This window comes from Agelaius tricolor, unplaced genomic scaffold (assembly GCF_023055355.1).
Source record: "Agelaius tricolor isolate 1412-34295 unplaced genomic scaffold, bAgeTri1.0.p SCAF_4, whole genome shotgun sequence".
NCBI lineage: Eukaryota > Metazoa > Chordata > Aves > Passeriformes > Icteridae > Agelaius > Agelaius tricolor.
The window spans coordinates 17,576,628-17,720,806 of NW_027269264.1; the positions used below are offsets into that span (position 1 = coordinate 17,576,628).

At 39.5% G+C, this 144,179-nt stretch overlaps 2 protein-coding genes across 9 annotated transcripts; one reads left to right on the plus strand and one right to left on the minus strand.

Annotated features, from left to right (window-relative positions):
• Positions 1-3,057: 3,057 nt before the first annotated feature.
• On the plus strand, positions 3,058-62,696 carry SHC3 (SHC adaptor protein 3). 6 transcript variants are annotated; one of them, XM_071424773.1, is made up of 15 exons: positions 3,058-4,014; positions 4,475-4,671; positions 4,961-5,045; positions 5,924-6,088; positions 21,401-21,471; positions 33,529-33,592; positions 36,269-36,388; positions 39,512-39,565; positions 43,756-43,807; positions 47,822-47,948; positions 49,008-49,161; positions 50,140-50,236; positions 51,094-51,288; positions 53,413-53,708; positions 56,729-62,696. In XM_071424773.1, exons 3-15 carry the CDS (start codon positions 4,998-5,000, stop codon positions 56,855-56,857), a joined length of 1,572 nt encoding a protein of 523 aa, XP_071280874.1. In that variant the 5' UTR covers positions 3,058-4,014; positions 4,475-4,671; positions 4,961-4,997; the 3' UTR covers positions 56,858-62,696. The 6 variants fall into 6 exon arrangements, with proteins under 6 accessions (XP_071280874.1, XP_071280875.1, XP_071280877.1 ...); XM_071424774.1 differs by having other exon boundaries at positions 3,058-4,671; positions 5,927-6,088; XM_071424776.1 differs by lacking the exon at positions 4,961-5,045 and having other exon boundaries at positions 3,062-4,671; positions 5,927-6,088.
• Positions 62,697-66,885: 4,189 nt separating this feature from the next.
• Positions 66,886-75,898, minus strand: S1PR3 (sphingosine-1-phosphate receptor 3). Of its 3 annotated transcripts, none has more exons than XM_071424770.1 (2): positions 75,794-75,898; positions 66,886-70,640 (listed from the first exon to the last, which is right to left on the minus strand). In XM_071424770.1, exon 2 carries the CDS (start codon positions 70,457-70,459, stop codon positions 69,314-69,316), a length of 1,146 nt encoding a protein of 381 aa, XP_071280871.1. In that variant the 5' UTR covers positions 70,460-70,640; positions 75,794-75,898; the 3' UTR covers positions 66,886-69,313. The 3 variants fall into 3 exon arrangements, with proteins under 3 accessions (XP_071280871.1, XP_071280869.1, XP_071280870.1); XM_071424768.1 differs by lacking the exon at positions 75,794-75,898 and adding an exon at positions 75,584-75,714; XM_071424769.1 differs by lacking the exon at positions 75,794-75,898 and adding an exon at positions 75,372-75,523.
• Between the last annotated feature and the right edge of the window lie 68,281 nt (positions 75,899-144,179).

The following is a 144,179-nucleotide window of genomic DNA, read 5'->3' on the forward strand; positions in this document are numbered from 1 at the left end:
TCTCAGCTCTGTCTTTTCTGTGAACTTTTGTAGTGTGTTGACTTTTAAGAGTCGGCTCAGGCACTACAAATGGAGCAGAAGGAATTGCAAGTTTAATTTTCTTCCAAATATTTAATGTCATGTTTCAATGGGTGAACATGTCTTACAATAAAATTGTTTCAGTATTTCCAACTAACAGCCTCCTGAACATTGTTTAGGGTCTGCTTCTGGTTAAAAATATAAGCATCTCCTCAAAAATTTGTAGGCACATTTGAGACCTTGATTTTATACTTCACTGATGTAATTTTAGTTGGATGTTGCTCATTAATAATTAATAATCACTGATCTTGAATAGTAATATTTTCAACAGTATGATTTTCCAGAGAAATAATTTGCAAAACCAGATAATGCTCCCATTTCCTGGTGCAGCCCACCCTTAGCAATAATGTTGCCACGGAAACAGCAAAACTCTGATCCAGTGAAAGAACAGGGAGTGAGGGTGAAAGGGAGATGGGGGCAATTTATAGTTTTTTTGGTTTCTGGGTTTTTTAAAATAAATTAACTAGATTTTGTTAGAATAGTTTTGGTTTCAGATTGGGTTTTTTTGGGAAAGGGGGTGTTCCTTGATTTTGGGTTGGTTGGTTGGTTGGTTTTTCTGTAATGGTTTTTCTGTAATGGCACCCTTTACCTACATGCCTTCAGGTTTTTTTGCATAGGACAGTAAGCTGAGGTTGAACTCATTATGGACAAAAACCTAAGCAATGTAAGCCCAGTCTATGCTTTGATTCCTGAAAAAGATTTTGAAGTAGAAGTATATAGTCCTGCCACTGAACAGAAGTACAGTGCCTTTCAATACTTCTTGCCCCCCTTGAAATCACAGTAGGATGTAACTGAGCTCTGTGTGCAGGTAGATCAGAGAAACAGAGAAATACAGAATATGATATGTTAAGTATGTACAAACAGTACATATAGAATTACTTAACAATTTAGTTTTTAAAATTAAAATTCTTAATTCTTAAGAAGGTTAGACATAATGCCTTTTAGCTTATCCTGATGTTATCTTGCTTTTCTTTTAACTACATCATCTAAGCTTGCCTCACATAAAGAAAGCTGAATTAGGCTGATTAATAAATACATGGGTAAGAGATTTCTGATATAAGTCTATCTTGTGTTGTGCAAAGAATGCTGATATTTTCTTAATTATCAAAAGAAGAAATGTCCCCAAAGGATATTAGAAATCATTGTATTATAGGAATGCTGTATTTTTATTTGAGGAATTGACCATTTGTTGATATTGAAGATTCACCAAGAACATTTACTAAAGCAGATTATTAAGACTTGTGTCCATCATATTACAATGTAAGGAATAGCATCCTGTTTGCTGATGGCTTAATGTTACATCACACCAACAGTAATTGTTTAGGACTTGTCATAAGGAGGAATGTTAACTATGATGCTCTATGGCTATATTTTGTGAAGTATTAAAACTCTTAGCAACATCTATATTTATGCTTGACTGACAGTCAGTGTTTCTTATAACTTAGCTAACCTAAATTCCATTTGGAGGGTGTTTTTGGTCCAAAGTTAAGTTGTTTAGCTGGCAAGCAGTTTTACCGCTACCAGGCGACAACTCTGAAAACGCAAATATTTCAGCAGAATTTCATCAGTTTCTAGCACTTATTTGTTGTAGAGTACATACTTGACCACAGTGTGTTACTGGAATGAGGTATTTTTGCTGACTCTGATCATATGTTTAATTTTCTCTGAATATGATCACTGAAAGTCAAATCTTTGCATTCTGTAAAGTTTTTTACTATAGGTTGGGGAACACAGTGGTGGTATTTCCTGTGTTTCCTCTTTGTGGTGGTTGCATTATCCTACCTGGTCTGGCTTGTGTATTGGCAATATCTCCTAAATTTGCGGCAATTTAAAGCCATTTAATCCTCAGCAAAATGTACTTTCTCTAATCATGCCCCCAGCGTAATTTCTTTTCTTACCCTTTGTGGTTAATAAAAATTAGTATCTTCTGAAATACAGGCTGCAGAGGTAGCTTGGATATAGAAGTAAAAAGGTGGCAGCTAAGAATAAGCCCCTAAGAGCCACTTGGCGGAAGAAAAGGACATGAAACAAGAACTGAATTAAAGCTGAAAAAAACAACAGGAAAAAAGATCAAAAAAGAAAGAAGGGTCTAAGAGCCAAAATTACCAGTAGTTTGTAAGAAATGCTGTATTTTTTCAGAGGCAGTGTACACCCCCTCACTGTGTATGTATTTCTAGGGTTACATATTATTTTTCATTTACTGACATTGAATTTCCACCTGCCATTTTATTACTGTGTCGACAAAGGAGTAATTGTTCCATGGCCATTTATTAATCGTGTTGTAGTGTCTGGCTCACAAGCCTGCAAAAAACAAAAAGAAAATAAAAAGGCTCATTTTCAACCTGGTTGAAATTCAACGTGCTGACTTAGCACAGGTTGCTAAATAGAAGTAAGAAAAAAATAGTGCTCTGAATGTCTTGCTGTCTCGCAAGATAATAGCAGCAACAAGCTTGTTTAAGGCAGGCATGGTAAAGTCAGTGTGCAAACTCCAGACACAGTGCTGGAAATGCAGAAGACATTATAAATGCTCTGGCAATAGCTAGAATGAGCTAGATCCTAATTTATATTGCAGTTTATGCCTATTACACAGTCTCCTAATTTCACTCATTATTTCCTGGAGTTGGATTTGAACCTGCTGCCTGCAGGGCAAAATAATGTACTGTTTCAAGTCCCTGGAACTATAAAAGGCAAGGTTTTGAAATGTTCAGTTCTCCTGCCCTATGACTGGATTTGTAAGGGAGACAGTTTCCTGATCAGACACTGAAATAGGCACTGGATTTCAAGCACTGGGTAACTCAGTGGCTTCTACTCCTCTGCAGTGTCTAATGTCAGATTTACAGTAGAGCTCTGCATCCAATGGATGCCTTGCAAGCATTTCTCTGTCCAGTGAAAGTTTCAAAATTAGACCTTTTGCTGGTGTTCTGGGAAGCTTTCATCCTCTAGCTTTCCCTTTGCCTACCATTCTCGTGAGTGATGATCATACTGTCTTTAAATATCTACTGTGCTAACAGGGTAAATAAGGGAGAAATAAGTATATGCAATTTTTTTCCAAGGAGAGCTTTGGGTTTGTTTTTGTGGTTATTTTTATGGGAGGATTTGTTGATTGGGTGGGTTTTTTGCTTGGGTTTTGTTTGTTTGTTTGTTGTGGGGTTTTTTGTTTGTTTGTTTTGTTTTGTTTTTGTCAGAGATCTCTGAAGACAAACCTGTAAAATCTGTGAATCTGCGGGTGCACAGAGAGCAATCAAATATCAAACGAAATGTGCACATTCATGTTCCTATGCTGGATGTAAATGAATTGGCTGAATGAACACAGTCGGGGAGAAACAGAGATCTGACTCCGGTGTTTTCCTCACCTGCTACTCCTGTGGACACCCTAGGCATTTCTCTGGCAACACCCTGTCTTCTGCAGGGGCTTCACGACCCACTCCCGTCTGCTGACACGCCGGCTTCATTTTCTGGTGTTGCAGCAAAAAAGGTGCCGCCTGTGCTGGAAATGGGATCTTCCACTATTTAGCAAGGCTTTGCTGAATGAGTCATCAAAGCCGGCTGGTATTGGCTGGGCTGGTGAGCACCCAAGGGATTGCCTGGCAGAGGCTGCGAGGCCTCGCTTCATTCACAGAAATGTGGGGATGCTAGCCAGCCCTTTCATTCACTCGCGCAGCATCTCATTCACATTTTGCAGTCCTGCTGGCCGCTCCTAATGAAGAGAGCCGTTCGGGAGCAGTAGGGTTTTCTGGGCAGTAGAGACATGTAAAAATAGGCTATGGTGTGTATATTTGCTGTTGCTGTGCTAGGAGGATGACGAGAGGAATGAATGCTGTGAGGATGCTGTAGCAGGTTTGCAGCGTGGTGATGAAAGGCTCTTCTGCAGATCAGTAGAAAACTGCTTTACATTGACTAGGACATTGCCATTATTCATCACTGCTGGGATAAGAGGTGCTGACTTAATTCAGTATGTCATGAATATACTAATTAAATACCTGTATTTAAGCCGGCTGTTCCACTGTGTTTGCAGTTTGTATACTGCAGCCTTTAGTCGTGGGAGAAGGAAGGAATTCCATAGACTTTTTTCCTTTAAGTTGTGCTGCAGTTAGTAATTTATTTTAAAAATTTGCACTATGCAACTTCTCTGGTCTGAATTTGTTTATAATGCAGTGTGTTGTCCTACATCCAAAAAGTGTTTTGCAAAGCAGATTGATTTATAGGAAAAAAACATATGACTTGTGATGGGTATTGTATATCACAATGCTGTACACATTTGGACTTCTAAAGAAATTGCAGGAGGAATGAAATGCCTGTTTTCTGCATGTTTTGCTACTTCTCCAGATCAAGTGTTTGTGACTGACATTCATTCTTAATAAAGGCTTTTTTTTTTTTTTTTTTTTCCTCACTGCAGGGTGTCAGTTTGCTGCTACCTGGACTTTTTAATATTCTTTCAGGGTTTTTTTCAGTTTTTCAGAATTGAACCAAACATTCCAGTGAATTGAAGACCCTCTTCATGTCTTTCTTCGGACTGAAAATCAGTTGTGAAAGAAAAAAACGTCTATTAAGCCTGTTTTTGGACATCAGAAAAATACTTTTCTTCACACATAGGTACTTACATAATTCCTGCATTAAAATAGAATGCTCTTGTGAAGGAACAGGGAAGAAGGATTTATTTCTCTGTCAAAATTTGAATATAACAGTTTCTGTGAGGGACAGCATTGACAAAAAGGCACTGTTAGGCTGCTTTTGTGGAAAAAATGTATATAATCTTTAGTTCTGTTCATCTGTTCTGAAAACCTTTAAGGTGTCTGTGTTCTGCTGCAGGGGCAGGAGAGGGGGATTATATTTATGCAAATATTATCCAGACATTTGCTATCTAATTGTGATTTCTTTATAGATTCACAAATATGTGAGGTGGAAGAACATTTTAACAGATGAATAAAGTGTGGTGTTTCATAAAGGCTATTAATTCAGTTTTAAAGGTAATTGCCTTTGGTACTAAAAGGGTGGTGGGAGGGGATAGGAATTAAAGGTTGGGAGGAAGTATCTGTTTGAGAAGATAGGAAAAGGGAATTTGAGAATTGATTGGTGCTAGTGTGCTGTAAGTGGGTGGATGTGGTTTTTTTTTCTTCTCTCTCCTTTTTTTTTGGCTACAGGAAGTGATTTGCAGTGTTCACAGCCTTTTGTTGAAAAGGGTCCTTCTCATTTGTGTGAGTCATGCTTTTGCTGTGAGCGAGTTGGCAGCTCTAAGCAGGACTGAGATCTCAGTCACAGAAAACTGTTACTTCACCCAACCTTAACAAGGAACCAAAAGAAATTTCTTAAATATATAGTTTTTCATTTTTCCTTATACTCTTTTTCTTTTTTACCCTAAACTCTTGTTAACCCTCCGTGCTGTTATGAATTGCTTGCTATGTTAGTACAGGCATCTCCTGCATTGGCATCAGATTTGCCAGAACGTATGCAGGAAAGCAGATAGAAGGGCATGCTTCAACGTACCAAGTATAACCGCTTCAGGAATGATTCTGTGACATCTGTTGATGATCTTATTCACAATTTGCCCATGAACAGCAAGGTCTCAGGAGTTGCTACAACTTCAGCTTCACCTTCGTACCTGGTCTCACCAGAGGTTCTCCGCAAGGACCAAGAAGATGGACCCAGCACCCTGTGTACTCTCATCCATAAAGTGTCCCACTTGAAACTCTCTAGCACGGGCAGCCTTTTGGGTATCAAAAACCTCTCCTCTGCAGTAAAGGAGCTTGCTGTCTCCAAATTGCAGGGAAGCTCGAGTGCTTCTAGTTCAGCAGCAGGGGCTTCAGACAACACATGTAACCTTGTCTCTGCCACTTCGTGTTCTCAGCAGGACGTGAGCAAGATGAGTATGGGGAAAAAAGCACGGTCAGAGGAAATGCACCTGGGAAGTGAAGATTGGAATCAAACTAGCAGTTTTGTCAATAAATCCTCTCGAGGATGGCTGCACTCGAGTGAGAAGATCCTGGGACCTGGTGTGACGTACATTGTGAAGGTTGGTCTGTTTTCTTCCATTCTCTGTTTTTATCAATGAAAAATTCTCTGCTGTTTTTGCTGACAGGATAGTTAGGCTGAAAGGATCTCTATTTGTATTTTTTTTTTTTGGTGCATAATACATTAAATGTAAATGCAGGAAGGAAGGGTTGAGAAGCTGTGTTAATTTGTTACATTAAAGCAAACCTGCAAATATTGTTCTACAGCTGTATAAAAATCTTGTTCTTAAGATAAAAGCTGATTTGATCTGGGTTTTTTAGCCTTCTTCTGAATTTAGGTTTTCAGTGTTATCTAGCATACTCTATATATCTTGGATACGTAGGCTTTCAATATGTCTGGTGCAATATACAGGAGGAAAGACAGACTCCTTGATGTGAGGAGAGCTGTTAATCATGCATGAATTTTTCAGTTTTAAACACCTCTAAGGGCAAGTGTTTTTTTAAAGTGAAATGATATTTGAAATCTTAGTGCAGTAAGGCAGGGAGCAGAGTTCTTATTCTGTTTCACAATTTGTTGTGGGTAGAGCAGGAAAATGCAGCTTGTTTTACATAATGAGCATTCAGCCACTTTAAGTGTTATTGCTCTTTTCAGTCCATTGATACAGCATGTTAAGAGCAGAGGATCTTAAGTTTACAGGTTAAACTTAATGTTTCTATATGCTTTGAAAATATTTTGAAACCACCTGTTAAAGTAGAGCCTTCAAGATAAGTGTATGTGCAATGCTTTTTGTAGTTAGGCAAGAGTCTGGTAACACCTTTCAGCATGGTGTGCAGAAAGTGTAAAAATGACATTATTGTCCAGAATTCATTCTTCAGTTGCCATATTTCATTTGCCAAGAGGCTTTTGTATCTTAAGTGTTAAACTGTTTTGCAGCAGGCTATTAATATTACAGGTCTATTTTTAGTGTCATCTTATTTTAGGTGTAAGAGTCACAGGTGACTTTATTTCAGGATGCTTTAAAACTGAGTAACACCCTTGTTACTTAACTCTCACTGCTTTTTCTCAAGTCTTATTATCAAAAGCAGAGTGCATTTTTAGCTGTTGGGAGACTAGGAAGCAGTTTTCATTTCTTTGTGTTAGTGGTGATAATAGATTTAGCAGGTGGTGGTAGATTGAGTAAGTTGGCCAATTCAGAGCACTATTGAAATTGTACTGTCTTTTTTATCACTCTGAAATTTACTGGGATCACAAAGGAGTCAGTGCTACCTTTCAAGCCACAAACTGCTGTTCTGTTACTCTTCAAGAAATGTCTCAGTAAAAAAATCCCCACTGATGCTAGACATAGTGGTCTTGAGACTCCTGATGTCCTTCTGCACAGAAATACTCTGGTTAACAAAAGGTCATTTACCATTTTCACATTAGCTCAGGCAACTCAAACGTTTTACTTTTTATTTTGCATAGGATAGTACAAGCCCAATAATGACTGTGTGAATACTCTGCTGCTGTTAGTTTTACCTGAAGTGATCATTCTGAAAAAGAACACACACAGCACTGAATTTCTTAATCCTTTCAGCAGTTTACATACTATATGCTATAGGAAGCTGATATCTTTGAATTGAAAAGAGAATTAAAGTTATACAGAAGTGGACTAACATTTACAGTTAGTAATTTACCCATACCTAACTGAGATAGTAGAATGAATATTAATTAGTGCAATAGATGTTGGGTACATGAAAGTGTATTTATACACACTGTGTATATCAGAATTTTCAAAATCAATCAAACAACTTACTTTTAGGTGTTTGTTAGTAGTTTATTAGTCATTAAAATATATGAAATCTAGTTTATTCTTTCTGTTAAAAAAATAGGATGATTAACTTTATGGTTTCTGTCATAAGAATCACAGAACAGTGCTCTAAATGTAAAAACAAAGATTGAAAATAGATATCAAAATAAGTGGTTAATGAATGAATGAATGAAAATAAACTGGTCCTGATTAGTTCCTAATTTGCCTGCTTATTAACTATCTCAGTTTTCCTTGGCAACTGCAGCATTCATATGGATAAGAATAGAAGTGCAGTTCCCAAATCCTTAAACATTGTTTGCTACCAAGGCTTTTATCCAATCAGACCATCAAATCAATACACAGATAATGTATACTGAGGGGAAACATTCCTTGGATACCTCATGGCTATACTGACTGTCTGGGGGACTCGTACCATGTTTAATTAGTACCATATGCCTTTCAGAAAATTCCATATGCCATTTGTTAAATGAGACAAAAATTAGATTTGCTGTTAACCAGCAAAGCCTTTTTTTTTTTTTTTTGGGCAAATGTGCAGTGGGTTACAATTTTCTCATTAATCCACATTTAAAAGAGAAAATTTGTCATGGGACAGGATTAGTTGTAACTACTGGGCAGTTTGATAGCTCACATTGGAATCTTCTGAAATAAGAGACACAAAATTCTTATATGCAATATATGAAAAATATGAAATTTCACTGCTGTTCCCACATTTTTACATATTACTCATTTTAAAAATAGGCAGTATAACTCTAATGCTTAAAAAGGGTGCAGGTTTGTGGTAAACTGTAGCTATATTCTGATCTCCATGGTCTGCTGCAATGGAATTGTTTTCAACCATAAAAGTGCTGGTGCTTTCTCAATCTTTTACTCCCTGTGAATTTCCTGTTGCATTTTTATATATTATAACATAAAATGTTTCACAAAAACAACCTCAAAAAGCATTTTAGCAACAAATTAGACAATGACCATAACCATACTGGGGATATAAAGTAGTCAGGTACTGATATCATACTTAATACTACTGCTGGACTTTTTAACAAATAATGAATTAATGAAAAAAAAAAAAAGGCAGTAGTTTGCTGTGCTGGAAGTCTTTAAAGAACTCAGTGCTTTCCCTATAGTGGGACTGATTACTCAAGGAAGAGATTATATGTCTTCATGTTGTCAGAAAAACAAAGGCATAGAATAAAAACAGTGTAAAAAAACCTGAGTAATGCAACAACAATTAAATGTTTCAATGTAATCTGTTGTTTCAAATGATAAATATCTACTTATGAGTATCACTGGCTAATATTATAGACATTTTGGAGTTTGTTTTATTTAAATGTGAGCACAAAAGTTAAGAGGCAAATGCATTTTTGTCTTCAGGTAACTTGTGGCTGGATTTTGTAACAAGTGTCAATGAGTTTAAAATACTGTTGTTCAGCAGTTCAAAACCAAATAAACCAAAAATACTGTATAATTTTATATATCTATATGAAGTGTATCTGAAAAAGCCAGTAAGATTTAAAGCCAACACAGTAATATAGAACAGACCTGAGTAAATCTAGTGTTAAAAACCAGATAGAAACACAGTATCTAAGAGAGAGGAAGGAAGAACTATTTCATCCAAAAGAATCACTTCAAGTCAGGCAAATAATATTTCAATAAAAAGGACATTAAATTATTATTATATTTCAATATAAAGGACATTATTCTTATTATAGCAAAGTATTCAAAGAATATAATCCTAACTGATATTATTTCTTTAATATTCTAACACTTTCATTCTTTGTGAGGAAATAACAACAGTTTATATCTGATGTGGAAAACAGACATCATTGTGATGCTGTTCAAACACATCACCAAGTAAAGGCTACGGTTCTGCAAACATTCCTGCATGACACTGTTTACGGGAGCATTCTCATTGAAATAATTGAGGCTACCTTTGTACACTGGAAGTTAAGTGTGTGCTCAGGGGTGAACTGAATTGCTGAGTCTCTTTAGTGGCTAACCCAGACTGCAAAGCACAGCCTTAAATGGAGCTAACAGAGTGGAAACTGCATCATATGTCGCCTTCCCCTAGAAGACTTCAGGGCTCTTTGGAAAAATGTTTCTCTTTTTATTTTTTTTTTCCTTTCTGTTGTAGCCAGAATTGATTTGCTCTCACTAAAAAAATCCCAAAAAACATTTCAGCAAAGCTTTTTCATTTCTCTTTTTAGTTAAAATTATCTTCTTTATAGAAAAAAATTTGCAAGCTTGTTTGGGTTTCTTTTAACTTAATTTCAACTTTTGTCAATCAAATTGAGGTGATGCTGTTCATTAATCACTGATCATTTTGCAGGGCCTGACTAAAAACCCCAAACCACAGTCCTAGAGCATCCTGTTTGTAATAAGGTTTACATGTTTAAGAAGTGTGTTGTGTGTTTCAACCATATGGTAATAATAGGATAGAATACTGACTTTTTACTTCAGAATCTGCTAGCCTCAACCGGGTACAAAAACAGTGCTAACAAAGACTAATGAAACTGGCTTATCACTGTGGGTTTTAAAGCTGCATGCATGCAGATTAGGGGAGAGAGAAGTAAGTGACAAAGACAGCATTGGTTTAAGTAATTAATCCCTCCTATTGTACCATATTCCTGAGAGATCAGTTAGTATCCTTTCCATTTTCCTTCGCTGTTATTTGAACTATGAAAGAAGGATGTTGATGCCTGTTGCTCTGCTGAAAACCTTTCTTTTGATCTTCATGGGCCTGAACTACTGTGGGTCTGTTGTACAGCCCAATAATAGGAAAAGAGCATTTCTCACAGAAATTAGATCAGATTCTACGAGCAGAAATCATACCATAGAGTCTTTAATTATAATATTATTCTAATTACATGAATCAAGTACTATTACTGTACATTTGCACCCTTTTTTTCTTTCTGCAGAAAGCAAAGCATGTATTGATTTCAGAGTTAAAGGATTCAGCTGTCAACATGAATGTCTGTTCTCCAGTACATTTGGACTGTTTGCATGGAGTATTTTTGTTCAAAACAAAAATTATACTCTTGCTAGTTATTTATCCTGCTGGTTATGTATGTCCTACAGTTTTAAAATCCCTAGATGAATTTAGCTGGTCAGTGTAGGAGGTAAAATTGCATTCAGGCAGAATTCCTTCTCTGTTTTTCCTTGGAAATTGGACTGTTTGTTTCTTTGTTTTCCAACAATGTTTATAGTAAGAATATGATGTGCCCAATGTAAATATCTGCCATTACAAACACAAAGAGAAAACACAGATGAATCAAGATCTTCAGTGAAAACTCATACCCTTCTGTGCTGCTGGAGACAAGGCATTCCTTTGTCCCTGTGACAGGGTGTTTTTCTCCCCTAGCCAAAGTGAAATCTTATCTCCACTAACCCAACAGCTATACTTGTGCTGCAGCCTGGCTTCATTTTACAGCTGAAAGTTCAAGTGAATGCACCAAGTATCAATATTAAATTTTCTTGTTTACGGTGAGAAAAAGCTTGGATCTGCTTTGGTGTAGCATCAGAGACAACCAGCCTTCCTAGCTACTTATGCTCTTTCAAGGTGATTTACTCTCCCATGCAATGAAACAAATTTCTTAGAGGAAGAGGGGTTCAGTATTGCTTCTCTGCAATTCTGAATAGTCATGTAATACTAATTTCATTTGAGCCTATATGTTTATGACAAAATGTAATGCAGCTCTACCTTTGTCAGCTGCAGGCAGGTCTGAGGCAGAGCCTGTCCATTTGAGTTGTGATGGGAATAATGATGGGACTCGGTGCAAGCACATTTCCAGTCATCCCTTGTTTTTCTGGAGGGATTAGGCACAACTCAGGATAATCTGGAATGTTTATTTATTAAGTTAGATATTCCCCTTGGTTTTCAAATAAGTTTTCATAGGGCCAGCTGAAATTTCAGTCTAAAAAGGCTGAACCAGACAATCCAAGTCACAGCAAAAAGTTCAAAGACTGAAAAAAACTATGTCTGAAATTAGACAGAAATGACAGTCAAAGCCATAAAAAAGAAAAAATAAATAGACAGGGTATAGGGTGACACAAAGAAAGAAATGTGAGGAAGAGAGAAAAAGATGTCTAGATTTTTTTTTTCCCCTACAGCACCATCACATTGGATTTACTGCTACAGGTATTTTTTTTAATTTTTTTTTTTACCTCAGAATAAATCCTGAAATTAGATACATAAGTTGAACAAATACCTTAAATAACAAGCACATGACCAAAAGAGAGAGATTTTATCTTAAGATGTTGTCTAAGCCTGCTCAGCACCATTTCCATCCTTTGGATATATTGTTGTGCTCAGATACCTTTATTTACATTTTTGGCTCTTACTAATGTAGGAATTGTACAAGGAAGAGAATGTCTCATGCGACAGCAACATCTTTCCTGACTCACATTTGACACTTCTTACTTGTGATAAAGTGATTAAGAAGCATAATAAGAAACAGGATTGTCTCTTTTTTATAGACAAGTTGCTTTCATGAACCCCAGGACATTTTAGAAACACCTGTAACTTCCCAAAGAGTTGGAATGTTTCAGAAACACTGCCTTTGTCACTGAATGTAGGGGCCATGTTTTGTGACCACGTTGAATGCAGGTGCTGCTCTTCTGCTAACATTTTTGGTAAGTTAATTGTGTGGAAAAGCTAAGCAGCAAGCACTAATTAACTGGAAACATTGTATGAACTCTCTCTTACAATGTATTTACTTCTGCCAAGGAAAAAAACATGGAAAACAAGGAAAGGCAGGGCTGCTTGGTATGGGCACCTACTTGGAGCTGCAGGTGCCAATTCTGAGCTGATCCTGGCCTTGGGAGTTTCAGGAGTGGTGGTAAAAAGGGGTCTCGAGTGAGCCTGCTTGGGGCCATTGGGGACCTGGTGGTACCCCTGGCCTCCCAGAGCTGCTCTGCCTCTTCATAGCCTTTATGCTGCAAGGAAACCTTCCAGAGATTTTTCACTATTTAAATCCAGCCTTGAAGATTTCTCCCCTTATCCCTGTTTTCTGCACAGTGGGGGTTATCTTTTGAGCACTTTTTCTGAGAAGACAAAAAACTATAGCTTCAGCATAGGAGAGTTAAATATTGATAAAGACTCCAAAAAAAGATCTGGTTTAATTGCTGAACTCTTTTGATGAAGACCAGAGGTACATATGTCACTCATACAAAAAAGTACTCCCTCTCCCTCCATGCCTGGTTTGGATTTTCAATTTTAACAGTGACAAGTCCTTCCTACATCAGACCTCCAAATGCACAGTTTAGAAAGCAGAACAGTATATGCATTTCAGATACTTAACATGGGTTTGTGTTTGGCATACTGGAAAAGCACCTGCTAGATCTTTTGTCTTTTGAATCTGTGCTTTAATGATACTCCTCATCAAGAAGTTCAACTTGCTAATGACTCTCTTACTCTCTAATGACTGAGGAAGAACAAGTTCTTTAATAGCTAAATATATTTACAGTGTCCATATTTACAGTTTCAAATGTCTAATTATGATTTCCAGCTACTGAAGCATATTGTTTTGGCTGCAGAAGCTTTTGTGTGTTTGTGTTAAAGGAATTCTGATGCAGAACATAAGCTGCTGGAACTAATCTGCATGGTGCTTTAAAGGGAAGTATATCTTAGTGGATATTCAAGGTAGTAGCAAAACAGTCTGGAAAGTCTTCACTGAATTAAAGTATGCAGCTGTGAAAATGAAGCAATTCATCTGTGCTACTGCAGTGCATACTCTAAGTGGTTCACACTGCAATAATTGCATTCACTGTTATTATGTATTTTTAAAATTAAATGTAAAAAGTATAGAACTAAACCTTGTGGGTTTTTTCCTCAAATGTAGCTTTTTCTAAGGGAAATTTTTGTCCCATACAAAAAGTTGAGTCTTAATATAGAATGTGTTTACATTTGAATTAATAGAATAAATCACTGTCCAGTGTGAGCTTCTGATTCAAACATTCCTGAGGTTTTGATGCAAAAACATTTATCTGTGAGATAAGAACATAAGAAATATTGTTCATGCATAACTACCGATATGGGATTTTTCTGAAATCTTGTGAAGGCTCTGTTCATTTAGCATCTCTACTGCATAAATATTTCTGGGCATGGTGTTAGCAATCTTATTTCATCCACCTGCAAGTAAGAAATAAGAAAAAAGTATTTTATTTGAAGGTGTTTTGTTTTCAACCCCATTTGAGATGGAGATGAGAAAATTGTCAGAAGCGAAATTTGTTTCTCAGTTATATCTTTCCCCTCTAAAGCAAGAAATGAGACCTCAGAGTTGACTTAAGAAATTGCTTTTTGAGATAAGATAAAATATCTTCTTCTTTTCCTAGCTGAATCTTTTGCCTTTTTTAAGAGATTCTGAGTCCTTACTGTTGAGTTGATTGTGAGATGCTGCCAGGATGCTTTCACAGGGTAAGACAATTCATAGAAAGGGTTGGCTATCATTTGCCACTTAACAATTGTTAGTCTGAATATATAGACACATATAATCTATTTTTGCTACAGAAACAAGTTAATATACAAGAGGAAATAGGAAGGTGTTGGCCAGAGTTGGAGGGATTCTTGGGAGAACTGTTTTCTCATCCATTGTTGTAGAAGCAGACCACCTGTTTTCAAGAGGAATGCAATTGACAGTCATATCCATCATCATTTCTACTAGTATGAAAGCTCTCTTGGTTTACTTGCCTCATGGAGGATTTTGTTATGATAAATTTGAGGTTGAGACTTATCTTTAGTTGAACCCCAAAGAAGATTTTTTTTCCGTTTACACTCAATCAATCCTTACCTAGAGTTTTCCATCTGGATTGGAACATGCATTCTTTAAGGAGGAAAAAACCTTTGGGGGAAATACTGATTCACTGCAAAGCTCTGTACATGATTACTTACCGATATAAAAATTACCAACTGCAAAAGTATGAAAGCACGGAAGAGAGCCTTTCTGTTTTTCATGGCAGCATATGTTTATGACACATTTTTGGTGCCGGATTCTGATAGTGTCTAAATATAGGGCCTTTTCCTCATTCAGAACAAGGCTGCCAGAGCTTCTTTCATGCAGGATCGCTGCTTCCACAACCAGGTTTGCTGTTCTACACATAGCAGGAAAGCACAGGGCAGAGGTACAGACTGGGGGCTTTGGCATATCCTGCTAGAGCACAGTCACCAGGTGCCCCCAGAGACCTGCCTATATGTCTGGAGGTATGTCTTGCCCCAGGGGGAGGGAAGGACAGGAGGCTGTGGCATGGCTGGGAGAGCATGTTAGCTAAGCACCCATGTTAGCTAAGATTTTAATATGGTGTTGTGTGGTAGTTAAGCAGACGATTTAAAGGCAAATATATTTATATTCCAAACTATTCAGAGTTTTCAGAGAAACTGAAATCTCTAGCAGCTTACTTAAAACTCTGTGACTAGTGCTTATGAAAATTTACTTCTCTCTGAATATCTAGCCTTGGTTCTGCCCACAGCTTTTTCTAATATTATAACTTACTCTACATTAGAAATGTCACAGAACAAATTTTCCATTCCATTCTTCTACTGAAAGTGCCTAGGTAAACTAGCATAAATGTGAATGGTTTTGTGCATGCAGGACCTCCTTTTAACCACACTGCTCTGTGTTCAGGTGATGGTAATCCAGCATTTTCAAAGGCTGCCTCTTCTGCTCATCAAATGCTTTGTATTTTCAACAACACCTGAAGCAAGAGGGTGTCCTGCAGACTTCTGTGATGCCAGAGTTTGGGGGAAATGTTTGCCATGATAATGGCAGGACAATGGTTCTCCACCTACCAGGGAAGGGTTTCCCTGACATTTGACAACACCCTCTTAGCAATGGGCAGCTCTTAAGGTAAAAAAGAAAATGAACAAAGAAACAAACCCTCACAAAATAAAGAAGTGAAACCCCACAAAACAAGAAACAAACAAAAAAGCCCACAAAAACAGAGAAAAAAGGTTTTTGCACATTGGAGTGCAGGTCTTGCTAATCATTCAGTCCAGAAAGATTTTCCAGATTCCCAGATCTATGTCCCAGTTGGGAAGCTGAGCCACATCTGTGGGCTAATGATGAGTATGATATTATAAGGGTGCCTTTACATGTACATTTTTTCAGTATGGATGCAGTGCCTCTATATTTAAAACATTTCAAGTGCTAACTCAAGTAAGTCATATAAATAATACACATACAACTACACTATGGTTTCTCTATGAAGTAAAGAAGCAAATGTATGTTTTGATAAGCTATCTTCCCTTTCTGTGCCCATGTCTTGCTGATTAGGAAAGTTAAGTAATTTTGTGATGCATGTCTCAGTCAAACTAGCAAGATATTCAGGGTAATAAATGTTCTTCTAAAGCACAATTAAAAAACTAGAAAGCATTGTGGCACTTACTATTTTTCCCTAACTTAGTTTATTTAATTTTATTAAAGGGAGCACTTTTTGATTGCAGCTTAGACTTGTATTTCTTTTCTAGTTTCGAAGAAATTTTTAAAAAAAATTTTTGTAGATTTTTTTTTCTCTTCTTCAGTGATTTAGAAAGTGGGTATTTTAAATTCAGTTAAGCTGGGAATTTAATCTAATATGATATCAAAGGGATTGAAGGATAGAGTTTCATATTAATTTGCTGAAGAGAAAAATTCATTTTGTAAAATACTTATCAATCTTGCAGTCTCTGGCTATAGCTTGGGCTGCTTTTTCCTTGGGCTGCTTTTGTGTTGGTTTTTTTCTTTTCTTTTTTTTCCCTCTTCTCCTTTTCACACATCAGTATTGTTACTAAAAATCCTGTCTGTATCCACAGTTTCATGTGGACAAACTTACTATCTTGAAATTAAGTCCTGGGCTGTTATTATTTTTGTACTATGGCCTGTTTGTTAGTGGGCATCTGGATTTGAATCTTAATATGATTTAGGGTAGATAGCAAACCTGAAAGTAATTTTTCAGTTTTGTGGTACATTGAGGAACTCCCAGTGCACATTTCACAAGCTCCTTTAGCCGTGAGTAGTGATACCTGAAATTTGAGGCAGCTATCATTTTGATGCATAAATAAATGTGTATTGGACTAGTAGCAATGGAACCTGAAATAAAAGCTATTATTTTTAAATAAGGGAGTCCTCAACCATAGTTAACTAGCACTAGTCGATTCATACTAACTACTTGTTTACTTCCATGCATAATGTAATTCTGGACTAGCTCTTTGGTGAATGAGAATAAAATGTAAAACAATAAAACCCTCAAAACCAAGCAAACGAATTCCCTCATCCTTTAAGAAATGAAAAGAAAGAAAATGTAGGCGTATGACTTGAGATACACAGGAGAACCAGATGTGGCAAGTAAAAAGATACTCACTTTTTCCCTTTTGCACATGCCAAGTAAAAGCAGAGCCTAAGCCCGTGGGTGAGAAAATTGCAGTGAATTGCCCAGCTTATTTTATTTCTATTTTTGAAACTTAGATCTCCATACAGCACCCAGAACCTCAGGAATCAGAATCTAATTTTTGAGCCCCCAGGCTATTATCTGCAGCTGTGCAATGTTAGAGCATACTTTGGATACGTCAATATTTGAAGGCACAGGCTAATTTTTGTCTTGTAATAAAATTGTATGTCTGTTTGCTGATGTAACCCTGTTATCTCTTACGTGACTTGTACAAGGTAGGTACAAGCTGCAAAGTAGTGAACCACTCAGATCTGATGGTGGTCATCTGGTTACACAGATTAAAACCAGTAAATCTCAATTTACTAAGAATACCCATGCAGTTTTGATGAGCTAATGATACTCAGGTAGTTTGGATTCAGTGGTTAGGAATTCTTATTTTATTTGAGAGCTTAGATATGCTATGCACAAGGCAGACACTCATCTGCTAGACATGTATGTAGGTTGAACTGCTTCAGTGCTGTATGGAGCTACATCCTGATGGAATAATAAAATAAGTCTTGCTACATTTTTATAAAAGTATTTCTTGCTGTTGTTACTGCCAGCTTCTCAGTCCTACAATGGAGAATTTCTTGTATTTTGAAGAGCTTGTTAGGAAGCACCAAGCAAGGTTGTTCATATTTCTGGAGCAAAGGATTTCTTTGACAGTGACTACTCTCTTTCTTTTTTTCTCTTATTTCCTTTTCTTTCTTTTTTTCTCTTGGCTCCAAGTACACAAATGCACTCAGTCAGCGTTCGTGTCTGTTTCTGAGAGGTGTTGAGAGATCTCAATATCTTCTTTTACACAGGCTTCAGTTAAAAATTTTAGTTGCCATACAGCAATTTTCTGAAGAAGACAGGTACTTTAGGGAGTACAGAACAAGTCTTTGCATATGGGACAAACCAGAAATCTGAGATATATAGCCTTCTCTTACACTAACCTGTCAAAATTGTAACTAATGAGGATATTGGAACCACATGGAATGAGAGCTACATGGTACCACCAGTATGTGGCACTCTGCTTCCTGCAAGGTACTGTTTAGCATGCAAAGTGCAAGTTATGAATCTAAAACCTCTGAATGGGAAGGTATTCATTCATATGAAAGATTTTTTTCCTTGGGACATAGTACCTTTCAGTGTACACAAGCTGGAAACTCATTCAAATATTAGAAAGCCAACAGAAAGCAGAATGTTTTCTGAGAAAGCTTGGAACTGGTAGTCCCAAATCCTCCTACTTCAAGGTGGGCTACATCTCGATATATTTGGTTCCTGAGCAATGAGAAGGAGGATGATAGCAGGAGCTCATAAATTTCACAGTGCACAGTAGCTGATTGGTTAGAATATACATTAAGTGCTGGGTGAAGAGGAGCTTTTTTTAGAAGTAGACTGTTTTATAACTATATTTTAAATGTTTCATGGAATGCCTAAAGCAAAAGATAGTGTTTCTTTTTAATCAGGGTATTTATTTGTTGAAATAAATGAATAATTTATTTCCTTGCTATCTTGGTTGTATGTCTTCTTTCTGTGGATCCTTGTCAGGTTGTACTTCAAATGGATATTTTTAGACAGCAGTGTTGGTCTTGGGGAATAATTGAAGCATAGCAGTAGGTGAGTTATATGTCCCTGTAGTTGGCCTTTGGACCTTTTGAATGTCAGTTTTTATAGTAATTTCGTTACTTGAAAACATGCCATGGTGATTAAGTGTTCACATCTTTTATCCCAGCAAATCAGTTGCCATCTTTGCATTGATCAGTCAGGAATACTGCAAGCCTTACTATGTTGTGTTTAGCTGTCTTTGTATATACATAAAACAAGTACAGGGTGATTTTTCCATCTGACCTTCCTTCAGTCTGATCTTGTCTCTATTTTTGTTGATGCAGATCAGGTAGTGTGACTCAAAGGGGGTCTGAATGCACGTCTTCTAAGTATGTTTATGGGTTTTTGTCTACTTATTCGTCTGTTTATTTTGGCAGTGGCTTGTGTGCACATGTTTTTGTGTATTTATTTGCACGCCTGCATGTACTTGTCAAAATACCTTCCAGAGTTTGCTTCCAAAATGCTGGACCTGGTTCTCAAACTCATGCAATTACTTTGTTTTGAAAGACTTGTGGCAAATATAGGTAAGTGAAGGAACAAGTGCAATCCAAGAGTGTTTTAGTATTGAGAGATCTAAACTAACCGGTTGATGAAATAATGAAATTTCTTTAACAAAATAATCACAGGGATATCTTTGAATAGTCATACCATTTATAGCATATTTAATTACAAAAGCATCTCATATGAAATAAATAATGGGACAAAATTAATTATTAAAGCATCCTGGACTAAAACAAAATGTCACAGAAAGAAAACAGGAAAATATTGATCATTGCTGTTTATTGGCATAAATTAAATTATTCCAGCTGATTATCTCAAGTACTGCTAAAGAATTTAATCTCCAAGAAAATGAAATCACCCTCTGAGATAATTAAAAATAGACTTAATGGCTTAACTTCCTTCATCAGAGCATGAAAATGTAGTTGTATATGTTTTAAGTACTCAGGCAGAAGTATATGTAAAAAAAGGAATTTATTTGTAGTAAGATACAAGGATTGTCTAATTTTGCACTGATAGATGACAGTTTGAAAGTATGATCTTTAGCTTGAAAGCTCCATGTTCTAGGATCTCTTTAGACAAGACAATTTTTCAAAAAACATAGATTTGCAGATTTCTAAAATATTCTAGGAAATGGATCTTGAGATAAGCTTTCTCAGAAACTGTGTGCTATAATAATGCAAGTTCAAACAATTTAATGTATAAGAGCCAGTTGATATTCTAGCTAATTTTATTCAATGTTGTGTTGATTTTATAGCATTTGATAGAAATAAATTAAGTAATAGTGGATATGTGAAAACAAACTAGATATTCCTTCAGCCTGTAAACATTTTATGACATACATGTTTCTATGGAAAATCTTAACTGAAATTCTACATATTACAGTTACTGATCCAGTCATTCTCTATTTAAAAGATTATCTATTCTGCAAAAATAAAAATCCCAAACAGGAAAAATCGTGGCCTCACTTGATTTTTGCACCAGTTTCATCCCAATAGATTGTATTATGCTGTCAAGATAGAAAAACTGATATAAAACTGATATAAGAACTGATATAAAAACACAGTGCTACAATAGCATCATGATCATCATTATCAGACTCATGATGTAAAGACTCCTCCACAATTCCCCAGACTTTCAAAAGTCCAGTGTATGGCTAAATACTTAACCTACATGCAAAGATACATGGGTTTTGCCAGTCATGAGGCAGTTTCTGCAAAGGCACCATCCAAGTATCTGACAAGAGCTTTAGCTCCAGTAAGCTTTAGCATATGCAAGTTATGCCCACTTTTGGAAGCAAATCTTGAAGATTCACCCAAGTTTTTCTCACTCTTAGTGATAGATGCTGTTGAATTTTAACATCTTTTATAATGGTACTCCCTTTTTTCCACAGAGATGCAGGGCAGAAATCTTGGTCAAAAAGTCTGATGTTGTCTTAATATTAGCTAACCTTCATGTCATTCCTTTCTTGAATGACCCTGTTAAAGCCATTTCCCAACAAAGGTTATTAGTATATTGTGTTAGCATTTTCCACCTTTTTACTACTACAATAAATAAAAATACTAAATCACATCTATCCCTGAAGTGTTTATTAAGAAATTTGGTTGCTGGTGTTCTTTTCAGCTTTCCCTGTTATAAGTTGCCTTTTTTGTTCTAATGAGACTTAGTTCTCTCCCTTTTAAATAACTTTGTCCTATTAACCAATACCAGATAAATGTCCTTTACCACACTTCCTTTCTCATTAACATTATTTTTTACTTTGATTGTACCTAAAGCGGACCAATTAAGATAGAAGAAGACAAAAAAAAGCACAACAACAAATAATAAATTGAGTGTATTACAGTGACCAGGTTAAACATAAAACTATATGTTGAATGAAATGTGACACTTAAATAAAACAAAATGTTTATGGAAGAAATCTGTGACATAGAACAGCATAATCTCAACAACCTACTTTATGCATAGCATAAATCAAATGAAAAACTAAAAATTGCACATTGCCTTTTAATGGTGAGTTGCACTTTCTCCCAGAACTCAAGCCTAATTATAATACATTTTCCAACTGTTTCTTTTTCCTTACAGTATTTGGGCTGTATAGAAGTCTTACGGTCAATGAGATCTCTTGACTTCAGTACTAGAATGCAGGTTGCAAGGTAAGATTTCGTACAACTATGTTTTTTAAAGTAACTTCTGAATTGTGTCCCCAGAGTGAAAAGGTCAGAAAGATGGCAAAACACATGGTAAAGGATTTTTGGATACCATAAGTTCACTTTTAAATTTTGCTTTTACATGTAAATCTCTCATGTGGTATTAATACAGTTTCAGCAGGACTTAAAAGCTATTTTCTCTGTGGATTTTTGATGTGCCAGGAGCTACTTTAGAAAATTTTTGCCTGTTCATTATGCCAAGTAAGGCACTTATCTGGGTACCAATTTAATGGCATTTAAGCCAGTAAGAATTAGAATATGCTTAAAATCTATGATCTCAAGATTAATCTAAGGGAGCTGTTTTGGAGCCCATGTTTATGGGTTTTATAGTAATTTCTTATGAAAAGTTTTCAGATTATAAACTATCTGCACAAAGAATATAAAGGAAAACATATCACCACAATGATATCAGAGACAAAAAAAAAAAAAAAGAATGATTTCTTTTTCAGACTGCCTGTAAGAAACAATAAGCTTGTATTAGGTTCTTATGACAGTTCCTCTAAATGTGTAATGGTATTTTTGTAAGAGCAACATATAAGTACAAGACTAAAGAAGTAAAAATGCCCATGATTTTTTTTTCCTATGAAGAATATTTTCTGAGAACTACAGGAATGGTGTTTTGCAGGTATGTTCACTTGAAAAGCTGAGTCATTGATTTCAGAGGAATGTGACATTGATGTCTTCTAGTAACTGGAGACCACTTTTTCAAATTCTGGAATTGAAATGATAAAAGAAATCCTTTTCAAAGAAACACATATAAAGTGATATGGCTGGATACAGTGCTTGTATTTCCACCCTTTGAGGCATCTTAGAGTTGACAATAAATAAATCTGTCATATACCATAAACAGCTAAATATTTCTTTTATTAAATGAGAAAAATAACTTGGTTTTAGTTTTGGATGCTAATCATATGGTCTATATGCATTGACTTTGAGTTACACCTGCATACAGCAGCTTTGAATTGGGTCATGTAAGTCCTCACAAAAAGTTAATCATTAATTTGTCAACATACTACACTGATGAGAGGCATAGAAACCAAAGGACAGGTAAATGACAGACTCCTGTTTTTCAAACAATGCAATTTTACTACTGTACTTTTAAAAATGTATCATGTACGTTTCTGATGTATTTCAGCAGTGACCTCTGAAAATTATTTAATATCTAAGCAGACTTGTAGTTCTAATGCAGGTGGTACATTTATGTTTACCACTTGGAAATTCAGTGATACTGGCTTGTGAAACAGTTGTGATAATTATTTGGCTTGTTTTCTATATCTGGAAGTGAATTCATCTTAATTTTTCTGCAGTTTCCTTCACTGTATGCCTTCATTGTAATAATGTTGTACTTTTCTTACTTTCTAGCTTAAAGGCACTACTCTGACATGCATACATAAGCATATTTGGTGATCTGAAGCAATCTGGTCTATGTATACAAAATGTATTTGCCTTGTAGTTCCTCCAATAAAAAAGTTTATTGGCTTCTACTGTGAAACAAATTTGGAATTGTATTTTTTTTTCTGTTGAAGTTATAGCATATATCACTACATGAAATCATTTTGTTATTTCACCTTCCTCTAATTATATCTAGAATATTTTTTTTTCAAGCAGGAAGCCATATCTTTCCGGCTCACTTTTTATTTTGCATTCACAGTTTTCTATTTATCATTAAACAATGAAATCCCATCATTTTTGTAATGTAGTTCCTGATCTAAAATTTTTAGGTTTTTAGGTAGCTTTCGAGTTGGGACCTAGGATTTTAATCTGCATTTCATTAATTTATCTGGCTCTAGAAATCCCCTTGTCATGTCCTAGGTTTTCAGTGCGTACGTGCTTTGCTATGTAGCATTTCACATAAAAACCTTTTTTTTATTAAGAAAATATTAAGGAATTGCCAGAATTCACACATGCTATTTAATTTTCTGGTGTGTTTTAAGAAACATAACATAGGCTTCAAGGTATGTACTGAATTAATAAGACTGATGTTCTGATATTACAGGCACCAATTCCCTCTTAAGAAGGCACCTGGTACCAAATCATCTGTGCAGCCCTTTGATTGCAAATAAAATAAAAGCACCTGAAAGTTACATTTATGTCTACTACATCATACATATATTTTTAGGTATGTCCATTGCTGATTTCTCTGCAGCTTGCCATCATCTGATGGCTCCTGATGTGGTGTGGCCAAGGCTTAGGTCTGTAGTGTTAGCTGTGACTGCATCAGCCAAGGAGCCAGGGTCCATAGCTGAAGTAAAAGCTTCTCTGTGTAAACCCCTCTGTGCTATTTCCTCTCTCCAGAGAAATAGATGTCACAGCAGCTGTGATCCCTTTCTGACCCACAACTTTATAAATTGATCCTACTGCATGCATCACACCTGTTGGATCTGTTATTTTTTCAAGACCTTTCAAAACCAGTTATAGAAGAAAGTGATCTGTCTTGGACTGATATGACTTCTGGCATTATGCAGTATTAAAAAAAGTAGAAAAAAATGAATCAAGTTACTTGATTTATTGTGAAAGCTTGAATGCATTTCTTCCTAATAAGTAGGCATCATCTTTGACACATAGAAAGCACTTACTCCCTTTCTAGCACTGCATCACATGCCTGTCCCTGCCTCTTTTGTTAACCTTAGTTTTTCTCCATGTTGCAGAGCTTAAACACAGGAAGTCAGTTATTAGGAATCCTAAATTTGCCTGTTTTCTGCCTTCAAGTTTTTGTATATGTCACTTTATTTGTCTGTCAGCTTTGAGGATGAGCAAATCCCCAAAAGTTAAATAAGCAGCATCAGTTCCTAGAAGAAAAAAATTGTGGGGCTCAGTAATGGGAGGGTAAGACATGTAGTCTCCTGCTCTGCTTGAAAACTCCTGGTGTTATTTTAGAAAAACTCTTAGTCCCAGTCACAGACAACTCTGTGATTAAATGAATTAGTGCTTGTAAATGGCACTTAAATTGTTGAGTGAGCACTTAGAAATTACTTAAAAATTGGACTGAGATTTCCACTTATCTGGTGAATTAGAGGTAAGAAATTCATGTGAAAAGGTTGTGTAGATAATTGGAATGGCTTTGAAATCACAGCTGTTATAATGCATTAGGAAAGTATATACATCAGTGTGCATGCATGGATGTATCTGACAAATGAAGAACTTTGGCTTCAATTTCACAAGCTGCATCAAAGCCCCAGAGTAAATACTTTGGTCAGCAGCCTTTCCTTCCTTATTGCAGTCCTGTAAAATATTGACTTGTGCCATCTAATGCTGTCTTACCTATCCTATCCTGTAACTTGTATTTGTTTTGCCGTTTCATTTTTTGTACAATATAATGTTAAAACTTGCAGCAATACATTTATCTTCATGTGAGAGCAGTGAGCAAACACTATCACTTGGCATACTCTTCATCAGATCTTAATAACCTTGGTGGCACCTTGCAGTGATATTACTGCCCTAATTTTGAGTTGAAGGAAAAATGAACAGTTATGTAAAATTTCTAACAGTTTTTTGCCTTTATCATTACACATATTCTCAAGTCTCAAGATTCTCTCCTTACAGGGGAAATAGAAGAACTAGAGTAGTATTAATTAGTTGTATTGTATTTATTCTTTCCTTTAATGAATGTAATGTCATATGAATCTTTGAGCAAATAAGAGGATGCGCCAGACAACGGTCAGTCATTACACATAATGATAAATGAAAGCCAGCTGAATTCACGTGTTGCATCTTTGATTACCCAGTGATAATTCTTGTTACACATGTGAAGTCAAGATGACTTTCTTGGGCAGCAAGACAAAAGCATTTAATTTTCAACGTAGTGGGGGAACAGCAGACAAGACCACTGAGCTAACCACGGGTGGCAAGTGGTTAAAGTTCATCTGAAACCTACCATCATCGTCATAGAAAGGGGCCACTCTTAAGCTTCTGTGGCCAGGCTCTATATGCCTTCAGGCTTTTTATAAGAAAAATCTTAACAATCAGGTAAAATTCTTTTGCAATATGTGCCGTGTTTGCAGTTCATGTAATATGTTTGTTTGGTTATTGTTAAAGCTATAGTAGAATAATGTGTCCTCACTTTTTAATGCACCTCACTGTCATGGTGCGCATGAGTGACTTATGCACTGGTTTGAATTAGATATTGCATGCACTGTTTGTTGTACATCTGAGTCTGAACTACAAGGATGCATGTTCACTGGCATTTAATTGAACAAAATCCATTTACTGCATGCAGCATCATGAAGTCACACCGCCCCATACTGTGTAAAATATTACGTTGCACGTTGTTTTAATAGCAGTAGGTCAGAGGATGGAAATACCTCATATCAGCAGTGGACCCAAATCCAAACTCTGATCTCAGTAACTGCATTAACTCTATTGGAACGAACAGCTTGAAAAGTATTCCTCTCCAAATTTGATACCTGAACTTTATTCATAAAATTATTAAACCAAATCCATTTATGCCAATATCCCAGGAGAAGAGATGGTAAAAATCCAAATGTTAGAGTTGTATTTGAGTCCAATGCTAAACAATATGAAACAGTTTAATTGATGTAGTGTTTCACCTGTATCTGTGTTGTTTGCAGAAATTGTCAGCAAGCATCACTGAAAGAAAGGGTGGAAGACATTGAAAAGCAAGAATGTGTCTCCTGTGATTCTTGAAGGCTGAAAGGTAATCTGTTATCTGCAGTGAATTCTGCATTCAGTGTCCTCCTTAACATGCTGTCATGCTTAGAGGTGAGTGTGTTTTATCTCTGCTTTCTTCCACGAGAACTCTGTGCGGTGGTGTTAGGAGATGGCAGAACACATAGACCATTTGCAGTTGCAGGAAGAGGTGGGCAGAGCTACTTCAGAGTCAAAGCTGTGGGAAGCATGAGGTGCTAGCTGTACTTGGTTCACTAGGAAGCAGGAGTCTCAAAAGTGGATGGAGGCATCCTTATAATTCATACAGCATACCTCTGAGTGGGACAATGACAACTATAGTGCCTGATAGATTGGGAATAATTTACAATTGCTAGTTAAGCTGTTATTAGCACAGACATGTGGTAGAATATGTTTTTGTATGCCTAAGACTGGAATCTTTCCTTTTCAATGTGGTATTAGTTGGAAATTGTTACCTAATATTTGGAATAATTTTACTAATACATGGTAATGCAAAGCCAGAATGAGAGCGATTAACTGAGCTCCCCCAGTCCACATGCCTTTTAAAGTAAACAAAGAACCTCTCGGAGGATGGGGAAGGTAGAAAGTTGGAAGCCAAATAGTCAGGGAAGCAGTTATGGATATCACTGTGTCCTGGATTTTCAGAAAGATAGTGACTCCACATGGGTCTGCAGAAGCATGACCTGAAGCGGAGTAGTCTTAAGACATTTTAAATGCAAATTACAGTACAAAGTTAACAACTGACAGAAATCTGGAAAGCGAAACACTCTCAAGTTCTGCTAACAGCACCTGGCAGCTTGATAACACAAATAATTGATGACATGAAGAATTTGTGTGTTGTTCACATGATATGTCCAGTCACACCAGACAGTTCATCAATGCTGAACAGTCCTTTTTGGCAAACACAGCCCAGATATTTATAAAGTGTCATCTGTCTTACACAGAGCTTTTGTAAGATACCTATCCAAAGTCCTGCTTTGGACATGAAGTCAGGCATTAGAGAAAAATATTGTTAGATTAAATGTTTTCACTCTACTTCTGTGAAGTTTCCTGTGTCTGCCTTTGAAATATCTGCTAATATCTCTCTTTGAGAGAAAATACTTTAGTAAATGAACTGAGGCTCGGCCCAGTTTGGAGATTACTAGGATCCTGATTAAGCAACAGAAAACAATTTTAATTTTTCTCTCCAGGACTATGATAAGTAGCTAGAGACCAGGCTGAGTGGAAAAAAGCCTGAAGGTCATAAAAGATATTAAGGGATTGAGCTACTTAGCAGATGTAAACCTTAAAGAACCTTTTTTTAGATGCTTTTGGTGTCATTGACTATATTCTTGACAGTTAGAGGGCTGTCTATAAGGAAGGTTTTGTAGCTGTACATTCAAAACCAAGATTTCATATACCCTTACTTTATGTTCATCAAAGCTCTGTAGGCATGCAGAGTTAAGAGATATAGTTAAGGCGTGCCAGTAGGATAAACAAGTTTCACTCTACATTTCTTAAATAGGACCATTGTTCAGAACTGTTGTGTTAGAAGAAATCATCAAGATCAGGTAGATTTCTATGTTCCTGATGAATGAGACTGGGTTTTCTGAAACTTACTTGCATGCTATGGAAGAAGGTATAAATTTTAAAGTTGTATCAAATATTCCTTAACAAGTTAGGTCATCTGTAAATACCGAGAACAGAGCACTGAGCATACCAATGGATAAAGAGTTTCTTTGCCAGTGAAATCAAAAGAGTCATTCAAACTGCTTTGGTTTCTCTTAGGAGATTAATGAAAGTCTCACACTGAAGATGCAGGAGCATAAGAGTAACTATCATTAGATAGATTGCAAACTACATATCTAGTGACATGTGGTATTCAAAGCCAACCACCTGAGTGTATAAATTTATTCAGTAAAGCAAAAATTAAGTTGGCCAGCTTCCTTTCATTTTCTGCTTTTAGATTTTCTACATGTGAGAAAACTCCATGTGAAGAAAAAGAATGGGTAGCTGACAAAAAGAAAAAGAAGAGTCGTCTCCATGCTCTACAAATGACACCAGCTTGCGCAATACATCTGCTTGATGTCACCTTATTCCACAAAAGTTTTCTTCCAGGTTTTCCATGAAGACAGGCTTCACTTTGGTCAGGATGGTAACAAATGGCATCGTTTGGTCTCTGCTCCAGTTTCTGTGGGGGTTTCCCCTCAGGGGTGCTGCTGCATGGTACTCTGGATGCGTGGCAGTAGGTGCATCTTCGCCACAGTTAGCCTCCCCTTTCTTTCCATACTGTTGATTCGTTCTCCTTAGCTACTTGTTCAGCCTTGCACCCTTCAGACATGGTCAATCTGCTGTCAAACTGGTTTAGTCTTTGGATGTTGTCAATGTCCCCTGTGCTACTTCAGACAGCGCATGCTCGTTTTGCCTGTTTTGCAAATGAACAAGAAATATTTCAATTATTAAACAGACTTCTAAAAATGTATTTTTGGTCTCTGTTTCTTTTTTTTTTTTTTATTTTCTCAGAAGCAAGTTATTTTTAAATTTAGTACAGACTTTGTTTCTCCTCAGCAAATACTGGTACAATATTTAGTAATTATTAAAATTGACAGGAACTTAGTTCTGTTAAGAAATAACTGTGAACCGTCTGAACAGTTCTTCCATTTAAAAAGTCAGTCTTTTGCTGTCTGTTTTTCAACCTGTGAAGTCCTAAGCTTTTGAGGTGGGGAGAAGTAAACTTGGGAACTACAGGGCACCAGAATATCTTAAAAATAGGGTATTAGTAGGTTTTAAATATTTTGAAACAAAACATTTCATACTAAAATGTAGTCACATTTTCTCGTCTCATTATTTGAGATGGTTTTACTTTTTTCAAATATGCTGAGAAAATCTGTGGTTTTTCTATGTGTATGTAATTTTCCTGAAATATGAGTTCCAGAATTCTGGGGTTTAATCAATTAAATAACATTAATTAAGAACAGGAACAGCACAATCAAAAAATGGAGAGTATTTTCATGTGATGATGTTTCATAGAGGAGCACATTTGAACTTCCTGAGTGGACTATGTATAACAGAATAAAATATCACTAAAGCTATGAACGATACCAGGGCATTAGCCTTTTTAATGGAACTAAATGGCAATGTAAAATGTCCTTTCCTCTTTCTCAGATGTCAAGCCACTTTAAAGCAGTATAGGTCAATCTCAGAAAATGAATATTGGTGATTTTTTACTGAATGCACTTGAATGCTGAAATTATATTCAAAATATGCAACATGTTTTGTGCCAAGAAAATGACTCCACAGTATGACCATCTGCAAAGCAGAAAATACTCTTGGGCAGATTTGGAACTCAGCATGTGGTCCTTACTGCAGACGGCACAATAACTAATTTTACAAGAGATCAGCATAACTCTACACTGATTTTTATCTGAGCCTAGCTAATTAAGCAGAATGTGGCTTAGAAAGGTGTAATATCTGTCTATGTCAAATAATTTTCCTATTAGAAAGGAAACAATTGTAATCACATCCAGCTTTCCCAAATTGTGCAATATCTAGCCAGATATATATGCAGATATATACAGAACTTCTGGTTTTGCCTTCCTTAGGCAAGGGTTTCCATGCACAAGTCAGGTGATGGCATGATCAGCCTGGTGGCAGTACCCGTTCCTGGGCTTGATTTGTATATCAGGTGTTCATGCTGCTGAGGCATTTCCAAATTTGATTTGCTGACAAAAAATGGTTACATCTACCGTGTCCTTCCTAGCAGCGCAAGCTAAAAAGTCTTTAGGCCATCCTTTCAACATCACCAGGCAATCTGGCTATCTGGTTGGGGAACTGTCACAGAATCATAGAATGGTTTGGGTTGGAGGGGACTGTAAAGACCATTCATTTCCAATCCCCTGCCATGGGCAGGGATACCTGTCACTGGACCAGGTTGCTCGCAGCCCCATGCAACCTGGTCCTGAACACTTCCAGGGCTGGGGCACCCACAGTTTTTCTGGAAAACCTGTTCCAGTGCATCACCTCCCTCACAGTGGAGAATTTCCTCCTAATATCTTGTCTCAACCTACCATTTCAGTTTGAAGCCATTCCCATCATCTTATCACTAAATGCTCTTCTAAAAAGTCTCTCTTCACCTTTCTTGTAGTCTCCCTTCAGCTGCTGGAAGACAGCTGTTAATTCACCCTAAAGTCTTCACTTCTCAAGGCTGAGGAACCCCAATTCTCTTAGCCTCTTATCATGGAAAAAGTGCTCCATTCCTCTGTCTTGGTGGCCCTTGGATAAAATACATATTTAGTGCAGTGACAGATGTTTAGTCGTCCTTATTCTTTTTATTTTCTTCAAATACTGCTTCTAGACTCCTTAACTCCCACACAGGAAAAGTAGTGTGCCTTCTGTTGCAGGCATGCAAAGAGTTGCTGCCAGGACACTCTGACCTTGATTACACAGAATTGCTCTATGAATATGTTTTCTGAAGTTCCCAGCATTTTCACTAAAAGCATTGTTAACTTGAACCCTGCAGTTGCTTGAATAGATTTAGTATTCACAGAGGTTTAAAACCCAAAGACTCCCAGTCTTCCCATAGCCTTTGGGAACACTGAGTTCTGTAAAACCAAGATATTTTACCAAAGGAAGACAGATAGCAGGAAACTGAAGAGTGCTTTTTTATGGAGTGAGAAGACGCGTAGCCCAGTTGGGGTTTCTTTTTGTTTATGGGGGGTTTTTGTTGGGTTGGGGTTTTTTTTGGTTGGTTGGTTGGTTTTCTTTGTTTATTAGGGATTTTTTTAAAGTCTTCTCTGCTCTGCCAAGACAGGGCATGCAAGGAGAAGTCAAGGCTGCCTTGCCCTGGGTTTCACCTTTTTCACCTAGTTATTTCCACTCCTATCTCAAGTGGCAGTTTCGATCAACAAGGTCCTTGAATCAGATGAATCTATTCAGTAGCACAATTAATGTCTGGTTATCAGTGCTGGCAGATAGGAGAGGTACTGCTACAAGACCCAACCCTGCCCTAGAAAAACAAGATTGCATTGTGTTTTTGTTGGGTGCAGTGGCCTGAAAATCCCTTTGTCTTTCTCTAAGTTCTGTGCTGCCACTACAGAGAGAAGATGATGTGGGCAAATAGGAAGAGAAAGGAAATGATAGACTAATTTAATAACTAATCCCTCAAGCACATATCTCATGAATCCAAGTCCTTTTTGTGAGAGGCAAAACCTACAAGGTATCTCAATGTACCAGCTGAACCACTGGAATAGACAAAGAGGTGACAAGTGTTGGTGATGTCTCTGTGAGAGCAGCTTGCAGTCAAAATGCCTGGGAAACTAAGACACACCTGGTGAAGCAAGAGGCATGGGTCTGAAAGACTGAAGTGGGTTGGAGACTGCCACTGGCCTGAACTTCCCATTCTATTACCTCCAAAGGATTTGCTTCAGCAGAAGAAAGAGATGGGAAACCGCAAGTTTTAGCTCTGTAGCCAGTGAGGATGACTCTGTAAAAGATGATGTCTGCTTGTTTTTCATGAGTCAAAGAAAAGCATTTTTAGTGAATTTTTCTTTTGAGAGGCGTACTATTTACTTTTCCCTGGTTACATTTTCAGGAGTTGTCCTTGTCTCAGTATTATGGTGATCACTGTCTGATGCCTGCTGTGCTTTATTTCCAAGATGCATCAGACATGTTCTTTTAAACCAACTGCTTTTTACTTGCCCTGTAAGAAAATGTAGCAATTACTTTAACTAAAACACTTGTTTGGAGTAAAAAAAATGTGGTGAAGGTGGGAGCTAAATACAGGTGCTGAACCGTGAAATGGGGTATTGTAGCTATAATGGTCTGAGTGCATATGCAAGGCAGGGTTTGTAGTGAGAGGCAATTTTATTAGATAAACAGATGTAGGTGGGGGAAAAAAAAGGCATAGGACAAGTTACGGAACAAACCACCTCTTCTCTAGACCTGAAGAAAAGATAGTGTGCTTGAAAGATTTTTTAACCATCTCTTGCTATAAATCTCACACTTCTTCAGAATGGCAGGACTGTAAACCTGCTTCAAGGTGTGCTCCATTCCCCCAGCCACTCATCTCCCCAAACCAATAAAATGTGATTCTTCCAGGTGATTCCAACTTTGAACTGGGTCCAAGCTAAAAGCGCACAAGCCATGACTGTGTGTCAGTTACTGATAGCCACCTGATATAATCTGTCATGTTTGCTAAGCCATTACGAGTTGAATGCTGATTTATGTGTATGGCATTTTTCTCCTGACTCACTTGTTGATCCTGTGCAGAGTTGGAATATACAGCACATGGCATAAAGTTAATATCATTTATGTCTTTATCTAGATGATGTTTCAAGGTTTTGATTATTTTGGCTGTTCTTTATCTTGTAGTTCATTGTTTCCCATTATTTTGTTTTCTGGTTTGGTTGGTTTGTTGGTTGGTTGGTTGGTTGGTTTGGTTTTGAGTTTTGGGGTTTTTTTGCTTAAAATATTTGTTATTTGCATGGTTTTGGCTCTAAATATAATCTGCTGTTAGTCTCAATACATATAAGAAATAGTTAAACAAGGTTGGGAGTCACCTTTGCTCGCTCCTGTGAAACCATTCTGTCTTGCAGTGGGACAAGCCTATTAAAGTCCTGTGCCTAGTGGTCAGAGGGAAGGCCTGTGTGTGTACAGGAGTAAATTCTAAACACTGACCAGATTAACCATTCAGATAATAAGTTGCCAAATACTGAAAGGAACTGTAAGATTTGTTTGGAGCAGTATGATTTCAAGAGTTTTTGTGATGTAGAGTTACTCTTCTATGAAAGGGTAAAGATTCAAATCCACGTTGGATATGCATTTCTTTCAGTCAACCTGAGTGTGATGGGAAGAATGAAGCAATGTTAAAAAACTGAAATAAATTATTGTTTCAGGCAATGATATTCCCTGTAATATAAATGTAAGGCCACTAATAAACTACTCAGACTGTTTTGAAATAGTATAAATTAAAATGTACATCCCATGTACTGTATAAAATGTCCATATTACCAAGAGTTCTGATACTGTCTAAATCCTGGTGGTTTTGCTCTGACTGGAAAAGTGCATACTATAGTAGTAAGAAAGATTATGCTTTCTAACTCTCACATTAAAAGAAACATTTTTTTTTTAAAGGTGTTAACCAATGTACAAAAGTGAGACTGGAAGGATGGTATTATGAGCAATATTCTAATTTACAGTGAGAAAAGGTCTTTTTAATAGTGTGAAGAAACATTCTCTTTTTTAGAGGAAAGCTAACTGACCTGCTAACTATCTTCACTTGTGCACAGAAATACAGTTGAAACTGTTCTCTCCAGTGCATTTCAAGCGTAATGAAGAAACCCACACATTCTTTTGCCATAAAGCTTTTTTCTGTCTCTTCAGGGAAGCAATCAGTCGTGTTTGTGAAGCCATGCCTGGTGCCAAAAGAGCCTTCAAGAAACGAAAGGTATTTTTTTTTTTTGTAGTGCAGTTGACTGTATTTTCTCTGTACAGCACAGTGGAGACCTGGCACAGCAGGCAGGTGACTTTAAGGCAGCTTTGAGAATTGCAGTTGATTAATCATTTAGAGTACTGGCTGTTTTTACTCACTGTATGTTGTCACTTGCCCTTTTGGTCAGGATCTGCTTTTGTACGCATCTGGAAATATAAATACATCTAGGATGAAGATTGTGCCTTTGTGTTCCTTCCATAGAAACCTCCTCCTTTTACTTTCTTTCTTTTGTAGATTGTAGGTGGAAGAGTTAAAACCAACAAATGGGATGCCTTTCCATAAAATGCATGAGTAAATTATGGAAATAGGTGCTGGAAGATACAGCAGAAGCTCAAAACATACATAGTTTTGAAAGTGACTAGATTTGCTCTTGAAAGATAGATATACTGATGACATTTAAAGAGTTTGGTTATCACTGATTTCTGGAAATGGAAAGAGCATATGAGGTGATCCTTTGTTACCTCTGCTTTTTCCATAAACACCGGTGTCTGATGCTCAGTGTCCAGTGCTGATGGTGAGTCCAGCATGTACCTGACATCATTACTACCTTGCTTTTATTTTTATTTGTGTGCTGGGAGTTAGTCTTCATAGAGGGAGAGGAGGAAGCCTTGGCTCAGCTCCTGCACTGATGGCTCTCAACAGTCTCTTCCAGAGACCTGCGAGCAAAGCTGGGATGTGGTGCTATCTCTAAGGGAAGAAACATAGAAAGTAGTTAATTATGGCCCTTGTGTGTATTCTTGGGCAGAGGAGGAGAATATGCAGGTGAAGAAAAAGGTCTCCCTGCTTCCCCAGCTGCTCCACCATGTAGGCAGAATATCAGCAGAAAGGAATACCATGAAATGCCACTTGTTTGCAATGGAGAATCATACCCTGGTAAAATCAGTCATATGTAACAGGTGTCACAGTGTGATTGGAAATTGCGTCAGAAATTAGGCTATAGTTTCACCTCCACCAAATTTATCTCATTGGCATTTCTTGGTTCTCTGGCATTTCATTTTAAATTTGAAAGTAAAGACAAAAGTATCTTTCTTCTTGGAAAGCATAATGACACAAAATACAGCTGAAAAAATAAGTTAAACAGAGTTCCAAGTGACTAGTGAGACACCTTGCTGTATTACAGATTTTAAGGTAATGTTGCTTGTAAGTTGTTGAAAAGAGCAACAGAATTTCAGATAAATATCAAAGACATGTGTCTTTTGCTGGTCTGTACATTCATCATGCTTCTCCCACTAATGGCATATCAATTTGGTTAAGGTGACATGTACTTCCTGAAGCCAAATTTTCACACTTTACCTGCACTATGGGTTGTAATCCTTAGGCATGACTCGGAAATCATGAAGGATTAAGGAAAGAGGAGATACAGAGATACTCAAAAAGAGTTTGTTCAAAAGAGAACTTAATGAAGCACTAGCTCTGTAACATGAAAGGGTTGAAATAGTGAAGCACATATTACATAGGAGCAGTACGTACGTAGTGTATTTTTAATCACTTAAACAGAAGGGAAAGATGATTAAATTAAATGCATGTAAACTTTCAGGACTGCAGAAGCTCAAGTGTGTCCAGACTGCTAGGAACAATACCATCTATGCTTGCAGGCAGCTCAGAACAAGTGCAAACATAGTGGCAGAAGAGCACTGTCTCCAGTCATTTTGTGTTTATATACTAATGACCAGCACGAATATTCACCACTGCAAATAGAGCAAGTTAAAGGGCTTGGTCTGTGACTGCTGGGCAGCCTTGTTTTTTACAGGCTGTGGTTACTTGAATGTGACTGCTCTCACGCAGCTATGTGGTCCCCCATAGCTGTCAAAGGTGAGAAATTTATGAATTTTGATTTGACAGCATAATTTCTATTGCTGCAATACCTCCGAAGAGCTGGTGAAATGCCTATAAAAGTTATCAATACTATTTCATCCCCTGTATTTACATTCATAGACTTATTCTCTGATAATGTTTAGATGCGTATTTTACCCCAGCACAAAGAGGTTTTATTTGTCTATATCTGGCTTTAACCTACTCTTAAGTCTACAAGCAAAGTCATAGAATGGTTTGAGGTTGGAAGGGACCTTTAGAGGTTATCCAGTCCATAATACTCTGAAGTAATTTTGTGAGCCTTCCATCGCTATCACTGGAGTCCCACTTTCCATGTCACAAGGGGGTAGAACAGTCAGTAGATGTAGAGCAAACAGTAAATTTCAAGAGTTGAATATATTTTTATAGAACAAGCACATTTTTGTTTTAAGATACTGACTGAAGGCATTCATCTTAGTCTGCTTACTTGGTCCCTTGGTGATGATGACACTAGTGCTGTCTCACAAAACCGCTATTTTTTCTTTTTGGTGAAGAGTATATGAAGAACTGTTTGGCTAGTATCACTATTATTATTATTTATTATTGTTATTTTTATTAGTAGTAGTAGTTGTAGTAGTAGTAGTAGTAGTAGTAGTAGTAGTAGTGGTATAAATGAGAAATAATTTCCAGAGGAAAACAGCTGTTGCAAATTAATGATCTTTGAAAAGTCATAAATTTTTTAGAAGCCTTTAAGGTCACCACTAACCCTGCATACAATGAAGGTCATTCAAAAAAAAAAATCAGAGAACAAAAATCTGCTTTTTCCCCCCCTCCTCACAGCCACCAAGCAAAGTCCTTTCTAGCATCTTGGGAAAGAGCAATCTTCAGTTTGCAGGAATGAGCATAATGTTGAATATCTCCACCAGCAGCTTAAATCTAATGAATCCAGATACAAAACAGGTGAGTGTAACTTCTGTATTAACTTGTGAGGCTTTTGATGAACAGCCTGCTGCACAATTATTTGCTGTCTGCCAAGTACTCAGTTGCTCAAAATTATTCCTCAATAATGTCATAAAATGAATGAACTCAAAATATAATCATAGTGGAAGTCAGCTTATTTCACTATTCAACACAGTTTTGATAAATTATTTTCTTCTTGCCATGTTTCAGGTAGATGGGTTTTGATATTAAAAGACCTGTGATGTGAAATACCATTATCTGGTTGTGGGAGTTCTTATTGAATAAAATTACAAACTTTCAGAGTCATAAAAGGGGTATGCTTGGAGCAACAACTAAAATACTGAATGTATGTCCCCAATTTTGTTGTTTTCTTCTCATTTAGAGTCCTAAAGGGCAAACTGTTCCTGAGGTGCTGCCAAAAATACAGCCTCAGGGATTTTGCAGTGCAGTGAAAGGCCAGTCTTTTAGAGAGACAAGGCAGCCTTTTTAAAGTAGCTCATTTCTTCTTCTTCACTGTGCTGAAGGTACAGACAGAATTTGGGGAATCACTGCAGTGGTTTGTGAATGATGTATGAGATGAGAAAAATCCTTGCTCAGGGTATATATGAAAAGGAAGCAGACAGACATGCGTAGCCACTGCTGTGCTATTTGCTGTGAGCCACATATTGCATTAGGGCATGCAACTTTCTGCCCAGATACAGAGAGAAAAGAAGTAAAATTCCTACTGATGCCTTTGGGGCCTCAGGGTTAAAAAGTAAGAAAGAATATATATACCATTTATTAAAAAGCTTGCTGTTCATTACTATGTTTTCATTCGTATATCTTCATTCTTATCCTTATTTAGAAAACATCACAATCCTCTGCAGTGAGCATCGAGACTGGGGGAGCAGGGGCGTGACTGGCTGCAGTAGTCTGTAGCCTTACTATGGAATATGAACAGCAGTGCTTCTCATAAGGACAATTACTCCCCTCAGAAGCATAAGAACGTGATGTTAATTAGCTCCACCAAGGAAGTGCCAAACACTGAAAGTCAGCTGTCTTCAGCCAATGCTAGGACAGAAATGTAGTTAAACTCATTTATTTCAAAGAGTCATCCCCTACATGTTTTGCCTTTTCTCTGAATTGACAAAACTGTTCATCTTCCTTTTATATCATTCTTTTTGAGGTAGACACTTCTGGGTGCTGCAGGCCTGAGAAATGTCTGGTTTCTCAGAGATCACTGATCTGGCTGTGGCCTCCCCTTTTTCTTGTTTATGCCAAGGATTTGCTTTGCAGATAAGCATGGCCCAGCAGCTTTGCCCTTTGAGGCTCCATACAGGAGGATAGCTGCAAACTTCTGTAATAGTGCCTTTTTCCTAGCAGATCTGAAAGGAAAGAAAAGACAAGCCAGGGTTGTTGGCCCTTTTGGTAGAAGGAAAGCAACTCCATGTACCCCTGCACAACAGTTCTGTGAACATATTGAGCAGGGATGAGTGGAACATGATTTTGTTTTGCTTATTTCTTTTAAATGAAGGTTGGCGTAGATTAAAAGGTTTCTGAGCTGTATGCCAACATTAGTGAATTGCTTTATTTTAAGCAATGCAAGGCATTGATAGTTTGCTGTATCTCTTTTCAGTATTTTGATATTGGTAGAGATGAGGTGGGGAATACCCCAACTTCAAACTAAATTAGCTGTGGCATTCAAAAAAATGCCTGACTTGAACTAATGTTTTCAAGCACTTTTCAGCTTCCTTAAAATTTGGAAAAAATTAGTTTAGCAACAGTCTGAAGTAATTTTTTTTACATGCTAAAATAGAAGATTAGGTTATTTGCACTTGTCAAGATAATGATAATATGAAATTGTGTAACAGAACTTCACTACTTTAGTTCTATTGTTGGGATAATCTACATTCTATATATATTCTATGTACTATATATCCAATTTTTACTTCTTTAAGAGAAGGAAATCCTCGCTGCTGAGTAGCAGAACACTAATTTACAAGTGTACTCTTAAAAACTAACCACATCTTTGGAGGATGTTGTGGGACAAGCAGGGCTATTGAAAATGAAGTGCTCTTTACATGAAAGAAACACTACAAATAGTAGTCACCTCTCTCTGACTTAGTGAAGCAGCAAGATTCAGAGAAAGTTCTGTCAGATTTTTTTCTTTCCAAGGAAGGCAGTTGATAGTTCATGTCTTTAAGAAGCAGGTTAGGGAAAACAGCACAGAGAATAGTTTTCTACCCTATTTTGTTTTTTCCAGAATGGTTTGTTGTGTGTGGCTCCCTCTCCAAAGTGAAGAACCAAGATCTTAATTCTTATTGTCAGATGCTCTGAGGCACTTAACAGCAGCCTGTCCCATCCCAGATGAATCCCTTGGCGTGGCTTCTGTGACTCAAATATCAAGTGAAAATTTCTTTCAAATGACCTTTTCTTTCTTGGTTGTTACATTATTTCATTATTAAAAGATTTTGTACATTGATTCTCAGAATAGCAGAGATGTTCTGCTTTTATTAGAGGTTCAGGACAAATTGTCTTTTCCCAGAGAAATATCATATTAATTCAAATTGTACATAAGCAATTTGAATTTCAAATACCCTGGAGTGTGCCTGTGAATTTGTCCACAATACTACACTGCAGCTAGATTCAAAATTCTGTTTGCATATTGTAAACATGTTGATGTTTGAAACATAAAATGACACAGTAGGTATTGGATGCAATGTTAGGAATCTTAGCTGGTGTAGAGTTGGCATGGTTTCATTGATTTCACCAGAGTGGCATCAGCAGAAAAATGGTTTGATGAATAGGACCTTTTGTTTCATTCATCATTATCTGTAATAAAGAAAGTGAGTTTTAGCAGATTAAAATTTCTCCAAAGACACTTTCCGACAGGTCTGTATGATTTACTAGAGTTCTGAGTACATTTAGCAATCTTGCAGTATCCTGATATATTTTAAAGAACACCGGAACAGAAACATTTATCCTTAAGTTTGTTTATATTATCATGCTGCTCTTTGAAGTCCCTGTAGGTAATTTTGATCTTGATTTTGGATTTTCACCAGCATACAAGCAAAAAACTGAAATCAGAATTGCAAACTGTAAGAAACCCATCTGACTCACACTTATTCTTTCTGATCCATACAGATCATAGCAAATCACCATATGCAATCCATCTCCTTTGCGTCTGGAGGTGATCCGGTAAGCATTTCTGTAAAGCCTTCTCCCACACAGAAACTGCTTTACGAGGGCCGTGTGACAAAATTTAAAGCACATCTTACTAAAAGAAAAATACGACCACAACTCAACTCCTGTTTCTTCTTTCATAAATTTTTCTTGATTGTTGCGATCAAGCTCTGTTTGAGGGGAATGGCTGACAAGCGTTCATGCATCCCCCCCTTTGGATGACTGTAACAAAAACTATCAAGGGGCTGTAAGCATTCATACAGTAACTGATAAGCAGGGCTTTGTTTTTCAGAGTAATGTAGAATAGTTATATGGCATTGTATGGATTTTTATCCTGTTATTTATCTTGCACTTTTTACAGTAGTAGAATATGTTGCAGCTATATTTATAGTATTTGTAGTAATGTGTGCTTTTCTTTCTTTTTTATTTTCTTTTCAACTGCAAGTGTGAATTGAGGAGACTGTGCTAAATTCTGCCTGCAGGTATATTTGCTACAGTCATGCAGGTTGAAGGCAGGCTTTCAGGAAAAGCACAGATCTTTCTCTTCTGTTTTGCAAAGCTTTTCGATACACCTACAAATTTTATTAATGTGGATCAAAGGGCAGATTCCTGCTTATTGTGCTTTTCCTTATTTTTATAACCTGTTCATCCAAAGGTATATTAATAAATGAGCTTCAAAAGTATTTGTCATTCAGGAAGCAATGGGGAAAATATAAATTAGTGACAGAGCTCTTACCTAAGAGGTTTGAAAGCTTTTAAACTTAGATTAATTGAATGAGTACCTTTTTCTCCATCATGTGACTATCTGTCATATATCAGTCATGTACTACAAGTAAGGCAATTTCTAGCCTGCTTTGTGAGTTAATTCTCTCAGTTAACTCAGTTAAGGTGAAGGTGCTTGGTGCTTTCTCTGTTCATTGTGTTTTTGTCAGAAAGCATAAAGACAAATTCTAGTCTTAGTGTAGCTTCACTGAGCTCAGTACAATTGCAGAAGGGAAAAGAACACAATATCACAATAATTTGAGGAACAAAAAATGGATCAACAGCAGCTTGGAAACACAACAGATTGCAATGGATGCTGTAAATGAACAATTCCTGAAGTGGGCAGAGGAGTGATTAGCACAGTTCCCTGCCTCCATAAGAAGATTCTTTGCTACCCATCTGCCATCCCAAATGCTAGGTCCTGGAAACACCATTTCACACTGCCCACTGATTAAATGATTTACCAGGAAAGAGGAGAGGAACAGCAGTAGAGTTCTGGATTTGGAGTAAACAAGCTCTTCCAAATGTTTTAAAGAGATAAAAATCTCACTACTGAGTCAGTGAGCTACCAGAGAAATAAAATTGCATGGTGCAAGGGAGCCTACAAGGTACAGTGAAATTATGAATTTGTGTTCCCAATAAGACTACTGCATGAATTCATTCTGGTGTTGGGATGAAGAAAATAGGTATGAGTATCTAATGTTTTTTACAAGCTTATCTCTGGTCTAGTAAGGAACAACTTTAACTCAAAAGTTTGTGCAAAAAGCAGCTAGTTCCTTTGTCCTGAGTGCATGTCAAAGATGACAAAATGCAAGGATGTGATTTAGCTCACAGATTTATTTACTCATCAGAGAGCCATCTAGACATAACTTTCATCAGCCCTTAATGATTTCTACTTGGTAGTGGACTGCCACCACCAAACTGCGTCTCCCAAGCACAGCTGGCCTCCAGACCATAAATGTATCTCCTTATATGACTTTTAAACAGGTTGGAGAAAGGCCATGGTGACCTAGGAAACTAGATATGTGCCCATGTTTCTTCAGGGAGTGATTCCCTTATTTTGAAGTTATTTTGGAGTTTGGTTTACTAGGAGGTGAGACTACCACTTCTCTACCCTGTCAACCTTTCTGCTCTGGATATCTGCCTCCCATTTGTCATAGCAGTTAGCTCTACCACCTTCCTCCCACTCCCTTACCATTAATTATATTATTCAAAATATAACCCGTGGAGAAGTGTTCCACAGTCCTGGAGAATGGCTTGAATATATTCTTCTGCAATATTTCCCTTTGCAATGAGTCAGTTTCTGGCTGTGTCAGAATATGGGAGCTTAAAAACCTCTGTACCAAATCCTTTTACGTGCCATTTCAGAACCATTTTATTTCACTTCCAAGGCTGTGCTCTCAATCCACTTTAGCTCTATTCAGCCCCTCCTATGATACTCTAAACAATTTTTCTCCACAGTAATTTCAGGTGGCTGTTTCCAGGCTGCCAGAGAAGACATCTGTTTTTTGGAGATATCTGCTGAAATTTTGGAGTGGAGGATGCCATAAAGTCTAATAAGGCAGGTCTCTCAGAGGTCCCTGAAGGCAGTAGTTTTTCAATTTCAGCAATACTTCCAAATTTTAACACTGCAATGTAATGTCTTCAGGCTGAAAATTATAGCTCATTCATACTTGTTTTCAGTTCTTGAATGTCAAGGATCACTTTCCTGCATCTGCCAAGTCCTGTATAGTTTTTGGATGAGGGTCTTCTAACTTAGCCACACTGAAATGTGCCTACCTTAGGTCCTTAATGGTTTGTCACAGTCAGCTTGAATCTCAGAGCTTTAAATGAAATAAGCAGTAGGTGTTTTCAGACTGTCACACCCACACTAGCTATGAGATAGATCTGTGATTTACTCAGGCATAAATGTATCCATTAGCTATGCCTGAAGTAGTAAATAAATTGATCTGTGGCCCATTTTCTAGTCTTTCTGGCCCTGAAATAAATAACACAGCGCAATTTGCACCCACACATTCACTCTCTTCCCTCATAGTGGTCTCTTGGGATTGATGCCAAGCATGTGCTGGTCCCTCAGAGAGTTTCAGGGCATGTGAGAAACTAGTACAGTGAGACAAGGGTTCTGTATTATTTGCTACTATAGACATAGTCACCTTTGTTTTCCCCTTACTTGTTGATATGCATCCTTATTTCCACTGTGGTCGCTGCCCAGACACTGTGCCACAGGATGTATAAGAAATTACGAGACAAAATGGTAGAGCTGTGCTTTTTTAACAGACCAGCCTCGCTGCTGCTGTGTCTGAGTGCCTTCCAACGATGCATTAACTGACGTGGTTACACATCTGTCACCAGAGCCCATGACTGTGCTTCATCCTTTCCCTTGCTCCCTCCTTAGGAAGGAAATTATGTAGACATTCAGTACAGTGATTTGTTTTGGGTGGCTGGTGGTGGTTTTGTGCTTGCACTAGAAAAAGCTGTGCTGAAGATGTCTATCTTTTAATTGAAGATTGATGTTTATTATGATGTTAGATCTTGTCATAATTGGCAATGATTTTGGATCAGTCACCTGAAAAGGCTTTGGGTACACAGTCAGCTGTAATGTATCCTGTATATCCCTTGGGTTTAGCCTGCCTGACTAGCCAGGCATAGTCAGGAAATACCAGATTTAACCAGGACTTCCTGATTGCATCAAGGCAACATGGCATTTTTCAGATATATCAGCAGGCCTAAGTGCTTCCTGGAAACCCAGGCCTTTCTGTTTAATCTGCATAATAGTAGAAGTCTGCACCATTTGTGCATAGGACCATAGGAGTGTCAGGAGAGGAAGAAAAAAATTCCACAAGAAGATGTCTGTGTGCTCTTGCCAGAAAATCCACCAGGCATGTGGCAACAGGTGTGGCAGGGAGCAGCCTAAGGGCTGGGAGAGGGCGTGCAGGGATACTGCCTGTCAGAGCCAAGCACTGGCTGAGCACCTCTGTGCCATATGGCACTGTAGTCAGTAAAGTAAACACCTGCTTGTCACACATGAATTAATGCCATTGCTCAGTATTTCTGAGGACCAGAGCTGTTACTCCCACAGAACCAGATGATTATTCATGTTATGAACCAAAATCGCTGGGTAGTTTGAAGATAAGGACTTGTAATTCTATTCCCTCCTAAATGAGGCCTGGGCCAAATCCTACTGAGTTTGTTTGATTGATAGAAGAGATTTTTAAAATTCTGCTGGATTGGATCACATTCTGTAAAAAAGAAAGCAGTAAAAGGAAATGAGTACCAAAACCCATAAACTTTTATATGGGATTTAAGTAGTATGCATCTATAGAGCAAAATATTCATTTGGGGCTCTGCACAAAGGACTGTACATACTCTGGACTGTGATCTTTTGCTGTAATCAGTGCAAATATGCTTTTGCATTCATTGTAGATATCTTAATTTTTTGACAGGATACTTCAGACTATATTGCATATGTAGCTAAGGATCCTGTTAATCGTAGAGGTAAGTTATAAATATCTATTTGATGTCTGTATTTCCTTTGAGAAACACTAGTTATTCATGCTTTAAGTCAGATAACACCCCTTCCCCTCCTGAAAAACATGAATGTGGAATGTAGCCCAATCAAAGGATGGCCTTTGACAGAGCCATGGAAAGATTGTGTAGCAATAAGAAGCAGCAGTTTGTTTCTCAAGCTTGGAATAAATAGGTCTTGCCTCTAGTTCATACAGATTACAAATAACATACAAATAACACTTTGATTCTCTTCATCTCTGAAATCAAACACTTGCCTTACTTGGCTGTGTTAGCTTCTAGGCAACAGCCAAGTCTTACCTACACCCAATCACTGTGCAAGAGCTGAGCAGTCTTCTGATTAAGTCATCTGATGAGGCAGCTGTATCTGTTAGGTCTTCCCAGTACATGCCTAAGTCTTCCTGGCAGAATCAGATTCTTTATCAAATAACTAGCTTTACAGCCAGCTTGCTGTAATTCTCTTTCTCAGTAAAGTTTTATTCAAGATTGTATTGCTTTAGTAGCAATCAGTCATGGACAGGGCCCTGCTTGTTGATTGTGTTCACTAGGTCTTAATGCAACCTACAAAGCATTTTGTAATGTACCTGAGAATCTGTTTTACTATTCATAGATCATAGAGAGAGAAGAATGGACTATCTCCAAAAAAAAGAAAAGATGTTAAGTACTTCCAACAGGAGGTACTTCTTCTTTCTGGAGAATTCAGACACTTTAACTCCAAAATGCTAATCCTGCAAATCCTCAACTGTCCACCTTACCATCAGCACAACTGACCCAGTAGCTTCCTTATGTAGTCATCTTTAATGATACCTGTAGAATCTGCTGTGTCCATGTGCAGAGATGTCCAGACTTGAGGGTATTGGCTCATAAATAATACCTGCCCTAAGCATACTAATATGCTGAACGTAAGTGAAATACCTAGAGAACTTAAACAGAATTGGAGGAAAGGAATAGTCCAGTTCTTTGCAAAGCTTGTTCCATTACAATATCCTGTTGGAGAGGCTCCAATGTCAGACTATGGAATGCATGGTGCAGAGCTGCTCTCCAGCCCACCTGCTTTAGCAGTAGCTTTCCTCTAAATCCAAGCCTGATTTAGCTGTTCTGAGAGATCCCAGTCAGTGTAGGGACTAGCACTGTAGACCAAATATTTTCTCTGTAGGGTTTGGAGGAGCCCTGTGCTCTGTCTTCTGTCATGTTCCTCCTGCACTATGGTCTTCCTGTACTGTGTTCCTTCTATCTTAAATCCTTAGCTTCCTGTGACTGTTCCTTATTGAGCTAGGCTATCCTAAACTGAGACATCATCTGAGCACCTGATATTGTTGTCTTCCTTTCGTTTATTCAGGTCAAGTAATTTCTTAGTTTTCTTTATAAAAAGATTGACTGTGTAGCATTCCAGCTGCAGTGCACATCCTCGATCCTTCAGATAATTTCTGTACCTCCTTCATTCATTTTCCTGCAGCTCTTTTAAAAAGGTATATGTTAGCTGCATAACAGGGGCTGTCACTAAAGCACAGAATGCACCTTCCTATTTTTTCTTCCTTTTGTCCTCTTCATCAGCTGGTTCCTTCTAAGCCCTTTTTTTTGCTGCAGTGAAGCACTGTTACCTCATGTGAAATTCTTTCATGCTGTGATCTTTAAGCCTTCAGCATTATGGCTTTCCTATGGGTGCTTTTCCCCACTTGTCTGTATACATCAGTGCTTTGCACATCAGTGACTTTGTATGTCACCTGTATTAAAACACATTCTTTAAAAGGGTCTAATTTACCAAGGGATCTGAATTGCCCTCTTTTACCATCACTTGCCATTCTGTCATTCTTTGTGTTGTCTGCAAATTACTTTAAAAGGGGATTTGTCTTTACCTTTGTGTCTGGTGAAAATGTTACTGCTGCTGTTACTGATGGTACCCTATCGCCAATGCTGTAGTATAGCTTGCATATTAGACTCATTTCTTCACAAGGATGGAAAAGCTATCTTCGTGCTTTGCATTCTGGATCTAGCAAGCTCAAGGCTGTCTATTTTCTGCTGTAACATTCACAAGAAATCATCTCTGTGTGAGCCAAACCTTCTCATCCTTTTACAAGAAGCGTATCTCCTACCTGCTGAAAGTCCATTCACGTATCCAAGGAAACAGGTTACTCATTATGTCACCTACTGAAACTACTTAATGACTCATGCTTCATTTCTGCTCCAGAAAGGTTTAGCAGTGAGCAATATCGCCTCCTTAAATTTGCACTCTAGTTATGGAGTGCAAACATTTTAGCTTTGTTTGGCCTAACTACTTTTGGACCCCTTTTCCAGAGATAAATGTGCACCTTCCACGGGGGCTGATTGTTCAATGCCAATAGCAGTGTTGCAGAGGTCATAAAAAAACAAATGTCTCACTGCTAGTCAGGGATGTCTGCCTCTGTCTTTGGACACATGGAGGTCCTGTTTTTTTCTGCTGAATCCACTTTCAACATGTAGCCAGGGGCATTTTCCCTGGACAAGGCATTTCAGCTTGATGGCTGGCACAGTAGATGCTCTAAGGTGAGAAGAGAACACCACTGCATATGCTTGGCACTGTCACTGGTGCCATCTCATGCTGAATGAGGTGCTGCTGCTGCTGCTGCTGCTGCTGCTGCTGCTGCTGCTGCTGCTGCTGCTGCTGCTGCTGCTGAGGAAGAGACAGCAGACATTCCATACGAGCAACTGCAGGTTTCTTGGCCCTTTTTCTTGCCTCTCCAGAAGTCTATCCAATATTTCAGCCTCTGAAAAACGAATATCTACACCTACTTAGTCTCCCTGTATTACTTCAGCTAAATGTCACGACCAACCCTTATTTGTAGGACACTGGCATCCAATGCACTTGGTTCCATTGAGATGGACACTGGGCATGTACTAAAATGCAGTTTTTCAACTGAGGAGCCTATATTCAGGTTATTAAAGCAGTCAGGGATGAACAAATCGGTAGCTTTGAGCAAGAACCCACTTTCCTGCGGCAGGACTTGGAAAAGAACCAGTTTGAAATCCAGTCCAGGCTCTAGCCAGTAGGCAATATGTTTGTCCAATTCTGAATATGGAAAATTAACTCACCTTGGCTTCTCTGGATATCACTGAGATGTTGTTCATTGAGATCTTTAGCTTCCACCTCTTAGCACCCATCTATGTTCCCGCAGTGTTGAATTGCAGGAACTCCACAAGTTCACCTCTTTACGTTTTCACAAATGATGAGACCTCCAAGCCATTCTCTGATTTAAAACCAGGACAGATATATCTGCTCAGACAGCTGATAAAGGCTTCTCAGTCTTTATAGGAAGAGAGTTTGTGATACTATCCTCCCCCTTTACTGCCACAGTGGGTTCAGAGAAGTTGCACATGGGGAAGTTCTGGAGCTAATCAGGTTGCTGGCTCTGCACTCCTCAGCAGCCCTGCAGTTTGCTGGGAGTGTCTCCATGCAAACAAACAGGAAAAGGCTCTAACCTCTGTATTCCTGGAATAAGATCAGGGCTCATTATCTAGGAAGTATCTGCGGACACTGCTCCTCCCTCAGACTGTAATTTGGAAAAAGAGAGCAGCTTGTGAACTTGGGGTGATAAGACATAAAAGTGAAGTAATTAAACTGAGGAAAACAAAAAAAAAGCTTTTATTGTTATTACCATCTATTAATATTTGTGTAATTTCAATTTGAAGCTTAGAATTCTTACACAATCTATTGCATTCAGGTAATAACAAGTGAAATTTTATGAGGTTTTTTCTGTTTGTGGGCTTGTTAAAATAGCAGAACAGATTAGGGACCTTGTCTATTGCAGTTAAACATCAGTCCAATTTTATGTAACCTTTAAAAAGTTGTTATTGCCTGAAATTCACTGTATCAGAATTGTGGTTTATTGAAATGTGCACATCACTAATAGAGCAACTAACCTTGACAGTGTAGGTGTTTTGTCATAGGTCATTGCATCCCACCATGACATAAACAGTGATTTGCATGTGTCAATCTTTTTAATTTAGCTTGTCATATACTGGAATGCTGTGATGGCCTGGCCCAGGATGTCATCAGCACCATAGGGCAAGCATTCGAGCTTCGATTTAAGCAGTACTTGCAATGCCCCTCTAAGACACCTACTTTATCTGATAGGTGAGTGCAATCGCAGAAGACAGCTAAAGGACCTTCTTTAGCTTTCAATTTGCTTGATAAAATGTGGACAATGCTGCTGGGCACAGACAGGACTTGAATACTTAAAAATTATTTCTGCTGTATTAATGAAACAGTGTAACAATGTTTACCTAATGAACATGGAAGAAGTACAGTCAGTTTAAGATAGGCTAAATATGGATTTCACAATGATGTTGAAATGATCATGTGTTTTGTGCTGTAGTTAGTAGGCAGAGATGGATGGCCAAGAATTGTTGTTGTTTCTGCCATTTCCTCATTTCCACACAGCAGCTGTGTCAGTTTAGATGGAGTAGGTCAGACTGCTGGGATTCCAAAATGACTAATGTTGTTCTAGTATTTCTCATATTAGGGTGATGTTTCTAGGAATGTGATGTATTGCAGGGAGGTTTGACTGCATTGATACCTGGAGGATACAAACTCTTCTTGTGTATGTTCAAAAGGCTGGGATATAGCATTTTGTTTTCTTTAGAGACGTGGATTGCTATGTACTAACATTACTAGAAACCCTAGTAAACTTTTACCCTCTGTAATTTCTTATATCAAAGCAAAACTGGTTAAATTGGGAATATACAATGCTGCTATCCTAATCTGGAAGCATGCTATATTCACATCTCTTGACTTTGTGAGGTTCTTACAGAATTATACTGGTGATAGAGCAGTCATAACTAAAGACAAAGATTTAGAGCCTAGTGAGTCAATCAAGTCATAGTATTACAAGTGCTATTTTAAGATTAGATAAAGTTGTTTGTTAATGCAGTTTATCATGGTCTTTAAAGCCAAGTTCAAACACACTCTTCTCAGCATAAAGAATTTGGTACATTGCAAAGGAGGTTTATGTCAGTTTGTCTAAACAGAGAAGATTTGACACATGATCCATCATTGCTTCCTGACTTAGAATGGTAGCTGAAGTGTCCCTACGATATGCAGTAGTGATCCCCTGACAGGCAGTCTTAACCTGATGAAAGTGTCTGTAAGTGCTTTACAAGTAAGAAGCAAAAGAAAGCACTCTCTTTCTTTTAGGACGCAGAGTTTTGAGGACCCATGGACAGAGGAAGATAACGAGGCAACAGAGCATCCCTATTACAACAACATCCCAAATAAAATACCTCCCCCTGGCGGATTCCTTGATGCCAGGCTCAAAACAAGGCTTCTCACTGCTGCAGACACAGCTCACGTCAGTATAATTTCATTTCTACTCTCCTGCTGATTGATCCAAAATTTTTAAAAGACATGTGTTTTATAGTGGATACCTTGGGACTGTCTGTAATTCACAGCCCTTCCTGTGTGGCCAGTTTCCATCTGAATGGCCATTGCAGATTGAGGGGGCAACACATTAGGCAGGTTCAGAACAAATTAAAGGAGATGAGATCCTCATGGTATTAAAAGATTAACTGGGTTCAAGGAACAGAAATCCACTGGGGGCTACTACATTTGCAGAAACCATGTCTGCTTCAGAGAGTATCAAATAGTGCACATTAAGTGGGAATGATTTAATGCAGAATCATTTAAACAATCTAGTGCAGCCATTACTAACAGTTCATTATGTTAATGACTTGGGAGTGATCAGTATTCAGCCAAGTTCCTAGGTTGGATTTCCACCTCATGTTGAACTAAGGTCAGCTTGAATATTTCTACCAGCACTCCTGTTGAAAGTTTGACTGCAGTATGAATGTAGACCCCTAAGAGGTGTTTTCAGATCCAGCATGACTTTGCTTAAATCCAGAGGGGTCCTGTCTGTAGCCAACATGCTCCCCTCAGTCCCCAAGTCCCCTCATCCCCTGGTACCAACGTGAATCTTTCAGTTTATGGTGTTGGGGCTGTCTTCTGGTCCCACATGTGTTTCTGTGGAACACTTTTCTCAGTTACAGGTTGACTCACTACCTGAGTGCAAACCAAAGAAATTATGCATCATTTGGTATCATAGGGGGTAACTAAAAGCAGAAACCAGGGAAGAACACCTGAAGGTCACTGGTAATATCTTACTCTTAAACAAATGTATTTGAGATATATATATATTCTGAAATTACGATGAATTGGAAAGGAAGAGTGAGGGTACACAAAATACGTCCAAAGAAATTGACAGAGCCACTTGTAATGTGTCTGAGCATTTTAAAGGCAATTTAAAAATTCCTTGCACATGTGTCCATTCTAGTCTGCATCAGGAATGGGAGGAGAGCAAATTTATTATCAGAGCCATCACTTAGGAGAAAAATTCAGTGAAGAATGGCATCATGGGCCTGTTAAACAAGGTGAGTTTTGCTACTTTTAGCTGTAATACTGCAGGTGGTCTTGAAGGGCAAAGCATGTGAAACTCTGGTGCCTCAAAGCCTTAAGGCAAAAAACAGAACTTGGTTGATAGGTTCCCTTTGTCTGAGTTTTAGTGTTGATGCCAGTGAAAAGCATTTGATAATTACCTCTGGATAAATTATTAAATGCAGACCTTCATGAAATATTTTCTTCAGTAGAGCAGTTAATGAATAGAATTACCCAGACTTTCAGCTTTCTAACTTTCTATATCTTAAAACCCATGTCTCCTGCATGATCTGTTCTGAAAATGTGACCCACTAGGGTATGCAAAATAGAATTTTTAAATGAAAAGCCTAAAATGAAAAGTTTAATTCAAAATGTGAAGCAATTTTCTCTACTCAACAAATAGCAAATAGTGTATAATGTTCCCTTTGTTGTCTTTGAATTTCAAGTAATTTCAAAACACGTATAAAGATTTCACCCCATCCAGCTTTATGTAATAATTTACTGTGTTTCTAGGGACACTTTCGTTCAAAGGCCAGAATATATTCCCTATTGTTAATCTGTACACATTTGAGGATTTTATACCTTCTCCCTCTCTCATGACTCCCCAAAAGAATATAATTTTTGAAATTTGCAATCTTTATTTTCAAAGATTTCCTTTCCTTCTGGGAAATAGCCCCACCATACCCTCACTGAAACACAGTTCTGAATCCATTAATTTACACTTTTTCTACTAGATCCAACAATTATTGACTTTATATCTCCCAGGAAATCTTAAACCTGTGGTGATGTGTTGTGATGATAATTGGTCAACACTGTTCTGTCGATTACACAAAAAAAGTCTTGACTTTTCTAGGATCTCTGGATATTTGTAGTATGTCAGAAGAGAAATCAGAAGTAGCACCAACTGGAGAGCTGCCAATATATGTAAACACCCAGCATATAAATAGGGAAGATCTATTGGCACTTCAGGCAGATGCTGAAAGTGCCTTCAGTGGAACAGCAGAGGATGCTCAAGCAAGCAGCCCAGGAAAGGATCTGTTTGACATGAGTGAGTTCCCTTCCTATTTGCTTCCTTTCTAATAAGTGACAAAATATGTTTATGCATCAGTTCAGGATTTAAAAAAAAAAAAAAAAAGTTTTCAAAATTTTCGAAATTTAGTGTTCCTGGTGTAATTATGGTGAATTTTAATATCCATTGTGGTTTCATATTGGACTGAACTAAAATGGGAGTGGCTGAAGACTTGGAGCTAGTCTGTATAACATCTGAGTTAAGGTTAGTTGCAGTCCATGTTGTCCTTAATATCATGGGCAATTATGTCAGAAGAAAAGTTAATCAGGAAGCTTGCCATACAGGAAAGTAAAGGAGGGTGATGTGAAGTAAAGTATGGATGGGTGGAAAATTGTCTTCAGCCTGTCCTGTGAGTATTGTGAGGAAGTCAATGCATATAGGAAAAGCTTTGTGCTACAAGAAATGTAGCATGGAAATTAAAGTACTGACTTACCTCTTACTCTGGATAGGCCTACTGTCCTATCTGTTCCAACTTTGAAGGCAGCTTTTCCTAGATCACAATCATCACCACAGCTGCAAAACCACAGCTTAAGGGTCAAACATAGTTTGGTAGTGGTGCTACTAATACACATTGTTTTCAGCCTTGAGAAGATACATAAGGTGAAGAAATAGTGAAAGCATTTGATGCACAGAAAAATTTCTTGGGTTTTTTACTCTTCCTACCTCAAATAAATTGCTTATCCATGCTTTATTTAATTCAGTTCACATAATTAAAAGGCAGTGAGACAAAGCAGCTGGTGCCTAAAAAATTATTTGTAAAATAAAGTATCTACATTTCTGTTATCTTAGTGTAGGCATGTTTTTGCTGAGATATGGCTCTATTTCTACAGCTCAGTGAGGTGTTCAATTGAAAGAAAGGAGGAGGGAAGAAAGTTGAGAGAGTATCTATCTGTGATTATAGATCTGAAAGGAAAAAAATCTGCTGTTTGAAATCAGGGATGTTAGCTGTTATCAGCCATTGGAATATCAGAGAAAAGTAGTATTAGAAAATGTGCTAATTAGCCCTAAGATGGTAGTTTGTTGAGATAAACATATGTTGGACTCTATGCAGACTGTGGTATAGTGCAGACATTAGTAAGCTACTTTTAATACTGGCTGAGATATCGGTAAACAGTGACAGCACAATATTTTTCCTTTTTCTTTGAGCTAAACTAGCCTCTGTGGCCCCATGCAAACAGGGCTTTGTACTCCTTGCATCTGAACAATCTGTTCAGAGCTGGTGTATCACTTCACTGCGCTGCTCTCCAGATGTCCTTTTGTAAGCCTAGGGGCACAGAACAACATTTCTTTTGGACATGTACTGGTGGGCCAGATGAAGGTCTTGCAATAGCAAATAGCTTCCAAGAGGTCAGTACAACATGTAACAAAGCACTGTATGCATCCTCTTTGCTATTTCTGTAAGACTGTTGGGATCCATAATAACACTTTTTTCTACTCAACTCTACAGTTACACTGAGTTCAGGACTTAGCTGAGGTTTACAATATGCTTCCCCAAAGCTGGTTTTAACTAGGCAAATGGTGTTAAATGTGTTAACCTGTGTCTGTTTTGTGAAGTTCTCTTCCTGGATGGAGGTTAGGAGTAGGCTGAGTGGTGAGGGTGAATGTTCCTTACTAGACATAGCCTTGGGCTGGAGACTCAGTAATGGATAATTTTTAAATGAATGACTTGTTTGAACAGAGACCAGATATGAGTATAATTATGTTAGGTACCCCTATTATGTAATTTATTTGAAATTAAACTGTCTGAAATACCTAGAAAGACTGAAGGAAAGATTTGCCTTCTACCAGATTGTATAAATACAGCTGTTGACAATAGCCACTAGTGAAATAAACCAGTACCTTTCAAAAAATCCTGCCAAGGTTCAGCCTGATTTTTATCAGTATCATTCTGTGCATAATATATATTTGAAACACATTAAACTTCTCAGTCTTAATATATTATATAAATCAGTAAGTCTATTAGTGTATCTTCCCTTATTTTTTTCATAAACAGAAGTGGTTGTAATGCAAAACAAATCCAGTTTAAAATGACCAGAAAATTACCATTTGGCTACATGATTTACATCTGAATGATCCTGCTCTTGTTTCTATTTTCATAACAAGGACCATTTGAAGATGCTCTCAAGAATCAAGCATCTGAGGCTATGTTGAAGAAATCCACCTCCATGGGATGCACCAGTCCTCCTTTATCCAGAGCAGCTGTCCGGACTGAAGCTGAGGAGCTGAGTACAGAGCCATGGTATCAAGGAGAGATGAGCAGGAAAGAAGCAGAACAGCTATTAAAGAAATGTGGAGATTTCCTTGTGAGGAAGAGTACCACGAATCCCGGCTCCTATGTGCTGACAGGCATGCACAAAGGACAAGCCAAGCATCTTCTTTTGGTGGACCCAGAAGGAACTGTAAGCACTGACTTATCACTAACAGATGAGGTTTCTGATTCTACTCATTTTCTCTAAATGCCTTTAATCTTCTTTACAGCTTATTCACACCTTACCATAAGCACCACCTCATATCTCTGATGTGCCGTCACATCTCTAATTCCCTCCCTGATGCCTAGCAGAAGACCTAGCACATGATTTCTGCACACTGCAGGGAGCCTTAGGGACGTGATTCCCAAGCAAGTTAACACTTTGACCACTGCTGTGGTCTTGGTCAAAAGTGCAGCTAAGCCACTTCAGCATTCTTGCTAAAGGAAGGAGGTTTGGCTAGCCTGCTTGGCTTCTCTGTTATCTGGGATATGGACCAGGCCCTCTGTGTTTCTCTGCATGTATGCCCAGGAGAGAATCAGGGTAAACCTGTTCCATTTCTTTGCTGCAAATAGACTCCCTCAGCTGATGAAGGGATGGTCCCCACAGCAGGATGGAGGGGGCAAGGGAGCTCTAGTTTTCTATAGCTGTCCTGTCCTGCTTCTGCAGAGGCATAAACTCTTCAGAGAGATTGAAATCATTGTCATGAGTTTTATTCCTGATTCCTGGTAGCTGCAAATAGGCAACTCCTTTTCCTCTATAAAGGACAGCTTTAGGTAACCAGCCCCAAGGTAAGCGAGAAACTCCCATAAAGGAGTTGGCCTGTTGGTATCTGAGCTGAGAAAGCTGTGGCAGGATTACATCAGTCCTGCAGAGTCCCTATTGCAGTGGTGAGGAGCGTCCATGGTACTTGTTGCAATTAGTTACATTTGCCACATGAGGCCAGTCAAAGAATGATTTTGCACTTTTGAGACGCCAGTTGCCTAGTCCTGGGTTTGATGGGTACGCCAGCCCAGGGGAGTGGCTTAATGCCTCTTGAGGTGCAGCCTCGTTTGCTAAAATTTGCCAAGTTTTGTGACTCGTGCAACAAGGTAGCCTAGTTCTTTTCCTCATGAAACCACAAACAGCTGTTACAGGCTACTGCACGGGAAACACTGCTGTGTGACCTGGCAAGTGCAGGAATGCTGTGTCCCACCGGGAGCTCTGCTGCAGTGCGGACTGGCTTGGAATACTCAGGTCCTGTGATGACTTCCAGGGCATTTTTTTCCTGTGCAGGTTGGAGGAGCTCCCCCATCTTTGCTGCTCTGCCTCTAGTGCATCTCTAATTTGCTGACCTCCTTGGTTAGGGACCTGCTTGTTGTCTGCACCTATCCTTCCCTCAGCCTGCTTGTATCATCATGGCCCAAATGTCTCTGAGATGCCTGGCTCAGGAGGCACTGTTCCAGAACACTGATTTTATGCAACTGTGGTTACTTACAGACAGCTGTGCTGTCTGTATGATTTGTGGGATCTTGACACAGCTTCTGAGCAGCCCTATTTGCAGCTTGTCAAAGTGGAGAATCATCAATAACATGCCAGTCTGTGGCCAGCCACCACAGTGTGCCAGTGGCTTGTATTTCATCTGCATGGTCTCAGCGGGATTGTTCTTGAAGACTGATTCACACAAAGGCTGCCTGAAAATTAATTTCACACACAGTACCCAGTGACACGTAACAGGTCTTAAGGGTGTTTCTCAAAACAGAGCTAACTGTCCAGTTGCTTCTGCTCTCATCCAGCTAACAAAAGAATAAAAATAGGAAAAAGAGATCCCTCATTCAGACAACGGATGCTTAAAATGGAGGATTGCAGGATTTTTCTACATTTAGAATTAGACCTCTGGTGACGGTAGAGTGTCTAACTTATGGTAAGAACATCTCAGAATACAGATAAGTAAAGTTAGTGCTTTTTTAAAGATATCTTTTCATTTTAAAATTATAGTTTAATTTTAGAGACAGTGACATTTCAAAGCAGAATGCTTCAGAATTTGGGAGAGACTTTCGGTTTCCTTCAGTGATATAACTATGTGTAGACTGACCAGAAAGCATCATATACCATCAAAGTTATTTGTTTTCTTTTTTTTTTTTTAATCCTGTGACATACTGTGTTAAACTTCTAGCAATTTTACAGAACTTAATGTTGAAACTGAATTATTTCAGGAGGGGTGTCCACCATAGCATAAGATGACTTTTGAAAGTTTTAACACAAGTTTTTCTCTCTTCCTGAGAATAGGAAAGGAAAGGAAAATAGGCATTTCTTACTCAGAGCAGTGCTCACAGGTGTTTGATTGAAGGGGTGTAGAGCCAGCCCTACACAAAGTTTTAGTGCAACATGCTTGCTTGAGGTGGATCTGTGCTCTGCCTGTAGCAGTTGTATGCCTAACTCATTTGCAACATAGGAAGGAAATGTTTTGTGAACATGTGGCTAAATAATTAGAGATTGCTTTGTAATATAGATTAGTTTTTGGATTCAGATAATTTTGACTGTTTTATCCTGCAATATCAATCTCCTCTTATCATGGGTGGAATATTGCATACCAGCAGGATGCTGCTACAGAGGTCTGGCATGTGGGTTGGAAAAATGATTTTTCCTGCCCTGAAGTGTTTCAGTTCTGAAGGCACAGGGATGTATGTGCATCGTAGGACAAACCCAAGCTAAGCACATATGGTGGATGGATCACTTTCTAGGAAGAGAATTTTTGAGAGTGGAAGAAGAAAAGCACAAAAATGCTGAAGTGTACGAAGAAGCTGTTTTCTGACATATCTGGCATGATAGCTCTTCCTAATTAAAAAGGTACAAACATCTCAAAGTAGGTAGTCCTTTGAAGAAGAAAAATCTGACTTACAGTGAAACAAAATCATGAAGAGATGTTTTCAAGCAGACCTATTCAGAAAGAGTAATAAGAGTAGGCTGGTCCATGGAACTGCATGCAAAATATTTATTTGGTGAAAATAGGGGGAGTGAGAGAGAAAACAGAAGCCACACTGCATAAGTGCCAAATTTCCACCAATTTTGATGGAAGAGAGACCAGTTTCTAAAATATGATTTTGTCATTTTATTCTTAGACAATTTTGGTGTTAAGCTAAGGGAAAAGTACCTTACTCTTTAATCTGTCTTCTTGCATCTTTTTTTTGAAGGTTCGTACAAAAGATCGTGTCTTTGACAGCATAAGTCATCTCATCAACTATCACCTTGAGAATAATTTGCCTATAGTTTCTTCAGTGAGTGAACTCTGCCTGCAACAGCCTGCTGAAAGAAAACACTGACTCCAGATAACTCTTTTAGTTATTGCAACTTGCAAGCTATAACTCATAGAAATTGCAGATTTGAAAGGAAAATGTACATTAAAAAACCCCCACATAGTCACATACATTTCACAAGTATGTTTTAAATTTAAGAAGCCCCATTTCATATGGTCCACTTGAACATTTTCAATGCTTTATGTGACATGAAATCACATCAGAAACCTTTCTTAAAAGTAATTTCACCAAAATTGTTCAGATTCTCTAATGTGAATGTTGATAGTGTATATACACATTATATATATAAATACAGTATATATTTATATTTTTCAAGTCAGTCTGTTGACAGTATAAAACTATCTTCTGTGCCATGTGTTTTTACCAAAAGAAAAATAACAAGTGTGATTGTTCAGATAAAAAAATAAATTCAGCAGTCTCAATTTCTTGAGAAATTTAATATTACAAATCTTATTTCTGATTTTACCTAAGAAGCACAACTATGGGGATTACAGATGGATTATGCTAGTTAACCATGGAAGGAATCTGAATTCAGTAACTAGTATTCCAACTCAGAAATTTAGCATAAAATGTTTTTTAAAAGCATTATTCACTGTCACTGATATCAAAAGGATTTTATCTTTCTGACGTCAAGTTTGAATTCTTATATGATGCTATTCAAACCATTTGTATCTTACTTTAACAAAGATTTGGTGTGATCTCTATGTGTACAAGGTGTGTGCTTAGATTTTTCTAATGATATTGTAACAGTATACTGTAACTTCAATTTTTTAATTTCAGTGCTAAGGTTATTTATGAGTAGTTCTCCGCTTATGGTGAAGATCTAGGTGTCCTTGAACTAACAGTCTCAAACAAGATGTTGCATACTGATTAGACAAGTTCAAATAACTTGTGTTTAATAGGCTTAATATAAGATGTACATGACTGTTCAAAGACATATCTGAAAAATCTTTTCTTCTTGTAAGCAGTGAAAACTCTCTGAACTCAGTGGTCAGTTTTGCAAATGATGTCACTTGCATTTACTTGCCAAAGCATAACTTCATTTTGGCCTTCAGCAAGTGATAGGCATTGGGAATATACTGTTTTTCTCTAAATATCAAGTTTAAAAAATACACATACAATAAAGACACATTTCTGGCAGCAATGCCCTTGACTTTTGGTACTGGGAAATGCTTTAAGGGATGTTTGTACTGTTCACATTTAAACATTATATAAAGTTATTTTCCCATTCTATGAATCTTATTATGAGTCAAATTCAATAGACTCAGTTCCTGTAAATGCAATGATTGTGCCAGAGTCAAGATTTAGCCTTCAGCAATCCAAGGTCTTCTCTAGCACCAGTCTCTCAAATCAAATCTTCAGACCTGATTCATAAAAACTCAGCAGGGTAAGTCTAGGTTAAGTACCTGCCTACCCCACAGTATACTTAAAGTTACATTTGGTTCTAAGAATTTGAAAATTTGTCACACCATAATCAAACTGACTAAATAATTCACTTAGAATATATTCAGCAGGACTATCATGTTAAAATTCCAAAATAACTTTCTTGTACCTTCTGCTTTTAAATATGGTGAAGTTGCAACTTGAAAGTTTGATTTTGAGCAATCTGAAAACTGAAAATTATTGAGACACCGAAGACTAATCATGCACCTATGTAAAAATACGCTTCATTCTGTAACTAGGACAACCAGAAGCCAAACTAAGACATTAGTGAACCAAATGCTTGTGATTAATTTTACTAAAGGTAGTTATTATTTGATATTTCTAGGTCTGAATGGTAGCTGAGAGCTAAGGAGAGCGATTAAATGCTGAATTCAACCCAGATCAGTACGGCACTGCATTTAGTGGAATTCTTAAAATTTTGTTTTACTAGGCTGGGAGTGGCAAGGAAATAGGAACAGATCTTATATGCCAAAGTAGTATCCACCAAAATGACTTTGAGAGTCTCACAAAATGACTTTACTTACCCATGTCTCACCATATTCCAGTTTAAATTTTCTCAGCTGCCACTTTTTTTCATATATAATGCTTGTTATTCCATGCTCTAACCTTCCTGTAGCCATGACCTGGGAAGTTTTCACTGTGATATCACTACCTATAAGAGAAGGTGTCTTTTTATCTTCGAATATTGCATATCATTTCAGTTAAAAGTCTGTTGCATAACCCTCTTAGGTGTCTTCAAGAAACCCACCTGCTTCCTATGTCCATTTTGGATTCCTAAATATCCTGAAAAAATGTGACAAGATTTGGGTGTATGAATTTAAGGCACTAAATATACACCAAAATAGATATCTTAATTTTTTTACTACTTTCCTAGCTGTAGCTTTAATAACTTAGCAGCCACTTAGCTGCATGTTTTGGAAATTAAAGCTGATGCCAAGGAGACACAAAATGAAACTGCTTGACAGAAATACTGAATTTCCCAGACTATATTTCACAAACCGTGCCTCCAGGGGAATGTGGCTATTTTGAGCTGCTCTGTCAGCACAGCCAATTTGCCCTGCTCAGCATATCCTCTGGTGATGCAAAGGGTGCACACATCGTGCCTAGATGCCCTGTGTTCGAGACAGCAGCACTGCGACAGTGCCTGCCCACACGGTGGGCTGCCAGCACATCCTGCCTGGCCACACATGAGCACACAGAGGCTTTTCTACATCACTGGGAGCCACACAGTCTCACAACTGTCCAGAAAGGAAGAGCATGTGTGCTGCTCAATACTCTGTTTGTGGATCCAGCCATGTTTTTGTCTCTGTTGCTCTGGTGGATTTGGCTTTCCCCTTTATGAAAAGGGCAAATAAACTGTAAAGCTGTTTGGATAGCGGCTCCAAACCAGTTGTCATTAGACCAACTGGTTTCACCAAGAACTAATTGAACCTGCTAGAGTGGCTGGGCTCACTTCTGTGAGGAGCCAACGCTGCCACCAATTTAAGAGAAGTAAAGGTAGTAAGATAGATTTAAATGCTGAGAAGTTAGCTGAAAACCTGACAACTGACAGCATAAAAATGTGAGTCTTTTAATGTTCACCTCTGGTTTGGAGTACTTCACCTTTTTGATTATTTTTTATGCAATCTCAAAGACTAGATATTTGCTTGTGGTAATTCACTACTTGACTTCAAGAAGTGGGATTTTACTGAATGAAAAACATTTCTAGACTCAATAGAAATCACTGAGATTAGGTGATATTATAGTATCTTTTGTTGTTTTTCCAGTGAATAGCTGAGAAGTCAGAACTGGAACTCTAAATATCCTGCAAGACTGTCTACATTGGTTTTGAGTCTTATCTGATTAACAGTTTTGATTTCAGTCGTGTTGCAACTATAGGAATCAATGACTAAACAAAGAACACTTATATGTTAACCATGTGATTTTGATTACTTTTTATTGTGGATCTAGACTAATTATTAAGCTAATAGAATTCATCCAATGTTGCTGGCAGTGATAGGCTGCACATCTAGGTACACTCATGTTCCCAAACTATTCATTATTTCATATGCTTCAGAAGCATTGAAACCTGAAAATATGATCTGAAAACTGAATTACCTTCTGACAAATGGGAGTTTGCTCAGAGTGAGAAATTGCAGCTTCCCTTTCCTTAATGCAAGAAGAGAATGTTCAAACTAACCATACCTGGCTGGTCACCATATGAGAAGATGCAATTTCCATGGCTTAATGCCTGCCTTTTTTCCCAGTTATACAGTTGTTTCACTCCACTTCATTTCCTACAGGTTCACAATGGTAGGTAACACTGGTTCTGCCAAAACCTGTCTGCCAGATATTCAATAAAAGCTTGAACAAAGGACATAGTCCTGGGACCAAGACTTCAGTGCAAAATGTGCAAATGGAACAAAATGTTTTACAGTCTGGTAAATGTCACCTGCCAGCACTAAGTTTTCTATAGCCTATATTCATATTTTTTCCACACTGTGAAATAATTTACTCACATTTCTTATCACCATGGTCCCCAGGCATCATATGCAGTAAGATGAGGAGAATTAAAAAAAAAAATATATACTGTAATGTGATTGCTGCTGGCACATCAGTACCAGATATAATGTATTAATAATCATTAATTAATTATCATTAATTAATCATAAACATTTGATAACCATCAAAGTTTTCCACTTTCTAGAAAATTTGCAGTTATCAGAGGGATAATTGGAATTTGTGAATACTCTGAAAAAAGATTACAAATTCCAATTTCAAGACTTCTTTCTTAGCTTCCAATGTTTATCCAAAATAAGTAGAACCAAGAATTTATATTAAGTAAACCATAATCCATATTTGCATAAATGAAGTCTAAGATGAAGTAAGAGACATAGTTCCCTTTTTATCTGCCTGACAGTTTCAAAATATGTCTGCATAAAGTCTAAATTCAGACATACCTTAGTGTACTGTCAAAACTGCTTTGACTTACACGGTCTCTTTTGCTCTAGCTGAGGTTTTCACTCTTCACACATTCATGTGAATTTCAAAGCTGTCAAAATAGTTGGTGAATTTCCACTTAGTGCTCTGTGATCAGCTGGACTTAACTCTACTCACTCACATACAGTGTCTGTGGACCTTGGTCATATCTGCATTGGATGCATCTGGAATGAGGGCATGCCCATGGAAAAGATAACGTGGACATACAATTTTCCTGCAGTTAAGCAGAGGCTTGGATAGAGAATGAAAAGCTGTCTTGGGAGAGAAAACTTCAGGGATAAGAAATGCGAAGCCTGGAAACATGAGCCAGTAGGCATTTACACCACTAATGAGAATGGAGAGTTGTTGCCAAATTATAAGCATGCTAATTGGTTGATAGAGTTAAAGCAGAACCTCTGGGGATACAAAGCCTACTGCTCATCTCTTATTGAGACATTTATGTTCACAAGCCCTGATCTGTTCCTCTGCACACTCCAAAGTAAACATCTCCTAAGGCTTCCAGGGAGAAAATGCAGGGCTTTTTTTTTTTTTTTTTGTCTCAGTAATGGGGATAATATTTCAGAGCTACACATTTCTAGCAAAAGCACCATACAAAGAGAGAGTGTTTCAACCTTATTTGACAACACAACAGGTCATGGAAACCAAAAGAAGAAAGAAGCTAGAACTAGATGACTCATTCTGCTACCCTACTGTGTAAGAGAGAGTGCAGATGACTCAGAAAACAAAGGTAGCCTCAGAATTTAAGATTAAGATGCAGAGTTACACTTTATGTAGCTATCATGAAGATCAAATAAAGTCCAGGTCAAATGGAAGCTTTTTCCAGCAGTCCTCCTGCTTCTTCCATGAGGAACATGACATCAAACACACCCAGGCATACATTAATTCAAAATTACATTAAATTTTCTATTAAGTGAAGAATGTGAAGATTATAATTAGTATATATTTGTGTCCTTTTTGTCTGGATTGCTGTGATAACTGCTTCTTAGTAAAGTCCTGCAGAGTTAAAACTTGAAAGAAGCTAGGTTTCTTCTTTTGAGGTCAATGTTTTTCTTTGCATTGTGTGGGCAGCAACAACAAAATTAAAAAGTGACTATTTTGCTGTAAAAAGAAGTTTTATTGTACAATTGTTATTTAATAATATTTATTACTTTTAGAAACATTTTTAACTGAGAATTGCAGGAAAAATAATGTATGTGGAAATATTGTGATAATTTATATTCCTAACCACTTCTGTGAATCTCAAGTCTTTGCCTCTCTGCTGACTGTGATATTTTAGCTTTAGAGACAAATTTTGCCTCTGAGGAAGTCCTTGAGCAATGTAGTTTGGAATATAAGTGTCATGCAACTGTTTTCTGATTATTCAGTTTGTATATGTTTAAGCAAAGTAATAAAACAGTGAGCACTATTACTAGATTGAAATGCATGTAAAGTGGGCTTGAGTCTATTCTTTTAAGCTCAGGTTCCTTAATGGAGTTTATTTGCTGGGTTTGGGATTGGGCTTGGGAGCCCAATCTGCATCTTGTGCCTTCCAACCTGAAGGGAGGCACCTTTTGGGGCAGAATATGTGCCATTTCAAAAGGTTCACCTGGATACTGAATATTAGTAAGTCAATCAATTGCTCAACCCAGTAGAATCAGGGATGAACAATTTCAGAAGGCCAAATAGCACATGAGGACCTGGACCTCAGCTACAGTGACCTTACACCACCACAGGAGCTCCATGTTCTTTGACAGAGACAACACACGTTTGTTTTCAACAAATACTACTTTTGCAAAAACACGCAAGTGTTAACACAGGCCCTCCTTCTGAGCCAGATGATGCCCTGTCCTGTAAAGGTAGCTTTCCTGCTTGGCACACTGAAGAGGTGAGAATAGAAAAGGGTAGTGCACTCCATGATGTGTCCGTGGGGACTGGCTGCAAGGACAAGAGCAGCCCCTTTGTGTGCTGGGGAGAGGACAATGTTGTCTCCATGTCAGCAGGAAGCTTAGCTCTGCTGAGCTCTAACCCCAGTCCTCTTCCTCCACTGACCACGTCTTCTTGCAATGGCCCTTCCTTCTCTTTTAACCACTTGGACACAAGCTGAGCCTAAGCATGCCCTAGAAAGTCACACTGCTCTTGGGGAAAAGAAATGTAGCTCTGAATGCACCAGGGGCACCTGCAAACTCTGCATGCCTCTGCATGGTGCCTCCAGCCTTCTTCAGGTCCTGGGGGGCCACAGGACAACAGCAGAAACCCCCAGTCATTGCTGCTGTACCTGGCCCCCATGAGTCTGGCCACGAGAAGGGAGTTTCTCCAGGCCTAGCATGGCCCAGGTTCCCAGCTCCTGCTGGAAGTGTCCTTACTTGTGCTGGCAGGTGAAATGGCATCTGCAGGTGAATACCAGCACATCTCTGCTCAGAAGGAGCTGACTGCCCACTTTTAGGACCCAAGCTTTTTGGTGCCTGGCACTTTATGCACAGGTGTGTTTTCCATTTCTTTACTAGAGCAGTTGGAAACAAGCCTTGAAGGCAGCACAAAGTTTCACTATAGACACTTGCAAAATGTCTCTTTCCAGGGAGCAGCCATGCCTGGCATAACTGGAGCAGACTGCCCTCCAAGCAGATAGGCCAATGGACTGACCCTACTCCCAGAAAGCAGGGGCAAAGACTTCCTCCAGCTCTGGGGATAGCAGATGCAGAGCCTGCCACCCTCAGCTCCATAGCATTCACAGAATCATGGAATATCCTGAGCTGGAAGGGATCCATCAGGATCATCACATCCAACTCCTGGATGCTGCACAATACACCCCAAGAATCACACCTTGTGTCTGAGAGTCCAAATGTTTCTTCAACTCTGTGAGGCTTGGTGCTGTGCCCCCTTCCCTGGGGAGCCTGTTCCAGTGCCCAACCACACTCTGAGTGAAAAGCCTTTCCCTAATATCCAACCGAAACTTCCCCTGACTCAGCTTCATGCTGCTTCCTCAAGGTCTGTCACTGGTCATGATAGTGAAGAGGTCCCCTCCCCTCATGAGGATGTTGTAGATCACAATGAGGTCTTCTCTCAGTCTCCTCCAAGCTGAAAAGATAAGACTCAACTGCTTCTCACACAGCTTCCCCTCCAAATCCACATGGCCTCCTATTGGACACTCTCCAATAGCTTAGTATCTTTTTTATATTGTAGTGCCCAAACCAGCCCCCTGCACATAAAGTGAGGCTGCCCCAGTGCAGAGCAGACCAGGACAATGCCCTCCCTTGCCCAGCTGGCCATGCTGTGCCTGATGCACCCCAGGACAGGGCATTGCTGACTCATGTTCAACTTGCCATCAAGCAGGATCCTCAAGTCTGTTTCCTCACTGCTGCTCTCCAGTACCTCATTCTCCAGCTTCCCATTCCCCAGTCTACACACACAATCAGGGCTCAACCATCACAGGTGCAGAACCCAACACTTGCCCTTATTAAACTTCTTGCAGTTGGTGATTGCCCTCAAATTTATTGAGGTCTCTCTGCAGGGCCTCTCTGCCCTTGAGGGAGATGGCAGCTTCCCCCAGTGTAGTATCATCAGCTAACTTGCTTAGTATTCCATTAAGTACTTCATCCAAGTAATTCCTGGAGATGTTGAAGAGCAGAGGGTTGAGGATGGGACCCTGTGGAACCCTACCACTGACAGGTCCCCAGTCTGATGTCACCCCATTCACTGCAGCCCTTTGTGCCTGACCCATGAGCCAGCTGCTCACCCACCCCATGATGTGTTTATCCAGCTGTGGGCTGGACATTTTGTCCAGAATTCTGAAAGAGATATTATGAAAAGCTTTGCTGTAACCCCAAAAGATTACATCAACTGGCTTCCCTTGATCAACAAAGTGGGCTACCTTGTCATAGAACAAAATCACGTTTTACAAGCAGGACTCTTCCCTCTCATGAAGCTGTGCAGGCTGTGACTGATGAATGCATTGTCTTCCAGGTTTTCAATACCTCTCAGAATAATCTTGACCATGATTTCACTGGGCACTGAAACAAAATTGACAGGCCTGTAGTTTTCAGGGTCCTTCTTCCTACCACTTTTGAAACTTGAGACAACATTCTCCACCTCTTAGTCAGCTGAGACCTCTCTGGATTCCCAAAACCCCATGAATATAACTGAGAGAGATTTTGCAATGCAATAGCTCTTTGAGGATTCTTGAATAAATCCCAGTCAGGTCCCATAGATTTGTAGGGATCCAGCTGGAGCACCTAGTCCCACACAACTTCAGGGTCAACTGGGAGTTGATCATTCTTGCAGTTATGGTCCTGGAAGCTCAGTGCACAGAGCTTTGGTCTGTTATCCGTGTTGAAGACAGAAGCAAAGAATGCATTAAATACCTCTGCCTTGTCCATGCCCTATTTGTGACGTGATCATCCTCACCCACAATGGGCTGATTTTATTTCTAAGATACCTTTTGTCACTGATATTGAAGTACCTCTTTTCATTGTTCCCTACATTTCTGGCAGCTTCATCTCCAACTGAGATTAGACAACATGAATTTTCTCTCTACACTCCCTACACGAATTTTGTCCCAAACAGCATCTCAGTATTCTTCCCAAGTCACCTGACCTTGCCTCCACTGGGGACACACCTCCCATTTTAGTCTCATTTCCAAGAGAAGATCCCTGTTCAACCAACCCTCTGGAGTACTGCCTTCAGCCACAACACCCAGAGTTTAAATGAATGTTTTCCATAGAAGGCCAAAACATTTTCAAAATTCTTTGAAAAATGACTGTTACTTGACACCTTTAGTTTTCAAAATGTGTCTGGTACCTAGTGATTTGAAAACATTCTCTAAGACTGTTGGCAATAAAAGACTCTTGGAAAGCAGATTGTAAAAACCTTTATTTTCTCCATAGGTGACAGGATTTGCATTTATTTAATAATCCATAATCACAACAAATATTCCAATTCCTTAAATAATATGAATTAAAGGCTTTGTAGCCTTTGCTCCATGTAAAACCAACTGTATGCTCAAATCAGCCTTGGATAATAAAAGGTTAGATTCTGGGAAGTGTTTGAAGGAATTTTCTAATATTTTAGGGTGAAAGAAGATATTCTCCATCTTTTTTCAGCTTCAAGATATTCTCCTTCTTTTTTCAGCCTTTGCTCCATGTAAAACCAACTGTATGCTCAAATCAGCCTTGGATAATAAAAGGTTAGATTCTGGGAAGTGTTTGAAGGAATTTTCTAATATTTTAGGGTGAAAGAAGATATTCTCCATCTTTTTTCAGCTTCAAAGGTATGTGATCTTCCTGGCTGTTTAAGGTCCACTGCTGTTAAACTCTTGACTCGTCCTAATTTAAATTCTGCTCTGAAATCTTCCACATTCTAAGCCTTACCTAGTACTTCCCAATGGGGTGGACTCACTGAAGATTGTATTGACAACAGTTTTTTTCTCCAATCATAGTTTGTAATCTCCAAAGTTTTTTTCTCCAATCCACAGTTTGTAAATTGTATTAGCAGTGTTACATATGAAGCCATGAATCTTAGAAACCTGCTTCAAGTACAGCAGGCTAGTGAACTAACAAAATATCCCCACAGCTCCAAAATAAGAGAAGGAAATCAAAGTAGAACGAAACGGTTTTGTACTAACAAGCAACCACACGGCCTTTAACGGTAGAGTTCTTTGCATTACTTGTACCATGCATCAATATTGACAATAGCTAAGGCTAGAACACAGATATTAAATATCACTTTTATGTACATCTTCTTGGACTTAGGCCATCAAAAATTTTTATTTTTCATCTATATGATAAGAATCATGTAACATCCTTGACATGAGGGTTGCTGTGGGTTCAGCAACCATGTTTTCTCAAACCAGTGTGTTCCTAAGGCCTATCTGCTCTACAATAGCGAGGAAGCTGACATGTGCCACCACTCTGGCAACTAACACAAGTACACAAATATTTGAGCTTACAGTTTTAAAAGCCACAACTTCAGGCGAGAACTTCCACAATACAGCCCAATAGCAATGTAAAATCTAAAAACCTTATCAAGCCATGCAATGCAATGTCACCAGTTCTATTTCTGAAAAAGCTACAGAGCCTGCAGCCTGTATCTACAATCCATATAGTTATATCATGCTTACCTTGGTTTAGCTTTTTCTTCTTCTCTAAGTGCACTGCTTTTCAACATTTTTGGTAGAAATTATTTCATATTTACTACTCTCTTTCACAGTTATTTCATTCAAATACAATTCTTCTTTGTTCTTATACACTTTTCTACATTTACAGACTATTAATTTGTAAAAGATAATCACAATGCAAACTTCTACATTTTAAAGGTTTTTGCTACATACAATAAACAACTTATACACAATACATATTTGAGAAGAGTCTAATGCTGCTGCTTTAAATGATTAAGACCACAGTAAAGCTAAGGATGAGCTCTTTCAGGCTGTGTATTAAAAAAGCCTCAACTACTTCTGATTGTGCATAAGGCAAAGTGTATTTTGAGACATTAAACACAAATCTTTGAAAGAGCCCAATGAAGTTAGATGTATACATTCTTACTGAGACAATGGGAACTTGTCCCAGAATTTCCCATCAAACTCCAATGAAGCCTCCAGCCATAAAGTACAATTGATGGAAGTACCACAGGCCACTTCCATGGGGACCTGAAACCAGATGTCTGTGAAGTCTTTACTGCTCCAGGACTCAGGAAACCACTCTGACACTCAACATCAACCTGTCCTCAGGCTGGTAAGGCGGTGATGAACTATAAAGTTGTTGTCAGGTTTCTCTGAAATGGGCTCTCAAAAGGTCAGGGCTGAGGCTCCAGGTCTTCCAAACTAAATAAACCTTCCTTCCAGATCCAAGGCAGGGTTGGGTATAAACGGAGATATGCCCATCAGCATGACCCTGCTGTACCACATCTTCCCTCTTGCATCTGCAGAAGTGTCCAGAAATGGTAGAAGCATAGGATCCCACTGACAGAAAAAGAGACATTGTCCCACTCGAAGAACTTCCCAGGGAGAATTTCTAACACAATCCCACACTGTGATAGGGCCTAGAAAGGAAAGAAGGAACTCCACAGGAACCCACTGTAGTTCACTGCTTTCTGAAATGATACGTCTCTCTTTCAGAACTGAAGGATCTCTGCTTAGGTAGTGCATTCACAATGTACACAGGTTTATATAGGTTGGACATACATTTTTAAATATATTGAAAATAGTAAGCAAAAATATATTCATTGAAACAGCACATACACTTGTTACACATGTATTGAGGGGTCACATTTTATCTACTTTAAATAGCAAATATATATCCTCTCTCAATGGTTTACTACTGCTCACTTAAAATATGTTGTGAAATGCCACAGTGACAACTGCCATGTTGTCTTTCACTAAACACGAGAAGTTTGAACAACAATGGAAAAAATAAAAATACTGCATTGATATGACTTGTTAAAGTTTCTGACAGTTAAAAGCTACTACTTCATTTTAAATATCCCCATTGAAACACATCTATTTGTACTATTAGTCACACTGTATACTGCAATACAATGTTTAGCATGTTGTAAACTTTTACCAATCAATGACTTTTTAATAAGAAATTGTACAAATATACAGCTATTTATACCACATACTTATAAGGCCATTAACACAACAGCAAGATACATACAGAGAACTATAATCACAAACTCATGCAATGAATTCTTCTCCCAGCTGGCAATAACTGGGCTCATCTTACAATTGTCAGCAGTCTTTAGTGAATGCTGAAGTTTCTAACAGGTTTTAATGATGTCTTGCAAGACTACGAGGTGCCAAATGAAGCATTAGCATGCAATGCCATTGTGGCACTTGATGACCTTAGCTGTGCATGGACTCTGTCTTGACCACTGGGTAGCATGAAAGGCTTTTTCTGGATCAGGCGTGTTACTGAATGAACATCCAAAGCAAATGATTGTTGATAAATAAGTTCTCAAAGTTAAATAAATGGTTAGTGTTTTCCCCTGTGATTGAAGTGCATGAATATTTAAACTACACCAATAGTTTAAACCTAAAAACACAGAAGAGTACTTGTCTTGAGTAGTCCCTTACTTACAGAAGTTTCCATTGTGAAATGGAGATTCATTTTTCTCAACAATACATGAGGGAATATTTATCGGTGGGAAATCTTCTTTTGGCTTCTGGGTATTGCTGCTGCTGGATTTACTTCGACTGTGTTCTGGAGTGGGTTGAATAGGGAAAGATCTGGCCACCTTGGATTTCACCAGGCAGCCACATACAAGGCGAAAGAAAGCCCGACGCATCTCCTTACTGGCCAGGGTGTAGATGATGGGGTTCATTGCGGAATTGATGACTGCCAGAGCAATAAACCAGTGGGCTCTGTACAAGATGGAGCACTCCTTGACTCTGCAGGCCACATCAATGAGGAACAGGATGAACAGTGGAGACCAGCATGCAATGAAGACACTAACAACGATCACAACAGTCCTAAGGAGTGCCATGGACCGCTCCGAGGTATTGTGGTTGGTGACATTACGACTGCTGGACTTTACCAGTATGTAGATGCGGGCATAGAGGATGACAATGGCAACTAAAATGGCTATGAAGATACTAATGCAGAACACAACATACTTTTTGGAGTACAGAGGCAAAATTGTTGAGCAATCTGGTAAGTTGTTTATACAGTTCCAGCCAAGGATGGGGAGGGCACCCAAGGAAATTGAAATAAGCCAGCATGTACCAATGAGAAGAAACACCCTGTATTTTTTATTTGCATCATAAGGCCTCATTTTAATCATGGTCAAGTGCCTCTCAATAGCTATCGCTAGCAAGCTGAAAGTGGAAGCTCCCAGGGCAACAAACATGCTACCTTCCCTAATGAACCAGATTGTAGAGGACAAGCTCAGAGTTTTCTTCCCAGACATAAGAATGTTTACTTTGTAAGCAATCCCAGCTAAAAGATCACAGAGAGCTAGATTGCCAATAAAAAAGTACATGCGGTTGTGAAATCTATTGTTTTTCCATATAGCAATCAACACCATCAAGTTTTCCAGGACTATGAAACTACATAGGATCAGAAATGAAATAGTGGGCAGGTCTATTTTATCACTTGCCTTTTCCCTTAAAATAAGCTTTCCTGTGTAATTATAATGCAGTGCAATAAGAGAGTCCACCTCTTCATTTCCTTGAGGGCTGACAAGAGCATCAGGTGGCATGGTAACTGCTGCCATCATTTATTTCCTGATGGATGCTGGATTTTTTTCTTCAGTACCACAAGAATATAGTTCCAATAATTTTCCACAAGAGGGAGATCAAGCCACGTTTCTCCCAGTGCTCCTCTGGGTAGGCCTTGTTTATCCTCACCTCCAGCACACCTCGCATATTAACTTGGGAGAGTGGCTCTCAAACCAGGCTCTGAAAATAAAATCAACAAATTCAACATAAATATCAGTGCCTTCCCATGTCACCCAGTGCTTAAGCTGCAACATACACCCAGAAGCCAGGGGTGAGGGTCTGTGACTGACAGGGCAGTAAGATCGAGCACTGCTGCGTTCCTCTCTTGGTAGCCGCAGATAAGCACAGACACAGCCTGGATGCAGAAATACGAGGGCAATGCCACTACAATGTCATAACTGTTCAAAGGTGTTTTCCCCTTACAAAATTTCCATGCTGAAAAACACCCAGAAGAGCCACGAGAAGGATTGGCAAACAGACCCAATGAGCCATAGTGTGCACAGTAAGCGCTCGCTGCCTCTCAAAAAGACCTAAGTGTACACTGCAATACCAAAAGACAGCCCAAACATCACTGCCTTCACATCAGTAGGGCAAACTCTATGCTTTTAAACCTTGTTCTTGTTTGCCATGCAGACCCAAGGTAGGAAAGATACTGAGAAAGTTGGTGTCAAGTCTTGATGCCAGTGTGCATGTTGCCAGTGCTTAAAATAACTTCCCCCAGTTAATGGTATAAATTCCTGCTATTTACAATTGAGAAGATGAACTGAAAGCCAGTCATCCTAAAGCCAGCCTCCCACTCAAATTAGATGGATTTTTAAAAATAAACACGGCAAGTCATATTTTTATAAATGTTGTTTTTCTTTATAGTTAACTTTACTGTTTTTTTCCCTTTGCATAGATATGCAGGACATATATTTAATATTCTTGGGTTTTTTTAAAAGTAAAAAATAGTTACACCGAATTTGACTTTCCCAGAAATCCTGATTTTCTTGGTTCACAATCAGTGCTCATGCCCCAAATATATGCACTGAGGATGAGCAAATGGCCAATTTTTCACTTTTCTAAGAAAACAAGGATGGAGATGAGGACAGAACTTGTTTCATGTGAACCAAATTTGTAACTTTTTTCTTTTTTTTGGAAAGGTAAGAAAATAATTGTACTGGATGGGAGGACACTTCTCATGGGCCCAAAATTAAATAATTTAGGGAACTTTTTAAGAGCTGGAGCTCCTGATCATAGCATTTATTTACTCAAGGGTCATGAACATTTTCCAGACACATTAAAGACACTTTCAAAGGACAGGTATCAAGGTAAGAAGAGATGGAAAAATATTATCTTTAAGGTCTCTTCCAACCCAATACATTCTCAGATTTTATGATTCTGTATGTGGATTTCTTAAGATCAGAAACACGTTTGAGCCACTAATGACCCAACAGACTGTTCTGGGCACTTGAGAAGTCAGAGATGCATTTTCAAGTGCCTTCTGAGGATGAGGGGAGGAGCAAACCACATCCCAGATGAAAGTAAAGTTATTTAAATGGTGACCCACACCCTATTTTCCCACCCTTCCTTTTCCTTGATTCCCTCCTTCAGAAAAAAAGTTATCTGATAAAAGCCTACAGTGAACTAACTTGAATTCTTTAGTATATTCGGGATGTTCTAAAATTACTTTCTGAGAAAATAATTTGGTGTTTTCCCACTGTTATTTCCCCATTTTAGTTCACAGATCCAAATTACTACAGCTGAAGAGGCCACAGGAAAAGACATCCAAGAAACAGAGTTGCTGCTTGGTGTCTTTGTGACTCTGAAGATGACAGCGATCACCTTATTTCTTTCCCAGGAGCTGAACTGGGTCCTTGAGCTGTTAAATTCTTTTCTGAAGCGTGGTAACAGTGAAGCTCTCAACAGAAAAACTTCACCTCAGCTAAGGTTCAGTGTAATTGTAATTCAGTTACAATCTGTGCACTGTTAACACATTAACTGTCACAGTCTTTCATTGTATTGGCTTATAACAAAATCCCACTGTGTCCATATGAATTGCAAGTGCTTTCCACTGTAAAATAAACAATTACATTTGACTAGAAAAGTATTTGTTAAGAATACTTCAACCAGCAATACTCACCAGATTGGCTGGTGACTGTCTGAGAGAATAATATTCCTGTCATTTAAGAGCACCACATGCAACAAAATAAATATTTCTTTAAGACATTTTCAAGTGACTTATCACACTCATCTATCAAAGTGCAAATACATTTCTTTCTATGAAGAAAATTATATGCCAGACATAGGAGTTTATCAGCCACAATTCAGCAGATGTAAAGTGTCATGACTGTACTAAAGGTAATGGCACTATACCAGTTCCCCTGGCTGAAAGCAAGGATGATGCACTCAATCAGCAGAAATCGTACAGCTTCGGCCACTGTTAGTAATTGCTTCTCTTAAAATTGCTATAGCAAACTTAGTTTCACAAAATTAAATCTTTGACAAGCTAGTAAGAAGGCAAGGAAAGTTGTAACATTATTATTTACCAGGACTCTTACTGATGCTCATAGAGTACCACACACAAGATGTTTAAAATTTAATATAAATTATGTAACAAATTAGAACTTATTTCCAAGTAATATCATTCAGCCATATCTTCTTTTGTTTACCTCCTGCTTTGTAGCCAGTAATTCAGAAAGCACATTCTTTATTTAACAATTAGAAAAATTAATGCTGGATATGCATTATAATAACAAGAAAGTTACAAGGCAGGTTCAGGATAACATGTGCCACTGCTTTGTGACAGCTCAACAATTTACTCCTCAAAACAAGTTTGCCCCAGTCACATACTAGCTGCAAAGTATGGACCTCAGTTCAAAATATTTAAAAAACAACTTGAAGGACCTGTCTGTGGCATGTTGCTTGCCCAGCACTGCCATGGTTAGGTACCTCAGCACCCCAGACTCTTGAAACCACTGGAAATGAGTTTTATTTCCTCTGAAGCAAAGCAGAGAACCCCCATTTCTACACCAGCAGGTACCACTAGAAGGTTAAACCTCTTTGCAGTGCAGGGGCAATCTGGCTGTGCTTCCTCATGATGTGCTGGCTAAACCAGTGATCGTAAATTACCAAATTAAGGCAGTGGTACAATGTCAAGAACCACAGTCATGCTCAGGACAATTCAGTTGCCTTCTCTAGCTATTTGGCTGACCTTTGTTGTCCCAGCTCCGAGGATGGAGAGAGCAGCTGGGGTCCAAGCTGTGAGCACCAAGATATCCCCCCTTCTGTGCAATCTCCTCACCCACCGGCACACTTTGGAGTTTAACCACCGGAGGGAGGTTAACGCGGACTCCTGCAGAGGTCAAGGATCCTGGAAGGGTCAAGCACCCTTTCCAATTAGAGCAGGGGCTCTTTTTACCATGGATCACATCACTGGTGGATAGGATCCCTCTGCCCAACACCCCATGAAAGAAGCAATGCTGTGTGGAAGGCCACAACCTCTTGACTTGCTCTACGGCAAGACATAGCTCCTCTATCTTCTCCAACTGAACCCCAAAGTGGTGCAGGTAGAAAGTCAGGGTCATAGCTCTCACTGGCTCCCCTGGCCTGCAACTTTTCTCTGGGAATACATAATTCCCAGTGCCAGAAGGCAACAGGGAACCTGTGGTAATCCTTCAGTAACCAGCTCCCTCCCATACATCTCGACTCTCCCTTTCCAGTGGGCTCTTTGGTCATGAGTCCTACAGGGAGCTGAGGGCTTTTGCCCTCTCACAAGTCACTGGGAACTTTATAGCTAGAAGAAATAAGAAATTTCTGTATTCAAAAGGTGAACCAAACTGCTTGCAATTGTCCTGAAGTCAAAGCAACAAATGAGAATAAAGTGAGCACAAAACTTGACCTTCTGCTACATACTTTTGCCTGCAGAAGAACATATACCATGCATTCAGCAGACTTGTAATTTGGAATCATATTTTCCTGTTTTACAAACAGCCACAAAGAGACTTGACCAAAGAAACCTGATGCCCTTTTACCACCACCGCCACCACCCGCACTGCAGTTCTCCCTCTGCTTCCATGTACAGCACCACATTTTGGCCAAAAGAGAGAATTTTAGAAACAGCAAAGGTTAAGACAAGAATGCTAATATGAAGTGAAACCCTTTTATATTTCATGTATCTGTAAAGCCTTTCCAAATGAAAAATAAACACATGTAGTTTATCAGGCACCCTTACCCTGGTAGTCTCATTAACAGAAAGAGCAGTTCATTTCAATACACATTTCCACTGAAATTAAACTGTGCTAGATGCAGATGAAGTTTAGACAATAAACATCTGCTACAGAAAAATGTCTCAGAGAACTCAAACAAACTTGCAGAAGATTTTTTTCTTAAGTGAATGTGCTGGCAGTTTACAGCCTCAGGAAAACAAATAGTTACTTTTCTTGGTTCTGGCTTTTAGACATCAGTTTGAATTTTGTAACGCCGAGTAGCACACATGTACACCTCAGAGGGGAGCTCCCGGATGGTTTAATTCGTGGTCGTTAAAGGGGAGGCATTTTGACTTCCTCCTCCGTCCCCCAGCGCTCCCGATACATTCCCCCCGCTCCAAACTTCAGTAACTGTTCTCAAATTTCCATTAGCGCTGCGGCCTGAGCCTTCTGGGCTGACAAACGTCTTGTTTAAGTTACCCGACGTGTCCGCCCCGCGATCGTCTCACACAGAGGACATCGTTCTACCCACGGGGCGTAAGGATCCCTAGACCCGGCGTTCCCACGCGGCTCGATGCCGCTCCGTGCCAGCCGCACACACCCCGAGCGGCGGCTTCCCGCTCCGACAGCCGCACCGGCACCGCACCTCGGCCGGGCCGGCAGCGGGGGCACATCCCGGCCAGGGGAGAGGGGCCGGGGCAGGCAGGGCGCAGAGCTCCGGTACCTGCTGCGTCCGCCCGCGTCCCTCGGCGCTCCGCGGCCGCCGCATCCGAACTCGCCGCCTGCGCGGCGCCGCTCGGGCCCCGGGGCTGCGCTGGGCAGGACCGGGACGGGCCGGGCGGGGCTGGGATCGCCCCGGCCCTGCCCCGCCGCCGCCGCCAATCCCCGCGGCTCCGCGCTCCCCGCAGCCGCCTCGCCCGGATACCCCCGACCGACCTTCCGACCGCCCCTCCGGGCTCTTCTCGGTCCCCGCGTTCGCCTGCCCTCAGCTCCTGCCTCTGGCACGCTGCTCCCGCGCCGCCGTCGCCGCCGGACAGGCTCCGCTCCCCGCTCCGGCGGCCCCTGCCTGCCCCCGTCCCGTCCCGTCCCGTCCCGTCCCGTCCCGTCCCGTCCCACCATGCCTCACCCCGCCCCTTGGCCGCTCACCGTGCCCCGTGCCCGGGGCAGCAGCGCCCCGGGGCTGGGTGCTGCTGGCAGGGCACGGCCACGGGGGTACCAGCATTAACCAGCGCGGTTAATGCTTAAACGGCGTTTTGGCCAGCCGGCGAGAAAATGCGAGGCGGCAGAGCCCACCGCCGAGTATTTATAAGGCCCAGAAGAATGCGAGGTGGAGGGTTACTCGGGTCGGGAGACTAGAATGTTCAAGTGAGGTTGTACGTACTCTACCTCTTCTCCTCTGTTTCTTTGTGTCTAGTAATGCGACCTTCAGAGAGCTTGAGTCGAGAGGTACAGGGTAAAACATTCAGAAATTCTCGGTAAAAGTACTTCTTCGGGTTTGACCCAGAACTGCTGATTACAGTACGCTCCTGGAAAGGTACCTCTTGACAGAGTTATTGAGTGAATAATAGCAGCCCAAGGACAGCGATAGGCACATGGATTGTGCCAGTGACAGGAGCAGCACTTTGAAAAAGAAGTTGGAACCTGGATCCCACAAGTGTCTTATTTAAATGTACTTGTAAGATGCTTGTGGGTACAGCAAATCTTTCTGTCAGAAGTGTGTATGATAAGCTGGCAAACAGAGGCACTACAGCAACCTTGCTAAGCAGAGGCAGATGCGTAGGGTTGCCTATCGTCTCACAGCAGTCAGTGTTTTCCTTGGGAGCCTCCTGTCTGGACCTGAGCATCATCATACTTGGAGTCATGCCATGGGCCTGGCTGTTGGGTTGCCTGCACTGCTGTTCTGCACAGAGGAAAAGTCCTGGAGGAAAGCAGAACTAGGCTTTTTATAGCCAGAAGTTCAAACTGATAGAGTAAATGGTTGTTCCTGTGACTGCTTTTTATCTCCTGAAGAGGAGTAATAGAACTTTTCTGGTTTAGGACTTTGGTAGGAAATAAGGACTACACAGAACAAAATGGTGGTAAAATTGCTTCCAAGCTGATGGACCTAATGGATATGGCCCCATTTAGCTATGGATAGGACTATAGTGTAATCTGTAATGGTCTTAGCCTTATCTCCTGTCCTCCTGTTTTGTGTGCTGTGTGAAAGCTGCTATCTTCTGCAGAAGAGGAGTGGAAAACTTTTTCCATGTCACGTAAAGGTACACACCACTCTTTGTCAAAGGGGAGCTCAGGCCTGTGAATTACTACTCTCTCATTGCTCTGCAAAGCCTTGTTCTACAGATTCCCTAAAAACCACCCTAGGAAGCTCTGTAGTCTTCTTGAAAGCCACTTGCTACACACCAACAAGATCCTGTTCATATATAGTGGATGTAAGTAGCCCCTATCCTGGCTCTGTGTTCTGCTGTTAATCCTTGTTATTGTCCCCTCTCTCCTTATTTTTCCTTTACTACCTTGTGGTTACTTAGAGAGGGGAGCCAGAAGAAATACTCACTCTTACCAAGCTGTCATGGACGAGGGGACAAGCTACTGCGATTACAAATATTTTTTAGCAATAGTTCCAGGAAGTGACAAACTGTGCCCTGAGCTGTCCTGCTGTAGTGGTTTTAAATTGCCTTCAGTTGGGCTTACCCCCTCCAGCAACCCACAGGAGTGGCTAGCAACAAGGTCCCACTGCAGTGCAAGGGAAGTGGTGTATGATGTTATTTCTGGCTGAGACTTCTGATAGTGTCTGATGTGGTGGTGCCTGAAACCACCTTGGCAGCAAAGCACTGTGAGCAACGCAGTCCCACCAAGTGAGAACAGGAACCTCATGCCCCATCTTTCCTATCCATCATAGGAAACTGACTTCATACACAGCTGTGCTGCAGGGGTGTCTGGTTCATCAGCAGGCATCTCGCAGATGCTCTTGACCCCTGTGGTTGCAGTGGCTGCTGATGTCAATGAAGGAGGTAGGTGGCAGGATACTGAAGGGCAAGCTGGAGGAGCTACCTAGGAACTAAGGGTGGTAGAGAGTCCCTGTTCAGAGGCTGCAGGGGATTTGCCAGTTATGACATCTCAGGCCAAAGCAAATGTTGGCAAAAACCTTCTGAGAGCTCAGCCTCTTTGGCAATAGCTGATACAACCCACTAGTTCAATTCCAAATGTCATGCAACAGCCAGTGAGGCACCCATGGAGAGCTTTCCACGACGATCTCAACCTTAAAACAAATTACTTTTTGTGGGGTAGAGAGATTAATGACTAAGAAAGACACAGAAAGAGAAGGCCAGGAGCAGTGATGAATTTTCATAGCAACAGGAGGTTAACAGCTCAGTTTTCTGAGGATGAGAAATCCTTTCTTCCCTGTAAATTCCTGAGTGATTGGGCAATCAGGATGAATAATGGGAAAGTACTATTTACTGATCTTATTGGGAGTATTTGACAGTGAAACTAAAATTGAGAACGAGACATTTGCAAGATTTGGAGGTCCTGAGTGACCTACTGATAAAATGCAGTATTCATTTCCATGCTGCTAAGTGAAACATAGGAAACCAATTCTAGTAATAGATGTACAAATTCGTGTGGAGTGTTTATACTCAGAAGAGAGGTCTTTGTGGATTGTCCTTAAAAAGAAACTGACATTCATTAACTATCAAAGGGAAACTGAATTCTAAGAATGAATAAGAAAGGAAAGAATAACAAATTGGAAAACATGGTTGAGCCCTTCTGTGAGCTTGACACGTCGAGTACCATGAGTGTCTATGGTTACTTCATATCTTATTCTGTAAAACACAAAAAAGCAAAAAAGGCAATGGAATATTTAGAAAAGTTATCTGTGCAGGGAAAATTCAGGTTGGCTCTGGTTAATCAATGGTCAAAAAAAAAAGATGGAAAAACACAAGATGGGATACTTTAAAACACAAGGGGACAAATTTCTATCAATGTATTGTAGAGTCGTGGAAACCAATGAACATGAGAGAAAAAATGGTTAAACAATCTGATAAAACCACTTGGAGTAAAGGGCTGCTAATAGCTGTTAAGTACAATGAGAAGGCAGTGCAGGGCACAGTGGTTTGGAGTCACAAGCAGAGGCACTATTTATCCTGCACAATTCTAGCTCCAAAGTTGACATGGGCCGAATCCTGTCTGTGCTCTTTTCTTCTGTGTTGCAATTAAATGTGATCTTGACTAAGGGGCAAGCCACGGCACATTTAAAAGCACGTCTGTTGCCCATTTTAGTGGGTATTGAATGAAGAAGGTGTTTCTGTAGCATGGCAGACAAAGAGTCAGCAGAGGGACTCAGAGAGAGAAGGCTCAGTGAGTGCCATGGGTTCAGCAAATGTCCTAGTGAAGTTATCTGAGTGATTCTGGGCCTCTCATCACCCTGTGACAGCCAGTGGATTTGCTTTTCTGTCATGGGTTTTACGTGGAGAATAGCTGATTAAAGAAAGGGTAATTTTTTTCCAAATGCAATATTTGGTCCAGTGAATATAGTGCATGATGAGTGCCATTGATATGGATGGCTTTTCAATACATGCTTTAAAGTCAGAAAAGTGGTTAAAGTCACTTCTACTTACAGATAGATAAAATACATAAATATGCAATAAAATCGGAAGTTACTCTCAGATGAAAGATATTGTGGTTTCTCTACAGACAAAACAGATAAAGTTTCAAGATTAATATTGACCTTCTCATGTAGTAGTTACAGTTAAGTCCTTGAAGAATATCTTTTTTCTGTTAACTGTTTAGGGCATGATAAAATCTTTGTAATATCTGTCTGTCAAGATAATGCAAAATTTTATTAATGTGCTAGCTATAATTTCTTCATACAGACATTCATCCAATGCTGTACAGGTCTGTCATTGATTTACTTGCCTGGAGTTCTTGAAGTAGTGCTTTGTCATTTGGAAAATCAATAACTTATTTTGAATGTTTTGGTATGAAAGCTAAACAGCAGCAAGGCAATTTTAAAATTACAAATCAAAGCAGTACGATATTCATCTGATTCTGTGATAGCCTATTTTAGCTCTCTACTTTTCTGCAGCTGCTGAACTATCATCTTTATATTAACAGATGTATTATGCATTATTCCATCTAGAAGATGAAATGGTACAACATATTTTTTGTAACACCATTTTTCTTCTTATTTCTGTGACTCTAACTCAGTGTTAAGCCAGTATTAAACGTAGGACTGTTTAAATTAGAAATCGTTGAAAGATAAGTGTGATTAATTAATATTTCAATTGAATATAAAAAATAAAACCAAAATGGGAGAACATTTATTTTGAGTGCTTTTAAAGCATAATCTGCAGGGATTTAAATACACTTGGATACTACATTGAAGAAGAAATCTGTCAAAAATTATAAAATATAAGCAGAGGATATTTTGGAAACTTCAAAAACTATGACTTTTCTCACCTCCTCGTGCACTACCATAGCATATGTGTAAGTAAATATATTCTTATAGGACATATTTCAGTTGCAAGTTTTATATTAACTACAGGGTTCATGTGCTTAGCTAAGATGAACTCTGTCTGCCTCTGCAACTGACACCTTTCTCTAGGGATAAAGGGGCAGATGCTCTGAGCATGGCCAGATATTTATTGGTATTGTTAATGTTCAGACTGACTCAGCTCGATGTACATCACTGTGCAGACAGCACATGTTAAAGGAAAGATAGCTGTTATCATAGCACTTCCAGCCAGACATGATGTAAAAAGTGAAATACAGAAAAAAAAGTAGAAATTAGTTCAGTCAAACAGCTCCTTGGGCTTCCCCATCTGCATTCTGCAGCTCAACACTCTAGACAGGAAGACATGAAGATGCCTACATCACTGTCTGAAGGCTTGTCCCTCCTTTCTTTTCTGCACATTATTCCCATCCTTCCCCAGCTGTTGCCATCTCCTCCTGTACAGAGAGCCTCAGGGTGCCAGAGGGAGATGTCCAGGGTGGCCTGGGCCAGCTCATGTGAATGCCACTGCTGCAGCATCACTCATCACACACAGGTCCTGCAGAGCTCCTCCATGAGACCCAGTTCCGGTGCTGGGCATTCCTGTCCCCTGTGAAGGGCAGGCAGAGCGTGGCTGAGGCATGGTGCCCCCTGCCAAATCCATGGGCACAGCTGTACACACACCATCCCTGGAGGAGTGCTACACTTCCCTAACACAGCATCACATGGTGGGAACGTGTGCATGTCCTTTGGAGCACACTGACTCTTCTTTTTCATCTTTTTTTTTAGTGAAACCAAAAGGATGGGCTGAAAGAATGGAAAACCTCAACTCTCAGCAAAAGTGGCAAAAAAGTGTGAAGAGAAAAATAATGAACTGTAGGTCATCCAATTGAACTCCTCTAAACGAGCCAAGGACTACAGTATGACTAAAAATCAAAATAAATTTGAGGGTTTTGAATAGAATTTGCAGTAAAGAACCAAATTTTAGTTAATAGAAATATTAAGCAAGCAGAGGCTAAACATATTAAAGGAAGATGCAGATAGAATCATGTGATGGTTTGGGTTGGAAGGGACCTTAAATAATTCCACCTCCACTGCCACAGGTAGGCTCATCTTCCAGGACACAGGTTACTCAGAGATGCATCCAGCCTGGCCTTGAACACTTCTGGAGATGGGGCATCCACTATTTCTCTGGGCAACTTTTGCCAGTCTCTCACTTCCTGATATGCACAGTCTTTAAGTTTAAAGTCATTCCCCCTTGTCCTATTACTTCATGCCCTTGTAAAAAGCCCCTCTCCAGCTTTCTTGTTGATGTAATGTAGTCACATAATGGAAGGCTGCAATTAGGTCACCCTGAAGTCTTCTCTTCTCCAGGTTGAACAATCCCACATCTTGCAGTCTGTCCTTGTAGGAGAGGGCCTGATCCTGGCCTTAGACCATCTTCGTGGCCTTCCTCTGGATTCTCTCCAACAGGTCCACATCTTTCTTTTCTTGGGGACTCCAGAGCTGGCTGCAGGGTTCCAGGTGGGCTCTCACCAGAGCAGAGCAGAGGGGCAGAATCCCCTCCCTCCCCTGCTGCCCACGCTGCTTTGGATGCAGCCCAGGATACAATTGGCTTTCTGGGCTGCAAGCATGCTGAGGAATATTGTCCTTCTTTCATCCTTCCAAGAAGGACACTTAAGTCCTTCTTGGAAGGATGCAACTGTTTTGGAATTTTGAAGGTCTGGGACAGGCCAAAAAAAAGAAAAAGGCTAGAAAAAAAAACAACAGCTGGATTCTTGGGACATCTTGCTGAAAACGGACCTCTTTTGGGACAGCAAAAAGGCACAAAGCAGGAAGGTTTTCCCCTGAGTTTGTACTGACACAATGCTTTTGTAATGCTGGAAGATTGTACTTCATTTCACTGTGATGCTTGATGTGGTGTATTTAATTCTTGTAATAGTGGGGCATGAATTTCTTGCCCTGCTGGGATAAGTTGAAACTTATTGCTGTCTATAAGTGAGATGGTCATAGCTTGGTCTTGTTTCTTTAAACCACAGGCCACCGTGCTGTACTCGGGTCTGCAAAGCACTGTGGGTTCAAGTTTCACACCAGCCTTGCTGTCTCCACTGAAGGGCATGCCATACCTCAGACAGGTATGGTAGGCTCTGATTATAAGATCTTTTGTGTCTGGGAGCCTGGAGAGGGGCTACCTCACATGGCCAGGCCCTCACCTATGGCTGTGAGAAGGGGGCAGTGGAAGGGCTGGTTATGGGGTCATGGCCACCCTTGGTACAGACAGGGAAACAGCAGGAGATGGGGCTGAGATGTGCCCCTCCAGTGAGTAGTGCCCCCAGGCCCCTGACAATGAATGAATCACTTCTGCTGAACCTATGAGGCATTGTGAGTTAGAATTCTGAGGTATTCCATGCTTTAAAATGGTGTGGCTGTGCCATATCAAGTTTATTCAGTTAATGAGTTACCTTTCCTTTCAAAGTCTCCAAATTCCCTCAAAGTCTATTCTGGAAAATGAAATTCAAGTTGTGTTTGAGGCTCATTCACAGTGTGCAGGGACTGTATGGCAAATTACATCTTGACTACCGCCAGCTTGGACAAGTCACTGCTGACAAGACGCATAAAGAACCAAGGAGGAGACTCACAGTGGGACATATGGAAGTAAGCTGTGGAAACATAACATGCATTCCCTTAGCAGTGGAAATAAATACATATCTAGACTAGACCTAAGTTATCCAGGTAATAGAGTGATGGAAAGAAAGAGGCCTTTAAGTGCCTCTATGTCTGCAGAGCATTGTAGCATATCTGTCTGCTGGCAGCCTGGGTTAAGGCTACTTACACCACCCCTAAACCTGCTTGGGAAGACCAGAAACTCCCTCATAGGCCAGTTTATCTATTCCACCGGGGCCATGTGACACAGCACAGAGGAAGAGCACTTCAAACAGAAGACACTGTTTGTATTAGTAGCATACTAGGCTAAAATCTGGTCTTCTTGTCTATCTACTCTAAGTGTAAAGGCATTTCATTCTAGGAACTGGAATTCTAGCTGTCTCTGCCATGGGAAATTTACATGCTGGAAAGAAAACAGAAGTGGAGGTGGGTAGGAAAACAATTAACATTTTAAAAGAGATAGTAGATCTGATTTTGAAAGCCACTGAGAAATTCTTAGAAATTACTGGAGCAAAGAGGGTCTGAGAGTGCTCAGAAATGTTAAAAATCTGGCATATGTAATGACTTTACAATAATGACTAAACATTATTGGAAAAGTAGAAAACAAGCACTGTTCAGAAAAGAGCCCTAGACCAGTCACAGCAGCCCCTTAATGTTCTTATGTCCTGCTCTCTTTGACATCTGTTTCCCTTTACACAGGAGATAAATTCCTCCCATACCACATAGCATTCCTTAAGAAGTGTTATTACTTGCTGAAACAAGAAGTTCCCCAGAAGCACTGCGTGCCACTGCTGTCAATCAGTCTTTAAGAGCTTTTTAGGAGCTAATGGATGGCGTGTTTATTGCTGTTTCATGGAACACGATGGCTGAAGTGTCACAGTAAGGGTCTGTGTAAATAATGCCCAGATGGCAATATGGCCTGCAGGCCAGGCTGAGGATTGTGTCGCTGAACGGAGTAGGAGGATTGCTGGTGGAAGAAGACCTGAAAATGAGTGAGCTCGCCAGATGATTTCACACATATTCACATGATGCCGTCTGTACCTGCACATAAAATAGTGGCAAGTTGTTTTAAAGTTCGGAATATGTTTCTCACTGTTCCTCTTGGGAGTGTCAGTGTGGTGTGAGGCAGTGCTGTGTGGCAACATCCACCCACACTGCTGCCCAGACACTGGCAGCCTTATTGCTCCTCTGGCATGGGACACTGCTCTATCACTGGGTATGACAAGTAATGCATATTCTTGGTGACATTCTTGGCAACACCCTACTGCCTCTGTAGTACTGAATACTAGTACCATACCAGCTACTTAGTACTGTCTGTGGGATTCTCAGGCTCATGCCCTTACTGCATGCTATTCATTTAGGTTATTTATTTTATTAACTTATACACTGAGCCATTTCCTGCATGGCAGTGCAGAAATAAGATGAAATATTGGCCTTTTTATGCCAACACAACACAAAGATCCCTACTGATATTAAATGTCCTCCTATTTCTTAAGGTTCCTCTTTATTAATATCTTCTCATTTGTGTTGTCTTACACTCCACCTTTTTATATGCCTTACCTTTTTCAGAATGTCAGGTTCTCCAGCTACCGAGAGAGCTAGAGAGAGCTCTTTTTTTTCACTATTCAATTTCCCATACTAAGTTTGCCTGCTTCTTTCATATATCTTTTCTGCTCATTGCTACTCTTTTAAAAGTCTTCTAAGGACAGCAATACTTAAAACATTAAGTACACTTGTTACATTTACTTGTAACAAAAATTAGTTTCTTGTTGCTTTAGTGCTACAGCTCACATTCCCCCAGAAGCATGTCTGCTGGAGCAAGAAGAACTTGCTTAAGGGTGATGGTGTCTATCAAACCTTGTCTCCGAAGTTTGTGGCAGAGCTGAAAGTAAATAGGTGTGGAACTAGATGCAGTTCATGGGGCACCTGATATCTGAGGTGGTGGATCTATTGCCTGATGAGAAAAATTGCTGATAATAATTTTTTCCCACCTCCAGAGAAGAGTAGGAATGCGTGTCTCCCAGGCATGTTATTTTTTGGGATGTTTTTGGAATAGTGTTATTTATGCCCCACCCATTGGCAAGCCCGGGAAGAAAAGGCATAATCTAAGCCTTATTTAGCTTAAATACAGAGCTCTCTGGTTCTGGAACACAAATCCTTCATTTGCATCTGTGCGGATGGTCATGTAGCATGCATGGACACAGAATGGCTACCAGTGGCACCCTTCCAGTTGTTACTGGGTAACTGTGCATGCACTGGAGAGGCCAATGAAAAAGGGAGCTAAGTACCCTCACTGCAGCAGGACCATCACTGCTGTAAGTTACTGTAGCTTTTTAGACAAATTTTAGAAAAATTTTAGACAAATTCTCCACCCACCCCACTGGGATAGGCACCATAGGAAGTGGAACAGCATAGGAAACAGAATGACCCCAAGGTGGAGGACTGCTTGCATACTTATACCTCAGCCCCAAGCAGCTGAAAGCCCCAGGAGCTCGGGTTAGGCAGGGAAGACCAGAAAGCAGAATCATAGTTCAACATGAAGTTAAATTCAAAATCTGTCATATTTCTCTGTATTTTCTTCAATGCTCTTTCTGTTTTCCTTGGAACTGTGTAAAGGCCTGTAAATATGATGCTTTCACTTTGTACAGAGAATAGTCTTCTAAAGAAAATAGTTGTACATAGGAGAAAATTTTACACAATGAGATAAATATGTAAGAAGCTGTTTACATCTCATTCTGAGCACTGTTTGATGTTTGTGGTACTTATTTTTTTAGAAGTACAGATATACACTTATAAGAATCTCTTCTTTTACTATTTAATTGACAAAAATCAGTTTCTGCATCAAATTACTACTACTATATCAATTTTCTGCCTATCTTTATATTTGAGTATTCATTTTCAATAGCTAATGAATAAGCTGTCATTGCAAAATATCGAGGGGTTTGATGTTACAGTACTCCCAAGGCCTGTGGGACCTGGACCAGCACAAATTTGTAGTCAAAGACCAGTGTGTCTAGGAGTGGATGCCAACACATATAGTTGTCATTTGGGCTGGGCACACATCAAAAATGTTGTTCTACTAAGATCATATCAAGGATTTGTGACATGATATTTTATCTAACAGCAACATGGTCTTTTGGTCTACACCAGCACAGACTCTCTGTACCAGACACAAAGAGAGAGATCAGTACATGAATGACTTTATTCTGTTCTCATTTAAAGCACCTTACCACTATTAATTTTGATGGAAATGATATGTGCCCATGTCACTTACATGGCACCTAGGGAACAGTGGCTGTGTGGCTAATCCTTGTGTCTGTTTCAATCACCTTTTATTTGTAAATGCTGGTTTTTATCAATTTCTTTTCTTATAGGTCATTGTCTCATGCTGCCTCCAGACAGAGCTGTCTTTGTGCTGCAAGACAAAGAAGTAACACAGGACAGTGGCTGTGGAGCACAATAATTTGCAGCATTCCTGTTTATTTTCAGACTTTGGAGAAAGGAATTAATTCTGTGGGGTTTGCACTTTTAAATCAATGTACGGTTTTAATTTAATTTCCACAGTCATTTTATGAAACAGCAAATGCAATGTTCTGAATATCACCTATTAATTTGATTGTGGTCCAGAAATTATGCATTCCAGCTCTGAATTTCTGGTCAAAACTCCATCCTGAAAACACTGAAACTGATAGATATTTTCCTTTTGACTGGGCCCCACACTGTCTGACTTCAGCACCTAACGTTTGAAACCTACTTATGCAGAAATTATATATTGTTAGTGGTGTTACCTGGATGTCCTATGAATCAGGAATTTGAGGTACAGTGAAAGATGTAGAAAAGACTGAAAAAGGTCTGACACTTTTTGTGATACTTTCCTTTGACACATACCAGATTTCCAAGAACTCTGGGCAAGTAGAAATACCATTGAAAGGGTATTTTGTCCTGAGAAATCTCATGCATAATGTATACAACAATTTATAGATGAGTTTTGGAAACAAAATTTGCATTATTTTCAGTACTGTTTGGTGATTTCAAAATCTGCATTGTATTTATGTGATTACAAGCATCGATTTTGTAGCCTCAGTGAAAATAGCTAGGTTACTGAATTTCTGTGTGTACATCTCATACCTTTTGCTTTCCTCTCTTGGTTTTCTTTCAATGTGTTTAGACTGTGGGTTGCCTTCAGATGAATCTGAAAACACCAGCTGCTGTGTCACTAAAAAGTAGTTGTGTGTTCCCTTGGAGTAGTTTCACGAGATCTCCATAAGCAGAAGTTGTCTATGTGAGAAATTTGTAATTCTTCTTCTAGGGTTCTGAACAGAACTGGATCTTTTTATAAATGTTTTCATTTTAAAATTATTTGTGTTGAGGTTTTTCCTGATATTGTTTTCCTCAGCCGTTTAAATAGAAGAAATGAAAAAATATGTTGCTTGTTTTGGAATTGAATCTGACAGACCTTGTGTTTCTTGCTTTAAGAAGATTTTGAGCAGTTTTGAGCATATTTTTGCAGTCCTCAAGAGATATGCATGTGATAAGAATGTGGATTGTAATAACAGATACCAGAGGTGTATGAGGTGAGACTGCTACCTACCACTATAAGCTCTGGAGACATCTATGATTTAATTTTTGAGAATTTCTGTGATCTGTATTTGCTGTCCTGCACTAACTAATGGTCGTACTGACAGTGGCTGATATTTTTCCAGGCTTGTTTGGTGAGTTTTATGTTGAACCTTGGTTATTGTCCTATCAGTTAAGGCACCCTGATATATGGCCAGCTTAAACTAGTGTGGCTTAAAATAGTTGTTTGATATGGATTCTTCCTGTTACAAGATTGGAGAATTTGGCATGATTCCCTAGCACAGAAAGAAAAGAAATGACACAGTGTCTTAATAGTTGTTGTGGAATGTGACATGATTCCAGGTATAGCCATGTGGCCACTAGTTAGAGATAAGAGAGTTGAGAAGCTTTCTTCACAAATGTTTTGCTCTGGGTGACATGAGCCTGCAAAGGTAAAAGCATCTGCCTGTACTTTATACAAGACTCTATTCCTTCTCCTCCTCTTCCCCAGGAGAGCTGGAGAAGTACCTCACTAATTTTATTTCATCAAATACTGTAGTCTCAGCGATATCCTCTTCAAGTGTCTTCTTACAGCAGTGAAGACGTCCCCACACAGCAAATGAGGACCAGAATATTTGTGTAGATTGAATCTGCTTCAGAGAGGGGGAAGGGATGTGCCGACCCACTCAGCTGACTATTTTTAGCTGTCATGAATAATCACAGGATGCAAGGGAAAGCATATCTCAAGAGATCACCCACAAAAGGAGTGAATTAATAGCAGAAGTGCTATAAATATACAGGGGGGTGGATGACTTGAGTGAGAGTGGCTACTTTAATGGATGAACTGTGGAGAGTTGCAGGAGGGGGATGTGTGTGTGGCAAAGCAACAGGAGTTTTCATGAGCATATTGTCTCAGAGATAAACTCAGAAGGACTTATTGGTAGAAAATGTCTCTTCAAGAGTGTTGGGGCTTTTGCTCCCTTTTCTATAGCATATATTCTTAACTCTTGTGTTCTGTTTTTTCTTGACTTTTGTGTTGCTTACCTTTTCCACTATCTGTGGATTATCTTCTTTATCACAGTCATTCATTAATCTTTTCTGTCTTCAATTAAGAAAGCAGCACAAAGGCAAATGGATTATTTAGGCTCCTTCAGTACTAGTCTGATATGAGTGGCCTGACAAAGAAGCTTGAAACCAAAGAGAAAGTTCTCCCAGGCTTTTCCCAGAGTTGTTGCACATTCTGAAGAAATGCTTCTGTGTTTGATTGAAAAGAACTAGCATCTGTGGCAGAATGAAGCCAAAGACCTGTCACAGTGAACAGGAACAGATTGATTTCTGGGCGTTAAAGGCCATGTTACTGGTGATGTGCAAGATTTCTTCTAGTGTTGCCATGGCAGACAGCTTCACAGGAGCCCAGCTGCCTGTGAAGTAAGGTGCAGTCATTGTTCAGAAATGCACCATTTCTGGTTAAAATGAGTTATGAACCAGTTCGCTGTGAGTAGTCAGCACCATGGTTCTGTGCAGCTCGAGGTATGTATTGCTCCTTTTCTGTGTAAGAGTTCTTTTCTTTCACTCCAGGGCCCTAAGAGATTTTTACAGTGGGAATTGCTGAGTAGTGCATCCTAGGATATTGATACAAATCATATGGGTACTCTTTGCTGGGAAACATTTCTTTATATACAGAAAAATTATTACCTCTTCCTATTTTCAAGTGTGTTTGATTGCCTTGAAAAATGTCCTAATATTTATGTTTTGTTTATGTTTGTGTTATGTTTATGTCCTAGTGTTAGGACATTCTAAATGGTGTTATGACACCAGGAACTTTGAAATATCTGAACTGCTTTTTTGTTTGCAAGTGGAAGACTTGTGCTCAGAAACATCTATGGCATTGAAATTCTTTCATTCCTTCTAGGGCAGTGGACTTGTATTTACTTTCTGCAGCTTATGAGTCATTTTACTGAGCACTCAGGTGAGGAAAAGGACCTAGTAATTCCCACCTGAATAGTGCAGAAATAAATGTGATTTTGCAAGATTGACAGGTGTCCCTGCTTGTCTTTGTGCTGTTCAGAAATATCTGCCTACTGAGACTGCTGCTTGCCATAGTTAGCAAAACATGTTTTTATGCAGAACACCTCAGACTGACCAGGCAACAAAGTCCAAATAAGCCTTAGCTATAAAGTTTGTTTAAATTGCTGCTTGTCTACTGTGAATCAGAAGTGGTTCCTGTTTAATTGTTAATCGGAGAACAAAATTAGCTGATGTTTTACAAACTAATGCTTTATTCACTCAAGGTATTTTGTAAATTGTGTTGAACAGTGGAAAGGTGACAAAGTGTTTGTATTTGCGACATATTTTATTTTCTCTTTGTGATTTCCTACATGAGGGTTAGGTTCCTATTGTGGCTAAAATAAAAGCACAGGCAGTTCCACTGGGTCTTTTTAGTTTTATATTAAAAATTGCCAGTGTGTTAGTATGCAAGGTGTCTGAGGTGGTATGGCAGAAGTTTTCATTACAATGCGATGCAAAAAATTTATTTACCTCAGCTCTTATAGTGCAGCTTTTGAGCAAACAACATCAAACTACCTCAATCAAGGTTAAACATCTAATGCATCTTTAACAATTACAAGAATTGCTGCAAAAAAAACTAGGATTAGGAGCAGCACAATTGGTGGCTTAGCACAGTGCCCTTGCAGGGAGCACTGTACACTACTGTGGGAGAGGGAAGATTTTTGCTTCTTGGGTTCATTGCATCCTGTTGGGATTGTGGAGGGGAAGTGCTGAAGGATAACCCTGAGATTTTTGGGGTGGAATAACATGCCAGCAACGTTGCTAGGGCACCTTTCTTGGTCACCTTGAGAGGCTACAGTCAGGACTGAAGGGGCTGCCAGCCCAGCCCTCCATGCCTCATTGCACTGGGAGAGCCAGAGGCATCTTCACAGTCCAACAGGTATCAAATCTGACAGCATAACCCCACGTAAAGGGTGTGATAGGCAAAAGGCAATCAGCCAAGCAAATCTGTGTTAAGGCTCACTTTCAGGTTCCTTGCTTTGTACCAATATCTCTTTAATTCTGCCTAGAACTGGAACAGAGGCAGCCTGTGAGAGGAGCCTGTGTGGACATGCAATTTTACCATGTTGCTCATTGCTGTGATCCTTGGCGCAGGAAGAAGTCTTGTCTGGAAAAGAATGTATGCTCATTTTTCTTTACTGGGAGCTGTTTGATCACCAATTTTAAACAGTTTAAAGTATAAAAGGAGATAAAAATCAGCAGTCATGAGGTTGTGAGGAGAAAGTGAAAAATATTTTTTCAGTTTCTTTGACATGCAAGTTTTCAGGTTGTGAAATACCTTAGCTGTATTTTTGAGAAATAAATTTTGCTCTTGCAGTGGTTGTGCAGAGTATGATTACTTTGGAGCCAGACTTTAAAAAAGACAATCTGAGGTGCCAGCTGGTAATAAATTTCAGGCAGAATGCAATTAAAACTCAGTCTCTTGATTCCTGGTAATCTGTCTGAAATGAATATTTAAGGAATTTGGTTTCAGCATGAACCACAGTTGTTACAGGCTCACCCATTGTCATGTAGTTAACTCCTGACACAGACAACTTGGAGTAGCTCTCAAAAGGTCTTCAAGTGACAGAAGATAGTGGAAGGAGTATTGAGAAGGAGTACAAATTCCTAATACTGCATAAATACTGCATGGAGTGTGCTTTGTGGCTAGAAAGCAAATATTTAACAAGAAACCCCAATAGCTCTGTTCATGGAGTCATGGCGAGAAGAATTTATGCCCGGCTCACACATAAATGAAGCCCCCAGGAGGCTTCCTTTTTCCTGTTTTGGAATTTCCATTGGGAAAAATTGCAATTAATGTGATCTAAAGCAGCTACACATGCAACTGAAGCCTTCCAGCCCTGGGAGCGCAGTGAAGCTGTGATGTCTGGGAACATCTCTAGAAAATATTTGCACTAGCATGAGGCCACACCTATCTCATTGTCCTGTTTTCAGTTAGGATAGAGTTAATTTCTGCTCAGCAGCTGTTACACTGCTGTGTTTTGTATTCAGAACAGGAACCATGTTGATAACATTCTGATGTTTTGGGTTTTGCCAAGTTGTGTTTATCCTGAGTCAAGGACTTTTTTCTTCTCTCATGCTCTGCCAGTGAGGTGGGATGCAAAAACCTTTGAGGGAGCACAGCTGGGACAAGTGACCTGAACTGACCAAAGGGATGTTCCACATCACAGAACATCCTGGCAATATATAAAATGGGGAGCCTTACAGGGAAGGGAAGGGTCTGTCGGAGTTCAGGGTGGCGGGGGGATTGGCATTGGTCAGCTGGTGGTGAGCAGTTGCATTTTGCACCACTTGTTTCCTTTTTATTGTCACTAATACCATCATTTACCATTGGTATTGCATTTTACTTTATTTTTCATCATTAAACTGTTCTTATATTACTCTGTAAGTTTTACTTTGATTCTCCTTCCCTTCCACCACATCAGGGGATGAGTAGAGAGGGCATTTGAGTGAGTGGCTGCATGGTGCTTTCTTTTCCATTGGATTTCTTTCTTTCCATTCCATTTCTTTTCCTTTTGGATGCACAGTATTGAACACATAGTGTTGAGGTAATAACAGATCTGACCAGAGCATGTTAAAAGAAAGTTGTTACAAACATCCATTGTATTGGTTTAGCAGATGTTAGTTAGAATGCAGACGTATTTCCTCTCATATTTATTTAGTCTCCCTTATACTAGTAATACCTCACTTGCAGTTTGTGTTCTCTGTGGTATTTCACAGGGCTTATTCTGTGACAATGTCTCTCCTCAAACACCAGTCTGGAGTCTGTATTTAGTATTGCAGACAGCTCTATATTTTGGGAGTCATCTAATGAGAGCGATTAATAACCACATATTTGGTATTTTCTTCTCAGAGGAAAAAACTTTTTCTTTCCTTGTCCTCCAGGCTGATTACTGTAGTTGAGAATTTTAAAGATGTTGAATATCCTTTGACTACCCTTGAAACCAATGTGGTCCTTTTGTTAGGAGCCAGCATGTTATTGCCTATGGTTCAGATCTTTTTTAAAGTGAGACAAGTAATTCAGAATATTACCCAGAGATCTGCACAAAGGTTGGATAGTTTGAAGTGGCAAGGAGTGTGGGATTGTTTGAGCAAGTACTTGCGGCAGTGGACATTTCCAATGTGTTTGTACCTTACTCTTGAACAAATTCAGAATCCAGAAAAACTAGTTAAGTGTTTCTTTAAAAAGAGTGCTGGCACTCCAGAGAGGACCCAAATCAGTGCAAAGTGTTGGGGCCTGGCCAGTCTTATTGAGCCATGTTCAACACTGCTCAGTGGCCTCAGGAGGGTCTCTGAACCTGACAATGAGATGACAGCAGGGCCTGCAGCTGGTCCCACCACGGTGACAGACACTGGACAGGAGCTGGCACCAAAACCGCTGAAACTGAGCCAGCCGGTGCTGCTGGCAGTGGGGCCTGCAGAGACACAGAAAATACATGAAAGTCACCTGGTAAAAAAGCTGTAGCAAAAACAGTCAAGGATGACAGTGAGAGCAAAGAGGAGGAAGAGGCAGAACCATCACAAGGGTGATTTTCAGGGTCCTCATCAAGGCTATCACTGGAACTGGAAGAGGAGACAGAAGAGACAACAACATCTCAACCCCTATCTCTGAGCGAGCTACAGGAGCCAAGAAAAGATTTCAGCCATCATCCATGTGAGCATTTCACTGCCTGGCTACTCCAGTGCTGGGATAGCAGAGACAGTAATGGTGAGCTAGAGGGTAAGGAAGCCAGGCAGCTGGGATCACTTGCTAAGGAATCAGGCATTGACAAAAAATAGGGAAAAAAGACACAAGCCCTTAGTTGCTGAAGGAGACTCTTATCAAGTGTGAAGGAAAGGTATTCCTATAAGGATGATGTTCCATGTAACTCAGGCAAATGGACTACAATAAAGACAGGTATTCAATAACTGAGGGAAATGAAATATGAGAAAGAAATGAAATTTTGATCCAGAAAATGTGTAGCTCCCCATGGATCCAGATGACCTTTTCTGTCAATGAATTTTGTGGAGGAAATTTGTACAGAGTGCACCAGCAGTACATGCCGACCCCCTGGCAACAATTTTTGGAAAGGTGATGCACCACCAGCAGTCAGTGACTTGATTTGGCAATTCTGGGAATTTCAAGAGAGTATTTCTTTCTCCATCGCTGTGGGGAAACTGATAGATAAACTGACAGATAAACTGGCTCATGAGTTCCAGCGATTCAGAGAGAATATGTCCTGCTCCCCACCTGTACAGGCCCATATTTCAACAACTGACAGAAGGTGTCCTTTTGTACCAGAGAGAGAATGTAGAAGGACACACCACAGGGTGCCCTGTGGCTTTACCTTTGGGACCATGGAGAGGATATGAGGAAGTAGGATGGACCACCTACCTTGATCCTAGGTGCACAGGTGCAGGAATTGCAAGGAAAAACAGATGGGTTTTTATCCAGGAAAGTTTCTGCTCTGTCCAGTAGACAGTTTTTCAGGAAGAAGGGAAACTTTTGAGACTTAGAAAGATTGAGGCATATTGCTCTTGCAGAACAGAAACCGAACCAAGCTAAGTCAAATAACCAAACAAAACCCCCAAACACCATAATTAAATTGTTAGCATGGGACATCTATTATCCTCCTACCTATTTAGTAGAAAGTACAAGGAGGTTTTATGAAAATATAACGAATAGGTATTAAAACAGCAATTGTCCTGTGGCATAACTGTTCATGGTCACTTGACATGGAGATACTGTATCACTTGATAAAGTGGAGTTATCTAGCACATTCTAGCAGTATCTTGCAAAAGCAAAACCATAGAAACTTTCTACCATATCTAAACTAGTTCCTACTTCTAGTTGTAGTATTTTGTCTAACTGATTGGGCACAGCATCAAGCCACTTCTAATTCTCCTTGAGCAATCATATGTTAGTCAAATGCTCATGGGGAATAGCACAGACAGATGCAAACTAATGATTAGATTTTGATTGCTGATTTTGTGAAGAATCTAATCTTGTACTTTTGGCCATGATTTCAAAGAAACTCCAGATAGGTTAGGCCAGAATGTCTCACTAGAGAAACAAGGCTCATCTTTCATCATGGTGCTGTTTCTAAGAGCAAGACTGAAGTAAAACTCTTTGGCTACTTGAAATACTCATTGAGTCATTTGGGCAAATTTTCATCTCAAGACTCTTTGAGCTCATGCAATTTGCAACCATATGGCAGGACTGTAAAGGTCATCTGGTATGAAAAGAGGTCCCAGCATTTTCATCTTGTAGAGGGATAAATACAGATCTGTAAACTACCTCTGCATCCTTCTGCAGATTCTTAGGAACTGCCAAGTACATAAATATAAATCCAGTACTTCTCCTCACATAATTCTTAGCCCTGTTGTGTCAGGAAAGACCCTGATAACTCATTGCTGAATTTGTACCCCAGCACAGTAGGCACTTAGCTAAGGTGCTTGTTCTGGGAGGGCAGCCTTTTGCAGGGACACATGCACACAGACAGATGTATGTTCACAGTCCTGTTCCAAGACCTGGTCAACAAGCTTCCCTGTAGGGCTTCTCTCTCTATCAGTCATGGTAGGACAATCTCAGTTGAAGATGCATCTACATTAGGTACCTCAGTTAATTGCAAAACATTAGCTGGGTCAAAATACCACTTCTTTTTTTCCCTTGGTCTAAAAATGTACAAAATATGTTTCTCTGAGGTATTGAAAATCCTAACCTAAATCACGCAAAATACAAGCTCTAGTTGTGCTGCTGGGCAGTGGCTTCCTCTCCTGCTTCTCACTGAAGACCCCTTCATCTGGCAATAGAGCAGGAGATTTTTAGAAATAGGCTGGTTGCAAAGAAAATGCAGGTTGCCAGGACACAGCTACTCTTCTGAGATTTCCAAACATATAGTTTTATGTACCACTGTCCTCTTGGCATATAGCCTCATTCAGTTTTCAAAGACAAAGTGAAAGTTTTCTCATCTCTCAAGATGGAGAGAGTATGTGTATACAATTTCAGGTAAGGTATATTATGGGAACATTGCAGTTCAAATAGTAATGCTTTGTATAGACAGGAAGTTTTCAGCTTATATAAAGCTTAATAGAAATCCAAACAACTTTAATTCTTTCTTGTAGGTATGCTTAATGGTGTCCATAAAATAATGCTTAGTTACTGATTTTAATGGCTTTTTCTTATTAAAAAAGAAAAAGTGCAGTGAGTCATATTGGAAGAGAGAAAAGGCAAGGTTGATCCAAAATATTCTGAAATAAATATAAGGCATAACTCTTAGTCATTAGCAACTAATTTTTTTCTTGAGTGATTCAACATCCCCAGAACAACTGTGACTACATAAACCACTGCTCTGAAACTGGTCCCTCTGGAGTGATCTTCCTTCATTGATGGAGTTCTTTTTTCTAGAGAGGAGAACAGAATAGATGGATGCCAGGATTATTTACAAGCAGTCTAATCTCCCTAACAGCTCTCACAAACCATTCATCTGGTTCAGAATATGAAGGATACTCAATTATTCAATGAAAAGGTTAAGCTTGTGGTAATTATGCATAGTCAGTAATGAAATGTACTTCCCCTGGGTATTTTTTTAAAAGGATGCAGGCTGACAGATGTTTTCCACATCCTCTCTGGCAATGTTTTCTGAGGTTTTAGTTTGCAACACTGTTTATGCTTATTTTCAAAATGCAGTTCATTGTCTTTAATGCTTTACTGAAGTTGTAACTGGATGACAGTGAAGTAAGTCAGCCACAAAAATCTGTGTGCCTCCAAGCCAAGGCAATGCTACTCCTACCATTATTGTGTAACTATGAATATTCTGCTGCATAAGAAGAGTCAGGGCCAGCCCACCTAACTGCTGGCTCCACACTTTCATCCTTCCTTACATCTATCCATCTCTTTGCTTTCAATATAACACTTTTCTTGTTAAGTATTTTGTACATAGCCATAAATTATGATACATATGTAGGAACTTGTGACTGTACTGCTTGTGGCATATTTGGCTGTGGTACTTGGATGTGAGCTGGCTTTTGTCTTCAGTAATTGCTGAAGGTTTGTTTTGTTAATAAAATCTTACTGACGAAGCACTGGGACTCTAAAATGATAAATAACTTTGTTAAAGACATCCTCTACCTTTAACCAAAGCTATTTATATCAACATCTTGCCTTGAGTATCGATACTTTGATGAATAAATGCTAACACATTGTACTATGCCCACATAAGAGGTCACACAGAGACCTCTGCACGAGGCCTTTCTGAAGTTCACTGCAGGACTGAGCTTCATGCACACCACCCATGGCATTGAGGTCTCTGCTGGGGAGAAGCCTAATGTCCCACTACCCTCATTGCCAGGGGCAGGGGACACAAAGAAAACTCACTCAGAGTGTTGGAGCACTCTCTGCCAAGAGCAAAAATGATTTGCAAATCTTGATCCTTTGAGCAGCACTGTTTCAATTATTTGCATCCAGAGGCCACACCTGCGCTCTATTCTCCAGGCTGCAGGGCTGTATCAAGCAGATCCTAATTCATGTTGGGTGACTGAAGGCATTAACACCACAGTGGAAATCAACTGAGTAGAAAAAGAAGGTGGCAAAGAGTTATTTTTAATGCAAATGTTTTTCAGAGGCAGTGCCCAGAGACCTTTGTGCTTCACAGTTTCCCTCTGTATCAGAAGGCCATCATTTAGGTGGGAGGTGGCTTCCCCCAGATGTGCCCAAGGTTTTTTGAATAAAGGTCATGGAAAAAGAAAGGTTTTTAGCCAGAAGCAAAAGGTTAAAATTAATACCTTTACTGAAATATGGATCATCCACTGATGGGAAGGACAGATTTAAAGAAGAATCCAGCACTAGTTTGCATAACAGTTAAATGTTCCCTGTAACTGATTAAGCTCTTTAAAGGTATGGAGAATAAGAGTGTGCAATAAGTAAGTTTTAAATTCGCTAAGTGCTTCATAGGCAGAGAGTTGAAGTCTTTTGAAGCTGATATGAACAATAGATACATATAATTATGCTTTTATTGCTTCTTACTGATCTTTAACACTTTTGTAACTGTTGTCTGTATTTTGACTGTGTATTTTTCACTTTATCTATGGTAATGCTGGTTTCCAAGTGCTGTGGCTACCTGTCTTCTTTCCAGTGGACCTATATTTTTTTACTTTTCCCTAAAACCAATTACAGCGTTCCTTCATTAGCTGCACAGAAGCTGTCAATGGATAGATGCCTGTGCTGCAAGCATTTTAGGGTAACTACTGTTATCTAGAATTACCATGACTACAACAGGACACTGGGCAGTGTGGCCAAAGCCTAAGGGCTTCACAATTCTGAAAATAAAACTCTACTTTCTCTGTCTGCTCTCCTGAGATTTCATTGACTGAGAGCAAATCTGCAATATTGTGTCTGATTGCCAGTGCACGCAGGGCCAATCAGAGTCTGGAGTTAGAGGGAATGGATGTAAGACCTCTTAATGTTCACAGAAATCTACAAAGAAGAAAAGAAAAACATTTGCAACGAATTCAAGGTAAACCCTGGACTGTGGGTTTGGAATGTTGGGTGGTTTAAGAGATTATTTAGAGTGCCTTCCTTTAAGTAACACCACTTGTGCTACCTTAATATTTGCAAGTATTAAGGTATTTGCTCTAAGGGCTGGTCACAAAGGTCCTTGGTGTCATCTGTTGCAGAGTAACAAACCAAATTGTATAAATACTCATTGAACTCCCATACAAAAAGAAAAGAGTTCAGTTAGTCCATCATGTCAAACTGCTGATGGTTTTTCTTATTTCCTGTGGAATCTTTCAGTGGGAAAATGCCTTTCTCATGGTGTTTCAAGAATATTTGTTGTGGAGGGACAAACTTACCATGTGTGATTAGTTTTCTACTCTCCCATTGTGTCCTTATTATCACTTGATGTTTACGTTTCAGTAATGCCCATACCCTCCATGCAAACTGAAGATGGCACTGCAACAGGAAAAAACAAGGACCCAACCTTTGGCCTGAAAGATTGGTGAACCAGTTTTTTTTGCTTTTTTCCATCTTATAAAAAACCATTTTTTGGGAGCTCAATGACAAATGCAGGAGGGCAGACTGTTTCTAGACAAAGGTGCATTGTGCCTCAGCCATGGGACAGTCAAGGAAGGCCAGAATACAAGTATAACTAGAACTTCCTTAAGATCTACTGCCAATATACATGGCCAGGCATTGTAACAAGTATATAATGAGCACATACCTAGGAGAAGAGATAAACCAAGAGAGGTATTTAAATGCATGTGATTGTTTAGGTTCTTTTCCATGAAAACTATGAAATATGAAATTGGATTCTATTTTATGAAATTGGATTTCTATTTTAAAATAAGGCTGAGGTCAAAGGAATTATGCTGTTGCAGAACAGAAGGATGTGGTTCACAGGCAAAGGAAGAAATCGCTAGGAATGGAGTACTATAGAAATGAGAAAGAGAAAGATGAGCTATGTGTCTGAAATTCACCATGATCTTAGTCTCTCTTTAATTGATTACATGCCTTGCCATCTCATTTCTGGGGAAGCATACAAATGGATGTTTTCATATAACTAGTGCTGCTGCATGAGAGGTTAAAACAGCCTTGCAGTTACAGCAATGAAAAGCACCATCATAATGCATCAAAGATGAGAGGAAGTGGTTTTCTGAGTGGACCCTGACCTAAACATGAAGTTGATATCTTCCTTCAGCTTGCAGCACAGTGGAAAGAAGCAGGACTCCCTTTAACAGATATTGCAAGCTGGCAGTGGAAGGCTTACTTAAATAAGCAAGGAAGAGATTTGAGTGTAAAAAAAAAGTTAATCCAAAGTTTATTAAAAGAGTGGAGTGTTGCATCATTACATATCAAAATGTGTAAAGATAGAGAACAACATGCTAGAGAACAAAGCAATGCTCAACTGGAAACTCTATTTGCAGTTCATGCACACTAGCTGCAACTTCACAGATATAATAATCCTGTGTCGTGACTCAGATGCCAGATTTGAAAGTCTGAGGATCAAATTTGAGGTATTACTAATAAAATATTAGCACAAACTCTCACCCAGAGGTTTAAGAAAACTAAACTAAACTACTTGCTGCCTAGGTAATTAATTTTCCCCATTTACAAAGGCCTCAGTTACTTTGGCAGAGTCTTTTTTCTCCAACTACTTAATTTCCTGCTGAAAACATCCTATAGCACCAAATCCCTTTCTCTATTAAGTCCTCTGAAGACTACTAAATGTATTTTATTTTTGTTTGGTTGGTTTTCTTTTTCTTTTCAGGCCTCAAGGCAAGGAGCTTTTCCCCAGACAGAGAACCACTAATGCGGGGCACATGTGCACATCTGCTGGTGGCTAAGGTTTCTAAACATGGCTGCTGTAAACTTCCCACTGCTCCTGATGTACCTTCATGATTTTCCTTTCCTAGAAGTGCATCCTGATCCAGCTCAGCAGCTTCTGAAAAATAAACAAGCTTTGGGTCTGGCTGTTGGTTCCTTTCAGCTGTATCTTTCTCTCTGCCAGATCTGGACAGAGGGCCTCTCCTACAGGGCGAGCTGGTGGGGAGAGGAGGAGGGCGTGAGAGAATGAGCTCTTTTCTCTTTTAGCCCCACAGAGGTAATTTTTTTTTGGCTGCATATTTACAGAGGTTTACAGAGTCTGAAATATTTTAATTTTTTTTTAACATTTCCTCTTCTTTGGATCATGCAACATATGTATATCATGTAAGTTCAGAATGCAAAGTCATATGAGCTGGGATTTTCAGGCACAGATAAGAAGACTTCAGACAAAGCATCCGTGCACAGCCTGGAGTAGCAGAAGCTTCCATCCAGTTGCTTTGGCTCAGATTAAATCTTTACAAAACAAACTTTGCAAACATGCATGCAACCACAGCCTTACTACCAGTTTGGCTACAAATCTCTTCTATTCCCGGGAGCATTAGCAGAGGAAGTTTCCCTGGGACCAACCGACGAAGCAGTGCTGCAAAGCTAAGTGCAAGGAAAGCAGAGGTGGTAGGGTAGAAATACAGGGGTATGTCTCAACTTTGAAAAGAAAACAGACAATGAGGACCTCCAGGATTGCTACTTTTAAGAGAGCCTGGGAGAGCTGGATTTTGTTTAAAAACATGTGAAATTTTAAAAAGGGGTTTCTTTGGTTGGAGCCCCATTATGCCAGACCAGAAATGGCTGGGATGCCAGTTATTTTATGGCTGCCTGAGGCAAATCAGTTGCTGTATCGAATTTTACTATATCTATGCTAAGTGTAGTGGTGCCACAGCAGTTCAAGGGCTGTCCAACTTTTCATTGTATTCAGATTTCATCAGTGGAGCGGCAATAGGGAATACAGTGACTATATAGATATTTACTTAAATTTCAGCTTTCTTAGCATTAGCTTAGCTATAGAACTGACACACAAAAAAACCCAGACCCAAGCAGTGGAGCCATGTGTTAAAAGCATGTGATTTATTTATGTCACTGAAACTATCAAGAGAATTGGGACAGAGAGGTTAAAAAGTCCAGGCTGGTGTTTCTTAAAAAGCCAGGGACACAGGAACATCCATCCCTATTTCAAGATAAAGGGGTAAAGGCTGCCTGGAGGAGAAAGGTTCTTTTCAAGTTGCTGACATGTTAGATGATGCTGTGCTGCAGGGACGTAACTGTAACATAGTGACTTCTCCATGGATATTTACTCTGACTTCAACTCAGTGAGGCTGTTACTGTCGTTGTCTCCATTAAGTGTGAGCCTGGGGGCATTTTAATGCTGCCAGCCTGTGCAATTGTACTGAAGTTTCCCCTGCTAATACTGCTTGGTTTTGGTAAAAGTCTCAGCCCAATCAGTAATGTTATTATAGGGTCTTTACAGATCTAGCTTTTTAAAAAAAAGTCACAGTTTTAACCCGTATGGCTACTTGGAATTCAATCAAACTCCATGTGAAATGTTAAAAAATTTCAGGAAAAGAGAAGCAGTACAACATCACAAATGCTTTTCAAATGCTTTTCAAACCCCACAGTTATTCTGGGCATGACTCATGATTTCTGTATGTCTGGTTAGCTATAGCTCATCTTTATTTACTGCTTTCTCTAATCCGTGTATGTACACTGGGATACATCTGGGCCATCTGGCTAACATCATGGTGTAAAGAGTACCCACAACTATGTAATTTTGTGGGTCTGTGCTCCTTAGTGTGCTCCCTAGACTCTGTGGGCTCAGCATTTTGCATGGACATCCAGAGCACCTCACAAGGGCCAAAATAAAAATAAGGACTATGATATTTCCCACTAATGCATTGTCTTGCAGTGAACATCTGGGATAGAATGGATTTGTGTGCACCTGGTTGCACTTGTGCAGCCCAGGGGCCATTTTTTCAAAATCTCCATGGCATCAGGGAGACTCTTATTTCCTTGCCTGTCAGTATTCTCCCCCCCGACCCAGGCTCAGTATCTTCCCTGGGGCAAGAGCTCTCTGGTGGCTTTCTCCTCCCCACCACAGTAGTTCATGTGGCAAGTAAACTTGGCTGACACTTCAGTGGCCAACGTGTCTGTAAAAACGCAGTCACTCCTTCTGGGGCAGCTGCACCAGGAAGGCAGCTGAAGAATGGGAATCAGGCACTAACTTCATCCTGCCTGCACACCATTGTGGTGCTAGTCTATTCTTCTCTTATGTAGAGTGCAAAGCACTTCAGTTTCCCCTGGGTAAAATGTCGCTACTTAAACATTAGCTATAGTCTCCTGGAAGCTTTTTCTGGAAAACAAAAGAAGCTCCTTTATAAACACTAGCATCTGCTGATCCCAGGAGTCAGGTCCATCTTCAGAGCAGATACTGCCCCCAGTCCCAAGAGCAGAGGGATAAGTGTCCCACAGCAGCTGGGTGTGAGGACCACACCATGCTGTCCCACACTGTGCTGAGGATGGGGTCTTCCATTGAAATGCCTGATATTCCAAGAAGAAGCGAGGCAAAAATAAAGCTGCATGCTCTGTGCCATGTTTCACGCTGCAGCCTGCCTTGGCTGCTACTCGTGCTGGCTGTGAACACATGCAGTGGGCATGGACTGGGCTGTGTAACAATGATAAAAGCAGAGGTAGCTCCTGGATCTTTGGGTGACATCAGACTCAGGTGTAGGAGCCACAGCAGGGCAAGATGTCTGCTTTTCTGGGACTGGAGAAGAAAATTGCTTAGGATTGCAAACTGTGTTTTCAGAGGGAGTCAAGCTACAATGTAAGTGTGTCAATAAAGTATTGCAAGGCTAGGTTCAAGTCTATCTAATTATTAAAGAAGACAATTTCTCTTGATGATTAAGTACCTTAACAGATAGTCATGTGCTTTGGGGATACTTTGGTGTGGGTTCCAGAAATAAAGGTGTAATTTCACTAGACAGGCAATGGAAAGAGGCAGAGAGCTCTGAAGACCTCTAGTGTGTATTGAGATCAGGAAGAGATATGAAGAGCTCTTACCCTTTGGATCTAGGCTGAATGAGGAGAGAGTGGGTTCCCTCATGCCTACAACAGCAGCCCCTAGGTGCATTGAACAAAGCAGTTTGTGGCAGAGCCCCAGTGTCTTCAGCATCCAGTATTTTCTGCTCCAAAGAGGCAATAATCTGACATAGGCATTAACCAGGTATGTGTTATTTATTTTCTACAAGTCCCTCAGCATTCGTTTTTCTGTCCTTAATAAAGAATTATGCTTTAATTTCTGACTCTGAGTACAGATTATTACTTGGTGGGGTGTTTTTTTTCTCTAATGTCCCTTGTGATTCCTGCTGAGGAAAGTTTTTGCTTTGGAGGCACGTAATTGTGCATTGCAAAGCCCAGTTGTCCTAAGAAGACACACAGATCAGCCACCTGGCTCAGTAGAAACATCAAGAATAAAAGTAAGATGTGTCTTGGGACTTATGAGAGCCGGAGAGAGGCCAATTGCAGACAGAGGAACTGTGTGAACATGAACATCAACACACGTTCTTATTTTATTTTTTTCTTTCTTCAGTTGGTTTTAAGGAAATAGGGGCTGAGGCTTCAAAATACAACAGAAGATGCACTTTGTTCTGAAGTAGAAGGGTCTTGAGAATAACTGAGTAGGTTGAATGTATTATGAAGTGCTAAGTTTCTTTTTGTTTACTGTATTTCAGGGAGCTATTAGAAAGAACAAAATATGCAATTTCAAGCAAGACAAAAGTTGAAAAAAAAGCTGTTTACAAATTCAGATGGTCTGGGCAGAAAGGATTGGACAGGGCATTTTGAAGAGAGAAGGAGTGAAAGATTTACAAAGTTTCAAAGACAGGAAAAAAATTTCAAGGTTTCTGGAAAAACACAAGTTTGGCACTGCATAACAGAGGGCTTTCGAGTCATATTTCTCTGAAGGAGGCAGAAAGCCATCCACTGGAAAGCTATTCCTGGATGTTGGGTCCCCTGTGTGTCCTGGAAAACATGACCTTGTTTATTCATGTAAAGAGAGTGATTTTTTAGTGCCTGAAAAATCCTGTGTCCTTTCACCAATTATTCTTTTTTATTGAAATAAACTCTAAACCTCCAAATGCTGAACTAGTCAGAAAAGTCAAGGAAAGTAACATTGATGTTTCACAGTTATCATACTGCACTTAAGAGGGGAAAAAAACCCCCTAGAATTATTGAATGTATAAAAGCATGTGCAGCATATTGGACACCCCCTCTCCCTCTCTGCATATTTGGATGCTGATGTCCTGTGCCAATGTGGTGTGCAGATCCTGCCACAACCATGACCTGAGTCCAGGCTGCCAGTTTTGCTGTGACAAGGCAAAGTTAACTAAGACATACATGCTGTGCAATGAGGATATTTTGGCTGAGGTGTGCTGACAGAGGAGGCAGTCACTGGTTACACCAGTTTGCTACTTCTCTCTGTTCTCCTGGGAAATTTGAAAACCAAATTTCCCTACTTACATTACTGCTCAAATTGCACCATTTCCCAAGGCAGGGTTTATCCGTGCGTGCCTGGCTGGCTGCTGGCAATGGTTTGCTCAATCGTTGCTGACTTGGATAATTCCAGCCTTGGGTCAGGGAAATCAGTTCACAACCATGTTCAAACAGTTCATACCTTTTTCCAGACCTTACTGTCTCCCTGTTAGCCTCAGCAGCCTAACACGTTAAGAAAGACCTTGGTTTTAATAATTCCATTTTAAATTCAGGTTCACTTTAGCATCTGGTACCATTTCTTGATGGCAGATCTTCTCTCATTTAGGCAAGAGAAAATTTGTGAGTCTCTAGTTCCACATAAAGAAGAATGCATTAACTTGACTGCTCTGGATACACTTTTTTTCCTAAAACTCTATTCTGCTTTCTTCATATCCACGTACTTCCATGTTATTCTATTTTATTTGCTATTTCCTTTACTCACTTTAACTTTCTCTGTCATGCAGTCCCATTTGAGAGGTTTTCTTCTGCAGGACTGCTGTAATGCAGCCAGGATTCTTGTGCAGGTTCCATTAATGTATATTTTAAAATGTCCATCTGAGACATGAAATGCTGCATTTAGTTTTCATGACATCTAAGAAGGGAGAAAACATCACGAGGCAGAACAATGGTAGATGCACTAACTCATGGCAGAGATAAGATATATAAAGTGTTTGATACTGCTGATCCTTAGTGCTTGAGCCTGTGTTTTGGTCTCTGTAGGAAGGATGAGGAAAGGTGGGATAAAAAAAGTCATTACTTTAAAACAATTGCAAACCATTTTCAGAAAGGCATAGCAAAAAACATCAGCTTGTGGAAATCTGTGCTACATTGTATTTTTTTGAAAGCCATCCAATGATGATGATGGAAGGTACTGATATTTACCACTTAAACTGGAATCAGTTTAAAAGAAACCAAACAAAATTGAATGATCCACTTTTTAAAGATGTTGAATGTTTTGTGCCACAAGATCTGTGTGAGGTTTTTGCCTGTTGGAAGCCTTTGTGAGAATTTCTCATTCTTGGATCTTTGACTGAGAGTTTAATGCAGAAAATTGCTTCCTCCTACACACTAATAAAAACACAGTAAGGATTTTACAAAGGAAAATGAATGTTGCTCACAACAGAGAGCTCGACTGTCCAGTTCTCTTCAGTTTATGCAGTTGTCCAGACTGCTGCAAAAATGATGTACCATTGTTCTTACTGGCCTTGATGTATGCAAGCTCAGCACTAGTGAACTTAGCATGCAGTGATCCAGAATAATATGAGAGGAGTGTGCAGGTATTTTCTGGTTTGTAAACAAGGCTGGTAGTTTAGTCTTCACATGGTGTCTAGACAGCAGCAATTAGTAGTAATTAGTAAGTACATCTGCTGTCTGCTTAGTCCACTGCAGCTCACGTGCTGTGGAAGTAAGGGATCAGAGAGTCTTACTGCAACATCAATTCCCAATAAAATAGGGTCTTGCATTAGATTCCCTTATGTTGAGTGCCTGCTTTGCTCCGATGATCTGGTTTAGAGTTTTTGGGGTGCTTGTTTCCCTACTCAGGAGCCAGCTTGCCAGATGAAAATGACGGACTAATAGTAAACACTTAACTTTATAGTAATAATAATAAACAAAAAACAAAACAAAACAAAAGTCTTGAACTGGATCCCTGTCATAAAATTCTGCTTCTAGGTAAGACTCAATTCAATAGGTCAGAGCTTCACAAAGCATACTCCAAGCTACTAATTCATGCCTCTGCTAGGTATTTGAATCTGGCTTTTACTGGGCTTGACTTATTAGAAGGCAGCTTTTGTCATGCCTTCTTACCACCATGTAGGTGCTAACTGTGCCCCTGCCTTGTCTCAAGGCAGAAGGAAGGTGGCAATATTGCAATAGGCTCTGTGTCAGAAACAGCTATTAAACACTCTCTGCTATGGCTATTGTAGTTTCCCTGACACCTGAGAACAGCCCAATGTGTGACTCTCCAAGTGGAAAACCACTGCTAAACAGTTGAGAAAATGCTGTTGTCTACTGTTCATGTGAAGAGAGGAGTGTAAACAGAAATTATTGTTGGTTGGGTTGATTGGTTTTTTCCACTATTTGCTTTCAGGTGTCGGTGTGCCACACAGGCACTGCTGCTGGTGGCTCACATACTTCTGATAGCATCTATTTGTAATATGGCTGCTGCCAACTACACCAAGTAGTTGCAAGATTAAATCAGCCTTAGTCACAAAGCCTGTCTTCTGTGCCACATATGGTGAGCAGCACCACAACGGTGGAAGAGGGGTGGCCAAGAGCCTCAGAAACCTCCTGCATTTTTCTTTGACACACCTATCTCTTCATTTCTCTCCCCTAAGACAAGAGCTTGTGCTTCAGGGAGCTCCTACAATACCTACCTCTTGTCAGCCCTAGCAAGTAATGTTTCTTTTGTGTATAAGAGGGGGAAGAGCTGAGAGTATTTTAAAACCCAATAATTTTATGGTCAGTAACTATATTCATTCACAAAAAAAACCAGGACTCTCTAATAGGGAAAGCACCTTGTTTGCTAGGCTACACAATGTGGTTTCTCAGGCTTTCCTAATAAATCCAATATGAGGAAGAGCAGAGTATGGCTGTCCCGGGATTTGCCCAAGATTGATGCCTTGGATATACTGTAGGATGAGGAGATGTAGCTGCCATATCACAGACTTTGTCTCTCTGTGTTCCTGACACATTGCAGCTCTTTGATGATGAGCATTTAGTGGAATTTTAGCAAAGACTTCTGCTAGCTCTGTCCTCTCTCTGACAAATTACTGTGACCTAAGAAATGTTTGCAGGGTTTAGGAAAGTGATTCCTCTTGAACCAAGGACTGAGTGTCTCATTGCAGGAAACGTCATCTCATTAGCAGATTTCTCTGGAAAACCTAGAAAGCTGTAGTGCTAAGTATAAGACCGCTTTTTGAAAGCAGACAGAGGAACAAGAAAAAGAAGACTGGGTGAGACTTTGCCAAACAATAAAGCTCTGGTTTGTTGCTGATGTTTGGGTCAGTCAGTCTAATGGGCCTTAGGGAGTATGTTTCTGAACCAGCTGCAGTCCATAATGTAAATCAATATTTTAACATCACAGTTAAAGGACCTATATTGCATTAATTCTGCAACAAATATCAGATCCAAATTGTTATATACCTTTGGGGATTCCCAAACTGTCCAGAATGGATTTTCTGTTCTTCAGATAAACATCAAGCCAAATCTGTGACTGTTTTGTTGCTCTTATAAGAAGAGAGCTTACCCACAATAGATTGATGAATCCCATTAAAAGAAAAAACAAAACAAAACAAAATAAAACCCCCCCCAAAAAAAACCAAAAAAAACCCCCACACCAGATTTTTGTATTGTATACAAGCTGCGGTTTCCTAACTGATTTCGTGACTAGGCTAATTCAGGTTGTAGAGCAGTAATGCAGTCTCAAACTGAGACATGGGTCATGTGAAGCTGTCAAAGTTTCCCAGTCTGACAGAGATTAAAACCCACTCACTCTGATCTTTGTCACAATATGATTATCTAAAGACATTTTTGCATCCCAGAGTATTACCAGAAAGTGAAAACCTCTGAAGGATAAATGAATATATTTCCCCAGTCAAGGAGGAAGAGACAGTCTTCAGAAGCATGTTCTCTGGGCTTTATACTTTTTCTCTGGTTTATATGTACAGGGATCTGAAGTGAAAAAAGTACTGTGTGATGAAGCTAAGTTTATTTTCATTTACTTGCTGAACATGAGAAAAGCTTGTATTTTTAAGGCTGACAAAGCTATGTGAGATGAACTTCCAATATAAAATGGGAATTTTACTTAAATAAAAGTCAATTTTACCCAAGCCTTAATAGTTCAGATGCAAAAAACCCTTGGATCATCAATACCGTTTAAAGAAGTGAGCACTACAGAGAAGTACTTGATCTAAACTAATGACTGTAAGTTTTTACCAGCTACTGCTCAGAAAATTTCTATAAAACCCCTAAGTTTTATAGAACTCCACAAAATTACTTGTTCAAGTGGTAAACATAAACAAACTTTTTGAAATTAAAAGGAAAAGGGCATTCTTCAACATTTTGTCCAATACTACAGTAGCACTGGAGACACAAGCATCTACAGGCTGGAAAATACACAGAGTGAGAGCATTATTTTGAGATGTGTGAAATGTTCTGTATAATTATTTTAATATTCATCACTGTCTTTGTGGCTAATGAGGGATGATGACTCCCAATATCTCATTAAATTTAACTTTACTAGAGAATTTTGGTTTAAACACAATTTGGCAGATTCCCCATTTTCTTACCATCCTATTCTCCTTTTTTTCAAAGACATTATTTATCTACTCAAAGGCCTCTAACTCCTTCTGTGGGACTGGCATACTTGTAACTGGCATACTTGTAACCTCTGCTAAGCAGATGAAAGCATTTCTATCATTCTTCCTTGATACTTGAAGAAAGTTAATTCCACTTCTGCTTTTTTTTTTTCCCTTGCTCTAAATAGTGGGGATGCAGTTCTTTGCTTCTCCTGATCTGGTCAATTTGGAGACAGCTGAAGCTGTGGACACAATGCTTTGATGCAGAGCTACAGTGGATGAAAATACACTGCCTTTGTCTCGGTCAATAGACACGTAATGATTTTAGCTGTTAACAAGACAAGCTTTGCTCTGGTGTCCCGCAGAGAGGTATTCTTGGGGCTCCTTTATGGGCAGATGTGGATGATAATTCTTCATTCTGTATACTTGTGTTCTACTTTTCCTTCCAAGAAGAATTGACCCCACATTGGCCTTATCATCTGCAGTCCAGTACTCTTCTCTCCCATCACATTTTCTGTCCCATGTTTTAGATTCTTGACATGATGCAAAATAAGCGACTGGTCCAAAAGCTGCTTTGTGGCTTCCATCCATGTGAGGACCAGCCATGGGCTGAGGCTTGCAGCTCATCAGATGCAGGTGTAGCTGGAGGTGGTATTCCCTTCCCCTAGTGGCCATTGCATGGCCAAAGCCACCCCATGTCCTGAGTGGCTTTAAGTGGTCACAGCTGCTTTTGCAAAGAATTTTTGTCTTCTTATAGTTGATAAAAAAATCTCTGTCTGTTAATGAGAAACTTAGGTTTTCTCTGTACTCCTTTCATTGTTTAGCTTTATGAGGCTGTTCTTTGTTGGACTCAGGGGGTTCTGAATCTTATCATTCCATAAAAGAGCAGTAACTGTTTTTACAGCATGTATAAGTTAGCACTTCAATGTGCAGACACTGAAGTTTGTAGTATCTATAAATTTGTTTCCCATGAGCATCACTGTTGCTGCAAGGCTGAAAAGGGAGATGTATAGCAACATTAATTTCTTGATAAGGCCCCACTTATGGGCTCTGAAATATTAAGATAGTGAAGGTTGGTATTTGATTTATACCACCCGACATCACAGTTCATATGGCTCCAGAAGAAGTAAGGACAATGGTTTTCTATTTTTAGAAAGTTGGGATAAAAATCCCTATGTGCATAGATATTCCAAGGCCAATCCTACCCTCAAATTTGATGTACATAGCAGAAAAACAGCCCCACATGATCTGGGGCTAGCTTAAAGGGGTGGTGATCTGATGCCAGTTCACAGTTCCTATTTAGCAGTCCTAGAAAATTTAGGAAGAGATTCCTAGAAATCTGGAATTGCTACAGTTCAGATTGCTTGAGAAGATTAAGTCCTTATCTGACATCAAGGAGGATCACCTGCTGTAAGGAGGCTGTAAACTGTTACAACTGCACTGTCCTCTTGGTCTGGTCTCTGATTGTGCAGCTGTTTTTTAAAATGTAGATGCTGCAAAAGTCTGGGATCCAGACTTTTTTCATGGGTTCAGGATTGATTGCTTCATTTATAAAAGAAAGTAAATAGAACAAAAAAATTAGTATCCCTCTTGAGGCAAGGGGGAACCCCCAAATATTCCTATCCATCCATGGAAACACTCTGTTTTATGACTTCTTGCTTTCTCAGTTACTTACCCATCCCAGCACCTCCTCCAGCCCAAAGTGATGCACAAGGAATAGGACAAGGGAGTAATATACTGTTGTTGCTGCATGCTCTGATTCCAAGTGTCTTATCAAATTATTTCTCCTGTGTGACCTGTGTATTAGGGAGATCACAGCCCCCTGCTGTGCCCTTTTCTCAGGTCCATTACAATGAAAGTGGGAAACAGTGCCTCTTGACTAGTCCCCTGTCCACTTAATCTTTTCATTGCCCCCTATTAAGCTGAAATTAAAAATCTAATTAGTTTTATCTTGTTCTTCCCTGCCCACCCCCCCCCCCCCCCCCCCCCCCAGGCTTTAGGTACTTGCTACTACTTTTTCAGGTTTTTGCCCTTATTTTGACAAACTTTCAGGACTAGCAATTCCCATTTCCATGCAGGATCTCTAGTTTCTATAGACTAGCTTTAACAAAAATATCCCAGTTAAAAAAGAAAAAGATGTTGAGGATTTTATTCAGTGTTTAAAGAATGGGATGCAATTTCCCAGATTTTCAGTTCAGTTATCTTTCTTAAATGAAAGAAATTAACCTTGGTTCAATTTGGTGTTATGTAATTGGTGTTATTTAATTTAATTTACTCCAGAACTGCTTTGTTTCTGTATTGCACACTTCTCCTGTTGCAAAAAACCTGCTCCAAAAGCACCATGGTTATGTTTATCTAACTTACATTTAACCAAACTTACATGACTCTAAATTAATGAATATTTGTGAAGTATTTCCAAATCTCTCTGGATACCAGACTCGGTAGAAGCATCACATATTGAAAGATTGACTTTTTAATGAAGTTACTCAAATGACTATTGAAATGAGGATGGGACTATGGAGGCAGAAACCCAATGAAATAATTTTTCTATAAGACCTATGCTTTTCCTGTTGCATGGAAATGCTGTGAAAATCCTGATAATGAATGTCTCTTTGCAAAAAAAACCCGTATGTGAACACAACAGTAATTGGACATCTGAGAAAGGTTGCCGCAAAGTGATTAAAAATTCAAGGTCAACACAAAGGAAAACAAATGCAAAGTTTAACCCAGGACTTCAGTGGTGAGTAGGAGTGTATCCATCTTAGTACAAAGTGCTGCTACTGTTTCCTCTGTGGCCTTTTCTTCTTGTTGTCATGACTGCATTAGCTGCCTTTTTATTGAAGTGTTTATATTCCAAATACAAACACTGAAGTTCTCATCTAGCATTCATTTCTGTGAGTCAGGACCAAACATTTATGCCTCTTATATTAACTCAACTTCAGTGAGTTCTGACTCAAGCCCAATGTGCTTAATACATCTATATCTCTTCCTGATGTATACCTTTATGAGCACTGATAGTTATCTTATGCTCACTAAGAGTTTCCCTGAAAGCATAACTTCCTCTGTGAGTTGGAAATTACTAAGAGCAGAATGACTTTGCATCTGAGAAATTAAAATATATCCTTAATGCATCTAAGCAGGATCCTGGATAGGCAAAATGTGCTGTATGTGATGGATGGATGGATTTTTAATCTGCCTTCTCTGTCTATTTTGTGGGCACCTTATCCAACAGGGATGCTGCTGAGCAAACTGGCTTTCATCCACCAAACCACTTAAGCTCATGCTCATCTTGGGACATGTGAATCTTTCCACTGAGATTTCTGAATAACACGGGAGCATTGCTCTTTGCAACCACCAGTCCTGAAACCCTCAAGAGAAGAACACAGGACCAGTTCTGGAAAAACAATTAAAAGCAATATTCCATCTTGTTACTTCAATATTCAGTACTGAAGAACTTATCTCACTAGTTCCTGCTGAAGCCAGCAGGATTTTAGGGAGCTGTTCCAGGGCAGCCCAACACCCCAAAGAGTTAGGAATGGGGAGGAATTAGATGTTCATTACTGAGTGGAAGCTGCTGGTGTCAGTGTAAATGGTCCCAAATACACCCTGCCCTCAAAACCACGGTTTCCAGAAAGGACAATCATTGCTCCTTGAATCAGCTGCCCTGGGCTCTGCCTTGGAGAAAAAGCCCCATTAACAAGCATCACTGTCTGTAGTGTACCTCATTCCAAAACACTCATTCAAGCAAAACTGCCATGGGTCTGAAGGAAGCTTTCTCCACATGGAGTGGCAAGCTCAGAAGTAAGCTCTTCTGTAGCTGTAGCAAGGACTCTGCCATAAGGAGGGAAAGGATACTGTCATACTCCTCATGTTTCTGCTCAGTCCCATTCCCTCCATGCTTGGTTAACAAATGTGCATTTTGTTATGCTGAATTAATGATGTCCTGGCTTTGCCTGAGCAGCATTAAAAAGCTGCCATCTCCAATGCTCCTGTAACCACTCGTGGCAATGTTTGTTCCTAGAGCACCTGTGCTGACAAGGACCATTTATCAAAATTAGTTTGGGAAGCAGCTGCACTTAAGGATTTTCATGTAAGCAACAGTCTCCAGAGATTGGGCAACAAATGAGGCAGAAGAAAGAGTGGAAATCCAGGAAGATGATCAGAGCCCACCTTGACTTGCAATGATTTAGTCTTCAAGTGCTTGGCCATATTCTGGAAGGCTGTAGAACAAAAGCAATTCCGTTTTTCCCTGAAGCTCTGAAAAACTGGAAGAAATAAACTGGTGTGTCTTGGAAACAGCTTTTAAAATGCTGAGGAAAACTGCTATAAGTAAAAAGCTTGTACCTCTGGGGACTCTATTTGCAGGCGGGTCATAGTGTTCTGTAACATTACAGTAAGTCAGACAATGAGAATTTTTTACCAAATAGACAGTAACACTGTCTTATTAACAGGGATATTACTCAGCTGAAAACTATTGTTTTAAAGGGGGTGGTTTAAATTTTACTGATCTGTGAGGAAAATATATTTTATGTCAATATAATCTAAAACTTGTTGATGCTAACCATCAGAAAGATTACTTGTGGTCCAGGCTCTCAAGGTCCTCCTGAGATTATTACTCACAGTTTTTCTTCCATTATGATCTCAGTCAATTTTATTGATGTTTCTCCTTGATCCATGGGATCATTTTCTACTCTAGTCCGACCAGATCTTACCATTGGTAACCCTTTTGAGATTTTGAAACTCAATATTCTGTTGTCTTTTCCATTAAATTCATCTTACTAACTATGACAGCAAAAAAAGTGGGATCTCAGTTGATAAGCTTAGTTGTAGTCACAGCACAGAAGTAGGATGAATCATACCAATGCTTCTCTGATAATCTCTGAAAAATACTCAGTGCTGTTTCTTTTTTTTTTTAAGGGGGGTAAGGTAGGTGGGAACACCCCCATCTTGTGCTGGCCTGTGTGATGGGGTCAAGAACAAGGACGGGAGAGGTCCTGACATCTCTTTTGCTATGGTGCTGGGAATGGATTTGTTCTCAGGGTTGCAGCTTGACAGGAAGAGACAGGGAAAATCTGGTATCCTGACAAAACTTCAGGAAAAAAATAACATCCTGGTTTTTTGTAACAGTGCCAAGATGGCCCCTGTGCTCTGGGACAATCAAGCCAAGCTGGACATCTGGTGTGGGGATTCAACTGATGGAATGAGGATGACTACATCAGAGTTAGTCACCCCAGGCCTGCTGCAGAGTCCACAGGGAGAAATGGGTACTTCCAAGGGTACGATTTGCCTTATTCTAAAGTTATCCAAACCCATATTACATGAGTTATGCTCCAGATATCCCCAAGTTTCTCTGCTGAACCAGTTAGCTCATTCTGTTTTCCTGACACCAAAAAGAAATGTGACATCTATTATAAATCTCTACTGTAACTATTCAAACTTACTTCTTGCCTTCCCCTATGGTCAGAAAAGAGCAGTAGGTCACCATATTCTCAACAACAAAGCTTTATGTCCCAGAAAATGTTATCATGTCCTTGTGTCTTCTACATGAAATAAATGGTTTTTTCTCCTCAACATTTCCTTGCAGGACATCTTTCTTCATTTCTTATCACTTCCACTGTTTTGATTGGACTTTCTCCAGCTTGCCTTCAACATTTAATATATTCTATAATGATTCATTAACTCAAGCTAAATAATATCTCCTGTTTTTCACATCATAGCCTCTAATTCAGTTATCTCCTTTTATTCTCATACTATAAATATTGCATCTTTATCTATACTGAGTCCCATAATAGATTGAGATATACCTATATCTGGTCTTTCCTCTTGAATCCATATTCGTACTAAACTTTGAACATGAAGACATACTGAAAAACTCAGTTATTCCTTCCAGTGCTTGGCAGAGTTGCAGTGCTGGCACTGCCAGCCCAGCAAAGAGGAGGAAAAGTAAGATTAGCAGCAGTGACTTTGACTCCAAATGCCTTCCAGGGAACTGGCTGCATTTGGGTTTGAATTTACATCTCAGCAGTAGACAGATTTACATCTCAACCATTAGATCTCTGTGAGAAACTTCTACTGCCTGTGCATCTGTGATTTTTCTAGCTCTTAGTTAATGAATACACATAGATTTAATAGGAGTGGTAATGAAGACACAGGGATAGGATAATGAGAGGCAGGAAGCAGTTTCACGCAGTTTCACACAGTTTCCGTGAATGAAAAATGTATATGGGTGTTCAGAGTACTCAGATGGAGGAGAAAACTACAGAGCTCAATAAACATAGATGCTGCTGGATTATCCCTCCTAAAAAAACCCTTCTGAGAACAAATGCTAGCTAGAAAATCCCTGAAAAAAATCCAGCCATGGATTTTTTCAAAACAATTTATTTAATGATATTTTTGTCTTCTGTTCCACATAGCCATGCTGTTGATTTAAATGAACCAAGGCTCTGAATATGCTTTAGATATGCAGACAGACAAAAGGGTGACCCGTGCTGCACATTACTTTCCCACCTTTCTGTGTGCGGCTACAAAGGGGAGAAAAGCATTTATTAAATTCTGTAAAATTTTCCTGAATTATGAGTAGTTCTTCACTTTATTTTAAAACGAGGCCCTATTTTTTTAATTGACTATGGGTAATTTTTGTTGGTGATCTAATTTTAGTGTTTGTTCTTAAGTGCTGTTCACCAGTCCAAATCCAGTCATGTTTTTAGCTGTCACTGCTCTGAATAAGTTCACTCTGTGGACTAGTGCAGCATATGGCACCAAAATTCAATGCAAGAAAAAAGTTAGCTCTTAATTTTTGTGTCTATGGCCCTTAAAGAATACATGTGCTGTGAGAAACATTAACCAGCAAGAACTTGTATGGGCAAGGCTGAAACATCAAAAGCGGCAGTCAGATGGTGCCCAGACCTTTCTGGACTTGTCTCAGCTCCCGCTATTTAATGTAAATGAGGTAATTTCATGTATGCAGATAGTGGTGGGATCCTACTTCACATCTTAGTCTTCCTTCAGGGAGTCAAAAGCAGCCAAATATTCTGAGGAATGCAGTTCCCTGAAGGCAACCACTAACTGTCATGGTGCAGCACTTACCGAGCAGTCGCTCACATGTGCAGGCCTGGGCTAAGTAATAGTTTCTGTCTTTGTAAGGAGCAGAGCACAGACAGCAAAAGGCAATGAGGAGAAGTGTGATACCTGAGAAACAAGCTCTCTCCTGCTCACTGGGGAAAGAGAAAGGACATCTACAAAGAGAGGACTCCAAACCAAAAAAATATGTAAAATTGAACCAAGTTAACTGAAATCCCTGCAGCAACAAAGCCGTATTCCCTTTTCCATTCCCCAGCAACAGCAGCAAATAAACAAATATAGCTGGAAGCAGAGACACACAGAACAGATGCTTTGCTCTTGATTTCTCCTTGCAAATGTGGTACTCAAAGGACAGTGCCCAGTCTTTAAATCTGTGTTCTCACTGATCCTTTTTACATCACTTTTTCCATTCAGTCTGTTTCTTATTCATTGCTCTCAAGACCCAAGGCATGTCTTTTCTTCCCAAGTAAGTGATTCATATTCTCTTTTCTTTCCTAAAAGTCCTTGCTTTACATCTTCCTGGTGTTGACAACTTGTACTGCAATCTCTTCACACAGCTGATACTTCATAGGGAGTCAGGTTTCCCTATGATACCCAAGCAGACATTTCAGGGTGTCAGATGGAACCAATATAGTTAAAGAATAACAGAAAAGTTTGAGGATTATTTATATTTTTATGGCCTTTAGCCATGTCTCCATATGTTTCAACATCTGTTGTTTAGCAGACATTAAATGCTGCTTGAGCAGTGAGATAAGTTCATGGGTTATATTTGTACTTTAACCAAAGGGCGATGTGCTTTTATATGTATTTTAGAATTCATGGGTGCACTTAGTCAATAGCAAATCATGTTGGACCATCTGCTATTTAAAAGCTCTACAACTTCTTACGGTGAGGTTTTTATCAGTCTTATCATGTTATTTAGAAAAAAAATTCATCTGCCTAAAGAGACAGCTTCTTCAGTAAAGATTCCTGAAGCTTTCCTTAAGTGCTGGTTTAAAGCAAGGGACATATGGTTACCATCATAACAACAATCAATGATTGCTGACTAGTAGGACAGTCGAGAGATGAGCTACTAAAATTTACTAAAAGAGCCCAGCTTCCTAAGGCTTTTTTCCACCTGGTAAAGGTGAAACTATTCAATCATTTCCAGGCTATTGAATTTGTATATCTAACACAAATGTGTCTCACAAATGAATCACAAGATCTCAGATCCAGGCACCTATTGTGAAGTACACTATGTAAGCATAATTTCAGAACAAAAATTTACAATGATTTATAGATACACAACATCATGTTGATAAATGGCCAAATGAGCACTGAATTTAACCAACCTTAATAACAGCTGCTGTTGATAGCTGATAGTCATCCTTAAATAGTATAACTTACTATGATGACAATCACCAAATCTTCAGAAAAATATTCATCTCCGTGAGGTTTGTAAAACTTACACAACAGAATTAATTCTGACATGATTTTAACATCCCTTTTTAAAAGTCTGTCTTTGCAATTTTTAAAATATCTGTGTTTCTGTATCTTTTCTCTGATTTCTCTTTAGAACTGGAAATATTCCTCCTGTGAAAAAGGTGAAATAAACTTCTTTTTCACCTTAAAGAAGCGTGACTTCTCTAAGAGAAACTCCAGAAAAGATAGGGAAAGGATTTTTTTTTCTTTTTCAGAGTACCATTTTCCACATTTTATGTATACTTGCATACCTCTTGGAGAGTGCACTGAAGGTATGCTTCAATTGCAGGAGTAGTGTCTAAAAAGAATATTTGCCACTTCTTCTTCTTGAAGTTCTTATGCTTTTTAAACCTGTAAACCTTTAGAAAAAGATAGCTCTTGTTCCCTGTTTGTTCTGTATGCATCTGTGCAAGAAGCAGGAATAAAGCCAATGGTTAGACCTGATTACATACATGTAGGTCCACAATCTGAGTAGCTTGTGCTGCTCTGGGCAGCTGGGATTCCTTCTGTACTTGTCCATGCATAACCATTAATCACAGCCTAACTTTAAAAGACATCTGATTGCATCAACCAAAATAAAATGCTCTTTCCAGAAGCCTAGCTGACTGCATTTTTTTCTTTGCTTTTATATAATATGCAAAAATATATATATAATTGAAAATTCAAACACAGTGTTTAATATAACTTTGGAAAATTAACAGCTTTTATTTACAGCAACCACCCCCTACACTTTTTTTTTTGCCTGAAAAATTAGAGATTTACAGATTTTCAAATCATTACAGAAGCTGGAAACTGTGTGTGAGGTATTCGGTAAAAATAGTTCTGTATTTTCCCAAGATGGAGAGAAAACTCCAGGAAATCAAACAGCAAGCATAAGCAGAAAAGCTGTGCAGCCTGCAAAGAGAGAGATTTTGGGATGAAAACCTGACACAATGGGTTCTGAAGCACTGCAAACTTATTGCCACAGCTTCTGTAGATTCATTAGAAAACTGATGGTGTGTATGTGTGAGGAGAACTGCAAGACCATGGCTACTGAGCCCGCTGAGGGGGTGGGGAATGGCCTATCCAGAGCACTTGAGCAACAGTCTAGTTTTCCTTACAGTGGAGCTGATTTCCCTTCTTCCTGTAGGGGCTTCTGATGATGGGAGGTGTTTGGTGCAGTGTTTCCCTGTCCAATGAAGCTGGCAGCTTCACGAGGGTGACTCCTAACTGAGGTGGTTTACACTGACTGCTGGCTACAGGAGAGCAGCCTCAGCGCTACCAAAACTTCCCTGCTGCTCACCAGACTTCCTTCACAGAGCCAGGGGGACCAGAGACAGCCACGGCAGCCAGAGTATCTCTGCATTGCAAGGCACCATTCACAAATACTGAGGTGCACTGTCAGGAGAGGTTTTTCCCCCCACAGCCCGTTGGCCAAAGAAGTGACTCCAGAGCCTTCTGGCATATTTGTGGGTATAGGGAGGACTTTTATCTTTCTGAATAACTGCCTATGCCTCATGTTCACAGCACACCTTGAGGTTTTGTAGAAAATCATACTTGTATCACAAGCCCTGCACATCACCTATTAATTAGAATGGCTAGAAGGATTTTCACATTTTTCTGAAATTTAAGGAAATGCAATAAATAATAATTTGCAACATAATTTTGTGTTTTCAAAAACAGTAAAGATGGATGAATGGGCAACTACAAAATAATTTTTGAACTCAACAGGAGTTGGGATGGCAATCTGCCCTATCATAGGACTTACCTCCCTATTTTTTCCAGTTGAATTTTTTCTAAATAAATCACATTGCTATGCCTCAAACGTTTTGATGCAAGATGGCATCCCTCCTAGCTAAGCAGTTTTTTAAAGCAAGGCCAGCTGTTGCTTTTGGGGTTTTTGGCTTTGTGGCATTCATTGAGGACAGAATCAAACTCTTTAGGATATCTTTGCAAGATTTAAAGCTGAAGCTAATGAGTAACTCTCTGATGTCAAGCAGTGTTTGAAAGGCACTGTAAAATGTCAGAAGGGATATTTGACATCCAGTGATTAGCAGATTGCATTTTGAATAGTAGATTCTGTAATGCTAGCTGTTAAGAAGATATATAAGATTCAAGAATACAAATGTAGTATAAAATTCAAGAACTGTTCCTAATTATTTATCAGATTCCCTATATAAATATACATTTGTGCTACATTATATAAACATAAATATAAATTTTGTCTGATTGTAGAATTCCAAAAAATTGACCTTATTCTTGAAAGATTTTTGCAATCATTGGAAACGTATTTTTAAGTGTTTAGAACAAAGCTAGCCTAGTTATTAATTGGGAGTATTGAAATCTGACAACTGGCCTTGGTCTTCTGTAACATGTGTGTACCTTCTTCAAAACATTTGAACAGATAACTTCCAGGTAATCAGCATAAATACAAGATTCTGAAAAAGGAAAACCATGGGCTTGGGTTCCTGTCTTCTATTTTGTTAAATCCTGTTATATTGTTTTAAACAAGCTCATTATAAGATATAATTGTATTTTAGGTGAGATATAATTATCTAACATTTAGAGATAAAGAGTCTCAGTGTCCGACTTTCCAATAAAAAGATCTCCTTTTTTCAGTCATCAGTTGTCAGCTCTCAAAAGGACTGAAATCACCTTGTCTAAATATTTTGGAAATTATTAATACCCTACAATTTAAGGTTCAGTTTTACTTTTACAGCTCTGATCATTCAGTATCTCACCATTGTGAGTCTGTTAATCAAAAATCAACATTTAACTCATTTTTGTACTTTGCTTTACTAATTCTTTTGGAGGAATGAGCTTAAAGTGAAATGAGAATTTTGTTTTATGCCAAATTGTCCTTACAGGTACCAGAACATGAAGGCATTCTGAAGTGGTTTAGATAATGAAAGGAAGGAAGGGGCTTGGCAGGGAAGGGCTATGTGAAAAGGTTTTCAGTGTAAAGGTCCAGGAAAAGGAATGAGCACTAAGAACTTGATATGGTGGCTTAAGGAAGACTTAGAGAAAGCATCTGGAAGTCTGGAGAATGTGAGAGGACAGTTGGGTTAAGGACCAGGAAGAGTTGGGGTAAGGACCAGCCAATTCACAGATGTTTCAGACATATTTCAGCTAAGTTGAGGTGAAGAAAACTCCACACTTTGATAACAGCCTCTACAATGACACTGCCTGGTAAGAGCGTCTCAGGACAATAGTTCTTGCTAGTACTGCAGGGGTATTTCAGCACAAAAATACACATCCAGTGCAAACCACCAGGCCCTACCTGATGCTGGTTGGTATTGTGCTTGTAGGTTATGAAGGCTGCTCACTTCTCATTACCTTGCTTCTCCAGAGACTGTGTGCATCCAAGGCCATTAAAACCAAATAAAGGCCTTAATCTTCTATGAGAAATGCATCACCACTGAAGCAAAGATCAACATAACAAAAGCACAATGTTTGAAGTCTTGCAGATCCATTGAGGCAGTATTTATTTTTTAGTCAGATGTCACTGTAAGTACAAGTTATATATACATATGTATATATAGTGTGAGAAATAACAATTTTCCCAGAAGGCAACACACTGGAGAGCTCACCATTATGATGAAGAGAATTGCCTAAGAGGCAGAGGACTTTTTGTCCTCTAATAACCACACAGATTATTTCTGTGTTGGTGAGAACTGGGACATACAGTTTCTTGTATGGCTTGAGCTGAAAATTATTTTGTCAAGATTTAGGTATCAGCTGATATGTATGACTTACAGTTTAGGAATGCATGCTTTACTAACACCTTATGAAAGACTGGAAGAAATGGCAATATTTAGAACATTGATATTGAAATATGTAGAACTTTCAGAAGGAAACTAAACAAATACACTTCACTGTCACCATAATTAAGTGAGAAAGAATACTTTCCTGTTTTGAATAACTTCTTCCCATGAATGCAGGACGTGCTGAAGCGCAAACTCTTTGGTAACAGAGTTCAGCAAATGCTAGAACCTGTTTTTAATTGTTTCCCTGGTAAGAAATGGCATCTATGCTGCTTTGATTGATTTGTGTTTACCAACAATCTCAGGGTATTTAAATATAAAATATTAATCACCTGGTTTTCTGACTTGGCTTGCAAATTTTGACAATTTACAGCAGTTTACATATTCCTTCCAGATGCTGCATTTCTATCAGCCAATACAGGGCCAGAGTTTGAGACAGTAAAAAGACTCATCTTGATTTCCACAGGCTTTGAATGATTCTCTTTGAGACCATAGATCTATGTTAGGAGCAGACAGAGACCACCAGCCATAGAAATGTATCATTTATCACTGAAAACCTCCCACCAAGAAACTTTATGATTCTCTTAGTCAAGCTAAGAGTAGGGTTTTATTGTTTTGTATTCTTCATGCCAAATAAATTTAAAAACTTCAGTAATTCAGTTTGGTGTTTCTCTGCTAATAAGACTGGCATGCATGACCTGGGACTTACAACACCCCTCCATATTGATAGTTCTGCCCCCACTCCATCAAGAAGAATTTTTACATAGATGAAAACAAATCCTGAGGGTTTTCAGTTACCAGACATTATGTTGAAAATATCTACTTCTGCCAAACAGTATAAGGGTACCAGTAAACAAAACTTGCATTATTTTGGGGGGAAAACTATAAGAGAAATGAGGCAGGAATATTTGTAGCGTTTTTGTAGAATGTATAATTTGATCTGTGCAGTGTGATGGGAGAACTTTCAACATGGTTTTCTCACTCCAAGCACACATCTTCTGGCTCTTCTCAGTTCTGCTGTAAATTAAATATAAGGGATCCCATCTTCTATGTACTAGACTGTCCTTGTATATTTTCCTCATTAACACCCATGCTTTTCACTTTCTTTCTTTCTTTCTTTGAATTGGTTGGTCCACTTTTATAATTAACTAGTGAGTATTAATCACAAGTGATTCCCAAGTACTCTCTTTTTCCTTAATTCATAGCCCTTGATATCATTCCTGCATTCGGCGTCGCTATCTGACATGATGTACAAATATCGGATTGTATTTTGCATGGCTTGGATAAAACTGATATTTTCCTGAGGTTTTGCTTCCTCCCGTGGCTTCTGAGATTTGATATTAAGGTAATATTCATACTGCTGGACATGTGGGTCATTTTATTTCCCTGATCACTCATATCTAAACTGTTATTGTCCATATTTATTTTTAAAGGTCTGATCTTGCCTTTTAGACAGTAGACCCGTAAGTCTCAACCAGAGCACTATCATTCCATATTCTTTCATCTCTTACTTCTAATTTGTTTCCTCTGTAAGTGCAACAACAAAATTCTCCTTACAGCAAACAGTATGGGTATTTTTTTCTGCCTACGCCTTCATTTATATCAGATCCTGGAATGTAATGTTGCTCCAAGAGGCAAAGAGGACTTAGGTGTTGAAATCCTGTATTTTGCCCTTCTTAAAATAGGAAAAGAGAGAAAGGGCAGGGACAATAGCAGTGCGAAGAGCTTACAAAACATACCTTAGAACTCATCATTAATGGCTCACAGGGCAAATCACTGTTCTTGACTGTATTCTTGGGGGAACAGAGCTGCAGTTCCACCTCCTACCTGCTTCCCTCTTTGCAATTTGCTCATATACTCAGGGGGTCTTACATTCACTTGTGCCCACTGGTTTTGTGCTACCACTGGTGTGCGTGGCAAGACCTACAAAGCTCATTTGTAGAAGTTTAAAAAACACCTGTGAAAGGAACAGTTCAAAGAAGAGACAGAAGGATTTAATTAAAATTGTGTCTGACTAATCAGCCTGTGTTTGAACAGACCCATACTCTTCACAGAGACTGGCAGTTTTCTGGATTTACAGCCTTTCAGAGGAATGTTCCATGAAACAGTGCTGGAAGAGTTTGTGGTTTGCTGCTTGCACCTCCCTGTCCCCAGAGAGCCGAAGAGATTTCACAAGCATAATGGTAATATAGGGGGGCATGTGTCATTACACTGTCAGCAGTCCTGTCTGGAAACTAACCAGAGACAGGCAATAGGAAACAGCCAGGCTGTGTGAAGAGAATACTGTGCTGATCACATATTACATTACTCTGAAATTGAAAAATTGCTTCTTCTGAAAGTATAACTTGTGAAAGGTTTGATTGCCACATACAATACCTTAATGGGAGTGCATCTGTTTTCAGGCTGCTGGAGAATACAAAATATACCATTCATTGTTTCATGGATTTCAACACCCTGACATTAATAAACTAAATTAATTTCTCCAAGAGATGAGTGTGGCCTTCAAGAGAACCTCTAGACATTATCCTAATTCGTTTACCAAAGCGCTTACTGCTAAAGTGAAAGCTGCCTTGTACATAAACAAAACAACTCAACTCCAATGTGTATCTTTTGAGAGAAAAACCTTAAAAAACTTCTGGTATTTTGACTTTAATAAAACTTCTCTGTGTTTGAACATGTGAAACCCATATTGAATCTAATCTTATAATTAAGAAAAAAGTGAAACTAATGCAATTATTGTTTAGACTTTTCTTTTGGTATTAAATCTTGCCTGTAATCCTCTTTCAAAACTATCTGATTTGAATTTGTCTCTTACTATGTTTGTATTATAACAGTAAACAAGGTAGAAGACAATAGTCTGATTTATTTTTAATTAGATTCATCAAACTGATTTAAGTAGAACATACTCAATCATAGGTGTACACAAGGGAAAGGAATGAAGTAACATAGGTTGGCTCCATGCGTACCACAGAACATTAAGCACCAGTTTGCTGAGTTTAAGAACACATGTGAGAACAGTGTTAAAAGCACTAAAAAGTACTTATGAGGTACTGTATCTCCATAAATAGATAGTGAGCAGCCTCCATCATCTGGAAACTGAGGATGTGCTGCCTCTCTGTAACAGATTCAATAGCTGAGGTATAATGAGTAGGTTCTAGTGCGGTCAGCGAAGTGATGTCTTTTGGTGAACTGCCACTGTGAACCTTGAAAATGTGTATTGCAGCATTAGGATCTCCACAGTGAATCACAGGTTAACGACACTGCCATAAACAAGCTTCAGAGCACAGATACTTGTAATACTCCTTGGTGGGTTTATATAAGGCTTACTTCTTCTTAGGGGCTTTGAGGAATCCAATAAATCTTTACTAAATTTCAGGAAAAACTGGTTTATTTTGAAGTTTTATAACTGATGTTACTGAAGGTAACACAAAATATTTACAAAGGCTATGATTTGTCATCAGAAGGGAAAGTTATTAACAGCTGAAGCATCCATAGCATGTCTATAAATACAGATATGTATATTTTTATTTACTTCCCTCTGTCAAGCCCCATCAAAATAGTGGGTGGCCAAAGTTTCCCTTCATATCATTTTTCTGCCTTTTCTGCCTTACTAATATGTGACAGTGTGAAGGTGATCAGAGAGTCTCTGTTAGCCCTTTCATTTTTCACTTTTAGAAACTTTTATAACAAAAAATAAAGCAAAGACATTCAGATTTTCCAAAGTAGCCTTTCATTTTGGATACCTCAGTGCCTACATCATAGGTATCTGTGATACTTTGAGAATCTTCACCATCAAATTACAGCTCTTTCTGGAATGCCTGGCAGCAATACTTGAAGTCTCACCTACTGCCCTGTGACAAAGCTTTGATTACCTATTTTCCTTTTGCTGTTTTGCTGTAGGGAATACAGAACATGCAACACATTCTCCTGAGTTTTAATTTTGTTTGCTCAAAGTTGTACAGCATTTCATCAAAGTACAACATTTAAAGTACTTGCTGAAAGGTCAGATAAAACCCCAGCATTTTATATTTAAGCAAATCCCACATTTATCTCATATTTAAATGTAAAGTAAAATATGGTAAAAGACTTCTGTGCCCTTCCAACTCTTCTGTGACACATTCAACTCATATGGAGCCAATTAGATACCCTGCATGGCAAATGTGTTATTCTAGCAGATACAGCTGTGCTGCTCAAAGAAGCCTATGTTAATGGCTTTTGCAGAAGTTGGAACACACTATGGGAATGTTATCCTAGTCAATGAGGAGTTCAAGACTTCCTCAAAAAATATTAATGAAAATTGCTGTCCGGAGATTTCCCAAAAGATTTGAAGACTTTTCCCCTCCTCTACTAAAACAGTCCCTGAAAAACTGCAGACCTTGCAGTGTTCAGAATCAAGAAAATACTCAGCAGATGCTGTTTCTGTCCCAAAGTGAGAAGTTCATGGCTTTTTTGTTTTTGGCAGCCCCCATCCTGTGTTCATGGAGTTCACACAGCCTTCCTGAAAGGGTGATCTGAGGTGGAGGGGGTGCCGTGGGGGACGACACACACCAGCCCTGAGAGAAAGCTCAACTTGTCCTGCTCCTCAAGCCTTCCCACCAGCCAACATACTCAGTGCTGCTGTGCTGGAACTCTAAAGAAATGCTCATTTGGTCTATGGCAAACCTTGCTGTCAGTAAAAATTAAAGCAAAGCATCTGGTGAAATAATGGCAACGTCTGATGTTGCACCCCAAGCACCTGCTTCATGCCTCCCCTCAGCATAGAAAGCTCGGCCAGGCCTTTGTAGTATAGCAACTTCAGTGCAAATCTTCAGGCATAGATATGGATTGGGTTTGAGCACATAGATGAAGGCTGGGTAGTGACACAATATTCCCAGGAAGGAGACTAACAGTCTTGGTTTGGGGACAGAAATGATGGAGAGCAGGTCCTCATATGTTATTCTAGTCAGTCCAGCAGTCTCAGTTTTGCTGTGCTCTTCACAAGAGTTTATTTTCTGATTCCTCACAGGAATGCCAGCTATCCAAATGATTGTGGCATATCCTGTGATGCTGTGTGTACATTCCTGTGAGACCTTGTACTGCATTGTAGAGACATACAACACTAACTCAAGGATTCTACATCATTTGGTTTAGGCACACACTGAAATGTGCTGGAGAACAACCTTAATATCCAGCGTCCTAAGTGGTTACCTGGCTTGTAACATCACAGTATGGTAACCTTTAGCCATTTTGGCAGTTTCTTCTTTTCTGAAAATTACTTTAAATTTTCTCTAATTACATTTTGAGGTGAGAATGAGGAACCACTCTCAGGGATCTTCGTATTTAAGAGCTTTGATTTCTTCCTCTACAATGACATAAAAAAACCTTACACTCTAGTAAGTGCTGTAACAGGCATATTTTGCCTTGCATATCTATGCAGAGACACACATCTTTTTTTTTTTAATGGATGTCAAAGTAAGTCTGGGATGGTATAAATGTGACCAGGAATTTCCCCTTTCAGTTTTCTTTTCTGTCATATGACATCTCTGGGAAGCTCTTGGACTGCCGATCAAAATAAAACTCCCAAAACTTACTTGTGACATGATATTTGTTTTCCATCCTTTTTCCCCCAAAATTATATTCTAACAGTTATTATTATTTTTGCATTTCAGTATCATCTGCATGCAGAAACACAAAAGATACCCAGCAGTGTTTTCTCTGCTTGAAGTGATCTAGCACTGCTTTGGAGCAGTAACTGCTCCAATTTAGTCCAGTGGAGTACTGCTTGATAGTCAATTTATTCAGTACAGAAGAAATTAAAGCCTTGCATTACAGCCCTGAAGCCAAAGATAAGCTGTACAACGCATCTTGCAGAAATTCACATGTGCACAAGGACACACATGCAGGGAGTGAAATCCTGTGATGGTACTTCTGATCCATATATGGGTTTGAAAAGATCTATGCTGCTTCTGAAAATTTGACCTAAGTTTTCTTTCAAGATGAAAAATTAATGTTATCACAATGCTGACTGATCTTCTATTAGGAAAAAAAAATCAAAGTGGAAACAGTCATGCCATTTCTCAGAATTGTGATTTTCTTGATGGTGATACTTCCATGATAGTAACACTTTGTAAAAGTGTGTAAAATCCTGAAGCTTTTACTTCATATTTTGAAATAAGACTTCCTGAAGAATCTGATTTCTTTTTTTTTTTCAGTATTTGTAACTATCTTTTTAGAAGTAATAGATTATGTAAAAACTAAGCTATTTTAAAGCAAATCAAGTGACAAAAGGTTATAGCAAACCTCTGTTGAACACAGAGAATTAAATGGATAACTCAAATGATCTGGTCTTTTTCCTCCAACACAATATCAGCCACTGAGACAGTTCAAGAACACACTGTAATTCCCAGTTTAAGTGGAGAGGATGAGTTCAGAACTGTATCATTTAGCAAGAAGAAAATGGCCAGTCATGTACTACAGTCTGGTATATGTTGTCTCTAAAGCTGCTTACAAATCATACATTTCCAAATAGTTATCTCTGTCTGCTAGTGGTTCGTGTGGCCTGAATTGAAAAGAAATTGCTTGCATATGGATTTTATCAGATATTTTTGATCTTCCAATAGGCATGGACGACAACAACAAAAAAACCTGTGGACTTTTCAGATTGCAATGGGAAAAACACAGACTGTATCTGTAAATATAGTGTGATACACTTTTGATTTACTGACTTGGTTCTCCAGGCCCAGTTTCCACTAAAGGAAAAACCTATAAGAATAAATATTCTTTCATTTTGACATATGAAGCTTAATTGCCATAGAAAACAGTATCCAAAAGATGTAGAAATAGAGTGAGCTCTAGCTTTTCCTTCAACAGTTTTTTTACACTTCTTATTGATTCAAAACTCACAGAGAGATTCATCACACCATTAAAAAATGCACTTTTTTGCACTACTTTCTACTTTCCTTTATACCAAAGGAAGAGTTTAAATTCACCAAAACACTTCTGCTGCGTTGCACAATGAAGCAAGCACCATAGCCAATAAAAATTCAGGTTTTATCTGTGATGTTTTCAGTCCAATGCAGATTTGAAAGCTTTGAGACCCAGTAGGGAAAGGTGGAGGGTGCCTGTAAGGAAACCATGGCTGTCACTGCCCAAGGAAGTGATGCTTCCTGTCCCCCCACATGTGAAGGGAGGGAGAGGACATGCCAGTCACTGTGATGCCTCCAGGCAAGATCGAATGCTGCTGAGGTATATCCAGCTTATGCTCCAACAAATCAGTATTTCCCTAACCATCTCACAATTAACTATGAAAAAACCATAGTAGGTACTTTATCTCTACATTGTGTCAGGAAAAGAAATGTGGTCTTAAGTTGTTTCAGTCATTGCATAGAAACAGGTCCATCAACAGCAAGAGTCAGCCTGTAAAACAACCAGCACAGGACCCAGATGCTCTGCCAAAGGTCATAGCCTGAGCAAATGTCATGTACGACATGGCAGACTCTTCTTTCCATAACCCTGTTTTTCTTCTAATTTTTCTTGATTTTTTCCAGACTGCTCCTTAGCTGTGGCCATAAACTGAAGGGTGGCCTACAACTGGGGATATGTTGAGTCAGAAGGACATACTTCTTTCTCACTTATCTTGGGCAGAGGTCAGAGGACCTGTATGTGTCAAGCCATACATGCAGAGTGCATTAAGGTATGACATATGTACAAATAAATATGTTATCCTCTGGTTCCTGTTCATGCTCCTCTGGACAGGAAGAAGCACAGCACAGCTATGTGCAGCAGTCAGGATTCACTTCTCCGGAAATGCCTCGTGCCTTTTCTTTTACACTTTCTCATGCAGAGCAGGAATTTCTTTCATGTCCCTTTTATATCCTTGTCCCTCAACTACAACACTATTCAATTAAGACATCTGGCACCCTGTTTACCCTGGGGAATTTTGCTGTGTTATCTTTTAATGTGGTTTTTTTTTAGTAGAAACAGTGGCTGATTACATGTATGTTGTTGCCACATGTTAAGCCTACTTGTTAGTGACTATTGCTTCATTAATATTTCTAGTGCCTTTGTATGCAATATTATGACATCATCCTTGCCTCTTCTCATGTGCTGGTTTAATTAAAGCATTTGTTTGCTTTACGGTTATTACTTCCTGTACCAGGAAACCAAACACACTCTAAAGAGGTTAACAATGGATTCAAAGTTGTCCATATGCAGCTTGAGGGAATAATTTTTAAAAGTCTATTAAAGGGATAGGAGTAGTTTCCTATATATTTCTTCTATTCCCTGGAAGGTAGTAATTCGATTGTCTGGCTTTATCTGCTGCATATGCTGATATTTGTTTACACTGGCTGTTTGCCTAAACAGTTCAATTTCCTAGCTTTCCAGCTCAAGAATAAACCTAATGATACTCTACAGTGTGCCCCACTGCAGCCAAAGGAATATCTCAATTACTGAACTCAGCTGGAGAAATTCCAGCAAAAAATCAAATCCTTTTAAACCTTCAGAGTACAGTTACAGACCCACAACTGTGCAGGAAATCCCCCTGCATGTAGATCCCACTGAAAACACCTGGCACCCAGCAGTCAGAGTGGTTTTGGAATGATGAACTTTTTTGCCTACCCTTGCCTAGGAAAGCCATTGCCCCAGCTCTGAGGGCTGCCAGTGATTGTGCCTGTGGCTGATCATCAGAGAATTTAGGGCAGGATTTAAGGTCACACAATCTCTCAGAGAGTAAGCAGGCACTAAGGAAGCCAGGGGGTTTGCCCCTGCCTTGGCCTTCTCTGGGGTCTTGATGGCTGCAGGGGATCATTGTAAACTTCACTTTGTCTCTCCATAGCTTGGAGGTCACACTTGTCAGAGAGCAAAGAGCAGGGCATGGGTTCTTCCAGCTCCACCAGAATAGCACTGGCACAGAAAAAACATTAGGACAAAAGGTTCAGTGCTCTCCTCCTCAAAAGAAAATTACTGTGGGAGAGACAGCCCAGTGACCCTCACAGGAGCATCAGTGGAAAGCTTCTGTTTCAGGGCATAACTCACACCACAGATATCAGGGACTGTGCACCCATACCAGGACATTTGGCTGCTGTTACTGGCTGGTCCAGGAACCCCATATATCCTGCCTGAACATGCCACTGGGGTTTATTTTCACAAGGATGAGCTGATCAGCTATGGAGGGTTGAACATAAATGAAATGCAGCCTTCAGCCAGGATCCTAATGAGCCACAGCTGGCTGCTGGTCTGAAGGGTTAGCATGTGCTCTAATTACATCATGATGGAACATTCTCCCTGACGTGTCACTATTCTGCTATTAGTACATAGAGCACAACTAGGAAAAAATGGATCTGATAACTTGCTAATTCATCACAATAAAGTAAATTACAGAAGCACCAATTACTCTCACAACACACAGAGATGTCCCTGAGATCCAGCCTTGTAATCATCTGTTGAACTGAGGCAGCTAGGACCAGGGAGACCTAAGAATCTACTGCTGGGGAAAGGAGTATAGGGCATCAATTGTCTCTCCCATGTGCAAGATCAATGACCAGAGAAAAGGGTCCCCAGCAATCCTGACTCTGGCAGCTGTGGCTATGTCTCCAAGCCAAACCTAAATTTCGATCCTCTCCCAGCCTGTGGCCTCCGAAGGGTTTCACTGCACCTTTTATTTATTCAGAGACTTGTGTAAGGCCTGGACCAAGAGATGAGAAAAGGTAGTGGTCCAGAAAAGCTGCCACTAAAAAAATGTAGTAACAGTGGCAATTAATACTGGAGCACCATCTACTGTCTACTAAATATCTATTAACACATGTGTTTAAGCACCTGTCCTGCACGTGCACCAAAACCTCTCTCCGACCACCTTCCTCTGATCTGACTTTTCTGCCTGCCTCCTAGATCTGGTCTCTGGTAGGAAGGATGGCCATCTTCTTAGATCAGGCACATATGCGTGTACCTCTGACTGAGGACTTGGAGAAAGCAAGGTAGAGATGAGCAATATCTGATAAGCAGGGAATGAAGCTGGGCAGGACTGAAGCAAGGCAACCTGCCATCAAACCCAATAGGTGTCTGATCAGAAAGAACAGCCCCACATTTACAAGGACAATTGTATCAATCTCTCACCAAGAGAGACTAACATAAAAGCGAACATTCTCCAGAATTCTCTGTGAGGAAAAGCAGCATTATTTCTCCTCATCTTTCTGCAGGGCAATATGGAGACAAGACAAGGAACAAAAGAAAATTTTCCAGACCAGCATTTCAGACTTTCCAAAAGTTCTGGCAAATATTGTAACACCAATTAAACTGCATCCATTAAAACTATTGTACTAATTACAGCAATATTTCACAACTCAGGTCTTTTGGCAATGACAGTGGTAGAAGTTTAGGAATGTAAAACAAACGTTTGATCTAAAGTACCATGACCTATGGTCCTAAATGTCAGTCTGTAATGCTTATCTTTCACCTTCTGATTACAGGAAAATAGAGAGGGGAGACAATGAGGCTACGGAGAGAGAAGAAAAAGGAGAGCGAAAGAAATTGTGGCTAACAAAGTTGAAAATCAAGAAGCAAAACTATAATAAAAGTAATAAAACTGATAAAAAGTATGACTTTTGACTACGCATGACTACATAATATAGAGAAAAGTGTTGAGAGAAATCTATAGCTGCAAGAGAGGAGTGGAAGAATGATTTGTGAGAAGCAAAGTATGGGAGAAGATGAACGGGGGAAAAAAATTAATAATGAATGTACAAAATGTGTTAGAAAAAAAAGGAAAAAAGGAGGACCTAATTTGTGTAATATAGCAAACAAATTGCAAGTATTTAAAATGAAGTATTCTGCTACTCCATTAGATCAGAAGTGTATGTGTTCAAATTCACATAGGACAGAAATATAAGGTTTACTCTCTCAAACATACATTTCACTGCCTTCTTTAGCCACCTTCAGATAAAAATATTAAAAACCTACAAAACTTGTTTCATGGGCCTTCTTGAAGTTGTTTTGGGTTTTTTTAACAGAGTTGCATCTGCACATATGAGGCTGTGAAATGACTGAGGTTATCATCCTGGGTTATTACAGTGTGGACTCTCCAGGAGAACTCTAAATATTTTCTGTAATATCTACCTTCAGCAGAAGCATTACAGTCTAGAATTCTGGATGCAAGAGTCAAGAAACAGGCAGAATTTTTTTCCCAACACTTCTAGAGAAACAAGGTTCCTGGCCCATCTCTCTGCCCAGAAGAGAAGCCCTGTGCACACTCAGAGGGACAGTAGCTCCTCTGTTTCACATTTTGAAAGTTTAGGCTGTTCTTACAATTTCCATTTTGTTCTGTAAAACAGTTGGTTACTGTTGAAACAAGTGAGTGTTTTATAATTGCCTTCTGTGGATTTGACCCTTGGAGTGTATTTGGAGAACAAGATGTTCCAAACTTGCTGCAGAAAAGAGTTGCACCAAACAGCCACTCTCCAAGATTTTCCAAACAAAAAAGTGTTTACAAATTTATTGGAAAAAGATAGCATTTTGCTGCTCCTCCAGTTTTCCCCCTTGTATTTCTAAAGACCTTGCTCTTAAATGCCATCAATAGCCTACTGGAACTTGTGCTTTTTTGTTTGCTGGTCCAGAAACGTCACAGGAATTTGTTGGGCTGTCTCTGAAAGTGCTGACAGAAGGCAGGGATGGGAGGGGTAGAGGGTGGCTGCAGGAAGTTGAGGTCTAGGACAAAAAGCCTGATCTCTCTCTATCAGATGGAGGCAGAAGAGTAATGCAGCAATTTGGCATTAATTCAATGTGGCTGAGAGCTCCTGCTGGGAAACCCTCTGAGATCAGAGCTATGTGGTACTTGACACAGTTTTTTTCTACATGTATTTTATCATGCTGTAAATGTAATTTATTTAGTTTGGAAATATAACTATACTGCATAATCTTCCAAATAAATGCAATGGGCTTTCTTTCTTTGGGAACTTGATTTCTATTAAAAAAAGACAGTTTTAAGGCTGACTATTTCTTGGTTCTCTCTTACTCTCTTGAAAACTGATGCTGTGCCTCTTCAGAGAGTACTTTTTTGTGTAAAGCAGCACCAGAAAAGAATCTTACCAGACAAAGGATGTAGAGGTTTAGACAAGATCTGTTCAGGGGCTTAGCTCATTAGCAGCAGCAGCAGCAACACAAAATGCAAAACCTCTTGTCAAAGAAAGGTCATCTGAAGGTGGCTGGATTTAAAGAAGAACATGTCTGTCTCTTCTTCAGCCACCCTCACACATCACTCTGGCATGGACTGCTGTAGATAGATGTTGGCTTCTTCAGATAAAACATCTATCATCATGCAAATCAGAGCAACCAGTGACACCTTAGATCTCAATAATTCTGTTATTCACACATGCAGTTTCATCTGCTTTGGGTCAAGAAGTGGCATCAAAAATATGCCTTGGATCAAAAAAATGTTTGGGGATGGTGGAATGCATGAACATACATGATCACCTTCTCCTAGTATATCACACATCTGAGTATGATGAACTGCTATTTGATTGACATAATTCTGTAGGGTTATTGCTCATAGTGGCACAATAAAATTTGGAAATTATGTAGTTTTCCAACTAATAAACTAGGATTTTAAATTTAAATATTTAGATAACCAAATATTTGGCTAGCTACAAATGTCCCCATCCACATTTCTGAAAATTGATTTTGACTTTTAGTCCAATTATATGGTACAAGATTACCATGTGAAATTGATGCCAGCAACATCTTTCTCAGCTTGGTCTCACTGTGCTTAGGGCTATGATATTTCAAAAGTAATGGCATAATCTCAGGCTCTTGGGACACTTACAGTGCTAAACATGGAGCCTAATTAAGTGACCAGGACTGGATTTCTAGATAGCATAAGATATTTATCCATCCATATGAAGTACTTTTCATCATAGAATCACATCAGAGATTGGTTAAAGCTGGAAGATAATCCACACATCCCACCATGCACACCTTCCACCAGATCAGGTTGCTCAAAAACCTATCCAACCTGGCCTTAAACACTTCCAGGGATGAGGCATTCACAACTCCTCCAAGAAAACTGCTCCAGTGCCTCACCTGCTGCACAATGGAGTCCTTCTTCCTATTATCTAATTTAACCCACTGTCTTTTGGGTTACACCTTCTCCTATCACTCCATGTCTGTGTAAAAAGTTTCTCTCCAGCTTTCTTGTAGGCCCCCTTTAGGTACTGTAATGACACTGCCAGGTCTTCTTGGAGACTTCTCTTTTCCAAGTTGAGTAACCCCAGTTCTCTTGGCCTGTCTTCATTGCAGAAGTTTGTCCCCATCACCAACAAAGACGTTAAAGAGCACTGGTCCCAGGACTGACCCCAGGAAACACCAATCATCAATGGTCTCCACTTTGACATCGAGCTGCTGAGTTCAGGTCTTTGAATGTGTTCATCCAGACAGCTTCTTATCCACCAAATGCTCATCAAACCCAAGGCTCTCCAGTTTAAAGACCAGGCTGTTGTGTGGGAGGGTGCCAAATGATTTGCACAAATCCAGGTAGGTGGTGTCAGCTGGCCTTCTCTCATCCACCAGGGCTGTAATCCTGTTGTGGAAGGATACCAAATTTGCCAGACATAATTTTCCCTCAGTGAAGCCATGACAGCCTGTCACCAACCATTTTTTTACATACTGTTTCCTTTTGCACATTTATGGTGCTTGTGTTTCCACCTCCTGTGTGGACAAACTTGCAGTACTTGCAGAGTAAAGTACTCAAATTGAAGATGGGAGATTCCTGTCTTTGCCAAAGTACTGGGTACCAAACTCCTGAAATCCCAATGTACACAGTACGTATTCAGCAGCGCTTGTTCAGATTGTGCACTTGCGTGAGGACTTGACATGGTGGGCAAACACAGATTGCCATGAGGTGATCAAATATTCCCTCAGAGGTGTCTGTGGGTGAGCAGTTGTGGAGTAGAGCCTCACTACAAAACCATGTGGCTATTTTCTCATCCGCAAGGGCATAATGGGTGGAGTGGTGGGAAGAGCGGGTACTGCAGATCCTTTCCCTGTGCTTTCCCACAGGAGCTGGTGGGGAGTGCAGAGACAGATGAGCACGTGAAGCTGAGGAGTGGTTAGAGAGATAATCTGTCTCACAGACTTACAATGGATACCAAAGTCTAGGGACAGTAATTTTGTTCCCACGGTGGCCCTGCATGTACTAAGTTAAAGACTAATGCAAGCTTCTCCTTAAAAACTTTCAGTGAGGTTGGGTTTGTCTTAGTATGTTCACCTCCTTCCCATTGTTCTCATGGACATCTGACAGCAGTCTGCATCTGTTTCCATGACATAGGTCACAGTATGTGTCATGGGGAGACAAGTATAGGACATAGTACAAAAATAGTCTTGTAGTTATTCTTCAGGAAGATCATGTTTGTTGTGTAAGTTTCTCAGCTCTCATAGGAAATTGCTGGGGTTTGTTGTGTGTGTTTGTTTTGTTTTGGTTTTTTATGAGTACATCTGTTTAGCATGTGAATTTCTAAATTACAAAATTAAATAAAGCACAGGGTTAACCCATGTGAGGCTGTAAGTCTGTGGGTCCTTAGGAAGTGAATTTTGACTTGCTTCAGTTGTTCTGCTCTGTAGCAATGACTATTTCCATGTGGCTCTTTAGATATGATCTGAAAACACAGAAATGTGGAACTGAGATCAGCATGATCTGCAGCTTTATACCTCTCTCTCAACTGTACTTCAAAATGGTTAGATTTAGAGAGACATCTTCAGCAGCTGAAGGGAGTATAAATGATCAGTAAATAGAAATAAACACAGGAAAAAACGCAAGTAACTATTTTTTGGGTCACACATAGCTTGATGATTGAGACAAGCTCAAAGCATGAGTTTGCAGATAGCACTAATGCCATAGCTGCAGTTTGGAAGATGACACTTCTACACCTGAACTGTGTCCATGCAAAGCCAAGGATTCTCTGGACTGTGCATCCAGTTGCTGTGTGTCTACTCTCTACCCTCTGTGGCGTGACAGATACCCAGCCACAGATTCACAGCCCATGGAGAGGCCATAGAGTCACAGCTAAGTTGGAAGAGACCCAGCAGGATCATAGAGCCAAAACCATGGCTCTGCATACCACAATCCCCAACCCCGCCTGGCTGTGGAGTCTTAGGCTGGCAGATGCGCAGCTGCCTGTGGCCTTCCTGGTCAGAAGCTGCAAGGTACACAGAGATTTTAAGCAAATGCATGGACCAAAAATGCTTAGAACAACCTAATGAATCCTGAATTTAAATTTCAGGATTGTTTTGGGTTTTTACACATCGGTAACATCTCATCTGTTTTATTGTGGTTTCTTAGGTACTTCTGCATTAGGAAACACTGTTGGTCTTCAGATTCAGCTGTCAGTCTTCAGATTCTAGCTGATATAAACTAAGGCACCTTCATTTACAATGTAAAGTTTCCATGACGATATAAACTAATATAAAATTTAGTCCAAGAAGTGTAAAAAAAGTAGCTGACAACGCACTACAATGCATAAATCTTTCAAAGAGTCTCTAATATGACTTATGCACTACGAGTTACGATAAGTCCCAATTAAATCCTACCTATCCAATAAAGTACTAAGACAATTTGTTTCAGGATTTTACCAGACTGCGAGTTTTCACAGGGAATAATTACCACTGGCAAGCAGCAAATATCATCCTTAACTTCTTTCTAGGACTCAAGCTAGTGACATACTTCACTGACTTCTGACACCAGACTTCGAGACTTAAACCTTCATGACAGCTCTGGGGAATTAAATAACTGATAGCTCAGAGTTCATTGAGAAAAAACATTCTCTCCCAAATGCAATATCAGATTGAGCAAAATTCTCCCTGAGAAGTGCCATTGAAGATGAGAACTTTGCATGTCCATCTATGAAGCCTAATTCTGGACCACTTATAAGTAACTTAAAGCACCATCTCAATTGTAAAAAGCAATGAGACCAATGCATCTTTGAAAAAAAGAAAAAAAAGAGGAAAATCTCAGCTTATGTGCAGACTTAGAAAAAGCCCCTAGGGACATATTACTCAATCCTTAGGTCCAAGATCTTAATACACCACAAAATGTTGTGGGGGAAAGAATTTCCTGTTACTTTCATCTGTGTGTACACATGTAGAATGTAAAAAAGTTCAGTTTAGTATTATATAGCAGCCCACTTAATAAGCAGAGTTATACTAAAATAAAACTGCATTTTTATTCATGTGACTGTCTGCTCTCCAGGCAGGAAATTCTGACACAGGAGCTCTTATTTTGATTTCTTTGTGTACATGCAAGTTCTGATTTTTATTTTGGAGATCATAATAATGATCAGCAAAAAACTTACCTATTTTTCTTTACACTCCAGTTTGTAAAGTACACTGAATTCTGCAAGAGTCCCCCTACTAGGAATGAGAAGAATTTTGTTTTTCCCAGTGGTCATGTAAAGCTTGTTCTTTGTTGATTATTGATTTGTTGATGATCTATAGATTCAATCACAGAAAAATGTGCTCATAAATTCATAGCTTTTTTTTGTTAAACCATAATGATTCTTTTCTATACAGGAAAATCAAGTTACCACAAAGGAATAGAAGCCCATTGCACACACTGTGGATTTTTTATGTGGGGACATGCATTTTGATGAGCATCAGACAGAGGTTTCTAGGCCAAGGACAGACTCTGAGATGGTGCTTGAGCCTGCAGGGTGTACCAGGGGCTGCTGGATTCCCTCTTGCCCTGTGAATGGGACTGTGGATGCTCTGTTTGCCTTCTATACTCCAGAGAAATATTCAGCCAAAATATTCTTCATTCCTTGGAATTTCCCTGAAATTCCATTTTCCTTCTTTCCTTTCTCCCTAGGTCCTGCATTGGTATGACATTTCCCTGCAGTCATCTAAGTTCTTTGCCCTCTGAGTGTTGAGCAAATGAATACAAGTGACAAGCTGGCCCTCTTGCAGGCTCACTTTGCTGTAAGAGAAGAAATATGAGAAAATAACACTGCAGATGCTCTCACTACAGCCAGAAGACTTTGGGACATACTCTCTAAGATCATTGTCTAGCCTGGCTGAATCTGTTGTCTTTTTTTATATATACAGACCTATTATTAGAGACATTTGTCTATAGAAAGTTGTCTGGACCCCTATCCAACAGCTGGTACTTTGCAGCAGCAGTAACTAATGGCCTCGAGCCTGGTAAATAATTTTAAAATATTTCCATGCAGGACTGCTAGTTTGTTTGAACCTTTCAGCTGATTCAGCACTGGAGCAATAGAAATTAATGATTAATGGTTTGCTTATTTTACAGACTAATAGACCACAAGTCAATTGCCCACTAATATTTCCCTGATGAGCACAGGGTTATTTCTGTGTTGAAGTAGGTTGCTGAGAAACTAAACTTCTACATTCCCAGACTGTTCATGGTTTTGGTAACAACTGCATGAAATGGACTGCCTGTTATCGTATTTAAACTTAGCATGTAGCCTTGTTTATTTATCATAGGTCATAAAGTTGACTGAAAAATTACCCAGAATTTAATTTTAGCATAAAAATAATTTTGAAATAAAATTAATGGGAAAAAAAAAAAGAGATTGTTTCATTTGAGGACAAAAGAGATGGAAGTAAAACATGGTAGGGGGGGAATGAAAGGAAAAAGAAAAATCATTGGTTGATTGACATAGGCTGTTCTTACAGTTTGGACAGAAAAATATTACTTTCCCAAACAAATAATTATTTTCACTTTTTTTAAAATTCAGTAGTGTTTAAATGATTTTTTTTTTCTGCTTTTCAGATATTTAAAGTCTTTCACTGTACATGTACATACTAACCTGTTCTATGAAGGTGGTTTTGAAGGTCATTCTAAGGAATGATATAAAAATGTGGTAAAATGTAGAGATTTCCCCTTTTCATCTCTTCCAGAGCTGAAATTGAAAATTTTACTTATATACTAGTGCAGTGTTCCCAGGGTTTGAAGAAAAAAAATCACTTCCTCTGAATAAATACAAAGGGAAATATGGTACTGCAATTTCAAACCCAAACAGAAAAGGCAGAAGGAGGGACTGGGTCTCATTTACATTTTTGTTCTTTTTTCAGGTTCATTGTGTCTAAAGAACTTAGAATTTCTTAAAAGATAATAGCAATACAAAAATTCCATTTTAAATGCATTTGTAGCTCAAAAGGACTGCAAGGGTGTCAGTTTTGGAGGGGATTGTTGGGTCAGTTTTTTTAAACATCAATCATTTAGGCTGCATCTCAAGTGTGTGCTTCCTGAAACTGTCATTTCAAAGGACAGGGAGGAAAAAAAAAAAAAGCTGCAAATCTCTCTGGAAGTTTACAGTCTACATGTTTGTCATTTTTAAACTTTTCTCTTGATTATCCAAAAAATCACTAGTGGAATTTTTGGGCCACTGTCCCCACCATTACTTTCCCCTCTTCCTCCCTTTTTGTTAAGGCTGATGTATTCAAGTCCATAAATTTCAGTTCTCAGAAGAACAGCCCAACAAGACATTGACTGCCATCAGCTTTTCCCACAAACTCAAGGGAATTGCATTTTGCAGAAGCAGGTTCATTGCTACTGCAGGGCCAGCATAAGCCCCACACTGAAGTCTAAGGAAATCTCAATTCACTCAGGCCGGTTGATCACCCCAGCCATGGAAAAATAAGGAAATGCCATTTGCCTGGAGAGAAATGTTTCAGTCATGCCCAAAGCTGGCACAGAGCAGAGACCTGAAAACTGCAGAGGGGCAGGTTTTTTTTTCCTAGGAGAAAAATTGCAGAATCATAGAATTGTTTAGGTTGGAAAAGACCTAAAGATCGTTGAATCCATCCACTAACAGAGCACAGACATGTCCACTATACAACCATGTCCCTAAAAGCCACATCTAAACATATCTCTAGCAATGGTGACTCAACCACCTTACTGGGAAGCCTATTCCAGGGCTTGAAAATCCATTTGGTGAAGGATTTTCCTAACAGCCAATATAAATCTCCTTGGTGAAACTTGGAATTATAGAATTATGGAGTGATTATGATTGGGAGGGATCTTGAAGATCAGGTAGTTCCAATGTCCCTGCCATGAACAGGAATATGGTTCACTAGATCATGTGGCTTAGGGCCCCATCCAACCTGTCTTTCAACACTTCCATGGTAGGGCATTCACAGCATATCTGGGCAACCTGTTCCAGGGTTTCATTATAGTAGAGGTGGCCTTTGAGTCCTAGCAAAATAGAAGTACTCTACTTGAATATCTGTATAGAGGCTTTGCCCCGGGAGGTCCCGGTTGTCCTTGATGGGCTGCAGCTGTGATGTCCTTAATTGGGCTGCAGCTGTGACCAATGAAGATAACTGGGATAAAAGGGGGCGGGTTAGCCAGTCAGGGAGAGCCTTGGAGGAGCTCTGAACTGAGAACAACATGCAGAAGAAGGAGTCTTTCCTGCAGCCATAAGAATGCGCTGAGGAGGTATGGGACTTCAGAAATCTGATAACAACGGTATGGGACTCTAGAAATAGAAGAACAACACTTCATCATCCTCTGAACAAATTTTTTTTTCATTTTTCTAGCCTAAATTCTTTGTCTTTCAGTTTAAAACTATTGCCCTTTGTCCTGTTACTATCTACCCACATAAAAATTTCCTCTCCCTCCTTTTTATAAATCTCCTTAAGGTATTGGAAGATCACAGTGTGGTCTCCCTGATACCTTCTCTAGGCTGAACAACTCTACTTGTCCCAGCCTGTCTTCCTAAGAGAAATGTTCCATCCCTCTGATCATCTTCATGCCCTCATCTGGACCCATTGAAGCAGGTCCATGTTTTTGTCGTGCTAATAACCCCAGGGCTGGATGCAATATTCCAGATGGGCTCTCACAAGGATGGAGTAGAGGAGCAGAATCACCTCACTTTCTCTGTTGGCCGTGCTGCTTTGGATGTAACCCAGGACACAATTGGCCTGCTGGGCTGAGAGCTCACATTGCTGACTTGTGTGCAGCTTCTCAATGGCAGGAACCCCCAAGTTCTTTTCAGCAAGGAATTTCTCAATGAGTTCTTCAAGTCGGTGCTCATGTCCAAGATTGTCCTGACTGCGGTGCAGTCCTTGACTTGGACTTGTTAAATTAAATTAGGTTCCTGTGGGCCCACTTCTCAAGCTTGTCCAGGTTCTTCTGGATGGTAACCCCTCTGTCTGTTATGTTAACTTCATCACTCAGCTTCATGTCATCTCCAACCTTGCTGAGGCTGCACTTGATCCCACTGTCTGTGTCATCGAACAAGATGTTGAGCAGCACTAGTCCTAAGACAGCTCTGAGTTCTGTGGACAAAGAGCCATTTACCACAACTCTGTGGCTGCATCCATCCAGCCAATTCCTCATTCACTGAATAGCCCAGCCACCAAATCATATGGGACCAGAACCAAAAGTCTTGAATAAATATAGATTGATGATGTCTGTTGGTCTTCTGCCACCATTGCTGTCACCCTGTCCTAGAAGGACACCAGGTTGGTCAAGCATAATTTGCACTTAGTAAGGCATGCTGCTGTGCTGGCTGCCTCAACTCCTTGTCTTTTATGTGCCATAGAATGGCTTCTAGGCGAATCTGCTCCGTGATCTTCCCAGCCACAACTGTGAGGCTGCCTGATCTGTGGTTTCTCAGGTCTTCTGTTCTCCTATTTTTAAAAATGGGAGTGGTGTTTCCTTTTTTCCAGCCATCAATGACTTTGCCTTGGCAAATATGATGATGTCTTGGCAACAGCATCAATCGGATCCCTCAGGACTGGAGAATGTGTGTCATCAAGTGCCGTAGACTTGGAGCTATTCAGCTTCATCCAGTGGTCCTGAACCTGCTCTTACAGTGGAGGGACTTCACTGCTCCTGCACCTACCCAAAGGATCAGGGTCTTGAGAGACATAGGAAGCCCAATTGCCAGTGAATACTGAGGCAAAGAATTTAGCACCTCTGTCTTCTCCATATCTGTTGCCACTTTCTTGAAGTAATTTCTCGTTGTCGTCTCTCTTGTTACCTGGGGGAAGAGACCAGCTTCCACCTCCCTACAACATCCTCTTGGATGGTTTTAGAGAGTGATAAAGGAGGTGATACACTGAAATCTGGAAGTGATAGGAGTGTGACATGTGAGGAGTCTCTGTGGAGCACCACTTGGCAGCTGTAGCTGCCAGATAATCAAGGAAGTACGTGGTTTAATTACAACTGAATCACTGACCGTAAAATGATGCACCATTAAAATAAGGAGTGTCAAATGGATTGATTTACAAAAGCTGCAAATTTCTAGGAACTCTGTTTCTGCAAAGTGCCAGAAAAATGGAAACTGGGAAAAATGGGGACATTCCAGCCATTAAATCTTCTGGAACTGTTAGCCATCTGTTCCTGGGGAAATGGATGAGTCACTTATCAGTTGTCATCTGCTCTACAACCCCATCACTACCACAACCCTCAAGAAATTAACAAGTTAGTAATAAATCCTGTATTTTAAGCAGGAAATGATTCTTCAGCTGGGGATGTCTAAAAAAGAAACAACCCGCTGTCTTCAAAATGGCATGTAGCAAAATGACTGTACTCCTCAGTCAACCCTGGAGAAGTTTAATGGCTTGACTCTGCTGACTTACTGTCATGAGATCTATTGGGGCAGGGGCAGTTTGTGAAGCCAGTCTTATACAGGTGAGATGAAGATTAGATTTGGACTCTGGGGCATGAAGGAAAGTATCAGGGACACTGACCTGGTTGCTTCTGAGATTTTTTTTTGCCTTGCTATAGTTCCTGGCTGCAGCCTGCAGGCTCTCTGCTCCTGATGCACCAAGGGACAGCAGACTAGCCATGTAAGGCAAAGGCCGTGGCTGTACTTAGGTCAACAGACAGTGAAGGACTTATGAAAAACTCCTTCCTCTGCCTTGTCGTCCCTTCCAAAAACTTTATGCTTTCCTGACGTACAGATTACAGGAAAGCAGAAAGGACATATGGACACTGTCAATGGGATAAATTGATTCTAATAGAAGACAATGTAGGGGATAGAGACAATAATTTGATTATGTGATGAATAATATGCAAATGATAGGTGTCTGCTGTCAGTTAAAAAGGTCAGAGCTGGAGTGAAGCAGAGCAATTTCCTTGTTTGTAAATAGTGGTGTCTAAACCATCCTTGAACCTAATCTCTCTCATACACAAATCCTGTGTGAAACAGTAAATGTTTTGAGGTGGATGGAGCACCATCCTAGGTGTTAGGTCTGCAGAGATGGATCTTTTCTCTGCTGATGCTAAGTTCCCTCAGGGGATTACAATCATCAGTCATTCAGCAGCTTTACAGACTGGGAGACACATTCTGCTGATCTTGCTTAGGGGTGATTCTCTGTTAAGGACTCTTCACCATCCTACTGCTTAGGTATTATGCTGTATCAATGTGGCCCCTTCTGAATCTTTTCCTGGGTGGTAGCTTTCAAGTCTTTAAAGTATGCTTGTGTCTTCCTACAGCTTGTTGCTAAAATTATGATAAAATACTAGCAATAGAAAATTAACTCAAATACTTTTAGGCATTGGTGAGATGTGCATCTAATTTTTTTTTTTTAAATACATAACATTCTCATTCAGAAAAACTGAAACTCAACAACCAAAATAACCAACATAAGATCTGTTTTCAGCACTGACAAAATACTTGTTTTTAAACTCATCTTTTATCAGTTAGAAAGGTGTTAGGACAAATTACATAACAGCCATGCATATCAAAATTTTAAGTAAGAGACAGACCTTCTTGAAAAGAAGCTGATTAATAATGAGAACAAAACCCTGTGCAATGTGATGGATTCTTAATTTCTGAAAATTCATAGTCAAAAGTTAATTGAAAGTACAAGACTTAATTGAATGCAAACTGAATTTATGAACGGATGAAATATCACAGCTTGTGATAGAAAGAATAGGAGTCCAATGATTCTTGGTGGCCTGGAAATCTGTAATGGAGCACAATATAGAAAGATGCTAGTTTTCTTAAAATATTCTTAAACTATCAAGTCTGTTTCAGCTACCTTTGCTGTCAGTAGTGCGTGTCTGACTCAGCAGCCTCTACAGACTACAGCATTTTTATAATGGAGATTCTCTCTGAAAACCTGTCAGTGGCAATATTTCTCTTTTTTTCTCTTTTACTCCTTTTACTTCACACTTTTTTCTATTATCTTACTTCATTTGGACATGCTGTTACATTGCTGTTCATTTTGTTGCTCTTTCTGCATTCATCTATGTGTAAGGTTCTTAGGGCCAAAGCCTTTGCTCAAGCTTTTATCTTCTTTTTAAATTGACAGTATTACAAATCTTTCTGCAAATCGTTTTTTTCTGACAACAATA

What these genes read in the sequence shown, in the direction of transcription:
- SHC3 (XM_071424772.1), top strand. Translation starts at nt 5,549, where the DNA reads ATGCTTCAACGTACCAAGTATAACCGCTTCAGGAATGATTCTGTGACA. An exon ending in ACTAGAATGCAGGTTGCAAG is followed by an intron (nt 21,472 to 33,528) that starts GTAAGATTTCGT and finishes CTGTCTCTTCAG; the next exon opens with GGAAGCAATCAGTCGTGTTT. An exon ending in GAGCCTTCAAGAAACGAAAG is followed by an intron (nt 33,593 to 36,268) that starts GTATTTTTTTTT and finishes CCCTCCTCACAG; the next exon opens with CCACCAAGCAAAGTCCTTTC.
- S1PR3 (XM_071424770.1), bottom strand. Translation starts at nt 70,459, where the DNA reads ATGATGGCAGCAGTTACCATGCCACCTGATGCTCTTGTCAGCCCTCAA.